Below are 128929 nucleotides of genomic sequence, written 5' to 3'. Positions count from 1 at the left end.
CGTCTCAAACGGGGGATGATACACAGCCTTTGCTATGCATGACGAATACTTGGCTGCTAAAGACTGTGTCAACAAGGTGTTTTATTAAAGACGCAGGGGAAAAAAAAAAGAAGAAAATACAAAAAGGTTTAAATAAATGACAAGCGTGAAGGCAAACGTCAGGCGAACTGGATTAGCGAGGCCGGACCTTTCGCAATTATCGTTGACGTATTAAGGCAAATGAAAACCACAGCAGAGGCAGGTGTATAAAAGAGTCTTTTATTTCTAATAAACATGGATACATGTGAAAATGGTGGAGTTTTTTTTTTAATTCGTGTTATGATGCCTGTTCCCACGACACCGGCCGGCTGCTGTACAAAGCGCGGGAATGCAATAGGTTAGAACGTGCGCGGTGGGATTTCCAAGTTATCGTCGCCTTTTAGGAAACGACTCATCGATACATCTGCATCATCATCAACAACAATAATTGGAATAATAACACAACGGGAGGGGGCGGGGGGGGGGCGGGGGGGCACAAAATGCAACGTCACACATGAACATTTGTACAACTCTCAAAAGTGTACTTTTCAGACACACAAAACACACATACATTGTATGTGTTAAATACTTTTTGCTTGTCAGGACATAAAAAGCCTACTACATTATTCACAGATTCAGCAGTCTGTTTAAATACCTTACCTCTACAAAGTGAATTTACATTTTCTTAAAGTACAAAGTGCAAATACTATTGTTTTCATGTCGCCAACTGACAAAGGGTAGAATCTCCGAGAGCGAAGGGAAGCTGCGAGCGTGGCCTCAGCCCTGCTTCTTTGATGGATTCTGAGGGGAGCGACAAAGAGAAACACCGGCGTCATGAACAGGCACCGCGCCGCTATTATTTCATACATTTCATTGCAAATTTGGGTTTTTTTACGTTTATGGAACATATTGGCAACTTGCAAGGCGGCGACGGCCACACATTCACACTCTGCAAAAGGTCCGGGTCACCGATGATCACATTTGGAAGGTGTTCATTTTACTCACCGGTTTACTGGAGGAAATACTCTCTCCCGTCTTGGCCCCTGTGGAAAAAAAAGAAAAAAAGAAGACGGGCACCGGCCTTAATAACGGCGCTTTCGTTTCAGAGCCCGAGCCTCCATTCTTTGACAAAAAGGACTGGGACCATCTCAGATGGAAGTGAGGAAACGCATCCAGCAGCAGAGACAGCGACGGAGGAAGGAGTCACAGAAAGAAGACGTGGTGACGGAGGGCTGCAAGGCACCACCCAAAAGTGACAAAGAATGATGTCTATCGTCCATTATCAAGTTACACGTAGAGATCTGAGTATTTTGGGATGTTCAGACACTTGTTTCTGATGGAGTTTCGTATGTTGAGTTTTAAACTTATAGATCATATCGTCAGAAAATAAAGAAGGGGATTTAGATGTTTGTTTGGAAGTTTAAATAAATAATCTAGACCGATTGACAAGCTTTTTTTTCAGGTATATATTCATAAATGTTTTTGATGAGCAAACGTTTCGGCCGTCCCAAATTCAATTGTGTTGAGCCGTCGGCCCCCGATAAATGAGGTTCCGCTGTAGCTGTACTTCTTTTTTTCCAGGACTCTCAGTCTGGTTGACTAATGCAGTCAAGCAGCTAATTCGAATATTGCGCTTGAGCTGATTTGAATGCAAAGTCACAGTGAATCACTTAGCAAACTGGGAAACATTTTCACTCCTTTCCTAAATACGGTCGCTGGGCAGTTGGGCGCGGTCGGTCGCTCCACTCACCGTCCTCCTTGGTTACTCCCAAGCAGCCCATCAGCTCCTGCAGGGAAAGAGCTTTGTCGTTGCTGATGTCGCAGTACTCCACAAACTTTTTCACACACTTCTTGGGCTTTGACTTCTTGCGCAGGAAGCGTTTGAAAGGCTTGATCTCCTTTTTGCCGATGTCTCCGCTGGAGTTCTTGTCCAGCTGGCTGAAGTACCAGTGCACGACCCGCTCCTCCAGGGTGTGGCTGGGGTCCGGCTCTGCCATCCTGAAAGCAAGGACAAGCCAGCCAACCCGTCCATCAGCCAGGCAGCTCCACTGTCGATTGCGCCACTTATTACCCTTTCCATCCAACCATCCGCCCATTAATTATCCATCCATCCTTCCATCCATCCATCCATCCATCCATCCATCCATCCACCCACCCATCCAACCATCCATCCATCCATCCATCCATCCATCCTTCCATCCTTCCATCCATCCATCCATCCAACCATCCGCCCATTAATTATCCATCCATCCATCCATCCATCCGTCCACATCAACAATAACGAAAACTCAACAAATCCACTGGTGTGTACTCTACAGTACCTGCCCGCTGAGGCTGGATCTGTGACAGCATGCACCATGTCTGTCGACAACGCGTCAAGAACACTCGTCAGGAACTCTGTTTTCTTTGCCCCGGGGCAACCTGAAAAAGCAGAACAACGATAGGTGCACGCATTATAGGTTTAATACCAAAGTAGATATATATGTCAGCACACCTAGAAAACGGAAAAAGAGTTATCCGACCGTCAACAGCGAGGCAACGGCGTGGAATGCTGTCTTTATAGGTGGCCTAATAAACGTCTGAGTAGGGACGTCAAATAACAGGAGGTATAGTTTTAACGTGACTAGCACGTAAAGAGCAGGGGATAAAAAACAAACGAGACACAGTCACAGTTGTCTTTTACTCCCCTCTATAAAGTGGCAGACCTCCCCTCATCTGGAAAAGGAAGAGGATACCTGCCAATCATCCCAGAGGCCTCTGCACAGAGCGTTGGCTCCTCACAGCTGCGAGAGCTGGACGACCTTCTTTACGGACCAAATCTGAAGCCTCCACTATATCTTCTCCACACGTTTATAAACAAGACCTTTCTAGTTAAGTGGATCATTGTTGATCTAGATCATTAACCAACAATGACAGAGGACTAAAATGACATCTGATCTTTCGTTGGTTTTGCTGGAGCGATGAGCTGACTTAATAAGGACGTGGACGCCAGCCTAAAAGGAAACACGAATGTCATTTAAAGGCTTTTCAAAGCGACGTCCAAACAAGCTCGCTTCATATGCAGACCACAAACAAAAGAACAAATGGGCCCCGTGATACATTCACGAGGGAACGCTGAAGTAGAATGGCTAATGATAGTAATTGTGTGTCAAGTCATATAGTTTAAGGAGCGCAGGGGCCAAGGCTGCCATGGAAGAGCTGAAGGCTACAGAGGAGCGAGGACTCCCTGGATTCCTCTCCCGGCCCCGCGTGGCTTTCTCACAGTCCGTCTCCCACCCCCCCCTGCAACTCCGCCTGTGGAGTAGAACTTCTCCAGGCCTGCGCCGCCTCTTTTATGGCCCAGGCCTGCAGGGTCAGATTCTCCAGAGATGGAGATAATAGCATGCTTTGCCCCACTCTAACAGGTGGCGACCAGCAGCGGGATAAACACCCGACAACCCGCCTCCGCTCCGCCTTTCCCCACGATCAGCCCCACGCCGGGCGGAGGGCTGAGAGATCTGCACGTCCAAACTGTTACTCGCCGTCTTTTTTTTTTTCACATATTCTGCTCTGGCTAAGGAGACTTGCATTTAGAGTTTTAATAGCCCCTCTCTGTTCCAGACCCAATAAAGTATTTGACCCACCTGTTAGGGGATACAGCAGTGCCTTGTGGGACGTACAGTACATATTAGTCCAGACGCTCACACGATTGCACCTTCAGCAGGTAAAAGTTTTTTTTAGGTTTTTTTTCACCGCAGACCGACGAGCGATGCAGTAAACTCGCCTGGCGCTGATTCTTTCATCATTAAATGTTCTTTTTTGTAATCCCGCAGGAATTCGAATGCGCCTCTAGAGCCACCAGGTACAGTACACCGGCCCAAATGAGATCCGCTTGGCAGCAGAGGTTTGTTTTGTGGCGGCGGGACAGATGGACTCCTGTCTGCCGTTTGGAACTGAGGGGCAGGACGCAAACGCTCACACGGTCACCCAAAGGAAATTGAGTCTGCCACCTCAAATCCCTTTTGACACCAGAGGTTCAGCAGTAAATGCGCTGCCACTGTGTGAAGGCGACATTTATAATTATCAGAACACTAACAAGGGTTTACAGCCACTGACGCAATAGCTCTTAAAGAAAACAAGATGCTGCGTTTTCCTTTCCTCTTCTCTCCGTTCCAGCTTTTTGTTTTTGAAGACACCTCTGGTACAGGACAGGTATGAACGGCGGTCAATCCAAACTGTATGTGTTTGTACTGTGTGTGTGTGTGTGTGTGTGTGTGTGCGTGTGTGTGTCTGATTCAAATTCTTGCCGACTGACGAAATATTTGGTCAATTTGTGTCTCTCCGACTACAGTCGGTTTTCAAGGTTGCGGTGGTGCTCTCTGTTGGGATGTTGGCTGGACCTTCATAGCTGATGCTGCTGAAGGGTGGCTCAGTGGTAAGCCCTGTCGCCCCACAGCAGGAAGGTTGCTGGGTTCGAATTTGACTGCGGCAACTGTGTGAAGTTCTCCCCATGTTCACACGGGTTTCCGCACCCTAAAGACATGTCTGGGTTGGCCAGTCCTGCCGATGTCCCTGAGCAAGGCATCGGTCAAGAACACTATTAACAACAGCGCCGTGGCAGCCCACTGGTCCTAGATACGCAAGATACTAGGATGGGTTAAATTAACTACAGTAGTTTCCCTACGGGCATTGGGGCGACAGTGCATGAGCTAGAGCGGGGCGTCCGGTCCTCAGAGGGCTCCTGGTTCGATCCCCGGCTCCTCTTGGCAGCACGTCAAAGTCTCCTTGAGTAAGACACTGAACCCCTAGTTGCTCCCGATGAGCAGGTGTGTGCCTTAAACGGTTGCCGTCACCATCGTCGTGTGAATGGGTGAATGTGAAGCATGTATTGTAAAGTGCTTTGAGTGGTTGCAAGACTAGAAAAAGCGCTCTATAAATTGCAGTCCATTGCAGTAATTGCAGTCCAAGTGTATTCAAAAAATCCACAAAAGCCTATGACAAAATCCACTGGTTCCAGTGGAACAGTGGGTCTCTCTCCTGTGTACTGAACCTGCTCTGCTACATGCAGCACCTGCGAACAGAGCACACAGTCCTGCCCAGGGCAGGAGTGTTACGTAAACAGCACTGGATGGGATGGGAACAGTGGCTGCACTGTTTGCAGGCTGTCGGGTTATTAACGTGGTTACCAAAACCACAAAAAGAAACAGCTAAAAAGACAGCAAACCTGCCAAGTACCTCTCAACAGTCAACCTTGATTCTCTTGTACACGGCGCCTCTAAAACCCAGCGATATGATACCCGTCGCTCGCTTTCTGTTCAGAAAATGACGTTCGTCAGACCGTCGCCTGGAAGAGGTGTGTGAAAGGAGAGGTGGACTGAAATCGGCCGTCCCTGCCGCGGGAGCGGTGCCAATCGGCTTTTCCCGTGAGCAGCCTCTTAAACCCGCTCAGCAGATTAGACCGTTTTTTTTTTCTTTGCCTCATTGTTCCTCCAAATCTGCCTGAGACTAGCATGACCTGCAAACACCCCAACCCCCACCACCAGGAGTGTTGTTGATGGCTGATCGCACCATAATCACACAAATTAGTCGCACAGCAAATATTTAAGTGCGGCCTGTGGATAGGTGGATAGGAGACGTTTGACCGCTCTGACAATGGGAATTATATGTCCCCAAAGTTATCTTTCAGAAGGCCCATAAAGTATGGGCAATGGAACCCCTTTGATATCTTATTTATTTATTTGTCTGTTCACCAAAGTTGGGACAGTGGCCAACATCATTTTAAACCCTGGCCATGAGAGCGTTGGTTCTGACACTTGGAAGCAGGGGATAAATCAATGACTGGCAATAATATGGCCACTGTGGCTTCAAAATCTGTAATGCCACCATGGTTCTCACAGAAATGTCCAGTATTTTTGTCTGTACTTGCTCAGTGTTCTCACTCGGCCGCGGCGTGCGTCCCTTAAGTCTACTGTCACCACCAAAAGATGATATATATTCGGTGATCAGCACTCGAGGGCTGGAGGACACAGAAGATTTTTCTATCACAGCAATCATTTTCCTTATGAAGTGAAATGGCATGTTAAAAGAATCCTACTCCTATTTTTACAGACCTCTACAGATGGAATAGTTTGGTTCAAATGTTTGTATAATTTTTCATTTCAACTGCAAAAGTCCACATTAAGTCATGACCATGTCTTCATTCCATCTTAATGCCATGTGGCTGAAAGATGAACTAAATAATATTAATGGAATGATGCTGGCCGTGCTCGGGACCCGAAATCCTACCAACCTAATATGCAAGGCTACAATCACCGCCCCCGCCCCAGAGACTCCACCCCCACCCTCCCACACCAGGCACTCCCTGTCCTCCCTCTGCGTGGAGTTATCTCCGCTGTCGTCAGCCTATCTCTCTCGCCGCCTGTCTGTGACAGGCTTATCGGCATCCATCACTATCTCCACCTCCCTCCCATGCTGTTCTCTGCTCTGTCCCTGCTATCGCCCCGCTATCTCCAATTTCCCCATGTCAGCATGACACCATGCCACCCACCACCCCACCTCACCCCGCACATCTGCCTGATACCCCTCTATCTTACTGCCGCTTCCCCTCGCACAGCGAGGACCAGTATCTGGGAATCTTCAACGCTCTATCTTGCATTTTTTGGACCAGTGGTGCGAACGAGGTCAACAAAGACGCACAGATACAAGCACACACACAATCACACACATTAATCCATTCACTTACTCACACACATACAACTCGCACACACGCACACACACGAGGACAGGAAACAGATTCGTTGCATACAATCAGGGACCAGAATAGACAGGCAGGATGACAAACACGATAAAGCACTTTCAGATTGTTGTTTTCGTAGCGCATTGAATTGAGACTTTAAGTGATATTGGAACATTTCATGAACTGTTTATTGTATTAAAAAGAGTAGCTAAATAGAAATAAGCAAAATGATTGTACAAGTCATGTTGTGGGCTTTGTATTTCTTCCTTAGGGGAAACAGTTTGAGTGTGATTATTATTTTAGATGGCTATCAAAAGCAAATGAACAGCTTAATAGTTATTTGAGAAAAATAAAATATCGGATCGATACTTTTACTTTTTTGCGGTATCGGTACCGGATGGGAAATTCAAAAGTGGTATCGTCCCATCCCTAGTTTTCACCTGTTTAATGTTTGGCCAAAGAGGGCTTAATTTTCCGTCACAAAAAAGTCCCATTTGCAGGATAAGCTGAGCAATGCAGCAGAGTATGAAAAACTGAAAAAACACTTTCTCACCTCTGATGCAAGTGAGTTCACAGATCAGTTTAGGGAGTTGCCAATCAAAACGCCAATAAGAACAATAGCTATCTTATTCCCATTCCAACATACAAGCTTGTCCCAACCCCTTGGTGGCCTACCTTGCAAATGTCTGCTCCTATAATGATCCTTTGGTCTGGTGGGGTGGGCTCGAGCGTTGCCGTCACACTTTGGCTGCTCGTACCTGTGACACACAATAAAAAACACATAAACCTTTTTTGTCCGTGTATGAGAGTAATTCACCCAGGATCTCAAAGCCATGAAATCTCGAGAACTCCAAAAATCGGGTCCGGAAAGACGGGAAGAGAGTGGGGGAGGGAGGTTGGAGAGGCAAAAAAAGAAATATGGGCGACAGAAAGCATAATCAGAGAAGACGGAAAAAAAGACAGAGAAGAATGAAGACAAGGGAGCGTGGGACACACAAGGAAGCTTTCAGCGGCCTCCCTCGGAGCGCCAACAGAGCCCCAATTGCGGTCGTTGCATGACTGTGCCAAGAGACGGACCCGGGACGAGGGAAGGGGGGGGGGCTCCACACTTGCACATGTGTGCTAATGCGTCGCCTGGCACCCTGCCTGAGGCCTTGTTAATCTGATACCCGCCTTCGTTGCTCAAAAAAAAATCTGTACTCTGCAGAGTGCACACACACACACACACACACACACACACACACACACACACACACACACACACACACACACACACACACACTCACTCACGCACACACGCACACACGCATACACACAGACACAAATACACAGTTTCAGTCTGACCCTCTGCCCTCTCACTCACCGTCACACTCAAGGGTCCTGCTGTGGCATTCACTGTCTGTTTCATTCACATCAGAAATGACGTCCATGAGACCCGAGGGGGGACAAAACAGCGTAATAAAGAATGGGGGACGCACAGCGCTAGCGGGGCTGCGAACAGTCCCGTCGTGCGTGGGTGGGTTGGGCGGGGTGTGTTCTCTCGCGTACCTGGTGGAGGTGCCCGGAATGGGCCGTCCCGTGTCCACCAGCACGCACCAGCAGTAGCCGGTGGAGGGGTGGCACTGGACCGCCCTGTAAAGCCCCCCGTGGGCGCAGTCGGGCACAAACACCGCCTCGTTCTTGTGCTGCCTGGCTTCCTCCTGCGCCGACTGCTGCTCCTGGTCACACGATGAGGCTGGGCGGGGCAGAGGTTGTGGAGGGGAGGGTTGGGGGTTAAACTCAGACGGGGTATACAAAGGTGTGAACACGCACGCACGCACACACACACACACACACACACACACACACACACACACACACACACACACACACACACACACACACACACACACACACACACACACATATACAGTATAAACACATAAAGTACACAATTTAGAGGGAGAAAGCTGTCCCATATCCAGTGAACAGGAGACTTTGTCCAGAATGATGGACTGAAATCACAGCTAAGCATATCTGGCTGTATATATATATATATATGTATAATTTTTTATTTTTTATTTTTCTTTAAAGTAGAAAAAAATAGATACATATACTGTATATACAGAATATACAGAACATACAGTATATCTATATATATATTTTACTTTCGAGGAAGATGGTATTCAAGTGTCTGGAAAGTCAGAAGCTTCCAGCTTCCAAGAGGAGGATGAGCTGTCGGGATTGAGGGTCCTCAGTACTCAGAGACGGCAACCGCAGACGGCTTTATCAGCCCCCCTCCCGTGGCACTGTTTACGGACATTAACAGGCTAATGACTGAGCAGGGGCCCTTGTGCACAGAGTTAAGTAAATATTTGGATGCCCGGCTGCCCTCTGTTGATGGGTATGACTCAGAGAGAAGCTTGGACGGACGCGAGGGAAAAAAGTGTCCGGTCGCCGTCGCAATTACCTTGTTGGCTCCTTCTCGCTTACATATTGTGAGCCCCCCATACACACTCTGTCTCTCTCTCTCACACACACACACACACACACACACACACAGACACACACACACACACACACACACACACACACACACACACACACACACACACACACACACACACACACACACACACACACACACACACACACACACACACACACACACACACACACACACAGACTTGTGGCACAGTAAAGTACCAGACATTTCACAGCTAATGGCCCCAAAATACAAATTTAAAAAATCGGAATATTTGAATCCTTGGCAAGTGCCCGCCGTGTAAGCAGGATAATCTACGTCGAGCTGTGAGCCAAACCCAAACCCCGCCCGCTGCGCCGTGCACGATTGGTTGATAATCACACACCTTGACATAGATTATTCCTCATCTATTAATATAAATATTTGAAGTTGTTGCGCTGCCGCGTTTCAAGAATGAAACGGCTCATTGTCTCGTGCATACACAGAACAGAGCTCAGCGGGGAGAAAGAGAGAGAGAGAGAGAGGGAGAGAGAGAGAGAGAGGGAGAGAGAGAGAGCTCTCAGGGCTTTCAGTCTGTGAGACTCAAGGAAGTGAAATAGAAGCACAGATCTCCTGGCTACAGGGCTTTCATCATCTCGCTCGCTCTCCCTCTCTCTCCGTTCAGTCTCTCTTTGCTCTGGAATCCACTGCATGGGACCTTTTTGTTGGGAGGGGCTTTTCTTTCTTTCTTTCTTTCTTTCTTTCTCTCCTTCTTTCTCTTTCTCTTTCTTTTTATGCCAATACCCCAGAGAGTGCACGGGTAATCAAAACCATCAACACTGCCTTCTGCCTTCTTTTACTTGCTTTAAATTATGATAATGGAATTCACACACACACACGCACGCACGCACACACACACACACACACACACACACACACACACACACACAAAAATAAACCCGCTCTCACGTGTGCGTTGGCCTCCACAAAAGAGTTGTTTTATGGTGCGTGCAATACTCCCCAAAGAGAAAAGAGAGGCAATTGATTCATGCAATTATATCAGTGTGTGCATGTGTGTGTGAGTGTGTGTTTAAGAGGGGCGGAGAATGGGACCAACCAGAAGAACGGAGGATGTTTTTTTGTGTGCCATGTGCTGATAATTACAGCAATGCTGCAAAACTAGGAGCCCCAGATGGAGCCAGATCATCATGTACTCCAACACCAAGATGTATCGGTTTTTCAACCCACCGCTGGTCCCCAGAAGGACAGAAACAGCCCCAAACCCCGGTCGCTCACATAAGCACCAAAAAGAAAAACAGACGTTGGAGGAGGTTTGGCCGAGGTTTGGCCGAGGTCGGCAAATACCAACCGGTCCTCTCATGAAAGAGGAGCGTTCTTTGAACCTCACATTGCGCTCTGGTTCTGTTGTTCTGTCGACTGCGGACCTGCTCCGTCCACAGCGTCGGGTACTGGGAGATGATGTCTGGAAGAGATCATTGGGGGCTGTTTTACCACCTCCAGTGAAAACACAATCACACATAATCCATTCCAAGCTGTTGACCAATACATACGGACGATACAAAGTCGAAACCCCCCAAATAAGGACATTGTGAGAATAATATAGGGTTTGTTTCATTGGCAAGAACGCTTCCACCTCAGGTAGCAATTTTATGGCTCATTACAGTAGGAACCAAAGAATAAATGATTGTTAGGTGCCTTGATTTGGCCCAACGCCATTTGGTTTCTCGAGCCCGGAAGGGCGCAAGGGGTGATAGAAATGAACAAAACAAAAACAAAGCAGTCGGGTGATGCTATCCCCGCTCCATCGACGAGAAACCCTCCGGTGATGGTGGAACCCCGTGAAAGGAAACGTCACGCCAAGTGAGACAGAGCCGCTAAGCTTCGGTTAAAAAGCGGGCGAGGGCCCTTTGCCACTTCTCACCTTCTTCTTCCGCTGGGGGCTGCTGTTCCTCCACTAGGCCGGCGGAGTCATCTGCGTTTAGAATGGAGAATATTTGCAAGGAGACTACAATTATGGGAGTAACGTAGACTGGACAACACTCAACTATGTAAGATTTGCACATTGCCCCGGCCAAGAAAGAAAAGAGAAACACAGAGACAGGAGGAGAGAGAAACAGACACAGCAAGGAGAGAGAGACAGGAGGAGAGAGAAACAGACACAGCAAGGAGAGAGAGAGACAGGAGGAGAGAGAAACAGACACAGCAAGGAGAGAGAGAGAGACAGGAGGAGAGAGAAACAGACAGCAAGGAGAGAGAGAGAGAGACAGGAGGAGAGAGAAACAGACACAGCAAGGAGAGAGAGAGAGAGAGAGACAGGAGGAGAGAGAAATAGACACAGCAGAGAGAGAGAGACAGGAGGAGAGAGAAACAGACACAGCAAGGAGAGAGAGAGAGACAGGAGGAGAGAGAAACAGACACAGCAAGGAGAGAGAGACAGGAGGAGAGAGAAACAGACACAGCAAGGTGAGAGAGAGACAGGAGGAGAGAGAAACAGACACAGCAAGGAGAGAGAGAGAGACAGGAGGAGAGAGAAACAGACACAGCAAGGAGAGAGAGAGACAGGAGGAGAGAGAAACAGACACAGCAAGGAGAGAGAGAGAGACAGGAGGAGAGAGGAACAGACACAGCAAGGAGAGAGAGACAGGAGGAGAGAGAAACAGACACAGCAAGGAGAGAGAGAGAGACAGGAGGAGAGAGAAACAGACACAGCAGAGAGAGAGAGAGAGACAGGAGGAGAGAGAACCAGACACAGCAGAGGGAGAGAGAGAGAGAGAGAGACAGGAGGAGAGAGAAACAGACACAGCAGAGAGAGAGAGAGAGAAAGGAGGAGAGAGAACCAGACACAGCAGAGGGAGAGAGAGAGAGAGAGAGAGACAGGAGGAGAGAGAAACAGACACAGCAAGGAGAGAGAGAGAGACAGGAGGAGAGAGAAACAGACACAGCAAGGAGAGAGAGAGACAGGAGGAGAGAGAGAGAGACAAGAGGAGAGAGAAACAGACACAGCAAGGAGAGAGCGAGACAGGAGGAGAGAGAAAGACAGGAGGAGAGAGAAACAGACACAGCAAGGAGAGAGAGAGAGACAGGAGGAGAGAGAAACAGACACAGCAGAGAGGGAGAGGGAGGAGGTACACCAGATGTGTAAGTGGTTATTGGTTGAGAGGTCATAAGATTCCAATACAGTGGCAAATACAACAAGAGAGACTTTGCGCCGAAGTACAAAATTGAGTTATTTCAAATGATTCGGGAGGGAACTTGGACCGATTTAGCGCTGCGGTCCCCCCCCCCGTTTTTCCAATGCCTTGGTATGGATTACAAAAGAACTCCACAAAACCAGGCAAGAGGGGAGCGGTGAGAGTGGGCGTATGGAGGGGTTGGGTGGGTGAAGAATTGGTCGCACGCATGATTTCAGATGAGACAATTGACGGCGGTCGAGTCGGTCTTTAGTGTTTTTTAGAGAGAGAGAGAGAGAGAAGCCTGCGTCCTGTAAAAATGTTGAGCGGTTGGCCTCAGCCGGTCGCTCAGTCGCACGTTTCGCTCGCCGCAGCGAGGACTCGCCGCTAAACCTCCTGTCCCGCTCGGTGGATATGAAGACAAACACCCGCTACGGCCCAATATGGAAGGTGTGTTATTATCCAGTTAACTTACGGATGGAAATGCCATTTCGGAAAAAGGGTATTCATGGCCTTGATTTGCAATAAACCACTAATGATCTGCTGTAACGTTGTGGCCTTTAACATGGTTCTAACACCTCTTTTAGCGTGTGCCAGGAAAACCCCCACGCTATTTGTGGTCGCCCAGCATCAGTTGTACTGCCTTTGTATCAATCAGCAGTTAACAAACACAGTGAGCCTCCTCCAGGCCGGCAGAAGGAGATTTGGTGCATGGAGCCTTGATAGGGGCTATCAGATTCAAGACCGGGGGATTGCCAAGAAGACTGTCCCACGAAAACTACCGATGCAATCAGTGCCGTTTTCAGCGTAGGCACGCCGCAAATCTGCAGTTTACTCTGCTTTTCAGCGCCCTGTTTATCCAGCCGGCTCAGATTAAACCGCAGTGCTCACCAGCCGACCCACTCGTCTTCCTTTCACCATCCCACCGTCTCACTTTCTCTCTCTCGCTCTTTCTCTCCCTTCATTTCACCCTTGCTTTTGTTTATGTACAGATCTTTTCCCCGGCAGTGGTTCTGTGTGGAGCAGCGGGTGGTCAGCAGGGAGCGGCAGCCCAATGGCTGAGGGTGAACAAAAAGTTTTCAAAAACATTTTCTTCCTACTTTGTCGCATATCTGTTCATTTACATAAATTTGTTAATCTTGTTTCCTGCCATAGGCGCATTTGCCGTGGGCCCATACTGGCATTCAGTGGAGTTTTGCTTTCCAGCTGCTCGGCTCCACTCAGCCACTTGTCCGCAGACTTGGCATCCATCCCCGAGGAGCGCAGGAAAAAAGTGACAATGGAAGAAGTGGTGTGTTATGAATTCAATGGTGGGCATCAACATGAACCGATGGATTTTTTAATCTGTTTTTAAAAAGTTTTGGCGAACAGCGAACAAGCCACATCTTCCAAATGATTTACATCTAACTCAGAAGGGTGAAAGACATAAAAGGGTGTTTTGTGTTTAACATAAAGTTCTGGCTTTGTTTCCCGTGTCCGCGTGAAATAATTATATATTGTATTACACCTCGCTCTGCCTCTGGTCTAATAATACGTTTTCTGTGACAATAAAATTGCATACCTAGTTCAAAATCGAATCAATCGTGTCATTGATTACAAACAGCTCGTATGTATGTGCACACGTGCGTTTTAGCCTCCCCTACCATATCACCAGCACACACTGTCTGTGTGTCTGTCTTGAGGCTTCTGAGGCAGCGTGTGGCTGCCTCATACAGCAGCTGTCCATCACATTAACAGGCCGACTGAGGTTGCATGGCCATGCTGTCGAGTCAACCTGCCTTGTGCATTATTGTCATTGCTCTAGTGTATTGGTTTGATCGTTGGCTGTTTGGGGGGATACTCTGTTGTTCACAGGGCTGAAAACACTACTGTCAGAGGTGTTACGCTTTCTGGTGGAATTATCGGCCTGTGTGATGGGGAAGGGCGGGGGAGCTCCAACGAATATTTTGCACCAAGGCCCTTGACAAAATATGTTTCGCCCCTGCTTGTAATACAGACACGTGCTACGGACTGTGATGTTGTCTGGTGGGATTCTACATTAATATATGGGGGAGGGACTCGCCATCATTTTACTCTTGACTCTCACCCTTATTGCTTCACGGTTTCAACCACGAAAAAAAAAACCATTAAATAAAGGGCAAATTAAAAAAAATATTGCTCACATACAGTAAATCATAAATAACACAAATGTACTGTTTAAAGTGAAACAAATGGTATTCACAATACTTGTTCTGGCCTTAGAACTTTATATCTTATCAAATAACATAAAATCACTATTTATTTACTGAAACTATGTGCAAACATGAAACACGATGGGTTTTATAACTACACAAGCCTTCACAATGACCGCGACAATTTTTTTCAAATGTATCCCACAAATAATGCAATTTGCAGCTTTTTATGAGCTAATTATAGGGGGGGCGGTTGATTCCTCTACTAATACAGTGTTTTCGACTGTAAACAGCAACCGCCAAAACTTTCACTTCCACTGCCGTCATCAGTCAGGCCAGCTGTATGAAAAGAATGAAGGTTTAAGATACACAGCATCACCAGCAGGGCCTGGGAAGACATTAGTGGTTCTATGGGAGGAAGGCAGTCATTTGAGAGAGACCAATAGAAAAACACAAAACAGAGTAACAGAGACAGAGACAGAGAGAGAGAGATGTAAGACTGGGAAAATGAATTGTCCGTAAACTGCCCTGCTGCTGCAAAAGAGCAATGAAAACACGTCTTAAAAAACCCCCGAAATAAACATGTTTCAGAGGAGGGAGGGATCCCGATCCGACAGTGTTCCATCGCTGGGAGCGTCTGCGAGAGACAAGAAGCAGTTACACGGTGGATTCAGGCGACGTCCGTTAAAAGTTCCAGTTACCCTTCTTCTTGAACCTCCAGGCTGCTCGCACCGTTCCCAATTGACAAAATATTGGTCAGGCAAGTCTTAACAGGCGATCCAAGCCAGCCACCGCAGATATCCTGAGCGCTCACTAACACAGGTGCGAGAGACCTCAGATGCAAGACATACAAATGATGAAATAGCCTTCATAAGGCATGTACATGCTTGAAATACGCATGCAGGTGTGTGGCATACGTGTGCACTGAATGCACACAGACACACAGACACACACACACACACACACACACACACACACACACACACACACACACACACACACACACACACACACACACAAACCAAGCAAAGAAATATAATTCTTTCTTTGTGTAAGGTTCTCACCTGCTTTTCCGGGCTCTCTTGGGCTCGCCCTCTCCTGTTTTGATCCTGAAAGAATATGACAATGGGTTCAGAATTAAGGGTTTTCTGTGATGTCCTCATCACACTTCTGTGACGACCGCTTCTCTCGAAAGATGACATCAGATGACGACAGTAACCACAGCAAACGGAAACTGTAATTAATCAACGGATTTAACCAATTTAGTGGCAGCCAAACCATCCGCTGCCATCACCCTGTGCTGACCTGCCTGGACGTAACATATTGTGTGTATGAATTTGCTCCCCAGAAGCCTCCATTGCTCTTGCTGTTACCACATCTGTGACCCCCTTTCAACTCAAGTGACGGCAGCCGCCAACATATGGCATTGGTTATTTGATTGTTTGGCAGATGCCGCTCTCCAAGCATGCTGACATTCCTTGCAGATGCAATTTATTGCTCAACACTGCGGCAACGTTTCTATGGTGGCTCATTCAAACCACACCCCCCACCAGGCCTTGAGCAACACACACACACACACACACACACACACACACACACACGCACGCACACACACACACACACACACACACACACACACACACACTAACTGTCCTCGGGTGGCCCTCACATTCACTGACCAACGTCCCACAACAGAATGGATTTCTTTGCATCCACATCAACCGCTATTACCACACACACACACACACACACACACACACACACACACACACACACACACACACACACACACACACACACACACACACACACACACACACACACACACAAGCGTGAACAAGTAATGAGGATGCCAGTCAGGTTTACTGTGTAAATGTTAACTTTGTAGCTCGATAAACGAGGCGTAGCTTGTGGAGCTCGTTCTGTCAGACAACTTGACGGCGCCACATGCTCCACGCCCTTTTATGGGCGGGACTATTTAAGCAGCCAATCCCTCCTGCCCTACCTGCTTTGCTGCCTGCTTTGCTTGCTGTGTTGCTGCGCTCCCGCCCCCCCCACCTGCATCCACCTGTTGGGCTCTACTCTTCTATCCAGTAGGAGGATACGAGCTCATCGCTCCAATATTTCTATCTCTAGCTCGAATATAATATCAGAAGCATGCTTCAGTGTGCATGTGTGGGATAATATTATAATTTATTATAACTTAATATAATTTCAAGATAAAGACATTGGCAGATGCGCCACACGATGCTAGCTGCAGCCCAGGCTGAGTTGATGGTGCCTACCTTGGCAACGAGGCTTTTTATTGGCCACCGCTGAGCCGCTGATCGGTCGCCCATTGGGTGTGACACACCAACAATATCCAGTATAGCTGTGACACTGCACCTGTGATGGACGCAGCACGAAACCAATGCACAACACAGTTAAATATGACTCAGGCTAAGGTAAGGTACCGTCAGATAAGACAAGACAATAATATAGGATGTATAACCCCGAGAATGAAACCTGCTCCCAAGTTCAACATCAAACAACTATTATTACTGTCTAACAGCGAGACTCAAATGTATCGATGGATCAAAAGCTACGAATCAACTTGTCAAGATCGGAGCAACTGTTTCCATGTTACTGCGTCGCATGACGATGCCAAAAACAGGTTTGTAAACAGTTCCTTGTTCCTGAGGCGTCGCTCTCTAAGCCCCTGGACCCGGTCACGTTCAAAAGGGAGGATACCTCGCTGTAGGTGCCGTCGGGGTTGCACACGGGCACAAAGACCTGAGGGAAGAGCTTCTTGGCCTGCTGCTCGGTGTACTTCTTCTCCGCTACGCATCTGGACGTGTCTGGAGGAAGAGCAGAAACCTTTACAGCCCCTGCAAACTCACACTGACAAGCCGCGCGAATGCTTGGCGCGTCGGACTCAAAAAATGGGACAAAAATAAAAGGGGAAAGAGTGAGACAGAAGGAAAACACTTCACAGCGTTTCGGAAGTGGCAGATGCTTGTGCGGCTGGGAATAGAACCAGCACCCCGCTCTCATTAGGAGGGAATGGGGCGAGTCCGTGCTGCGAGTCCCGATGGCTGAGTGGTAAAGCCATTAGCGAGGGAGGGCCGTGTGCGCTCCTGGACAACATTCCAGTCACCCAAGAAAAGGGCTGATGCACAGGAAAAAACCTGAGGAGCTCCGAACCTCCTGTCTATCTGTCTGTCTGTCTGTCTGTCTGTCTGTCTGTCTGTCTGTCTCTGTACATCTTTTGTACACGCTCTCACTGATCCGCACACTCTGTGTCTTTATGTTTCACGCTACCTTTTAACCTCTCTGTAGTCCTTTCTCGTTTTCTTTGCCCCTCTCAATTTGACAGTTTCTCATTCTCACTGTTTCTCTTCCTCAACATCAAACATCATCTCAGCCTGGCACCGGCTCCTATCTCTGTCCTTCTTCTTCTTCTTCTTCTTGTTCTCATTGTTGTTGTTGTTGTTCTTCTTCTCCTCAAGCACAGGCCATAAAACTGGGTCAAACATCTTTCCATCCTGGTTCTTTCACATGTGCCCGTCAGAGCTGGAATCATCTTCCCAGGAGCCCTCAGAGCCAAGAGGACCAGGTAGCAACGGGACCGTTGTTGGTGAGTGCATGTGACACGTTGACCCACCGCACAGTGCCCCAAGTGACTGGCAAGCAGTCAGACTGGCTGGCTGGCTGGCTGGCCGGCTGGCAGGCCGGCTGGCAGACCTCAATCGAATTAAAACAATGACTCACACTAAGTTTAAAAACATTTGCCAGTCTGGGTTAGGAGGCGCTGCGACGCTGGCGTGGCCCACAGTGGATTGTCCCATGGTGTCAGGCGGAGCTGGCTTGTCTCCGCTCGCTGTGTGTGCCATTGTCACTGACACGGAGAGAGCACGAGGACCTGAATGTTCCGGATGAGAGAAAAAACAAGAGAGCGGAGCTTCTTCTAAAGTTAGCTCCGGTGGAAAAAATTAAACAAAAAAGAAAAAAAAAAAGCCGCATCTTTCTCCAGGGGGCTCTGACCAGACAGCGGACTGGAAAAAATGAGAGGACACTTGAATCATCTGGGACCCGCGATCGAAAAAAAAAAAAAAAACAACAAAAAAACCCCAAAAAACTCCGTTGCCAGTCTCGCTGTTCCCAAACATAGAGCCATCTCTGTGCTTTGAGAGGGCACTCTGGTTCGTCTCAGCTGCTCGCGAGACTAGCCACACTCTGCGTCTCTGCCTTTCGCCCTGACCTGCCACCCAAAACGGGAGCTGAGGGGGCGACGGGAACGTGGTCTTTTTTTTCACACACTCCCTTCTCTTTCAGCTTCGTAGCTGGAATCCTCCGTTCTCTCCGCCGGCCCTCCCGTCGTCACATCCAGATATTCCGCTTCGACGTCGCCATGGTGATCCCAGTACAGGCATGAAATGAAGGAATGTTTTTTCCATCATATCAGCGTTCTTCTTTGGCCGGGCCCTAAAACCCTTTTCTCTCTCGCTCTCTCTCTCTCTGTCTCACGCTCTCTCTCTCTGTCTCTCTCTTTCACTCTTCCCTGATGTTGTAAAGCATAAGAATAGGGCATTGTAGCTAGCGTTAGGGAGTGGAGCGGAGGAGAGGGTGTGTGTGGGTGTGGGTGTGGGTGTGGGTGTGGGTGTGGGGGACAAGTGTTTAAGCTCTTCCCTTCAGCGATGGTAACAACGGGGGAGTCTGTGAGTTGCATGACCCCACTGGCTTTTCCCTTCTTCTCCCTCTCACATAGTGTGGGCACAGAGCGATGCTTCCCTGCATTCCTCTGCCAGTATGCAGATGTATTATGTGGTGAATAAAATCAGCCCAAAATCAGTAAATTGTTTTCAGGTTTTTCTCTCATTCAAAAGCATAATTTATCCAATTTCCTCAGATCACATGAGCTCTCCAAAACATTCTCTCTCCGAACATTTGAGTTGAGCTCAGTGAGCCTGACGAGGGCGCCCTCGACTGTCCGACCGGCGTCGAGGAAAATCGGCGCCGCTGAACTTAATCGAAACCCGCGACGCTTGCGACCGCGCCGCGTTCCGCCACCGCCACCAGCGCCCAGACGAAGCCGACTCGTTGCCCTGACCTTTGCATGGCCCTCGGATCACCTCCAGCTGCGGGTCGCGGCACTTGGCGCGGAGGAACTCACAGCGCGACGCGAAGGTTCTGCCGTCGGAGGCGCACAGGGGCTTCCGTGGACCCCCGTTGCATTCCATGTTGCACTCCTTGTCCTGGTCCACACGCAAGAACTGCAACCAAAAAGGGGGGGGGGGTGGGAGACACAGCATAGAGGATGAGGATGGAGAGCTTAAAGGATAGATTTGATATTTTTCAACGCGGCCCTTACTAAAATGTTAGTTCCCATAATGTATAACTACTCGTGGCGCAACCTCGCTGAACGCTTCACTGTTGAGAAACTCGCCCGCTCTGCCGCAGAGACTCACTGCGCTCGAATGCCCAATGGGGCAAACGTTTCAGCCGTTAAAAAACATAAAACCCCCTTTTTGGAACGGGAAGCTCTCATTACAACGACCAACCAGGGCTGTTGCCCAAAATATGTTTTGGTCTGGTGATGGCATTTTAATGTATCAGCGCGGCACTTTAGCTGGTGCCGCAATGGTGCTGGCGCAACGGTGGCATCCACCAGTGCATCTCTGCACACACACACACAGGGCGGACGTGGCTGTGTGCTTGTTTGCCGGCGCCGCTGGTGATGCATTTGGACAATAGCTACGGAATATGCACCTCTGAATTTGGCTCTAAATATCTTTGAATATCAGCAAAGCATTTAGGAACCGTCTGAAAGGTACAAGCATTTCATACTGCAATAACTTATTAATTATCAAACCAAACCTCATTCATCAACAACTTTTATTATGATCAGAAGCACTTCCCCCTTTATTTAAACTTTTGAGGAACAACTGTGGTAAGTCCTCCAAGCATTTAATTTTATTTCATTTGATACTTTTGTCATATTTCTTACACACAATGATTTATGGTATGGAGTTTCTAGTTTCTTACATTACAACCAAAATAAGTGATTTGTGGACAGCAAAAGAGTCATAAAAACCTTAAAAAATTATAAAATGCATTGTTTGTCACAACATTTTTTACATTTTTTTTTTTTAAAGGAGATTAAACACAAATCACCACCGCAGATGTTGTTAAGCAGGGGTTTATGAGTTCTAAATATGGGACAGAATTTAATATTGGAGAAAACTTTCGATGATCAATTTTGTTGATAGGCCTAATATGCCAAAATACACGACCACGACACTGTTGCCAGCTGCAAAAGACATACAGAGTAATTTAAAAAGGCTCATGTAACTTGTGGAGCTAGTTCTGTCAGACATGCCCCCCCGCCTCCACCTGTTGGGCTCTGCTCTTCTGTCCAATGGGGGGATTCCAGCTCGTCACTCCTATATTTCCATCTTATTTAGTATGTCTATGTTTTCTGTACAACTCACCAGGAGTGATGAGCAGTGGAGCCCAGACGCCCAAACTCAAACCATGCCAAATAAATAAAAGATCATTTTAGATTAAATCTAAGAGTTGTCTGTCAGAAAAAAATATTAATAGGCATTCAGCATTTATGCTGAATCAGTTAGCAAGGACTGAGCCACGACGAGCACTGGTAGTTAAGACAGTTGAGATGCGAAGCTGCAGTCTTACAGTTCCTGGTAGAACCGCGTGTTTGTGCTTTCTGTCCGTCCTACTGGGCCTGGAAGCGTCCGGGCCCAGCCATGTGTTGTCTGAGAGAAAGGTGTCCTGGATTAAAAAAAAACAAAAAAACAAAAAAACGATTGACCGCCCTCCTTCCTTTTTACCCCCTAACACCTGGACAGGTATTCACCGAAAAGGATGATTTTACTCATTTAAAAGATGCAGAATGCATTGGATCATCTGCGCCATTTCCGCCATTGTATGAAGCCCCCTTAAACCGCACACACAAAGAGGAGTGTATGAGGGCCGAGGGCGGGTGGGGGGGGGGGATGCTCAACAAGCTGTGACTGCTACTACTAAATGAAAAGACATCGAAAGGGAGTGTCGCTGAATAGAGCGTGGACAAAGGGGGCGGTATTTGAGTTGTCGTAATGCATGCAAAGCAATGTGTGATTCATGTATTTCTCTGAAATAATGAATTGGGTTCTATGAATAAAATAAATGATATTCTATAGTGTTTTGTGTCCTCTTCAGAAAAGCAACCGTCACAGGTGCTGCTTGGAGAGCAAACATCCGTCCGCCTCTGAGCGCTTGTGTGCTAGGGGGACGTTTGCGTGCGCGAAGCACTGCTTTTTATGGTGCTTTGTGCTTTTGTTTGGTGCTTTTTTTTTATGTGTTCAGTGGAACACCCCGTTACAATATTATGTGTTACTAGACGATCAACACAGACGGACAGCCACCCACCAACCAACCCACGCACGTACGCACGCACGAACGCATCTAGGCCAGCACGGAATCAAAGCCTCTTTTAAAGGCAGGCCGTATAAATCCATCAGGAGTTAATGAAAAAATTAGGACAAGGTGGAGCTCTCACGGAGAGGGGAAAAAAAGGCCGCCTCTTCCATGAAGACGGAAGAATGATCAATAATAATTGGTATTTAATATTTTTTCTGACATCTTACAAATGACTTCACACACACGCGCACATTCAACATTCAAAGAAAAAGCAGGGTTGCGGGGCTGCAGGATGTCGGGGCTGCCTGGGTCTGGTCCCGCACCTGGACGAGGGGCTGCAGAGATGGAAGGGCGGCACTGCCCCGGGCCAGTGGGAGACCCTCTCTGTCAGCCCGGCCCCCGTAAATCTTTTGCTGGGAGAAATAAGTGGCCCGTTGGAACACATAGCAATGCCAGCCGCAAGGAAGAAGGCAAGACACGAACAGGAGGAAACGTCCCCACCCCAACACACACACACGCACGCACACACACACACACACACACACACACACACACACACACACACACACACACACACACACACATACACACACACACACACACACAGACGCACGCACGCACGCACACACACACACACACACACACACACACACACACACACACACACACAAATGCACACACACACGCGAACGTACACACACACACACACACACACACACACACACACACACACACACATACATACGCACGCACACACACGCACACACGCACACACCAACCTCAGTTCCTTTGTGTGCATCATTGCCTTTGACTGACAGTCTCCCGTAGACTGGGCCTACAGAGAAATCTCAAACGCTCGTTCCCACTCCCTCTAACCCTCTAACCCTCTAACCCTCCTGCCCTCCCGCAGCACTTCGAGTGGGCCACCGCAGCTGGGAGCGTCCACCCCCGACCCCCACCACCCCCCGCCTCGCCCCCCCCGCCCCGCTCAACGTCCACTCGAGCCTTTGACAGCGAATCCCCGATACATAAACCCCAAGTTGCTGTGATGTGCCAGTCAGAAGGAAAAAAAAAAAAAAACATCCCCCAGCAAAGAGGCGCTGGGCCGCAGACCTCGGGCCACCTCGGCGCTCACGCCGCGCCATCATTATCACTTATCAAAGCCTGACAGCCAGTGAAATGACAACTCAAATACGCTCATTCAGCAGCTCGGTATCTCGCTATTTGTCCTCTGTCCACCACACTGCGGTGTGCCAAGGGGCTCGCTAGTTCCCCCATCCCAGCTCCAGAATCCAAGTGTCGAAAAACACAGTGGGCCATGAAATCAGCCGCCCATGAAATCCAACCACCCGTATTCTGAACAAAGCAAGGCGACTGCGCAAGCACAGCGCTGCCCACTCGATCCCAAGGGTTGATTTCACCATCGCGACCGGCGACCAGTGAAAGAAACTCTGGCCAGCGAGAGGCGAGGGCCAATGAGGAGGAAGGAGCCCTCGGGAGATGAATGCCGCGGAGGTGCGCTGCCGTTTTCGCTGCGGATCAGCCGTGCGCTTGGCCGCGGCGGTGATGGATGGCCGAGAGGCTGGGGCTTGGCCATGACACTCCTCACCATGTCTCATTCCAAACTTTCCTGGCCCCTCGCAGCGCCGTCGCACAAACCGCAGCCCCCCGGGCGGAGAGTGATGGATGGCGACCCGCTCCCTCCGCTACATCCAGCGCAGTGTCTCCGCCCTGATTTACCGCTTCATTCGGCGGGGAGAGAAGGACCCACGCACATTTAGTTTGTCCCATAAGTCATCCCTCTGCCCCATCCTGATGTGCTTTCTCACTTTCTCCATCTCTGATTATCTATCACTTTGCCTTTTTCTTTCTTCCCTCTTTTCTCCCCTCCCCACAAGTTTGCTGAAACATGGGAGACGGGATGAACAGGGGAACACAGGCAGAGTGTAAAGTGAAAGTTTTTTTGTTTTTTTTTCCAAGATCAACCGGCATATAAATTAAATCCTATTACCTCCCCCTAGATTCTGCGGTATTGTGGGACTGAATGGAGTGCTGAGGAGGCGAGCCTCCAGCAGAGAACACATTGTAGGCTGATAAGGGCCTTCTGGTCCGTGAGGCCCCTTTTTCCAAGGCCCAGAGAGGCCCCTCACACCATGGCCTCCAAGGGTCAATAGGGGCCCCAGCTGAGATCCGTCGCAAAAGTGTTAAATAGCCTTTGCAGGAGTTTCCTGCATGGATGCAGAGGGGATCATTAGTTTCCAGCATGGCGCAAAGGGAAGAAAGTGACAGCCTTTAACTAGGCTATTAACTCAATCAAAGGCAAGGGCGTTTAATTGCTGTGAAAGATGTAAAAGAGAAAAGAAGAAAGCCGGCGTGAAAGGCCATCGATGGTAATGTGAAGATAAAAAAAAAAAAAAAAAAAGCAGCAGTGCAGGTGCACAATTTTATGAATGACTTGGGGGCGATAGAGCTGCACGTTATTCAAACGTGTGTTCGGTGCAGGTTTGAACAAGAGGAGATCATTGTTCTACGACTCATTTTCACACACAATTCCGGGCGTCCTCAAACCGTGGAAAAGTTCTGCCACACAGACCAACTAGAGAGATTTCCCAATATTTTCACTTGACTATTTGTAACTCCACTATGCACAGAATCACTTTGTTTTTTTCAAACCGACCGTAACCCAATCGCTCATGTGTCATTAAAATGACATAGGTCACCAAATTCAAGTAAATCCAAACCTTGTGTTCTAACTTGACAAAGAAGCTGGACCAATGGCTATAATCTCATAAACGGTTACCGAAGAACTTGGATATTTTGGCACACCGCAGAGAACATCACTGTATCATTCTTGCGGCCACATGTACACTGTCCCGCTGGTACAGCGACCGGTATAAACAGATATACACGGTATTCACCTTTTACTCTGGCCTTTTACAGCCCACTCATCATCCACCGGCTGTGCCTCATCCTCAGTCATCCAACCAGTCCAAATAATTCACCCACTTCACCAATTATCACTACAGCCGAGGACTGGTTGTCTGTCGGCGCACATGTCAAATCCAAGGTCGGCTGACTGAAGACACAGGTAGGCTCATTTATCTGCTCTGGTCCCGCAGAGAGAAAAGTGTGTGTGTGTGTGTGTGTGTGTGTGGATGGGGGGGGGGTTGAATACAGAAATGGGTCTGCACAATGCAATGCTTCCTCCCACATTCCACAATTCCTTGTGCTGACAGTGGGAGAAACTCTGTGACCCTTCAGCCCCAGGTTAACAACTCACGGCCATTTGTTTCCAATTGGATATTAAGGCATCTTCACACGGCTCGTAAATAACGGTGCTCGGGGCGGCTCGCTGTCGCATCAACCTGTAAATCATAGAGGCAAGCCTCTGACATTCTGCATTCCTTATATCTCCGGCCTCTGGTATCCAGTACTGTCGATCATTTCTCCCCTGCGCACCGCAGGCTCGAGAGGAAGAAGATCCTTATTACAAATCAATTAGTATATAACTGACACTATCTATGTATATATTGATATACCTCGATATGTATATATATATATATATATATATATATATAAATTTACATATATATACGTATATTTATATAGAAACTCAAAAGTTGTATTATGAGTTTGATCTCTGCTCTATATCTATCTATATATCTATCTGTCTGTCTGTCTGTCTGCCTGCCTGTCTGTCTACCTATCTATCTATCTATCTACCTATGTATACATATATATATATATATATATATATATATATATATATATATATATATATATATATATATATATACATATATATATACATATACATATATATACAGTATATATATATACAGTATATATACACACACACACACACACACACACACACACACACACACACACACACACACACACACACACACACACACACACACACACACACACACACACACAAGTCCATATTTGATCATCTGGAGCCCAAGTAGTGTCAGCTTAAATACTACCTGGGACACTACTTTGCCTGGAGAGCCGAGGTTCCAATTAGCATGATTCAATTCCCTCTTATAGCACCGGCCATTGTGCTCTGCTGCTGTAAATAATGCCATGTGCTTTGGAACAATAGAGCTGCTTATATGGCAGAGTCTAGTCCCAAAACTGCACTGTCATCGAAGTTCTTGGATGTAAACCATAGCTGAATACTTGGACTCTGGGCCACTGGCACAACAAGAGTGAACAGGTCAGAGAAGCAGGCAGGCGGGCAGACAGGCGGGCAGACAGGCGGGCTGGCAGACAGGCAGGCAGGCGGGCAGGCAGACAGGCTGACAGACAGACAATGCAGGCAGGCAGGCAGGGAGACGGGCAGGGAGACAGGCAGGCAGGGAGACAGACAGACAGACAGACAGACAGACAGACAGACAGACAGACGCTGGATGGATCTGATCCCAGATCCCGGTGGTAATAAGGCATCATCTGCACAACAGAACATCCTCCATCTCACACACGAGGGAGCCTCCAACTCGGGCACAGGCTCCTGCGTTGTGTCGGTCGAAACGGCCTTATTTGTCAACATCTCATCAGATAAAATCCACGCAGAACACACTTCCACGCGGCGAATCAAACTCCCCAGACTCACGCCCCGTGTCTGAAACAAGCCCCGGCTGGGAACAGGTGGTGCCGTGGTGGAGCACACCGCATGGGACCCGCCCGGTACTTTCACACGCACCGCTTCGACACCAGCGGCCGCGGCGACGCAAACGCGGCGTCCGCACGTTGGACGTGGAGCCGCGCGTCAGGTCCGACGAGCCGCCGAGCGAAAAGCCCCACGAGGGTCCCCGCGTCCTACCGTGAGAGCGGAGAACTTCTGCGCGCAGGCGGCGCGCAGGCAGCAGAGCAGCAGCGGCAGCAGCAGCGGCGGCGAGACGCGCATCCTGACGAGCCGCTCCGAGTTACGCACGACTCGAACGTCCCACGGCGGCGCGGAGCGAGGCGGTGCTGGGGGGCGGGGGCGGGTGGGTGGGTGGTGGAGGGGGGGGGGGGACGAGACGAGAGCGGATACAAAATATCCCCTGGGTCGGGTGGAGCGGGTGGAGCGGGTGGAGCGGGTGGAGCGGCCTTGGGCGCGGGCGGGAGGTGTTGCGCTGCGCGACTCCACCTCTGGTTCCATCAGAGCGTCCGTGCGGAGACTCCTTATTAGTGGCAGGAGGATAACACCCCCACCCCCACCCCACCACCCCACCACCACCCCGTGTCCTGACCTTTTCCCTCCCTCTGTGCCCCCTCCCCTCCCCTGCCTCCCTCTCTCCCTCTCTCCCTCCCATGTAGGATGTAGGTGGGTGGGTACTTAGGTGGGTAGGTGGGCAGGTAGGTAGATAGGTGTGTAGGCAGGTGGATGGGTGGGTAGGCATGTAATAATACATGTAATAAAACATGTAATAATACATGTAATAATACATGTAATGAAACATGTAATAATACATGTAATAATACATGTAATAAAACATGTAATAATACATGTAATGAAACATGTAATAATACATGTAATAAAACATGTAATAATACATGTAATAATACATGTAATAAAACATGTAATAATACATGTAATAATACATGTAATAAAACATGTAATAATACATGTAATAATACATGTAATAAAACATGTAATAATACATGTAATGAAACATGTAATAATACATGTAATAATACATGTAATAAAACATGTAATAATACATGTCATGAAACATGTAATAATACATAGATGGGTAAGTGGGGAGAAGGTGGATACATAGTTGGGTAGGTAGGTAGCAAGTAGGTAGGTAGCAAGTAGGTAGGTAGGTAGGTAGGTACCTAGGTAGATAGTTAAGTAAGTATGTAGTCAGTAGGTAGGTAGGTGGTAGGTAGGTAGTAAGTAGGTAGGTAGGTTGTAAGTAGGTGGTAAGTAGGTAGGTAGGTAGGTAGGTAGTAAGTAGGTAGGTAGGTAGAGAGTAGGTAGGTAGGTAGGTAAGTAAGTAGGTAGTAAGTATTAAGGTAGGTAGAGAGTAGGTAGGTAAGTAGTAAGTAGGTAGGTAAGTAGGTAGGTAATAAGTAGGTAGGTGGTAGGCAGGCAGTAAGTAGTAGGTAGGTAGGTAGGTGGTAAGTAGGTAGGTAGGTAGTAAGTAGATAGTAAGTAGGTACATAAGTAAGTAGGTAGGTAGATAGGTAGGTAGGTAGTATGTAGGTAGGTAGATAGGTAGGTAGGTAGTATGTAGGTAGGTAGATAGGTAGGTAGGTAGTATGTAGGTAGGTAGATAGTAGGTAGGTAGGTAAATAAGTAGGTAGGTCGTAGGTAGGTAAGTAAGTAGATAGTAGGTAGGTAGTTAAGTAGGTAGTAAGTAGGTAGTAAGTAGGTAGGTAGGTAGGTAGGTAGGTAAATAAGTAGGTAGGTCGTAGGTAGGTAGGTAAGTAAGTAGATAGTAGGTAGGTAGTTAAGTAGGTAGTAAGTAGGTAGTAAGTAGGTAGGTAGGTAGGTAAGTAAGTAGGTAGTAAGTAGGTAGGTAGTAAGTAGGTAGTAGGTAGGTGGTAGGTAGGCAGGTAGGTAGTAAGTAGGTAGTAAGTAGGTAGGTAGAAGGTAGGTAGGTAGTAAGTAGGCAGGTAGGTAGTAAGTAGGTAGGTAGTAGGTTGGTAGGTAGTAAGTAGTAGGTAGTAGGTTGGTAGGTAGTAAGTAGTAGGAAGTAGATTGGTAGGTAGTAAGTAGTAGGTAGAAGGTAGGTAGGTAGTAAGTAGGCAGGTAGGTAGTAAGTAGGTAGGTAGTAGGTTGGTAGGTAGTAAGTAGTAGGTAGTAGGTTGGTAGGTAGTAAGTAGTAGGAAGTAGATTGGTAGGTAGTAAGTAGTAGGTAGGTGGGTACTATATACCACTGGTTGTCAGGGTATTTTCCGCTTCCCCCTCTTTAACCACAGCAGCTCATTCTTTTTTTGTTTCACTGTTGTTTTGGTTGTAAATGCAAACAACTGTTGAGTTTCTTCCCTCGACGCACATTAGAAGTAAACTCATCCAGCTCAGGAACAAACAAACAAACAAACAAACAAACAAACAAACAAACAAACAAATTCATAAATAAACACTATTATTATTATGATGATGATGATGATGATGATTATTATCATTATTATTATTATCGTTATTATTTATTATTATTGTTATTTATTTGTTTATTTATATTTTCTTCTTCTTCTTCTTCTTCTTCTTATTAAAAATAATGAATTTATGTCAAAGTCAGACAACTTACATTTCATTGATCAGACGCTTTTATCCAAAGCGACTTACAATTGTTCAAACACCGACGGACGCAGCCATCAGGAGCAATGAGGGGTTAAGTGTCTTGCTCAAGGACACTACAGCATGCTAGCAGGAGGAGCCTGGGATCCAACCAGCAACCTTTACATCACTAGACCACCAGCTCTACCTCCTGAGCTGCCATCCCCACAGGTAGGTAGTAAGGTAGTACATTTGAAGCCAAGCTGCGTATCAAAGAGGCTGCATTTCACGTAAATAAACAGATTGGACATAAATAATGTCCAATCTGTTTAACAATAATAATCCAAACTCAAAAGGAAAAAGCAGGAGGACGTGGAAACGTTGGTGGATTGAAGGTGACGTCACACCAAGAAGCCCGTGGCCGTCGACCAACAGCGTCAGCGCCGTGATTCTACTAGAGCGCACAGCTCGACGTCGCCATCAGGTGTCACTTGAAGCGCACTGCGTCAGGGAGGAGGACGCGCGGAACAGAAGGAGATGGAGGCAGATGATCCGCTGCGGCCTCCCCCAACGGGAGCAGCCCGGCGAGGAGATTCAAGATTTTTTTTTATTTGTCACATACATATACATACTTTCATACATATACATACTTTCATACATATACATACTTTCATACATATACATACTTTCATACATATACATACTTTCATACATATACATACTTTCATACATATACATACTTTCATACATATATGCAGTGAAATGTAATGCAACGCACCCGGTGATAGCACACAATATGTCCTGGGGAAAAATAGAAAATAAAATAAAAAGTTGAAAATTCCTTTCTAATAGACCGACTAACTGACTCCTAAAACGTAATACAGTAATTGGAATACGTATAGAATAAGATAAAAAATATATAGAATAAAATATAATAAAAATGAATTGAAATAAAATGGAATAGATAGAAGGAATATGCCTATGTATATACAGATATGTGCATTTAAAGTGGCATGTGAATTAAAGTGGCATGTGAATGTGAATAGAGTGAGGTAGTGTTTGGGATAATACAGCACAGTATACAACAGTACGGCGCAGCAATACGGCAGGAGGAGGAGGAGGAGGAGGAGGAGGAGGAGGAGGAAGAAGATCCTTGCTACACAGTCAATTAGTCTATGTGATTTGTTGTTGTTTTTTCCTCTTTTTATTATGTTTTACTTTTATTTTTTCAAATGTCTATTATTAAAATAATTGCTATTATTTAATTACTGCTATTATTATTGGGGTCCAGTCCCCTATTGTTATTGCTGGGATTTTTATTATTGTTAGTATTCTCCTTGGCATTTTTCGGGCTAAAAGTGTCTGGTACACGACAATCGCTGAAGCCATGGACATGGTCGAGGTCTTAGAACCGGGATGTCTCAGACATATATTTATTATTATTATTATTATTATTATTATTATTATTATTATAAAATATTTTCTATAAATATTCTATATTCTATATAAATATTTTATATAAAGGCAAATTGTTGTTTTATTATAACGTTTATCCTGTGTACACATAGACATTATTTATCCTGTGCATACAATTGCATTTTGTGTACTCTGTTTATTTTTCATATTTCACCATTTCTTACTTTCACACACAGTTAATCAATACTTTTAGGGACTGTTTTGGACCCCTGTAACTGTTATCCTTCTATAGCGAATCAGATACTGTGTTCGGTCTTCATGTTCTTATTGATTATGTCAGGCAGAATAAGATAGAATAACACTCGAGTGTGTATAGATTTAACTTGAGGAGCTTCATTCGGTGCCCAAATCAATAGATCTACCATTAGTTAACACGCTTTACTCAGCGCATTTAGAGTATCGACTTCGTACTGTTTGGACTAAGTGGCTCTCCGTACGTAAGTCGTCTACGCTGCCGCCTGCGCTACGCAAAACGCTGTTTGCGTAGCGCAGACGCCGTTGGTGAATGCCGAACTGAAGCACCACGTCGGCGCCGTGGATGTGGCAGGCGGCGGCGGTGCCCAGTCCCACGACGTGTCTCCGGCGTGCGGTGCTCGGACGCGGTGAGCGCTGAGAAGTTTCCGTTGTCGCTGTCGCCCGGTAAGAGGGCGCACGCACCCGGCGAGTTTGCCCCTTTTTCATCTCCCTGAAAAGTGTTTGAAAGCCTCGGCGGTGAGGTCGTCTACGGTGGCGGACCGATGCGTAATTCATGCTAATGTTAGCTCGTAATGACAACCCGACCGGCAGTGGAGCGCCCTCTTCTCTCTCTCTCTCTGGATGGTTCTCACTTTTAATGTTTTTTAAATTTGTTTATTTGCTTATTTGTTGTGCTTGTACCATTGGGGTCACAGTAATGAATTCTACACGAGTAAAACCAAGATGTTTTTAAAACTCAAAACTCTCTGGATGTTCTTATTTTTCATGTTTTGTTCATTTATTGTTTTGTTGTTGTGCTTGTACCATTGGAATCACAGTCAATACTACACGAGTAAAATCAAGAGGTTTTTAAAACTCTCCCTTTATGATGTTAGCTCTGTATATGGGTTGCAAATGTACATATCATTTCATACAATATGTTAGAAATACCAGTGGAAGTCAGCTGTCAACAGTAAGCCATGACATGTTATTTCATTTTATATATATATATATATATATGATTGTTATCTCTCCCGGCACACTCCCAAACCGTAGTCGTGGGAAGCGTCATTGAGCGGTTTGATTCATCTGAAAGGTCTGTGTGTTTAACTTAGTCCTCAGGTCCCGCTGCAATGTTTCCCCGGCTGGCCTCGTGTTCCCGCCTGCAATCCAGGAGTTGGCGAGCAAACGTCTGCCCCCTTTTTATGAGAGCATTTTCACAGACTAAGTGTAAGCAAGCAGGCAAGGAAGGGATTTTGCATTCACAGACAACTGTCTCTTCTTCTGATTGTCTTAAGATGTTGGGACTTTTTTCCAATTTGTCTGTTTCTGTTAATGGTGCTCTCTGGTAACGTGCCGTTTTCATCAAATGCAGTCCCTCTCACCCGTTCCCATGGAAAATCCTTGGCCCACCGGAGTGAGTTAAAGCAGGCTCGACGCATTGTAGTCAAGCTTGGGAGCGCAGTCGTGACACGAGGTGATGAGGGGGGTCTGGCTCTCGGGCGTCTGGCTTCAATAGTGGAACAGGTGATGCTAATGGATGAAGATACTCAAGGAGCTTTGTTCACAATATCTTTGTTGCTCACGTTTGTGGAGTGATTTTTTTTTTTTGGAGAGATGAACTTTCATCAAATGTCGTTGTTGTCCTTGTGTTCCCAATTAGGTTGCCGTGCTGCAGAACCAGGGCAGAGAGATGATGATTGTTACCAGTGGAGCAGTGGCATTTGGAAAGCAGAGACTGAGACACGAGATCTTACTCTCTCAGAGCGTTAGACAGGCCCTGCATTCTGGACAGAACCAGCTCAAAGAGATGGTGAAGAGAGACACGGCACATTAGACCTTTTGCCTCAGCAAAACCCCTTTTCAGACGGGCTCTCAATTGTCTGTTGGTTTATTTTTGAAGAGAGAAATTCAGGAATTGCATGCAAGCAAAACACTGCAAGAAATCCATGGCGTTTTGGATTTCTACAAGTGCTTTAAGAAATTCCAAGAAGCCATTCGAGGATAATTTGATTAGAATTTTTTATTTTTATTCTTTGGTTGCGCTGATTTGTTTTAAACACGGGTATTTGACTGATTTGCCTTTTTAAAATTTTATTTCTATTTTTTTTTTAATAGAAATATAAATCTGAATTCTTGTGTTTTAGTCACTTCCAGTCTTGGAAGCAAGAGCATGTGCAGCTGCCGGACAGAGTGGGCTGATGGCACTCTATGAAGCCATGTTTACCCAGTACAGCACCTGCACTGCACAGGTATGTATTTAAAGATGAGATAAAGTGGTGGCCACAATGGGGAATGATTGCCCTGCCGGTCTGTTTGACCCTAATCTCTGTCCGTGTCAAAACCATAGATCCTGGTCACCAACTTAGATTTTCACGACGAGCAGAAGCGACGCAACCTGAATAGCACACTGCACGAGCTGCTGCGGATGAACATCGTACCGATAATTAACACCAACGATGCTGTGGTGCCTCCCCCTGTCCCCAACAGTGATCTGCAGGGAGTAAATGTAGGTACTACGTAGTGTTGTCACAGGACAGAAATGTCCAACTTCTAAACAGTATTAGGAAAAGTATGTATTTGATACCTATGGTACGACACCATATTTCAACTATGGGAGGGAGAAGAAGATACACAATCTTGAGGACCCAAATGTTTTACTTTTAAAAGACGCCATAACTATAACATGAAACTAGTAAGGAGATGATTATTATTATTATTATTATTATTATTATTATTTTTTTTTTTATACACATGGTTCCATAGCTCAGATCAGCGAGATCTTTTCTCCAAACAAAGCAGTTAAAAACTCTAGATGTATTTCATTTACTCCATTTCCTGCTGCTGCGCTGCTGCAGGCAGATCTCCTGAAAAAATTGCCGCCTGTATTCTCACGGCCCAGTGGCAAATGCCCCGCAGCCAGGCACGGTCCGCAAGTTTGTGGTGCGGAGCCTCTGCACTAGAGGACATTCTGTCGGTGATGGTCAGCTTTATTTCCCACTTTCATCTCCACAGCTGTGGAATTACTTGACATTCTGGTCAAAGGCCCTTGTACACACAGTGAACGCCAGAGGAGAGGGAGACGTGGCCATGTTCTGACTATGCTTAAGCGTCTTTGCCGACGAGATTTTCGCACACCTTTACCGGGAATATCTGTGTAGTACTCGTATGACTGGTTTTCTTGGATTCTTCGGTATCTTCAGATCGGGATCGTCAGGGTCGTTGGAATCCGTAGCAGGGCCACCACGTGCAGGTACCAGTCTTGACCCCATGTGTAGGGGCTCTGTTCTTGCCCCTACACTTTTTAACATCTACACCGCTGACATGCCTGTTGGAGAGAGCTCGCTATACACCTACGCCGACGACTCAGCCATTGGATTTGGTGACAAAGCCTTTAGTGTGGTTGAGAATGCCCTTGAGAAAGATCTCTCGCTACTTAGCAGGTACTTCCACAAATGGCATCTCAAGCTAAGCCTGCCCAAGACAGTTTGCTCAGTGTTCCATCTTGCCAATCGATGTGCGACGGCACCATCGTCAGGCATGACCCCAACCCTAAATATCTCGGTGTCACACTTGACCATAGCCTCACCTTCAAGCCACACATCCAACAAGTTGCTGCCAAGACCGCTGCCCGTGTAAACCTCCTGAAGAGACTGGCTGGCACTGGATGGGGTGCAAACTTCACCACCCTGCGCACCTCTACCCTTGCCCTCGCATACTCCACGGCTGAGTATGCCGCCCCTGCATGGAGTCACAGCAGCCATACAGCCTGTGTTGATGTTGTGCTTAACACCGCCATGAGGCTAATTAGTGGTGCCCTGCCATCAACCCCTGTCGAGTTTCTCCCCATACTGTCTGGCATTCCACCTCCAGAGCTCCGTTGTAACTTCCTGACCTTGAAGCTGGCCTGCAAGAGTGCAGATGAGCCAACAAGCCTGATCCCCCCCGCCTGCTGAATATGGCCACCAGAGACTCAAACGCAGACACTTCTCCACCGAAGCTAGGAGACTCCTTACCACAAGCCCTCCACACCCTGGATGGATCCTTGACTGCTGGAACAAGCAATGGTCCGAGTCAACCTCCACGTTGAGGAAGTTCATCAACTCCCCTTCAACCAATCCACCTGGGTGTGACCTACCACGGAATGCCTGGGTCAACCTCAACAGACTTAGCTCTGGAGTAGCAAAGACCCAAACCTATCTGCATATGATTGGAGTGTCTGCCACAAATCTCTGTGAATGCGGAAAACCACAGACTGTTGAACACATCATTGATGAATGCCCAATCTTCAAATCACCACATGGAGTCAGCGGCCTCATTGAACTGGATGACGATACCACTTCTTGGCTAATGTCCCAATTGCCTGTGTAGCCCTACACGAACAAACAAACGACTGGGAATATTTCTCTGTGTGTTCACTGTGCAACAAACTGGATGAACCTATTCTAAATATTTGAATTCTATTTGAATTTTGTTCCTGCAGCCTTGCTGCCGACATATTCAAGTGCCCAGAGGTACTTGGGTGACTATTGCAACTTGTACACACGATTCCTTGTGTACAATTTGTCTTGTAAGGGTTTGTCTTGCTTGGGAAAAGCGACATTCTCCAGCTGTTGTGTATGTGTGCTAATAATTATTTGGCTAAATCAAACTTAATGTTTCAGGTAATAAGCATTAAGGATAATGACAGCTTGGCAGCACGACTAGCTGTTGAAATGAAAGCGGACCTCCTGATCGCTCTGTCTGATGTTGAAGGTACATAAATGCGGATTTCCTACTGTATGTTTATGACTTCTGAACAGTGTACGATTTGCCGGGCAGTGAACCAAAGACAAAGATACAACTATATTCACCCTTGTCCCATAGGACTATATGACAGCCCCCCAGGAACAGACGACGCCAAGCTGATTGATATATTCTATCCTGGAGACCAACAATCTATCACTTATGGCTCCAAGTCCAGGGTTGGCATTGGAGGAATGGAGGCCAAGGTCAGTGTGCAGGAAGTTTTCTTTTTGTGTTAGTCTTTTTATTTTTTTTATTTTTATGAACTGATTCCCCTCTTTTTTTTGTTATTGGTGTTAAAAAAGGTCAAAGCAGCGCTGTGGGCACTGCAGGGGGGGACATCTGTCGTCATAGCTAACGGCACACACCCTAAAGTCACGGGCCACGTCATCACGGACATTGTAGAAGGGAAGAAAGTGGGCACCTTCTTCTCTGAAGTGAAACCTGCAGGTAGCTGCCGAAAACAGACGAGGTGTGGTAGCTACTCATGATGCGGACACCCGACTCATTGCTTGTGTTTTTTTTTTTGTTTTTTTTATCTGACACTACCAGGTCCAACGGTGGAACAGCAGACGGAGATGGCCCGGCACGCAGGCAGGGCTCTGGCCTCTCTTCTTCCAGAGGAGGTGAGTTAACCTCCTCTCTGACCCGGGTTTAACCATCAGAAGGAATCATTTTCTGAAGACGCAATGTGAGTCTTCTGTTCCCATTAATATATATTACCGGGAGATTTGTGTCAATAGCAGTAATGTCAGGTTCGAGACTGATGTAACAACCTTTATTTGACATAACATTAACACTGTCATATACCACCGTAATAATACTTGATTTTTTTGAACATTTTGTTTGGTCTTGTTTTACATTCCGGCTTTATATAGGATAAATTGCCTTTCCAAATTGGCAGAGAAGAAACAATAATGATAGCAATGACCATGATGATAAACACTTCTGGAGTGTGTATATATAATGCACTGCTGCCTCACAGCAAGAAGGTCCTGGGTTCGATTCCCACCTGGGGCGCTGTTGGCACCGTGCTCCGGTGGGTTATCTCCCAAATAGGAGCCTTTCTGTGTGGAGTTTGCATGTTCTCCCCGTGCTCACATGGGGTTTCCTCCACCTCACGTCAGTAAGGACCCCGCTCAAAAACATGCACCCATCATCGTCTGACCAGCGATGGACAATTATCACCTGGTCCCCGGGCGCGTCCATGTATGCTGCCCACTGCTCCTGGCTGTGCCCCCGGAGGAAGGACAAGCCAGGATGGGTCAAAAGCAGAGAATCCATTTCACCGGCCACCATCAAAAAAGCATGTGCATGTGTGTGTGTGTGTGCAAGCATGTGTTGTAGTGTGGTGTGTTGCGTGACTAATAAAGACTGTTTCTTCTTCTTCTTTCTATATATAATGAATAGATGGAGCTTTAAGGAATATTTGTAGGGTGGGGTGTAGAAATTTGACCTGAGGGTCTGAATGTTATGGACCCTTTTTAAAACAATTTCTTTACCTATAAAGTTAATTTGTAAATGTCATGTGAGCCAAGATATAAAAGCTAGACAAGCAATATCAATGTATTGGTATTTGTATTAAATATGTAAAAAGCCAGCCATCCCACCTGTCTGTGTGACTACATTTCCAGAGAGGGGAGATCATCTGCCGTCTAGCTGACCTGCTAACAGAGAAAAAGGATGAGATTCTCAGTGCCAACAGGAGGGATATGGAGCTGGCCACGGTATCAGGTACACAGGCTCAATATTTTTCATTTTACAATAAAAAAGTGCTTGAAATGTCAAATAAATAAATAAGTAATAAACTCATTGCATTATAAAATAATGCAAAAAGGCAACTCATCAGAATTGATTAATTCACCCCATACGCTGTCATTAGTAGCACCTCATCAGAGCAAAAACAAACCTAACCATGAGTTTTGCCCAACATTACACCCCCTACTACTACTGTGTACAGTACATAGATTGCAAGTGGTGTTTGATCTTGGTGAATCTATCCTGGGGTGCTGCATTTGTCCGTAGGTCGACTTTCTCTGCCGTTACTCAACCGCCTGAGTCTCTCCACGTCTAAGCTGAACAGCCTGGCTATTGGCCTGCGACAGATTGCCGTGTCATCAAGGGACAGTGTCGGCAGGGTGCTGCGCAGGACCAGGGTGGCCAACAACCTGGAGCTGGAACAGATAACCGTTCCTATCGGTGTCCTCCTGGTCATCTTCGAGTCTCGTCCCGACTGCCTACCCCAGGTCAGTGCCTCCAGGCTCCTCTTTTATTCAATAGACCCTACTCACACTTGTTCTAACATTTATCTTGCTGCTTGCTTTTTTTTTTGTTGAACAGGTGTCTGCTCTAGCTATTGCCAGTGGAAATGCCTTGTTACTGAAGGGGGGTAAAGAGGCTTCTAATACCAACAGAATTCTACACCAGCTGACACAGGAAGCACTCTCCATTCATGGGGTGACGGACGCCATTCAACTGGTAAGACTCTGAAAACAAGCAAACAAACTGCAGAAACAACACTTGGTAGATGGCATTATTATTATTATTGATACCACAATCAGTGACAATGGTCAATTCGCAACAAGTACCGAGGAGTATTGCAATGCCGGTGGCTTGGTAGCTGAACGTCTAGGCATGTCTGTTTGGGCATATAAGTGGGGTAGTTAATGGGGTGGGAATTCAGCGGAGATTCACAGATCTGGGGTTTAGGGTTTATTTCCTCCTAAACAGTGAGTCCGATACAGACTGAAATCTCAGCGCCATCACAATAACTGTGTACTGACTGGCATTGATCGTCCACATTTGCTAAATCACGGTCAATTGAATGAATGAAAATGACTTATTTCAACTTTAACAGATTTACTACAGTAGAATCAATGATATGAGATATCGATGATCAAACCGCCAAGCTGCCCACTGAAAGTTGCCGGGTCGAATCGGGCCGTCGCGGCACAATCCGCGCCCTTGTTTCCTGGTGCGTGTGTGAAAGTCAGGCAGAGGGAGCCGGCCCCGCCCCCCTCGCACATATCTCTATTGCAGTGATGGAGCCGGGGAGAGACAGAGGAGCGATTGCTCTTCTGATAACAGCTAGAAATGGATTATATAGCCTAAATAAATAGAAAATATTTTTTCTGGATTACTCCAATACCGTTAACAGTATAGATAACGACAGAACTTATCAATACTTGTGTCTTTAATAATTTAGCCAGGTCTCCCTCCGTGCCCTGCCCCCCAAATAATTGAATATTTGCATCGAACAGCCAAATCCGATTTGACTGACAAAATTCTGAGTCAGGTACAGCCTGTCTGTATGTATTCTATAAGATACATACGGACCTTAACCTGATGGTATAAGTCCACCGGACCCGTTGGCACAGCATATGGGCAGTGTGGTATTTCGCTGGCTGCATGGTGAAGCCTCCCAGACGCATCGATGTTGCAGTAGATAGAGGAGGAATATTGGAAACAACAGCGACTTAGATATTTTTTTAACACACAGTTTGATAATACTGTGAGGCGTGGCGGGGTCGACCAGACGGAAATAACAAAGGAGACACAGATGCAACCCTTGTGTAAAGCTGAAGCCGCTTTTATTGACTGCTGTGAGGCCACAACTACCCCGGGGTTGAGGCTTCCACTGAAAATAACAACCGGGGATGGTCATGTCCCTTTTTATTATGGACTTCTCTTCAGTCACTCAATCTCCTTCCACTCGCACCCAGCGCTCTCCTCAGTTCCCTCTCTTCTCTCCTTCCACACTATCCTGGGCACCTCGCCTCAAATCAGATTAACTCTTGCACATTATAACAGCGAATTTGAACTTGAACACACACACACACACACACACACACACACACACACACACACACACACACACGCACACAGTCAGACACATACACAGTGTGTTTGTTCTCTGTTTTTAAAACGGGTCTTGATCAGTAAGCAAATCCAACATCAGCTCTAGTTCTCTGGTACAATGTCGTATAAAACTCATTTAAATTGCGCTCTTTACAAAATCATTTCTATGAAGTTTTATCTCCAGTGTCTATGGAAAAGGCTTGTGTAACCACGCGGGTGGAAAAAAATAAAATAAAATAGACCCCTCACGCAAAAATAAGAGAAATGCAGCGCGGACCCTGGACTAACCTGGCCAGTGGAGCCACAAGCAGTTAATTAACATGGATTTAATAGGAAGCGCACCACGCCTGTATCCTGCGGCAATGTGTCTGGTAGACTTCTACTGTTAACAGCTAATGAGAACCGTTGGTAAAGAGATCTGTTTCTTAAATAAATACTAGTGCTTTTTACACAATCAGCAAGCATTTGATATGAATAAATATTTTCATGTATTTTCTGTGATGTGCTTAACGTTTTCATGCTTTGTAGGTGGGCACACGCGAGGAAGTTGAGGATCTGTGCAGACTGGACAAGATGATTGACCTCATCATCCCGAGAGGCTCATCCGAACTGGTCAGGGAAATCCAAAGGGCAGCTAAGGGTATTCCAGTACTGGGCCACAGCGAAGGCATCTGTCATGTCTATATTGATGCTGATGCCAGCATCGACAAGGCCATTGATATTGGTATGTGATGATTCTTGTTACACTGTTGTTTTTTTTTTCTTTTTGGTGGGGGGTGAGATGCTCAAGTTAAGTTAGCAGCGATGTCAACCACTATGCTAGAGTAGTCTTGCATTTCATTAGCGACAATCCTTCATCCGCTCAGTCGCCGTCCCCAAACTTCCCTGCTTGCATACGTGACCGTCTTAAATTTTAGATGATTGTATATTCACATTCAAATAGAAATATACATCAACCACAACATTAAAACCACCACTAATATTGTGAAGCTCCCCCTCTTGTCGCCAAAACAGCTGTGACCTGTGGAGGCATGGACTCCACCAGACTCTGAAGGTGTCCTGTGGTATCTGGCACCAAGACGTTAGCAGCAGATCCTTTAAGTCCTGGAAGTTGGAGGTGGGGCCCCCATGGATCAGGCTTGTTGTTCCAGCACATCCCACAGATGCTCCATCAGATCGGACCTTAACCCCACCCATCCACATGATGTAGAAGAAAAGGTGATTCATCAAACCTCCACCTTCTTCCATGGCTCCATGGTCCAGTTGTGACACTCACGTGTCCATTGTAGGTGCTTTCAGGGGTGGACAAGGGTCAGCATGGACGCTCTGAGCGCTCCCATACGCAGCAAGCTGCCATGCACTGTGTGTTCTACACCTTTCTATCACAGCAACATTCACTTTTCACCACTTTGTGCTACAGTAGTTCTTTGGGGGATCCAACCAGACAGGCTAGACTTGGCTCCCCACGTGCATCAGTGAGCCCATGGGCGCCCATGACACCGTTGACGGTTAACCGGTCGTCCTTCCTTGGACACTTTTGGAGCAATTTTTATATTACGTATAGCAATATGTTATGTTGACTGATTTCACCGGAAGTCCCTCCTCGCTCGTCCTGCATTAAACCAACTGAACCAAAGAAACGACTGTTTTTACCGAGTGACTCGGTAAGAACATCCCTAACAAAAGAACTGTGCCTTTCATCACTTGTGGAACTTGTGAACTCTTCAAACAGAACACGCTCCTCTGAAGCCGGTTGCCACTTGTTTGTGTCAGCTGCTACAAATATTTGAATCAAAATGTCATCGTCGTCATTATTTTTTTTTTTATGTGTATTATGTTATTGAGGAGTCTTAACAATCCTTAATAAACACACTTGTATATAATGAACGCATTTTTTCTTCCAGTCAAAGACTCCAAATGTGACTACCCTGCTGCCTGCAACGCCCTGGAGACGTTACTTATTCACAGAGATCTGCTGAGAACGCCCATGTTCGACCAGATCATCGATATGTTGAGAACCGAACACGTAAGGAACTTTCCAAAAACAACAATGCACTCTTTTTTTTTTATGATGAGGCTCATTAAGCGCTTGTTAATTTAGCTGTTAAGTGGTGTTTACAATGTCATTTTAACACTGTAATCCTAAGTATTTGCCGTAGACACTTTGGAGGAAGAGATCCCGAAACATCGTTGCGCCACTTTTGTTCCCGCAGGTCAAGATCCACGCCGGCCCTAAGTTTGCGTCCTACCTCACCTTCAGTCCGTCTGAAGTCAAGTCCCTGCGGACGGAGTACGGGGACTTGGAGTGCTGCATCGAGGTGGTGGACGGCACCCAGGAAGCCATAGACCACATCCACAAATACGGCAGCTCCCACACCGACGTCATAGTCACCGAAAATGGTTTGCGAAATGATCATTAAAAGAAATGAAATGTATAGAAAAAATCCTAGTGGCTTTTTATGTAACACATTTTTCTCTGCGTCTGTATCTTTTTGGAAATGTATTAACTTGGCAATCGTTCCATTTGAATAGAGGAGACTGCCGAACAGTTCCTCCAACAGCTGGACAGCGCCTGCGTGTTCTGGAACGCCAGCTCTCGTTTTGCCGATGGCTACCGTTTTGGCCTAGGTGAGCTGCAACTGCATCCGCGGTTACCCCTGCACGCCGCCTGCTCGAAACACGCATGGGGAAAGAGCTCACGACGGCGTCTGCCTTTTTACATTGCAGGGGCTGAGGTCGGCATCAGCACGGCGCGGATCCACGCCAGGGGCCCCGTGGGGCTGGAAGGGCTCCTGACCACCAAGTGGGTGCTGCGGGGGGAGGGGCACACGGCGGCTGACTTCTCAGAGCAAGGCAGCATGAAGTACCTCCACGAGAACCTCCCCGTCTCCCGCAGGAACATGAGCTAAGGTCCCCAACCCAGGAGCATTTCATTCAGCGGCCCCTCAGCTCTGAACTCTGCTGCGCTATCTCTACGCATCTACATATAAACTTTGCTGCTTTTTTCGATTCTCTCCTCACGTTTCTCTGAGACCGCGTCCCTTTGTGATTTCAGGTGCCACGGGTATTTAAAAAAAAATTTTTTCACTCCCATTCTTCAACCTTCTTTTGGGCAGAAATGATCAGGATTCCGCGTGTGAAGAAAGTTGAATATATGATGGAACAAGGATGCTTTAATTCCTTTGGGCTGATAGTCACCTATGTTAGTGTCAGTGGTTTCAACAGCACAAACTAGTAGCTACTGGCGACTCCGGATCCCAAGTGTTTTGTTTTTATTTTCTTACAGCAACAAAACAACCCATGGGCCCAGTGTTTTTTTGTGACTTATTTTCAATTCAAGTCTGCCTTTGTCCTTTTGTATTTATGTCGTCTTTGTTTAGATCCGTTGCCTCAGGTTTCCGGCACCTTCTTCTTCTTTTGCACAGATTATTTGAATAAATATACTGTACAGTTCTTAACTCTTTGTTGGTTGTAATTGGGACCCGAAACCTGCCAATTTCCCGAGGTTACTAATTGATTAAATATTCTGATCCTGGTTGTCGCACACTCGAATCAAGCTAACAGGGTTCTGTGGTGTTGGAACAATGACAACATTTAATTGTTTAACACTTCAAACATGAACTCATTTGTAGGTGTGTATTCTTTTCTCAACTGTGCTACATTTACAGATTACAAAGGGATTTTGATGCTTATGTCAAGGTTAGAAAAATGTGATTACAATGAACATTTAAGCAGGTTTTTTTCATGGAGAAGTTGCACGTATCATTGCTTATTGGAAGCCACAGACTGTTAGTAATACATATTTTAAAATGTTTGCCTGTTCCACTAATGTAAGCTGGTTACCTTGATTATCCAGTAAGAGGGCAGGTGTTGTTTGGACTCAATCATGTCCAGCCACTTTGCTCCTTCTGTAACTACATATTTACCGCTAATATTGACAAAGAATCCAAGCTGCTGCTTTCAGCCATTCCCCACAGGTCTAGCGATTTATTCCCTGATACCGACTCTGTGTCTTGATTAACCTTTTTAAACATGGACTACCCTCCACCACCGGCTTGCCACAATGTTGACGCTATTGCGGCCAGAGAGCGGGACCTAATGAGACTGCTTCACCTCTGTGATGCGACGCACGGAGCCAATAACCGAACTCATGCTGCCCCAATCACTGTGCTTGGTGTACTCCCCGGGGCGCAGGAAGTACTGCCTCCCTCTGTAGTTGGGGTGCTCGTGAAGGATCCAGTAGCCCTCCAACACGTTGCAGGAGGAGATGTCGCGCATGTGGTAGCGGTCCTGCAGGTTGGGGCAGTCGTCGCTCAGCTCCATCATCTTTCCCCCAAAATCTGACCTCTCAAAGATCTTCAGCTTGTAGTTGCCGTTGTACTGCGCACATTTAAAAAAAAAAAAAGGGAGGGGGGGTGGGGTCAGAGAGAATTCTTAACCTGATCGATTGTAAAGCCAATAATTCTTGGGACGGTCGAGGTGGGGGTGCATCTACTTTCTTACAGTGGGGATCATGCGACAAGAGCGGATACAGTCGTTGAAGCCGGACCAGCGGTGGTGGTCCGGGTATTTCCCCTTGGTCAACATGTACTGGTAGCCGGAATAGTTGGGCTTTTCGTAGGCCATCCAGCAGCCACTGTCCACACGGATGGAGTTGCAGCGGGAGAAGTGGGAGTGCATGTCGGGACAGTCGGTGTTGCACTCATAATGACGTCCCTCGAAGTTCCTGCCTTCGTAGAAGATGATCTAAACAAAGAGTCAGAAATGAGAAACCCTACCGTCAAAGCAGTAGTTACGCGTCATCCACTGTGCCCCAAGGACGCTCCGATTCACGGGAATCTGGACACGCGGCGAAAGGGTCCTAGTAGACCTGCTGCTCCTGACGCGTCCAGCTCCTGAAGGCTGTTCATGGGACAGCGCTGACGGCCTGTGCTTACCTTTCCCATCGCGACCGTTTGAGGTTGGCAGGACAGGCACGTCCCAATCTCCACACCCTTTTATCTCTGCGGCGGCAAAAAAAAAAAAAAAACACCTAGCATTGTCACTGGGAGGAAAAAAAAAAAAAAAAGGTTGTTCTCATGTCAGCACAAAACTGTCCCATGACTTTGGGCGCATGTCAACCTCATGCGCCATTTACAGTTTGCTCCATTGTCATGTAGATTGAGATGGAAGCCTGACAATGAAGCTGTGGACTCTGGTTTTGTTTCTGAGGAAAGAACCCCGAAACAAAGCGATACAACCTCGTCGAAACAACCGCTACTGAGGACAAGTTTGAAGGTCAGTCGCAAGGTGGAGAAGATTCTATGGTCCTTGAGAAACCCAAGTGGTGGTGGTGGTGGTGGTGGTAGGGGTGGTGCGCGTACACCTCACAACGGGCAGAGATGTGGTCTGTGAAAATGTCAGAGATGAGGACAGGAATATGATGACTCCGCATTAAGTGAGAATGTGTTTGTATGCAGGTGTCTGACTGCACCTCTGCTTTACAGGACTGGGTACTGGAGCTCATAGCGAATGTATCTTCTTATTCATTTGGTTTTAGGATGCGACTGCACCATGTTGGTCTCCAGGGGGGTTAATACAGTGTTGGAGGAGGAGCTTACAGTTGTGTGCATCCTATCGTCATCGCTGCTGCCCTTCCTCTGGAACAACATGTGGACACGGGCCAAGGCCAAAACCTTCTATTGAACATTAACTTCTTAATTTGTTTTATGACTTATGGTTAAATTGATTTGGGCTGGTCTTGATTTTTTTACTGTTTAAATTTCTGTTTAAAAAGTTCTTTATTGATTAATGAGGTACTGCAAACAAGAACAGTGTTTTTAATTTTAAAGCCACACAATTAAGTAAGACTGTTCTCTAATGAAACAGTATAGATTCTGGTGATCACAGGCACGATGCGAGGGGTGGATCCGCACGCCATCTCCTGGTGGAAATCTGCGCGAAGCGTGCAGGACGCTGACGTAGACAGGTGCCTCGGTGGCGCTACACGTCATGAACAACGAGAGGTGACGGGCTTTTATTTTGAAGTGCGTAAGCGCAACGCCCGGGCATTTGTCGGGGCTTTCATTTTGAAGTAAGCAGACGGCGCCGCTACCGGAAGCCCCCGGACGCCGGCTCCCGCACCGTGACGTCACGTCTGTCGGGCTCCGACGATGGCCGCGAGTAACTCGTACACAATCGTGGAGTATTTCGGTGGAGACGATGCTTACCGTTGTGGATACTGTAAAAACGACAAGGGGAACTTCTCCCACGGTGAGTATGCAACAAAACGGCGGAAGCTCCAACGTATACGAGCGAACTTTCGGAACGTTTTCGTGGATAATTCAAATTAGCTTTCCGAGCTAGCTAAAACAGCTGGTAGTGGTGTCGATGTAGCGTCACAAACGTGTAACTAATATTATGAAACGTTGTCTCATAAAATTCTCAACTTAATATTTACTGGATTTATTTAGATTAAGCTTAATTTAGATTTACTACTTTTTACTATTGTATTCGTTAGAATTCTGAGTTGACGTTTACAGTTAAAACAGAAGGGCGATGCTATCAACACGATTCTGTTATGACATCGATTATCTGCGAGATCTGAGTTGTTTTGAGCCGGTTCGTGTCACTGTGTGCACTCTCAAGTAGAGCATCATTCGTCTCCACCATCCATCCGCCCTTCCGAATGCATCAACTAGCTAAAAGCACCCGGTAGTAGATGCAGAGCTGCAGCTGCCGCTCCCCCTCAGCCTGTCAGCGCTGTCAAATGTGAAATATCAAGAGGTCACACCTCGAGTCGTAAAAGCTTGGCTTTACCTTTTCCAGGCAATCAGCCCGAGGTTTGCATGTCCTCAGCGTTGGCGCTTGATCCGTTTTGCTAAAAGCTTGACCAAAAAGTATTTAAAAGGCATTGGCACTTTAACATGTTCGTGACAGTCCAGGCAGTCCGTCCAAAGTCCCACGTCATCACCGAAGTTGTTTATTCAGTCTCATACAGTTTGTGTAACTCAAAGCAAAAATATAGATTTAATGAAGCTGGTGGCACGATTGCAATTTATTTATTTTTTATAATCTTGATGATCAAACAATGAATAAAGAGTTGCGTTGCAGGTTGAAAAGTTGAACTCCACTTGCAGATTAACTCTGTCTTAGATGCAATGGCATAGAAATACTCAAATACAATTTATTTTTTGTATTTTTGCTATACACGAAATAGGGTGACAATGTTGGTCAACAGAACTTGTGGGGACTATGTTATCTACATCAAGTTTCATATTTGGCAATTACAATAATCAATTAAAAAACAACCAACATGTAAACTGAAGAGTAATTAATATATATAAAAACAGACTACCAATCTTATTTGATTACGGAGTTAAACAACATTTACTTCCGATAAACAAATCCAGCTTCTTAAGTAGAATTCTATTAATTTATTAACTAGTATACAACATGGGTGTTTTGCTGTCTTTCAATTATTCTTTAAACCTAGTTATCTATGCCTACAGGAAGTGTGAGAGATATATATTACGTAGTCATGAGATAAACCAATGTTTATTCTCATACATTTGGATTGTGGTCAGTTACTCACAATTGAGAGGAACTTATGTTTGTTCAGTCTGGAAGTGTTCTGCAAAACAACCTTTCCCGATTTGCTGCCGGGCCCTTTGATAGAGTGCTATTAAAAGGGTTGTTGTGTGTGAGGCAATGTGCAAATTCTGATGGCTTACTATAATCAGGGCTCAGCCACTTCCTGGTGCAGTCAATAAATCTGTAGGAGTAGTGTGAATTCTACGGTAAGAACACTTCTCTTTCTCTCTGTGCAGAGGCCAATCAATTCTCATAGGTTTTGTTGTGCTATCATATTGTATTTTTCATATTAATGATATATTCATTTGAATATATTTTCATATTCATGACAGTTGATCATATTTAGACATAACATGAGAATGTTATCTTTGTTTTTTCGTACTAATGCAATATACAGGTTCTCCTCACTCAACGACGTACCTGTTTAACGACCGCTTGCACTTACGACCAGCTCTCTGACCAGTCTGTATTGTACATTGCGTACAATCCTGCGGCGTCTGAGCGCCAAGCATCTCATCGCGCCTCACCCTTTATATACTGTATACACTATTTATACGATATACACTATACACTGTATTTGCAGTGTATGATGTTAACGACGATATTTCAAAATCCATACCTTACCATACCTAGAATTCATCACGGTTCCCCTCAAAATGAGGTACAATTCTACGCCCTACCGCAGACCTAGCCATTTCAGAGACGCTGCATATTCCCCAGCATTTAAAGGGGAGAGGGCCTATTATGAAGAGTCACTTTTTCAGTGCTTGTGCACATACATTTGGGTCTTTGACGAGCCTACTAAGACACAAACTGTGAAATAAAACAACCCAGTCAGTTTTTTTGTGCAGTCCCCATTTCAGAAAACATGTGATTCAACAAGCCGTTCAGATGTGTCTCCTTCCTATGTCTTTAGGAGACTCATTAGAATTAGAACCACTCCCCATCTGATTAACTCCACCCATAGCTCGAGAAATAACAATTGCGCCAGACCACCTAAACATGGGAAAGGCTCTGTCGGCTGCGCAGGCCAGCACAAATCTTCTTAATGAAAATAAAAAGAAAGAGGAATTAATACCAACTGTCCATGACGAAACTGCAGACGAGGGAAGTGTAAGTATCTTTTCTCCAAACGCAAGTAGAAATGGTGTGTTTTTATTCTAGATGTATTTAATTTACTCCATCTTCTGCTGCTTCCTGCCGGCGTTCTCACGGACTGATGGCAAGTGCACCGGACTCTGCCGGGCTGTGGCCCGGTGGTTGGGAACCTCTACACTAGAGGACATTCCAATTCTGTCACTGATGGTTGGGCGGCTTGGACCGTGTACCTCGGCTCAAGCTCGCAGATGAAATCTTTAAATCCAGACCCCTGCAAGATGTTAATTGGTCGCATATCTTTGCAGATAAAACAGGTCAATTTATCTGTAATTGCCGTTTTGCGGGCAGCTGGTAATCCTCGCGATGAAAGAGGTAATTCGTGCCTGCTTTGGGGGGGTGGGGGGCGCGCAGCGTGGAGACACAGATGCCGGAGAGCGGCGGACGGAGCAGCATAGCGCACAGACAAAACTCATTCACTTGTCTGCACTAAGAGGATGTATGTGGACGTATGTGTGCAACATTTTTATTTATATATATATATATATATATATATATATATAAAAGATTCTGCTGAAACACTGCACATTTTTGTTTTTCAAATATTCATTTTCAGATTTGGACAAATGGCATTCGAATATCCAACCATCGTTTGACAGCCCTATTATAGAGGCATGTTAAGATGGCTAGAATGCATAATCTGAGTGGTATTTTCAGCAAAAAAAAAAAATGTTTTGGGAACCTCAAAGATCTATATATTAACCTGTCGAAAATTTGTATAATTGTTCCCCTTTAATTCACTTAAAAGGAGAGAAATTGTTAAACAGTTCCTCTAAAAACTAAGCATATGTGAACGTGAGAGTTCAATAGGGGTGATTCAAATCAGTGGATAGATGAAAAGTATACATAACACAATACGCCACTTATGTTCCTCTGACAGTGCTGCACTTACCTGAGTTGCTCTTGGAGAACAGAGAAGGCGTGAATGACGGACTGGAGTCTGTTAACACATGCCCCCTAAATCCTGCTCGCTGCCCATGGCGGCGGCAGCCATTGAAGTTAGAGCAAAAAAAACCCATCAGCTTTTAATCGATTTATTAGTTGTATTTGTAATGTTACTTTAATTACCCTGTTTTACTTGAATTGACCTAAAAATAAGTGACTAATAGTAGAGTAAATCCTGTTTGATTTTAAACCAGTGGTCTGTGTCATGTTTTTGGTGTGGGATTTACCCCCCCCAGGAATCAGGAGGAATGTTGTTATGATAATACATCCGTTGCTTTATTCGATGGTGCTATCACCTTGTGGGAATGTTGTAACTTATATCGTTTGTTATGTTTTGCCTGCACAACAGCCTAAAACAAAGGCTGTTGTGTATGCAGTTGGGCGTTGATGAAGGTCAATGAGACCAAAATGCTGCAATTATAAACAATTAGGGGCTGCGTTTTCAGTGTGTGGTTCCTTTCCTCCTTGAATGCCTATGTATAACATGATACTGATATTAAACGAATAACAAACTTGAGGAAAATCAAAGTGGATCTCTTGATGTTAACAGAGTGCCTCTCTTGCCCAAAGCGGGAGAGAAGCTGTCATTTGAGTTGCCAAATAATACATTTCACATTTTGGAATTTCAAAATCTGTCGGTCTATGTTTTAAAGTGTTGTGCTCTGCCCCTATTTCGCAGGGATGTGGTCCCACACTATGACTGTGCAGGACTACCAGGACCTTATAGACAGAGGGTGGAGGAGGTTGGAAATTCTCTCTCACTTAAATCCTTTTATTTTTGCTCACCAGAAGTATTTTTACAGTAACGCTCTTTCCTTTACAGAAGTGGGAAGTACGTGTATAAGCCCATCATGAACAAGACTTGCTGTCCGCAATACACCATCAGGTACACTGGTGTACTGATTTCACACACTTTGAATTATGGCAAATAAATAAAACTATAGCCAATAAATTGTAATCCTGTGCAGACTGCCTCCTTAGGGTGTGTCGTTCCTTTCGACTCAGTACATCTACAATGCTGACCATTAGGACAATGAATGCTGAATGCTTTTTTTTCTTTCTCTGTAATCTAAAAGATTGTGCTTCGAGTATTTACATGAATATTGGTTTCATACTTTTGAAATGACAACCCTTTTCATGCATTGTCCGCTTTTTTAGCTAACCGGTATTTAGACAGATCACTATTCTTTCTGATCCATCAACATAAACAGACTTTCCATGTTTTGTCCCGTGAACTCCAGAGGAAAAGTTATAAAATAACTAAGATCATAAAACAACAACTTTGAATTTCAATGTATCTGAATGAGAATTCAGCTGTAAACTAGATTGAATTGTAAACCACTCAACACTATGGAATACATGGTTGGCCAAATAAGTGCAAGTCAAAAATAAGTTATGGTGTTAAAGGTGCCATTGGTCATCACAATAAAGCCAGAAATTTGGGGGTTTGAGTTATCAAAGTATTTTTTGAGATGTAAATAAAGGTTATTCATATAGCACGTATCTAGAACAGTGACAAAACAAATAAAATAAAGGTAATCACATAAGGACATGGAGATCCAGACTATACACACAAAGTCTGTAGCTTTTAAATCACGCAAAGTGTTTTATTTTCTTAAGTTTCTAATTGCATTGATTCTAATTAAAAAAATAGGGGAAATTGTAAATAAACGGTAAAAGATGTTACCCAGTACGGGGTCTTATTAAAATCGGTTGTACCGTTGTTTGAGGCAAATAAAACATTTGTTACATCACAGAGCAAAATAAAGTCGTCTAACCACTGCAAAAGCTGAAAGCTGGAGCTGAAACTCTTAAGTTCTCAGTTCTCAAGTACGGTGCCACCACCATGTTGAGTCTTATTGTCCCATCATTTGAGCCAACAGTACAGCGCCAGTACGGGACGGGTTTGTTCATTCCAGTACATTACAGGCGTAGTCCTCAAAGGGAAAACCCCAAGTCACCACACAGAAAGATGTGTCACCCTGTTGCCTTGACTGATACGTTTTTAACGCTTACATTGCAATCTTTGGCGCTTTGTACGTTGCTTGTACTTGGCTTTTGATTGACCGGAGGGACGGCAATTACAGTAGGTGGGGACAGACTTTGGATTGGGCTGTTTGATTGAAACAATACATACCACTGCAGACTTGGTGTGTTTCAAGTTCGAGAATGATTTGTTTGAAGTTATTTGTTCCCGCACAAATAGATTGCAGAGGTTGAAACAAGTGTATCAAGTATGGGTCGTCAAATGGTATAATCTAACAAACCTATGTTTCTCTGTGTTTTTGTCAAGATGTCATGCCTTGAACTTCCAGCCATCAAAATCACACAAGAAGATCCTGAAAAAGATCAATAAATTCCTCTCTAAAGGAGAATTACCCAGTGGACAGGGTGACAGTGAGTAGACATTCAAATGACTAACCAAGTGGCTCTAATTTTGAAGAACCAGTGTTATGAGCTATAAGGTATTGCATCAGAAAAGGTTGATCTACTTTATTGAGGTGTTGTTGGTCTCCTGCCTTTCATAGTGGAGCCCATGGACTCCCTGTGTGAGGGAACAGGCCCAAGGATGCCCGCCAAAGTCTGTCACTCTGAAGTGGAGATTCAAGCCTTGGCAGACACTCAGACGGAGGGGGTGGAGTCCACGTCAGCTGACTCTGAGGCCTCCAGAAGAGAAGATCCATTGATTGCTCAAGATGGGAGACCCAAACCAGGTAAGATGACAGATATCATCCTTTGCTGTCCACTGTATCCCTTGAAAGATAAAGACTTGAGCAAATCAAATCCATAAAAGTAATTTGTGAAAAATGCTCATATGCTTTGTTATTTCCTTTTATATTATTGCTACATAAGAATCTATTTTACAGCTTACCGTGGCTGGTAGGGGGTATGAACTTAAGCTGAAGGAAGCTTGATATTATTCCTTCTGAATTTTATTTGTCAGCATTTTCCAACTCTGACATGAAGACTGGCAGTTTCCCCTGCCACACACCAAGCGAGCAGTGTTTTCAGGGCCCCCCGACACAGACACAGGCGATGGGGTTGAAAACACTAGTTTTATTGTAGAGAGTGGGCAAGGTGGAACAAGCCCCGAACTGATGGACAACATGTCATGACAAGGGCTCCTCTCGTGTGTGTGTGTGTGTGTGTGTGTGTGTGTTTTTACCTGTTGCTCGTTGATTACTCTAATGAGCAACAGGGCCGGGCCCAACTACCTAGACCCAGGACAGGTGTGGCTGCTTAAACCACACCACCCCTACACCACAAAGGCCATTCACTTTTAAAAGCCTGGGAAATAAAAAATGATTATATGGATGGTGTTGATGTTGTATGTTGTTGCCAGCACCACCTTTTTCTCTCCATACAAACTTTCCAGCCACATCAAGGTGAAACACTTCCATAATTTGGCTGGTGCCAATTTCTAAGTCCAGTGCTTGCAGAATTTCACTGCAATAAAATTGTTCCAGTCTGTTTGAGTGACTCATCACTGTAACAGAGACTGTTCCTTTGTTTGCCAGAGGGTGTCACTATTCACCGTGAAATAGATTCCCTGTTGGGACAAACCTGTTGGATGAGCTTTGTGTTTCCTGTGTTATTGCATGAATATGTCTGGTTACGAGTAAGCTATCTATCATGATTTTTCTCGTAACTTTAGAGCAGAGGATAAGCTCTGACATCTCACAGCAACATGGGGATAATGAATGAATGAATAGCACTCCCAGCCGACTGACAATGAACTCTTATTAGACATGGGAAGCGGCATATCTAGCAACTGCTCAAATTTCAGTGCTTAACCAGTCCTTCTCTTTTCTCACCCTGGCCCCCATGCTCGTTCATCACACAAGCACAGATGCTGTATATATTAGAGAGAGCAGCCCTGGCAACCTGGTATTTGCACACTAGATCCAGATGGAGACAAATTCATGCTCACTGGGAAGGATCTTGCGGTTGACCTCTTTGACCTCTTTTTACACTGTTGATATACGTGCAATAGCAGCCAAATAGCAAAAAAAGACAAAAAAAAACGGATTTCGCTCTTTAACAGACACCCAAGAAAAAGGCCCCCATTCTGCAAGCTAGCACAGAGGGAGGGCTTTAGCATGCCGCAGCCAGTGGGACTTCACCCCCCCCTTCACCTCCAACAGAAAACACCTTTCACATTGGCTTCTAGATTGGAGCTTTTTATGGATTATTTTTTTTTTTGGCAGATCCCAGCACAGTCTCCAGAAAACGCCCCCGTCTGCTGTTTAGCTCTAGTAGAGAGTAGATAAATGAATACCAACAGAGACAGCTTATCCGGGGGCTTCCCTTTGTCGAAGATAAGGCAACTATTGCGAGGAACAAACCAGCTGAACACTATAAACTGTATGTGAACGATTTGGTCCTACAAAACAATTTGTATAAATGCATTTGAACTTTTTTCTTTTCAACTAACTTCTACTTCTAAACAAGAAAAGCGAGTGTACTTGTCTCTTGGATTGAATTGTTTTCCAGTGTAGTATTCTCAACCAGTGTTAATGCTGTAGTCGCATTACCAAATGATGACAAGGCCGCAATTAGCTTGGGTGTGTGCAAGAAGGTAGTATTATATTATTAGAGTTCTAGTCTGTGTCCTTGGAGCACTGGTTCAGCACACCTTATGTGTGTTTGGGGAGGGCAGGAAGGCAGGGAGAGTGTCTTAGTTTTTATGAAGTGCTAACTGCTGGAGTGGGAGCATATGTCCTCCACAGGAACAGATCTGTCAGACTTTATCTATGACACGGATGCACACTGTGTCCACAAGTGTGTGTGAGTGAGAGGCTAATTGGTACGTCTCCGCTCATGTCCTTGCGCATGTGCACAGAGAAAGCACATTTAAACCGGCGCGGTGAGTGATGTTGTCAGGGTGATGGTGGATAAGTCTGGACATCTGCTCTGGTTAGTGGTCGTTTGTTTGGGACTGGTCTAAAGATTGCATCTGTCTTGACTGCAAACAGCTCCGCCTCCTTACCAGTCATCACTCGGGCATTGTGGCCACCACAGGGACAATTTACAGTTATCATTCAAACTCCAGAATTTAGTTTGCTTTGATGAATCTCTGTCAGCACATAGTTGATCGGTGTTGCAACTGTCTCTTGCAGGGGCCATTAACTGTGCCTAGTTTTTAAGGTCCCAAAAGTCAAGACTTCAAATTGTAGGGACCGAATAGACTCCTACTTTTGAGTCAACCGGTGTTGAATGCTGGCATTGAACCCCCGATGCCCAGAGCCCCCCCCTGCCCCCCTTTCTTCCTGTTCTTTAAGGAGCGGGGTGCATGGAGGAGAAAGTCAGTAAGCGGGGAAGCCGGCAATAGTGTCTGGCAGCGGGACAAGCAGGAAATGGTTCTTCTTTCCTTATTGCTCCAAACAGGATGTGGGCGTGTAAACTGTTGACATGGGATGCCCGGAACACCAGAGGGTTTGGCCAGAGCCCAGGAAAAGGAGGGGAAAGGGAGAGTGAGATGGATAGAGTCACTCGTAGACTTTCATGTGTTTCTCCGCCTTCTTCTATACCTTCTTGAGCTGTATATGCTCCTTCTGAACAGCGATTCAGAAAATAGTTTCCTGCATAGCTACAATATGGAACTGCTTCTTTGATTCAACGTGGAGGTGTGTCTGTGTGTCTGTGTGTCTGTGTGTCTGTGTGTGTGTGTGTCTGTGTCTGTGTGTTTGTGTGTGTGAAGGCGTGTGCGTGTGTTCATTATTGTGCAGCTATTGCTAATCCCACCTGTGACTTTCTTTATCCTGTCGTTTCCATTATTAATGTGCCTACTGCTTCAAATTGACTCCAATGTGTGTATATAGACATGCTTTACAGTACATGTTTCCAACCAGAGTAAACACAGCAGAGTTTTTATAGCCTCCTAGGCAATGATGTCATGTAATTATTGGTGTAGGGAAACAACAAAATGAGTTTCATGGTGCTTTAATTTTTCCTCTTCTAGAGACTGGGTCTTTTTATGCGTGCTGTCTAAAGCAAACTTTGCAAACACCCTGCAGGTTAGGGCAAATCCATCTTAAACGTGCCATCTCTCCTCTTCCTTTAAACCGTCATTTGGTTACGTTATGTATATTTAATACATTGTATATTTATAAGTATACTGTAAGCCTTTTATTTAACCTCCCTTCCTCCCTCTCACCTGGAACATTTTTTGAAATGCCAGGCTGTTAGGGCTTTAACTTAAAAAAAAAAAAAAATTAAAAAAGGGTTAGGGTCTTACAGTCTTTTCTCTGTCTTCTGCTCTGTCTCCCCTCCTCTTTCTCTTGGTGGCAGGGCTTGGAGCGGATCCCGACCGGCCACCTTGTCGGAAGGCCAAGGACCTGCGGAAGGAGCGGCGTCTCCAGAAAGAGCAGAAGAGACAGCAGTCTGATGGCGACTCCAGCCATGTCCCCTCCAACGTCCATAACCCTATTGCACACACCCAGGCCTCCCAAGCCAAAAGCCTGGAGGCGTTCCTCAACGAGTCGCCTGACAGCCCGCTTCATCGCCTTGAGGTGAGCCAAAGAGATGGAACAATGGCCTTCAGCATTCTGTCTGGAGGGAAATGGCTTGAAAAGAAGAACATTTATATGTATATATATATATATATATATTCAAAAATTTTTTGAGACCCCTCTCTCCCAGCCCCAGTGACTTCACCATGTGTTTATGTTTGTGGGGAGGATCTCAGACCAGAGCCGAATGAGTCGTGGTCATACATAATCTCAACTTTGTGACAGGCACACCACACACACTGGGTCAGGTTACCCCACTGATCACATTAAGACCGTGGCGCCCAGCTCAGCCTGGTTTTGAGGAAGTGGAAAGTAACCCCTGGCTCTGAGGTTTGGGGGTGGCTGGGCACAATACCGCTGGCAGAAAGACGCCGAGCTGAGGTTGGCAGAGTGATGTCATCGGCCGCTGTGACTGCGAGACATAAGCCAGATGCGCTGACGAGCCCATATCCATCCCGCGTCCTGTCCGAACCCCCCCTCTCCTCCCCGGGCTCAGACAGGGCAAGACACACTCCCAATCAGCTCGGCTCAATTGGATAAGCTTTTGTTTAGCTGCTGTTATCGTTCCATCTCAGTAAGTGGGCACACGCACAAGGTTATCCTGCCCCTACTTAAGGTCAACTACTTGTAGTGCAACAATGAAAATTGAAAGCCCTTCTGTGTTCTTATTATTATTTTTATTTGACATGGGCTTGTAGTGTATTGAACCGCACACCATCACATCATCTCACTGTGCGCTCTGTGGCGCAAACTAGGACTTTAAAATGATACACGGCTCACAGATCAAAAATAATACACAGACGGTGGTCTTCGGTCAACACTATACTTAATCCCATCTTTGAGTGTTTCTCAAATTCACAATACTTTGCACACATATTTATGTGTAGTCTGGGCTATCCTTAGAGTAAAACATCATGAAAAATCAATATAGATTAATTTTAAAGAGTTGTTAAAGAATGCAGTACTTCCAGTAACTATAGACGCTGCTGTTTTTGTCACCACCAGGCTGCAGTGTGGCACCACATTTCAGAGCCTCTGCAAAGAGATTGAACACCACCCTCTCAAGAGTCACATCTCTCCACTAGCTACACACTGGAGCTTCATATGAATATCTCATAAAGTCTCCCGTTGCTCACATGCCATGCTCCATACTGTATTTATTTATTTTTCCCTGTCATGGGTTTTCAGAGAAAGCAGGAAGCATTGGTCTGGGTATTTTTAAGTTCCAAGTAGAGGGCTTTTCAGATAAGCACTGAGCAGGAGTGTCTTTCATTTTAATTAAACCTCAACTTAAGCCGCTTGTATTACATGGCGTAATTTCAGCATTCTTGAAATGGTTGAATGCTGGGCTGTCGGTGTTGTATGACAAGACTGTTATGAGTTGTTCGCTCATAGCCAGACTACGCCAACTCTGTGGCAATGTTGGTCGAGCAAAAATGATTCCAGGCTATCACAGAATAATAAGAATATCTCTGTACTTTTGGATGTGAAAGGGGGGGGTGGCTCCACTAAAGTGTTTTCCTTTTACGCAATCATTGTTCCACCAAAGAACCTCAGGTGCCAATTGGTCATCCGAGTCTCGCTTAGGTCCAACTCCAATAACCCCTAGGTTCAATTCCCCTCTCCCATTCCCCCAGAGGACCAGAGAAACAACCACGGGACACGAACAACTAATTTTACAGCAGGAAGTGTCGGTGCTTCCTCCGCTCTCTCCCCGGCCAGGACCCCTCCGGTCGGCAGTGGGGAGGAGGCCCCCCCGGAGCTGATGCCGCGGGTGTTCCTCAAACAACAACTTGAACTTGAACTCGCCCTCCTCCCAATCTGTGCATGGACCAGCAATAGGAGAACGATTAATGAAAGTATCAGCGATTTTCATTTAGATCTGGTCTGACACGGTCAGAAGGAGTCCCTCGCTCCCCTCCAAACGTCCCACATATAATCACAGAGCGCAGATTCGACAACTTTTTGGACTGTTCTCAGATGACAATGATGTTTACATATATATTTTAGGGCTGCAGTAACGAAATTCGAATAGAATTTGAATAATCAAAGAAATGAACTATTCGAATGCTTAAATTGCCATTCGATTGTGTATATTTCCTTTTAAATAAATAATTTTGAATAAATTAAAAATATAAATTGGCTTAAGTTAGCGAATCAATCCTCATGTGATGAGCAATAAAGTTCAATTTAAGTTCATCCAGTTTGTTGCATTGGAAATGAATTATCTGGTAATGGTGCAATATCAGCATCGTCAGAGACGCACAAGCGCACCGGCGCGTCTCCCTCTCCTCCGGCGTTTCACTGTGTGTACAAGGGAAAGTGGGTCTTTGACCAGAATGTCCAGTAATTCCACTGATGTGGCCTTGAAAGTGGGGAAATAAACCCAACCATCACTGTCAGAATGTCCTTTAGTGCAGAGGTTCCCAACCACCAGCTCAGCTCCGGACCGCACCGGGCCGCGGGGTATTTGGCAGCGGGCCGTGAGAATGCGGGCGCGATTTTGACAGGAGCGATCTGCTCTGTAGTTGCTGGAAGTGGAGTAAATTAAATACATCTAGAGTTTTTAACTGCTTTGTTGTCGCTATGATAGGAGCTGCCCAAACTGTGCGTTACCCTCCCCCCTAATTAATTTCAGCAATACAATTTTTTATAAATTTGAATATTAAAAATAAAATGCGTACAAATTCAAATGAAATAATAGAGGAATATCTGCCGCACTGATATATTAATATTATTTATTTCTCTTTTTAGTTTACATATTTTTTATTTTATTTTCGTTATTCAGTAATTAAGGGCAAAGCCATGAGAATACACTTTAAATTAACAAATTATAACTATTATTTTATATATACCATGATAGTTATCGACATCGATCAATATAAAAAAAACATATCCTGATAAAGTTTTTGGCCATATTGTCCAGCCCTACACAGGCTTGCTACGGTAGTAGTCCACCGGACGCGTTGGCATAGCGTACGGACGCGGTGCGGCTTGCCTTAAAAGCACACTTCCTATTATACCCATGTTAACACACAAAAGTGAAAGTGAATTATTTTCTAAGTCAGTTGTTTGACACCAACTACTCATTGTCCAACGCATCCTGCTGTGGGCTGATGATCCTCTTCCTTCAGCCAGATTCATAACTCAACACTGAAACGCTCTGAATTTGATATTTTTTGTGAATAATTGGTATGCACCTTAAAAACAAAAACAAAAAATAATAATAAACTGTATTTATATCGCATAAGAGGTGCGGAGGGTTGTGCAAGATGAACAAGTTATTTTCTCTGTAGAAATGGAGGTTGAAAAGAAGCCCTCTACACTTTATGTACTATCTGTAGTTAAAGAGCATATTTCAGCTGTATGCCTTGAAGGTTAAAGGATAGGTTTTCTATTTTTCACCTATTGCTATTTGTATTATAATGTTGGTTCCAATCATTTATAACTGTTCACAGCACATCTCCATTGAATGCTTTGCTTTTTTTCTTTTCTATATATTTTTTTTATTATTTTCTTTCTGTTTAAGCCTTAAAAAGCTGCAGCAGAGTTGTACTTTTCTGAATAGTTGTGTTGTGGTATGACTCATTATAAATGAGGGGAGCCAACATTTTAATAAGGCTTGTGTTGAAAAATGGGCAAGTCATTCTTTTAAATGTGACATGACATGGTGAAGCACTGGAAACTGGGTCTGAAAACCTATTGATGGGTTGGTGGGTCTCGTTTTTTTTTTTTTTTTATACATTTTTGTGACCTTGACAAGCACATGTTGTAACAGTTTTAATATAATGCCAATTGGTCATGGTTTTCTCCCCTATCAAACATCTGTCTGTTAGCCTGCCCAGGAGAAGGACACGAGCACACCCTTCTCTACCTCTTCCATCTTTCCTCATCAAGCCACCGTTGTGGTGAACGATGGTCTTTGATTGGGGACAAACCTCATACATAAAGAGGAATAGATAAAGAGGTAGCTGCATGTTCCGATTGCTCTGTGTAACTACTAACCGCTTAAGCAGAGCAGAAAACCTGAACTCAAGGAAATTTTTTCAAGTTTGAAAGCCTGAATGCACACTGCAACCAGGCAGCATTTCAGATTTATTTCCTTTGGCAGCCAAAACTATAAAGACGGGGTGTGTTCTTGTCCATCTGTGCTCTCATTATTCTCTCTTTTCACGTGCTCTCTTGCTCTGTCTTTGATTTGAGACAACAGTGCCCACTCTTCTGTTCTCATCCTCCTCACTCATCCCTCTTCTGCCTATCTTGTTGTTTTTATTTTTATTTTATTTTATTTATTTCTTTATTTTTGCTTTTGAAGGTGAGGCTAGTGCGCTCCAGCCCCCCTAGCCCACAGTTCAAAGCCTCTTTCGACGCCTCCTACCAGGTGTACAGACTCTACCAGATGGCCATTCACATGGACCCTCCCGACAAGCCCTCCGAGAGCCAGGTCAGAGGGTGTGCGCGGGTGTGGGGAGGGGGGTTGTCAACTCTTTAGGAGAATCCTGAGAGTGGAGGGAGGGACAGAGATGGTGGGCAGTCGCCTTAGACTCGATCAACAAACCCAGATTTTGATTCACCCTACGTATTCTAGTAACAAATTGGAGAATTTAAATTATGACATGTTTAACACACTATGCATTAAGGGGCAGTCAACACAGAATATTCGTTGCTCTCAAGGTAAGATTTATGGTGAGTTGTAAACTGAAAGGGAGAAAAAGAAACAAAACAAACCTCCGGATGTATTCAATGAAAGAGAGGGTGCGGCGGTGCATGAGAGAAACGACAGTGTGTCAGTGAGATAGAAAGGGAGAAATGGGTGGAATGATTCCATCCGCCGTCGGTGAGAGCAGTGTTTCTACAAGTGCCTGTACGGGGCCACAGTTTTGCTGGTGGGGTCTTACTCGTGAGCTCGGGGAGAGCTAGTTCACCCACACACTCCCACCAAAACCAACATCACCTCTGCCCGAACTGGGAACACCCTTCAATGTAACGTTCTCGAGCAGAGCTTTGATTTGAATATCCGCTCTTCAGGTTTCCCCACATCCTCGACGTTGAGGCCCAGACGGAGGCTTTCAAAGAGAGCTCCCTGTGATTAGTGTGTTCGTTAAGGTACACACACACATGTATGTGTACTTGAGCGAACTCCCCTCATAATTCTCTGTCCCTGCCGACCGTGTAGACATCGCGTGCCATCTCTAGATCCTAATTCATCCCTTCTAGGGGGCCTTCAGCATAGAAGGATCATGGGTTGCAGCTGCAAAGTGCACTAGCCTCACCTTCAAGGCTTCAACATCTTTTCTGAGCTCCATCTCTGAGAATCCACCAGCTGTGGGAGTGAAGTGCTTCAGCAGAACACTACACACATGAAAGTCCTTGTGTGTCAAAACCTCTCATCTATTGTCGATTTCTCCTTTATCCCTCCTCCCCACCCTTCCGACGCCTCTCTTCTCACTCTCGTCCTCCATCTCCCTGTTCTCATTCATCCTTTCTTTCTCACACCTACTTTCATCCATTCTATTGCCCGCTGACCTAACTTGACCTCTGAACCCAACCCAACCTCCACCCTTTCCATCCCACCGACCCATGTTTCTTTACTCCCTGCTGCCTGAAGGTGAAGCTAGTGCCGGTCAACTTTGAGGACCCTCAGTTCATGGAATCCTATGAACAGTCAGTGGCGCTGTACGCCTGCTACCAGATGGCTGTTCACGGCGACGCCCCAGCCGAGTGTAATGAGAGCGAGGTACTGTAAGGCCGTCACATGTCACATCAACCAGCTCTAGCAGGCGGCCACCACAAAAACACTTGGCAGTCAAGCTATTGGCTTGCATGTCTAATCCACTGTAGTCAGGATGCATGGTACCACAAGCACAGTGGCAGTTAAAGAAATATATTGTCTTAAATTTGAGCGTGTTTCTCTAGTACATCACCCTCACACAGAGCTCTTTGACTATTCACACACACTTGCATGCATGAAGGTTTAGATTTGTATTGCATAATTTTAAAATACATTCATCCTTGATCACACCACACAATATCAAGGCTGGAAACTTCAGGTGAGTTGGGGTCGCACTTTTGTTTGTTGTTGGGGGGGGTGTTAACCGACCGGTAGATGGAACGTTTTGGAGACATGCTGAACGGTGCGGGTGGGGGGGGTAGTTACTGTCTAATACACTGAAAATTGCTATCCTGATTGCTGGATATGCATCTCAATCGACAGCAGTTAGTCATGCTGCCAGCCACAGTACCGCTGCCAACCACATTAGCATCGTACTCATTGCTCGATTAAAGTATTGTATGTATGTATGTATGTATGTAGTATTTTATGGCCTGTGCTAAATATAATACACTGTATTTTCCCCTGCATGGTACTTTTTTAACTCTACAAGCTGTGTCCGCTTTTTGCATGCGAGTGTAGTTGGTTGGTACTTTTAGAAGGCGTTTTAGTTTGTGTCATTGACGTTTCAATGATGTGAATCACCATAGACCTGCGGTGAAGGTGAATGGAACAAGCACAGTGTACAAGGAAAAGTTTTGAAAAGTTGAAGGAGAACCTTTGTCTCTCCTAAAACCTACCTGTATTGGGCTGCGCCCGGCTATAAAGTTCGGACTGAAGTTAAATTATGCTTGCCATGTAAGGAAATATAAAGTTTTATTATGAAAGAAAAACAACAAGCCAGGTGTTTGACACTTTAATATAAACGCAGGTCACCGTAATGAGGAATCTGGAGAAAGGAAGGGGGTTTTGGGTGAGGTTCAGGAAGGCGAGAGGAAGAGACAGTCTGGTCAGGGTGCAGAACCGTTGAACGTCCTAGCTAACCTGAGAGGGCCTTTTGTCCCTGAGGGCTGGAAAAACAGCCCCCACCTCTCCTTTCAACAAGCCCCAGCAAATTACTCAATTCTCCATCTTGTAAAACTGTGGGGAATTTATAAATAATAAATGTGTGGTGGATTCTTTCCTGGTGCTATAACTTCATTATTAGGGGGAACTCTCTTAGCTCCCCTTCAGCTAAATCATTTTTCTTTTGGGCATATAACTTTATTATTATTATTATTATTATTATTATTATCATTACTGTTATGATACTACTATTATTTTAGTATTATAAAGCCATAATTACCATTATTTTCCTACTTTACTGCTATCTTACCAGACTGGATAGATGTAGCGATGGGTGCACGAAGCCTTATGAAGCTTTGGGGCTTTCTTCCAGTTTGTGTCCAAAAAAGAAGTAACCGGTAGCAGCAGACGAACATGGCACTGGAGTGTGGGCGTGTGGATACAAATGAGTGTGTCGACACCAAGGTGTGAGCGAGCGTACACATAGAACTTAATTTAATGTGGCAAATGCAGTCTCTCCGTTCCAGAAGTGCAGGATTTATCATTTTCAAGTATAAGTACTTGTAAGTATTGTGTTAGTATTTACACAAAAACATCTGTTTTTTACTAAATGAAGTCCCATAGCAACTTGGAGACGTCCCTTAACTCAGTGGTTTTAAAAATAAATAAAACTGTTTTATACATGTGTGAAACAAACAAAAATTAATTGATCTAAAATAAAAAGACATGACAGGCAGGAGCCGGCGCGCAACGCTGTCTGGAGGAGAAATACAATCTTTCTATATAATATTTCTCGAGGAAATTATATTATATATTGCTATATTATAATCACAAGGTTTGCATGCTGAGCGCCAGGCACATGCAGGGGGGCGGGTGTCCGAGCACCTGCACCTTGATGCCCCATGGTGCCCTCTTTATCAGGCTTTAAATTTAAATTGTATTTATTTATTTTGTGTGGATGGGCAACGAGGTAGCGCATTGTCAGGGCAAGATATATCCATGAGGAATGTATCCTCAGTACGTCTGTTTTCTGTGCTCGGACGTGCTGCTCCGTTTGCTCAGAGTGGCAAAATGCCTAGAACCGGAGCTGGTGTTCCATGTGTCTAAAAAAATAAAAATAAAATAAAATCGTCTGTCATCAATGTCAATCGCGATCAATAGAATCGCCGATAGATGATTTAATCGTAAATCTGCCCAAGTCTAGTGGATGCTGTACTGTACATTTACCAGCAACCCAGTTATTATGCTTTGCCCAACCTTCGGTGAATAATTAATATTTTTTGCTATGCATAATAACTGCTAGTGGCCTTGCCATTTTAAAGAACTAAGTTGAGACAACCAAGCAGACATGTCTACTATGAAAGGTATTTGTCAAATCAGATGTAATTGTTATAAGCACATGACATTGAAATAGGGGGAAGGAGGTGAAAAGGACAAATATAAACTATATAATACATATGTATCCTTACTGGCTGTCGTGGCAATATCCCGGAATGTCGTCAGTGTAATACCCAGGGTACTTAGGACTTCTCCCATTCCCGTAGAAGCCAACACAGTCCTTGAACTGAACATAGCATAGCATTAACATAGCAGAATGGCAAAAGGCAAGCAGGTTTCCTCCTTCAGTGCAGATGGGTAATCCTGTCAGTTTATCTCGCCTGTTCCAAAAACGAAAATAGAAAACCAAATATTTAAAAAGAAAATTGTAGTCTGGGCGTGGTTTAAGCACCCACACCTATCCTAAGTCTAGGTAAGTGGAGCCCAGGATCAGAGTGGCTGCATACCTGTTGCCTATTGGTTGGTCTAACGAGCAACAGGTTAAACCCCCATCCCCACACACACTCAGGAGAGGAACCCTTGTCATGAGACGTGTCCATCTGCTCCTGGGCTTATTCCATCTGGCCCACTCTCTACAATAAACTGTGTCTGAAACCCTGGCATCTGTGTCTCTGTGCTGGAGGTCCCTGGAAAAGCCACTTGGGTGGCGTGTGGTAGGCAAAACTGCCACAAAAGAATAATATATAAGAAAGCAAGGTTTGGTCATATAAGGTAATTACCATCAACATACAACATACAACATACCTATTTTACTTTTATTCCCTAGGTTTTTCAGATATTTCTTATTAAATTCAGCATTTAGAATATGATAAAAGAAAATAATAATAATCCTGTCCCGTGCATAGTTTTGCATCATTTCCAGTGTCAATTCTTGTGTGTGTTTTTGTGACAAAACGTAGCCTGGAAACGTGTGACTCGTCAGGGATTCCTCCTGGTGAAAAATGTTGTAATGTGTGACCCCCGCCGATCAGTCTTGTAGTGTGAAAACCACAAGACTGCAATATTCCCGATCACAAGACAGAAAGTTGTTAGTGTGACTGTACAGCGGTCTGATGACTTTGAAAGCTGTGTAGTGTGCCCATGGCATTACCTGTAAAATTGCAGGTGTGTCTGTTGACTTTTGGAGGACATAAATTATTATAACAATAGGGTAGGACTTAGAAATGGGGAACACTCTTCTTATTGGACATAAAAAGGTCTCTGCAGATATGAGGAGCTTACATCTAAGACATTTAATGCCACCTTGAATGAGATCCCTCCAAATTGATTTCTCAAGGGCCTTTAAAATATCTAAGACCTGTCTATACAAAAGCTGCAGACTGTCAAAAGATATATGATTGTACCCCTCAAGCTCTAAGTTCGCCGCAAGGACTGTACATCACCATCTCCTTATTCTAGCCATCTCATGTGAAGTACAAGTATTATTAAAATATACTTTTTATGAATTTCTTTTCACTTGTTGAACATAGTAATAGAGATTTTGAATTTCAAGTAGCACTTACAATTGTGGAAAAAAAAGTCATTTTTAGCATCCATGGCAATATACCAAGCATACCATAAGTGGAGATAGAACAGTGTTTTGATATTATTTATTTTACAGTTTTCAGTTATTTGAGTGATTTCTCATTATGAGCATGAAGGTGCCACAGTCAAGATCCCGTGGTTGGTCAGGAATTCCCTGTTTGAGGAAATAAAATTACATATAAATGTGGCAGAAAATGCTGGATGTAAAATCAATTGTTGTTACAGACTATTGTGACCTGTAAATCCAGGCCACTTCTCTGGTGTTAGATGTTGCGCAATGCCTCTGAATTGATTGAAGTCTCACTGTTTGGTCTTCAGAAGTTCCCAAAAAAAGGTGAACACATGCTGTGTGTATACATGTTGAACACTGAATACAGTCAAAGGTAGGGCTGCACAATTACGGCTAATCAAGATTATTTTGCTAAATATTGTGATCATGATTATTTATCACAATTGTTCATCCATTTTGGAGGACATAATTATTTTATTTCACTTTGTTAATCAACATAAAATTGTTTTCACAATAATAATGTATTTTATAAACTTAAAAATAATACAAACTAATACTACCGTATTTTCGCGACTATAAGGCGCATATAAACGTCTATTTTTTTCCTCAAAATGTGCGGCGCGCCCTATAGTGCGGTGCGCCCTATGTGTGTTCCGCGGACATAAGGCGAGGTGGCCCGAGTTGGAGGAAAGACTCGAGCGGTGGATCATCGAGCAAAGAACGAGTGGGGCGAGCGTTTCGACGGTCACTGTTCGACTAAAAGCAGTAACGCTAGCGGAAGAAATTAAAATTGAACATTTTCAAGGAGGTCCGTCGTGGTGCTTTCGTTTTATGAAACGGTGCCATTTTTCCATCCGGACCAGGACTACAGTAGCGCAGCAACGTCCGGCGGATTATAATGAAAAGCTGGCGAGCTTCCACTCCTACTGCAGCAAACACATCGCCGACAAACGCATCCAGCCAAGCCACATCACCAACATGGACGAGGTGCCGCTCACTTTCGACATCCCGGTGAATCACACGGTGGAGAAGAAGGGGACCAGCACGGTAGCGATACGCACAACGGGGTATGAAAAGGCGTCGTTTACTGTTGTGCTTGGCTGCCACGCAAATGGACAGAAACTGCCGCCTATGGTGATTTTTAAGAGAAAGACTTTGCCTAAAGAGACTTTTCCAGCTGGAGTCGTTATTAAGGCAAATGAAAAGGGCTGGATGGATGAGGAGATGATGAAAGAGTGGCTGAGGGAGGTGTATGTAAGGAGACCAGGTGGTTTTTTCCACGCATCACCATCGCTGTTAATCTGTGACTCCATGCGTGCCCATCTCACAGCCGATGTGAAAAACAAGGTGAAACAAATGAACGCTGTGCTTGCTGTTATTCCGGGAGGTCTGACAAAGGAACCGCTTGACATCGGTGTGAACCGGCCGTTCAAAGTAAGGCTGCGAGCGGCGTGGGAGCGATGGATGACCGACGGAGACCACAGTTTCACGAAAAGTGGAAGGCAGCGCCGGGCAAGTTACGCCACAGTTTGCGGATGGATTGTAGATGCTTGGGCTAACGTGTCTGCTGGCACTGTTGTTAGAGCTTTCGCAAAAGCCGGCATCATTTCCGAGGAGCCGCACGGCACGGAAAGCGACTCTGACAGCGAAGAAGGGGAAACTGGCATGTCTGATTTAGCGCAGCTGTTTAATTCAGAAACAGAGGATGATGACTTCGATGGGTTTGATTAATACTTTGTAATAAATACATGAATAAAGCACAAACATACTCAGTTTTGCTCCCGCTCTATTTTTAAATACGCAGTAGAGGTATTTAAACGTAGTAGAGGATATGTACCGGTATATAAAACCCGCGCCCTATAATCCGGTGCGCCTTATGTGTGTGTTAAATACAGTAATGGCACACATAACTGAGACTGCGCCTTTTAGTACGGTGCGCCTTATGGTCGTGAAAATACGGTAAACTAAAATGTACAAATCTTTGAATCAAAATAGGGCTTTCTTCACGTGAATACATTTTTAAGGTTACATATAAAGTACATTTTACAACAAAAAAAGAATGAAGGTCAAGAAAACAATAAGGTCAGTTACATTGCAGGTGTCGAACTCTGTTTCCACGTCGAGATCTGTTTCCCCTCGTCCTGCCCCCGTTCAAACAGCGAAGGAAGCACGAGTTCACAAAAAACATCTGATGGTTTTCTGTCCCAACAAGAATGCTTTCATCGCAATTCATCTTTATCTTAAAACCACCTTCATTATAGCAGGGAAAACACATCCTGACATCAGAGAATGTTACTGTGAGATACTGTTCCCCCTGTTCAATAAGAAGCTCACACATCTGTCAAATTCATGCTGTGGACTTGTTTCCCCTCAAGTTCAAAAGTTCATAGCAGATAAGTCCTGCGATTTTCAGCCTGACATCCGTAAATTTGTCATTAAAACAGGGGAAACGCAAGGATTTGACATTTTCATCAAACACTTTAAATCAAAATAACTACTTTGCGGCAACTATTTTACGTTTTATATTTATTTAAGACTGATTATTCCAAAAAAAAAAAAACAGGCAAGTGAAGAGCAGTGGCGTGAATGCGTAAATGGAGACTCCAATACACATCTCGCTCCGCTGGGCGTGCCCATTTCCTCCGTGTGTGCGTGCGTGCGTGCGTGCGTGCTCCATGGAGCCTGCAGCGGGCTCCGGCTGACGCACGCATCATTTACTTTGCCACACTTGAATAATTGTGATCTGAAGACAAGGGCAAATTGCACTCAGCTGCAAAACTTTATGGTCGTGTTTGCGCTGTCATATCATTAGCGCTATATACTGTATTTTGTGGATCGGGCGTGAAGACGGTGCAGATAGAGGACAGAAATTGTTCCCAGCCACAATCAATTAATTGTGGAGGCCAATATTGACATCACAATTAATTTACGAATAATTGTGCAGCCCTAGTCAAAGCAACATGACTAGTAACAAGAACAAGCAATGCAAAAGGCCAACTGAACAGGACCATTATAATCATAAGAATCAGTTCTTAATATGCTCAGGTCATAGGAACGTGACCCCCATAAAATATTGTCTTCCTGAGGTAACCTTAATAGAGTTCTATAAGCCTCATTTCCAAAGCCTTGTGCTCTCTCCCTGTATTTCAAGTCCAGAAAGAACAATTCCTCCCTTGTTGGCCTCATCACTTATAGGGAATATGCGGTCTTTGCCATACGGAAACTTCACACATTTGGAAACAAACATTGTAAGACAATGAAAATGATAAAATAATGACAGTCCTGACCGAAAACATCACAACAGAATTTTATAGTCCAAAGCCTATAAATAAGTCATAAATTACCAATTACATGCCTGCCTATACAGGTTGCTATGCAGTTACATATGCACTCTGTCCCAAAGCACGCACTTACACACAGCAGATAGTGTCCTGGCCCCTGGAGTCCACAACAGGACTATCACTTCTTCCTTCGTAGCATCAGCCTCCTAATACAAGGGATTTATTGCATTGTTTAATTTGACTTTGTCTGACTCAATTGCTGTTTCAATTGCTGTTACAACAGCAATTGAAACTTACTGAGAAAGTGAACCTTTAACTCTTTGTCAAGTTCCTTCAACCATTCCTGGACATTTTCTGCAGTGTGGCAGGGTGCATTATCCTGCCGAAAGAGGCCACTGCCATTAGAGAATACCGTTGCCATGAAGGGGTGTACTTGGTCTGCAACAATGTTTAGGTAGGTGGTACGTGTCAAAAGTCACTCAAGGTTTCCCAGCAGAACATTCCCCAGAGCATCACACTTCCTCCGCTGGCTTGTCTTCTTCCCACAGTGTATCCTGGTGCATGTACATGCACCCGGCCGTCCACATGATGTAGAAGAGAACATGATTCATCAGACCAGGCCACCTTCTTCCAATTGCTCCATGGCCCAGTTCTGACCATTGCCCGGCATAGGCGCTTTTGGTGGTGGAGAGGTCAGCATGGACACTCTGACCGGTCTGCAGCTACACAGCCCCATACACAGCAAGCTGTGATGCCCTGTGTGTTCTGACACCTTTCTTTCATAGCAGCATTAACCTTTTCACCAATTTGTGCTACAGTAACTCTTCTTTGGGATTGAACCAGACGGGTTAGACTTGACTCCCCACGTGCATCAGTAAGCCTTGGGCCCCATGACCCTGTCGCCGGTTCACCAGTCGTCCTTCCTTGGAGCACTTTTGGTTGGTAGTAACCACTGCATAGCGGGAACAGCCCACAAGACCTACCATTTTGGAGATGCTCTGACCCAGTTGTCTAGCATCACAATTTGGCTGTCGTCAAAGTCGCTCAGATCCTTATACATGCCCATTTTTCCTGCATCAACTTCAAGAACTGACTGTTCACTTGCTGCCTAATATATCTCAGCCCTTGACGGGTGTCATTGTAAGGTGATCAATGTTATTCACTTCACATATCAGTGGTCTTAATGTTGTGGCTGATCGGTGTATTAATTAATATATTAATTGGTTATAGCCTATACTGGATGATCGAACATATACATATACACACAATATGTACAATATTTAAAAGTATATATGAAGCCTGAAAATATTAGCCAAAACTATAATGTCAACATGAAACACACTACTAAATAAAGATTCTGTGGGGGACCAAATCAATGGCTACTAATGGCTACTGCTTTGCTGGCGAAAGTGCTGCTGATGAAACTATTCAGCAGTTTAGCCACTGGTAACAAATCTGCCCAGATAGATTTCACTTCCAACTTCACCTTTATGATTGGGGGCCGGGCTAGCTCAGCTCTTCCTAAAGGCAAGATGGGCAGCCGCCATTCCGAGGTGGGGCGCGAAGAGGGAGCGATCGGGGCGCATTTTGCGCACCCGTCTCCCTCTCCGACAGTACAGACGATGTGCGAGCCAGCAATGGGGTGCCCATGATCGGTGCACCAAAACAGTATTTTTACTTTACGTGTCATTACGGAACGAAACCGTGCGTGGGGATGGGGACATTTTCTCCGTGACTCCTTCCCCGACCACCACCTCTCCATGCATTATGCACAGAAAATAATCTTAACGAGTCTACGAATCTTGCCCCGTTGCTCTGTCCCCACACTGTTTTTAGTTGTTTCTCAGCTCCGTGTTCCTCACTGCCGATCGGTGTGCACGGAGAGCCGCGTCTGGACGCAGACTGACAGGAGGGTGGGGGGGGGGGGCGGGGAACTACTGCTCGACTTGAAGAATATCAGTCGACTGACTGATAATTTGACTCATTTACTTTCAATCAGTCAATTTTCTTTTAATTTACGTTTCCTAATTGAATGGGGGGGGGGGAGCCGATGCTTCATGGGTGTGGAAACGGAGCACAGTGACATCTGGTGGTTTGCAAGAGTCACAGCAGCCACATAATCTGGATACTGCATTGTTGCTTTTTTTTTTTTACTTAAGTTAATTATAACTGCTATATTGGACTCATTACACTAGTTAGCATAGGCAGCTGTATAAGTGCTACTCCCTGTTAACTTCTTCTGTGTATAATGTGTACATATATTTAATATCATTACTTTTTTATTTGTCCTATTTTTTTATTATAAAAAAAAATGCTATCCTTTTGCTGTTCTGTGAACTTCTGCTCCAACACCAATTTATAAAATTAATTTAATTTTTTCAGGAGGTTCGGGGAACAGATAATTGTTGTGATAATTGATAATTGTCATTGTTCTAGTGCTGCAACACGGGAAGGCAAAAGTGGCCGGGTTAAGTGTCTAGGAGGGTAACTCTAGCTTCCCTGGGGGGTAGAGTGTTAAAGCTAACCCTGACAGACACACACGAGCCACAGCACAAGGCCTCCAATCCCCCGGGTACTGACCACTGTGAACCCCCATTTCTGCTGCCCTCTCAGTTTTGTTCATGTCATTTTTGCAGTGCAGCAAGGCCCTCTCCTCCCCCCTCCAGCCCACTTTATTATATCATTTTAGTTTGAGGCAATTCTGTGACTATCACCGTTGAGCCCTATTTATTATATGAATTTATTTTCCTTCCCATTATGTTGCTTGTTAACTTGCCTGGGCTCTTCCCAGAAGCTCTAAGCCCCCTCCCCACAACACATTGTTGAAAACACGTTTATATTTTGGTGCTGTGCCATGCCTGCTGAGGCTACTTAAAGAGGAGGGTCATTTAGTGTTTGCAATGGTATTTATTAATCCATTAAAGTTATTACCTTGGGACAAAACCTGGCACAGTGACCAGCACTCTGGCTGTTGGCCAGAATATGGTCATGTGCGTGAACGCAGCTACCTCGTTGGTCGGTACCGAGTGTCTTTCTTTAGGGCATATTTATTTCCTGTCGTGCCATGAGTGGGAAGGAATCAGACACTACTCACAAATCTAATCACAGATTATTCAACTTGAGGGAGCCATTATCCTGGTAATTACTTTCGCCTCCAAACACACATACATTCACTAACTCACTCACTCACACTTATCGGTTTTAACTGTTGTGCTGAGCCATGACTCTGGAGTTCCTGAACATGTGGCATTGATTTTCAGGAAAACAAACCCCGCTTAAGCCAGAACCCCAACCTCCATGAGACAACATGTTGGTAGTCCTTCAAGTAAACCAGTCCAATGGAAAAGAAAGGCAAAGAAACACAAATTACATCTTTGTCATCCCTGATCGCCCACCAGATTTGTTTTCAAATGTGTCCCGGTGCCGTTAACATCTGAGTGAGCACATATCGTCCATTAAAAAGGGTCTGTCCGTAGGTCTCCCATTGAGGATTCCCGTTCCCTGCAGTCTTTCCACTTCCTCTGAGGTCAGAGGTCAAAGCACTTTGTTTATTTTCTCCTGCTGATATTTTTACCATGATCACAACAGGGTTCTATCGGACTTTGCAATATCAAATATGAAATAATTGTTCTGATTTCAAAGCCAATAGTGAAATTGTGCTTTCCCCTACTTATTTTGACAAATAAGCGGGGGAATAATGTGAGGCTTCGAACAAAGAGTTGCAATTCGACTTCTCCAGGTTTTTGTGCCTGTGTGTTTTTTTTATTTGTGTGTCCTAGAAAGAGCAACTGCCTTTGTGTGTTTGAGTGAGGAATGGAGAGCTGCATTGTTCCTTGGTGTTCTGTTTGTGCGTGTGTGCATACGTGTGTGCATGCGTGTCTCTGAAACGACTGCTCTCCTATCTAATTGTACACAGATGAGTGTTTTATTATTGGAAAGGGAGAGTTAGTGAGGAAGTGATGGACTCCATGTGTTAGAAAAAAATTGAGAGTTTCGGAGGGTACTCGGGACTCTGCTCTATTTCCAAGACTTCTGACCAAGATTGGGACACCTCCCCCTCGCTGTTTTTCATATTTGCACAATCGTGCCTACACATTAAGGCCCGTATGAAATTTTCCCAGAGTTTGTGATTGTGTTTGCTTGTTTGTGTGTGTCTCTGTGCTGGTTGTCTGCTTTCTGTCAGTGGCCAAAGTCCAGACTCTGGGAGAGCAGCCTTACCCAGCCAGAGCATAGTAGAGACAGCAGTGGAAAACTACTGTGCCCTCTGGGCAAGATTACCCTGAAGCCTTCCCTGGCAAGCCCCTAGCAGCAGCAGCAGCAGCAGCAGTAGCAGCAGCAGCAGGAGGAGGAGGAGGAGGAGGAGGAGGAGGAGGAGGATGAGGGAGATGCCAGAACCTATTTTAAATACATTTATACACTTCTTCAAGCTGCCATAATCACATTAGCAAGTGCCCCAATGTACAGTGATAGTCCGTGTGCAGGTACAGTGCCCAGGCACTCACACACTTATGCATTGTCTTGCAAATGTCAAATAAAACAACATAAACCTTTAATTGATCCCGGGATCAGTTGTATTTTCCGATAGTTAACACGCAGCAGGCAGCCTTTTAGTGTATAAATGACATCAGCTAACACAAATAAGGTATCTTGAGACGCACCAGGGTCTGGTACTGAGTGAGGAGTCAGTCATTCCAGAGTTGGAGTGGAAAATAACCGTTTGTAAATGTATGAATGCCATTTTGTTATTATATATAATAAACTCTTCTATATCACAGCACAACACTAATATGTGATAAATGCAGTTGAGATGTCTGCAGTATGCAGGTCTCACAAGTGCATTTGAAGTTCCCATTAATACCTAACCGCATTAAGTAGGTAAATGGATAATTTATTGAAAATAACAGCCACTGCAGCCAGAGGAGAAACGTATTTGGTGCGGCTATTGTGAGTTATTCTCTCCCTCCATTTACCACTCTTCTGTCATTCTTCTCGTGGGCTTGAGTGTTGAGGTTAGAGCCAGTGTGTGGTGTGTTGTATCAATATTTGTCACCCCACAATGCAAGGTGTGTGAGCCTTCAGTAGCTCACAAATCGACACCTCAGCAGCAACGGCGTGTGTTGTTACAGTGCTTGATACTCAGAATGGGCTTTAGTTCAGGATATTCTGCGAGGTATGCAAATCAGCGGAATTTACAAGTTTTACAAAATTTTCACTTGGATATCTTCGTTTCAGACTGTGTGTTTGTGTACATGTGCCGGCTTGCCTTCTTCACGCGAAAGCGAAACAGAAAAAAAGACCGATGTCAGGGCATGATTCCATAGCCTTCTCTGCTAGAACATGCCCTATTGGACACACACACACACACACACACACACACACACACACACACACACACACACACACACACACACACACACACACACACACACACACACACACACATACATTATGAGTCATAAACTCTATCTTGGAGGAGTTACTCTTGGCAGGAACTTGAATCGCACCAATGCCAGAACTGTCCCACCCAGTGAACTGTGCCTTCAGTATTTATCATTGTTACTGACTGTATTGCTACCCATGGATGCAGGGCCACACACATACATACATACATACATACATACATACATACATACTATAGTAAGGGGAGGTCTCTGGTGGGTCTATAGAAATTTGCAGCAACTCACAGACACGCATGTATTTCTCATATAGTTTCTGGCAAAACAATGCTTGGTTGTAAGGTTGGAAACAGTAGATGGATACAGTACCTCCTTGTTGGCCCTCCGCTCACATCCTCAAATAGAGATGAAGCCTTCAAAGCTTTTCTTTAATGTGTTAGCAAACAACCGCTATGGGCTTATGCCGGTATAGATCACCTGGATTATGTCTATTGATTGGCATGAGTGCTGACAGATTGAGTCCATCCCAAAACGGCAGCAATCAAGACAGGAATGTGAGGCATCAGCAGCCAGGAAGGTGCTCAGCCAATGCATTTTTATTAGCGTTTGTTTATTCATGAGTTATAATTTTCTTTCCCTAACAGGGAGTAGCCAGGGAGTTCCTTTGCTTAAAGAGTAACGCAGGCAAAACATAAGTGAAAGCAGCCTCTTTATGATGTTTGCGGATAGGTGGTACAAATGTCTTCAAACCAGCATGTAAGCAGACAGTTTAATATCGTCATCCCGAAAATCTTTGAGGTTACTTTCTTCTCTGTGCGTATGTTCTTTTGGGTTATCTCAATGTGACTCTTTCATCCATACTAGAGAGTACTGTAGTACTCTTATGAGTATGAGCTTACCAACCCATGGGTAAAGTGCCTGAATTGTTGTGTTTTCTTGTGAAAATCTTTGAAAGGACAAGTTGGAACTTTGAAAACACAAGTGCAACAACTCTTAACATCAGAACTTTTAAACAGAACAACTGATTTAAACAATCGAATTTCAGATGTTTAAATATGAAAGGCTTTGTGTTACACTGACATTGTTTTGCGTGCAAGTGTTTCCCAAAATGGGGTCCGTGGCTGCAACAAAATTATTTATTAATTTTATATTAATTTATGTTTTTTCATTTTTATTGTCTTCCAAGTTTAATATAGCATTCCGTGTAAACTGGCTTGTTTGTCTTGGCAACTGGCTCTGTACAAAGGAAAAGGGGGATGATGTTGGTTGGTTTACTGTGAAAATGCCATAATATACATTTGAATCACTAGTGTGTGTGTGTGTGTGTGCGTGTGTGTGCGTGTGTGTGCGTGTGTGTGTGTGTGTGTGTGTGTGTGCGTGTGTGTGTGTGTCTGTGTGTGTCTGTGTGTGTCTGTGTCTGTGTGTGAATAAGAGAGCTGTCCATCAGTGCTCCACCACAACCTGTCTGGTTCTAATTACAATGTGGTCTTGGCCCAAACAATGGAACTGTGCTTTGTCCTCTGGTCTGTAAACACACTGCTCTTACCCTGGGACATAGTCTTGAGGAGTACAGAAAAAGAGTTGTAAAAGCAGGGAGTAAGATATACCGTTACCACATTAACTTCCCTCAAGTAATGAAGAACTGCTGTGCTTTAGAAGTGGATGGGCTAATTTGACTGTGAACGTGCCGTATATTTACGCTGTCTCCGTGTTCTCCCTCAACTCAAGGCATCAGTAGATAGGCTAAATGTTTTCATTCGTCTAAATACAATCTTCCTTTTCTATCGCGCTCCCTGAATAGCAGCTAGATTTGATATGTGACACCCGAGCGGGGGGAACGAGGGGAGGGGCAAATTGTACTAGACGGTCGAACGGTTAATGAAATAGAAAAATATGGTTTTGATTTACACCATTTAAAAAGAGTTTCTGCCCAGACGAACTAACTGATTTTTTTTTTCTTTCTTTTCTCTGTCTCTCGTTCTTTGAACCTCCCACCACAGTTCCGGAGATTTCTCTGTGATTCACCTCTCGAGGTATGTATTGTACTGTGCCATAAAAGTGCTTTCTTTGATACATTCTTACTTCCATGAGCAACATGTATGTATCTGTTGAGGGCATTCAGGAAGTGGGTACTTTTTCCAACAGAGGAGGAGGGCGGGTGTATTCAGCGCTGTCTTAGTGGAACTATAGGAGGAGAGAAATGTGGCATCCAGATTGTCGCAAAAAAAACCCAACTCAAACCCTGTCCCTTCATCTGGCCTCGACAAAGCCCACGTGCATCACTTTCTTTATCACAGATGGGCAGCACCATAATGGGAGACCAGTTAATGGTTCAACAAAAAAAGAATTGTTCCAGTGTCACAAAAAACAACAGCACTTAGTGGAGGAGATGTACAGCAGGTGAGTCGGAGCTGGCCTGACCAGCTGCAGCTGCGAGGGACCGTAGTGGAACTGTTAGGTCAGGACAAATTACACCAGCAATTAGCTCCGGGATGAACGCTTAAAACAGCCACTTAAAAACGACTGAGATCCAAGAAGCAAGACGGACACTCACACAGTCCCTCGCCGGCGGACCCCCTCCCACCTCCTCTAATGAACATTGTTAGTGTTTATAGGAAACATGCTTTTATCACCTCGTCAAGGCTGGAGGCCAGACACCGAATTACACCGTTCCCCTCAGTTGCATACGCATTCACACACCTCTCGACGACGACACGGCCACTCCCACACCTCACACCCTTCACCCCCACCCTGCCCCCCCTCCTTTCAGGCGGTGCTCCACGCGGCCGCAGCCACGCAGGCTTTCCCGCTCCCCACTCCTTTTTTTTTTTTTTTTCTTCCCCCCCTTTTGTCTTTCTCTGATGTGCTCCGCTTTTCCATCTCCTTCCAAATGCTCTCCGTTTCAGAGGAAGCACGAGTGGCTCTCTGCGCTGCCTCGGCGTGACCGCTCACACCTGTGTCCAATCAAAGCGCTATTAAAACACAAATACACACATGCACTTCAAGAACCCACACACTGGTGTGTGGCTCATTGACTCACGTGTACATTTCCAACCAAATGCAAAAAATAAAAAACCCCACACGTTTGAGATGATTGAGATCGTTTTTTGCCCTCACACAAATCCAACTGCGGCTAATTACAACTTGGGTCAACCAGCTTGTTTGTTTGTTGCCATGTTTAATTTAGCTGAAATTACATGGGCGTCATGCTGACATGCAGTAATTGGCATCAGCTGTCATTGTTTCAGTCTGGCGAGCGTGTGTGTATGTAGGGTTATATCCATGCGTGTTTGTTTGCCAGCATGCATGTGTACATTGTGCATGTGTGAAAGCACACACACCTCGTCTTACAGTTATCCATTTGAAAGTTTAATCCGACAATTCATTTGCATTTTTCATCACAGGCCATCCTTTAAGGACCCCGAGGTCTACGTTAGTAATTCAGAGTGTAGCAACGTCCATAATAGAATTGCTTTGCAGTTGCAGTTTTGGCAACTTTTTGTAGTGAAGTTGTGTAAACACTTACATTTTAATAGTAACTATTCCACTTTAAATAGCTTTTTATCGTGTTTTTATTTGTATTCTATTGTTTTAATTTGATTTCTTAGTCAAAATGAAAAATACCGTTCCAGACAATGCAACGGGAAGCCTCCTGTTGTCAAAAAAAGCTCTAGATTAAACAAGCTCTTCCTGAACGCTACAAGCTTAGCATGCCTAGAGGCCTTGCTGGGTGCATTTATTAGTTAGTGTAAAAGTGTATCAGAGTGTGAAAGCTTGATTATTCGTTTAGTCCTTACATCTGCCCTCGATTAGGTTTTCAAATTGCATGGTTAAATAGAAAAGGTGCTATCACTCCGTTTCTCCCTGGGAATGTCTCTCTCAATGCTGCAGATTTATATGCGCTTACTTAATAAGTAAAACTTGTCAAAACGGCTGTTGTAAACAGCTAAAGGATGAGTTGAAATGGACACAAGACCGGACAAGAATTTGTTTTTGTCTTTTTATCCCAAAAAACACTCAATAGACAAAGCAAATTTGATGCAAAGAGAGATGTTTTCACAGTGACCTGACCAGAGGGTGGGCACCATGCAGACCTTTATAGGAAGTAAGTTATAAGGAGAATCTCAAGTTATAAATGTAAATGAAGGCCAGTGCAACTGCCGCTTTCCAGTGCAACTGTAAATGGCATGTGCCTAATGTGGGCATCCGCTAGCCACATCATCAGCAGGGATAAGCCAGGACGCTGTTTTTTACCGAGGCACAAGAGTTAGGAGCTGCCGGGACTCCTAATTTCCATTATTTATTTACTTTAGAGTGAAATTAGAAAAATATTAATGGCACACCTCTCGGCAAGCTCTCACGGCTCACTAGTGTGCCACAGCCAGAGAATGGCCTAGAAAGACCTCTAGTAACATTCACAGGCCCTTATGTACCCTGCAAAGTTTAACTTCACCAACAGGCTTCCATACTGTATGTTAAATGTCCACCCCGTTTGAGGTTTTTCCACGAAGGCAAAGACAATGTGAAACAGAAGACCATTATCACGGCAGTGTGGTGTACCTTTTTTGCCTTCAATTCTATCAGATACTGCCTGAATGCATAGTATTTGTCTGGGTGCTGTAAATGTCACCCAGCTGGCAAACTGTAAAAGAAACACTATGAATTGTGTTGCCATTGCGCTTTAACGTGAAACCAATTAGGGCCCTAGAAAGCCACTTGTCTAAGACAGTCTGTGTGATTTCACGCTGTACTCGCATTTGTACTCCCCCTGTCTGGGAGGGGGTAGAGAGAGAAAGTTTGATCTCTGCTCCATATGAGAGTGATTTGGGGCTGCTGTGCAGGCACAGGGGTGGTTACAGGCATTTAGTGCACATCATGTTCAGATTGTTGTCACAGTGGCAAGGACGAAGCCATTGGACTGCCCTCTGAGGTGAAATGCAGGTCATTGGCCCAGAACAGCTGGCCAGGTCAAGTACTGTGCTTGGATTTTACACTCAAAAAATATTTGTTTATGTGTTGAGACACACACAACAATTTACAATTGCACCATGACACATTCCACCCCACACAGATTCTCCCGCTTGTGACTTTGAAATGACAAAGTTGGGTGGAGGGGGGTGCCTGACAAAGCCTCCACTGCACTGTCGGACACCCCAACCCAGACGCAGACAGCTCAATAGACGGAGCCAGCGGCCAAGAAAGTCTAGGGGCTGATGCCTGTCAGCTCTGCAACCTTGGGCCCCTTAACTACCCCCCCCCCCCCAACACACACACACACACTACCAATTCCTCAGACCACACTCTGCCTCCCCCCTCGTGCCCCCTGCTCGACTACCGCCTCAACTAATGTCTACCAAACCCACTCTGTGTCGATCTCCATCATACACCCGCCGCGGAAGGGGGAGGGGGGTGTTCTAGGGTAGTTAAGGGGCCCCAAGGTTGGAGAGCTGGCAGGCACACCACACCACGGCACTTAAAATGAACCACCCCCGTCCCCCAAATACACAATGAGTAAAAGGAACTCAGTGTGCACATTGTGTGAGATGCGTAATACGAGCAGAGCGTCCTATGGCCTTAGCTTGGAGGGGGGCACATTTGTTTTTACTGCCAGCTTCAGTCGCTCACACTGAAGGGGGGGGGGGGGGGGGGGGGGGGGGGGGCTGGTGCAGGAATGTGGCACAGAGACACTCCAGCGATGAAGTTTAACTCTCTTGGGTCAGGGGCTGGTGTGTGTGTGTGTGTGTGTGTTTGTGTGAGCGTGTGCGTGTGTGAGCGTGTGTGTAGGTGAGCGTGTCTTTTTTTTTTTTTTTGTGAGGTTTAATTTGGTCAGGGTGTGTACTCTGGAGCAGTGGATTAGCGAGCTAGCTCTCCTGGTGTTGTGATAACTGGCTGCGTCTGCAGCACTTAAGCAAACCCAGATGGGCATGAGCGAGGGAGAGAGGGATCCCATTACCCATGAGGGATGGACACAGAGACCCATACACTTTTATACCAATACCATGGCCATGTTGGGTTTCCAACCCCCTTTTCTTTTGGGCTTAATCCTCAGCCTCAGTGATTTAACCCCCCCCCCCCCCCCCCAAAAAAAAACCCAAAACATTTAAGCAACTCGAAAAAACCCAGTATGCGCATGCGCACAGTTAGACATCCAAACTATTAAACGTTATTTAGGAGTCCACACACACACACACAGGTTTCTTTTCAATATACACACCAAAGGAGCAGATGTTAATACATGAGAAAGTTTTGCTCCCTTCCACTGCCACCTGGCCAAATAGATTGTGACTGCACTCAAGTAGTGCATTTTATTAAAAAAGGCCTCTCCTGGTGTGTTTTCTGTGGCTAGTTACCTCCAGCCCCCAACATCATCCTGCTCCCTCACTCGCTCCACATTTGGGAGCGATTAGCGGACCGCTCGGAAGGCTACTGTACACCCCCACATTTGGTGTGAGGCCTGCCAGGGAACAGCCCTGGCTGTTCCCTGGCAGGCGCATGCTCACACACAGTGTGTGCATGGCAGGCACACACTGTGTGTGTGTGTGTGTGTGTGTGTGTGTGTGTGTGTGTGTGTGCGTGTGCGCGTGCCTGCCAGGGAACAGCCAGGGCGAGAGTCCTAATAAGTCACTGCTCCACAATGATATGAACATACTTTTAATTTTTACATACAAACTATATTTCCCTTTAGAGTTAGACTTGTGACCTGTAAATGACTGTGACCTGTCTTTCTTCCCTCTGTTTCTGCGGTGCCCTTGTCCAGGCGGAGTCTTCTCCTGACGGGCCAGACATGGGCTACGGCTCCTTCCACCAGCAGTACTGGCTGGACGGTCGCATTGTGGCTGTGGGTGTAGTGGACATCTTGCCCACCTGTGTGTCCTCTGTCTACCTGTACTACCACCCAGACTTTGCCTCGCTGTCCCTCGGCTCCTACTCAGCACTCAGGTTGGTCCCTCTCCGCTTTTCCATTGAGCCAAAGCACTGAAAGCAGAGGCTTTTCTTTTGATTTTGGAGCGCTGCCTGGCCTCATTCTCCTCGCATGTAATTGGATGAATTTGTTTGCAAAAAATGGACTCTGGCTCAACTTTGGACGGCATCACCTGCATGGAAAGCATCAGGAAGATAACACTTTAATAATCCCTGGTGGGAAATTCAGGAAAGGCCATTCAACCATAATCAGAGCAAAAGTGATTTGTGTACAATGTGCAGTGAATGGGAAGCTTGCGCTTGGTTGCGACACAACGCCAGCTTGATAACTGTTTTCCCCCATGGCAGGAGGGGATCAGTTTGTCGATCCGCTAATTTTTTGGTGTTTTCTTTCTTTCTTCCATTTCTCCTCCACTTGCCCTCTTCTAAGCCTCCCCTCCCGCCAGCTTAGTGCTTGCATTCTCTCAATATCCTTACCCAACTCAAAGTCTTTCCTTTTAGTAATCCCCCAAAGGTGGAGGCTACATACCTCTCTCGTTGCCTCTGATTGGTGGAGGCAGTGTTCATTTGCCGTTCAGCTGACGACAGCACTGTCTGCCAGGGATGAAATAAGAGATGTGCGCATATACGCTCACACCTATACACATGCACAAACACATCTGGTGCTTCCTGTAAAATGTAACTCAGTAATGTGAGAAAGGCTTTTTGAAATATTTCTGCACAGATGTCTGAGAGAAGACGATCTCCACCTCATCGTGTGTGTGTGTGTGTGTGTGTGTGTGTGTGTGTGTGGGTGTGTGTGTGTGTGTGTGTGTGTGTGTGTGTGTGTGTGTGTGTGTGTGTGTGTGTGTGTGTGTGTGTGTGTGTGTGTGTGTGTGTGTGTGTGTGTGTGTGTGTGTTGACCAGACAGGGATTGTTTTTAAGAAATGTCAGAAAACGCCGGGACCCACACTAATGTTGTGATTCAACATTTAGGTTTTGTTGGCCTCACAGCTTTCAGACCAAGGGGTTGAGGCACTGTACGGAATGGAATTTTCTGAAACATCCAACAAGCTATGTTGTGTGTACGTGTGCGTATTTATCTTCACAGGTTCACACATCTGCGTGTGTTACATGCAAATACACATTTGCACCAAAGTGTGGCTATGTGTGTCTGTATGTACAATGGGTGTGTATGTATAATGTAGGACTGTAACTCCTCAGGCAGAACAGAAGAGGGCGCCTTGAGGAAGAAGGGATGGAGAGGCTCCTCTCTCAAAAAATCCTGCAGCAGAAGGAAGGAGGAAGGGAGAGAATTAAAGGCACAATAAGTGTTTGTGCCAGTTCTTTGCTCCAGACTGCACAGGGTATCTCACTATAGTGTTCTCAGAAGTTCTTTTGCAGGGCAGATTTATGTTAAAGTTTTCACATCGATGGTCAGGCTGCAGTGAGACTCATTTGGGGGAGTGTGTGTGCTTGTGTGCATATCAGTATGAGCAGAGCTGCACGAAAGCAGGGGACTTGATAATTGGCTTGTGTTGGAGTGTCAGATGGCTGAAGAGGGGATAATGGCGGACTCAAGCTGCTGCCATCGGGGGGGGGGGGGGGGCAGAAGTAGGGACGTGATGAGCTGGGATGGGGAGGGCTCTTTTTTTGGTGAATGGGCTCCCTCACCTCTTCTGAACCCCCTCTGTTGAACAACCCCCACCCCCAACACCATTGAGGCCCGGCCGGCCCTTTGTGGAGAGGGGATGGGAACCCAGGAACCTGGCAGAGAGCGGGTGACCTTGTAGCACCTCACTCTAGCTGTGTGCCCCCCCCCCCCCCCCCCAAGTTTTCTCCCTCCCTTTTCCCCCCTTTATTCACTCTCTCCTTTTATAGTCCCCTATCCCCCCACCCCCAAACCTTCACCCAGCCTGCTTTGTCCCACATCTTACTTTTTTTTTTAACTGTATCACTTTATTTAACGCCTCCACCAGTTCTCGCTTGCTAACTTTCCCCTCTCACCCTACTCGTTTTGTTATCTTTATTTGAGGAAAGGGGGTCTCCCCCACCCTATGCCTGCTGTTGGATTGGGTGGAAAGGAAGAGGGGAAAAACAAAAAAGAGGATTGGGAATCTAGTTATAGAACGGTTTAAGGAAACTGGTGTGACAAAGTGTGGAAATAAAGTAGGCTTCAGTAAAGGGAGGCAATTAAGGTGGGGACCACTGTGGCTTGAACAAAGATCGCTGAGACGTTTACTGTATTTGAGGATGCCGTATAAATCTCCCCCAGGTTCTAAATCTTTATTTTATACCCTTCTCTTTCTTCTACAGCTTCTTTTTTCTGCTCAAGGGCACAATGCCTCTTGAAAAGAAGTTGTTTTAAGGGGTAATGGAATGAGGAAAAGCTTGTCTCCCTTTTCCAACTGCGCTCCATTTACTTCCTCAGTCCACGTTTTGCCCTGGCCAGAGCTTGTGCTGTTTACCTGAGCTTGATAGAAGCTCCTGTATCAAGTGAAACATACCCCTTAATCAGAAATGCATTTATTTGAACAACAAGGAAGGTTATTTGCAATAAACTTATTTTCTTTCAGGCGGCATAAACTGATCGCTGTAAAATGCCCTTATTTAAGATTAATGTTCAACACAGATGTAAAACACTATGGCTGTAAGATATTCATCTGAAATGCTGTGTGTGTGTGTGTGTGTGTGTGTGTGTGTGTGTGTGTGTGTGTGTGTGTGTGTGTGTGTGTGTGTGTGTGTGTGTGTGTGTGTGTGTGTGTGTGTGTGTGTGTGTGTGTGTGTGTCTGTCTTTCACAGGAGATTGCCTTCACTAGGCAGCTGCAAAAACAGTCTCCCAAGCTGGCTTACTACTACTTGGGCTTCTACATTCATTCCTGCCCAAGATGCACTACAAGGTATGTATAGAATCACATTTGACAAAAATAGCCCAGACTACAGTCAAGCGACTCTTTTAAATCCTTTCTTTGGATGCATTTGTTGTATATACCTACTCAGCATAGTTGCACACGATCGGCACCAAGGCACCCGTCCATGCATGAAACATGACATCTTCTGTGGAGGAGGCGATGACGCCCAGCCTGTTGGTAATGCTGCCCCCCAGTATGGTGCACCACTCCAAATTTTGACTTAAAATAATTTGAACTTTGACCCAGTTAAAAAAAAAAGAGCTTAAGCATTTCCAATCAGACTGCACCATCTGCAAGCAGCAAGACAAGTTTAATGATCAATGATATATTTTTACATGAAGAAATATAATAATGTTGAATTGATAAATAATCACTTATAATGAATTTAATAAGGCAAAATGGGATGTATTTCATACAGCATAATATTGCAACACTATTCAAGGACACTATTTGGGTAACCTGTATTGGGTTTAATACTCAGTGCCCTACTCTGTGTTGGACACCACACTTGATCCTCTTTTAGTGTCTGCCCATTAAGCATCCGCTGAACGCTGCTGCCGTCAAGGCCCAGAAAATGCTGCAATGTACCATATAACACAAAATGTTTTGGGTTTTTTTTGTGTTACATTTTTAATGCCAGTCATTCAACAGGACATTGAATCATTTTGTACTTATTTTCATTTGTTTACGATGTGAGAGAGAGAGAGAGAGAGAGGAGAGAGAGAGAGAGAGAGAGAGAGAGAGAGAGAGAGAGAGAGAGAGAGAGAGAGAGAGAGAGAGAGAGAGAGAGAGAGAGAGAGAGAGAGAGAGAGAGAGAGAGAGAGAGAGAGAGAGAGAGAGAGAGAGAGAGAGGCTGCCTAAACTGTCAGAATGATAAATGGCTTTGACTTTGATGTGCAAGCCCAATTTGCGTAAGGGCTGACTGTTTCCGCTGGATCTGTTTGTTATTCCTTGGAGCCTTGCTTCCAGAAAGTCTATGTGTGCACGAAAGATGGCCAGGCCATCTGCATGCTTTCCTGTACTGAATATCTTCCAGCATGAAGACAGACAGAGAAATAGTCTGACCGTTTAAAGCGATGGTTCTACTGTTTCATAGCCAGCAGGGTAATGTGGTGGAGTGTCAGGCAGTTGGCACAAGGTGTAAAGATGGAGGAACGGAGACACCTGGAAGGTGGAAGGTGTTAATCACTCTAGAACATGCACACACACACATAAGCCACTTTCCTACTTCCATTGAAAGCCATAAATCCACTGGCAATGTTCCATATTTGCGTAATGTGGGAAAAGGAGCCAGTGTCGATGTTCCGTAGAAGTCGTTCCATAGATTTCCCCACTCTCGACTGAGTATAATTTACGGGAAAATGCCTGTACGGCTCTGAATGGAGTGTATGTGAATGAAAGCAGTAACGCCGCCGGTACAAGCACATAATGTAGGGGTGGATCCGAATACCACAAATAGTAGGCTTTTACGAATATTTATTTCATTTTATTTTATTTTTTTAATTATTTGTTTTCGGGGGGAAAAAAAATGGCGTGTTAGAACTGTGGCACTCGGCAGCAAAGACGAGAAACCTAAACGCGCCCAGTCTCTATGGAGACAGGTCTTCATATGTCTTTAAAATGCCACTCAAACCTTTGGCGTTAGGGATGGGGAACGGTAACTATATGGTGTACGTCAGTTCGGGAACTGTGAATTGCTCTGAGTGCGGTGACATCGTGCACAAGCGCTTCGCTTGCCCACCGGCTGCACAGGAACTTGGGGCCGAAGAGGGAACGAGCAGCCAGGGAGAGGTGGAAAAAGTTCCTACTAAGAGGGTAGGACCGGTTGAAAATGTTCACACTGATTTAATAACATTTGGTTAGGGTTATTGGGTGGCTCTGTCCCCGCTCCGTTAGCGGAGAGAACGAAGTCCGTCCGGAAGGGGCGGGGAGACGGGGAGGTGGAAACTGAAGTGCTGATCTCTGACAGCCAGGAAAAAAACACGACTGTTTCAGATTGGGCGCCTGTTGCCGACAGATTGTCCAAACGATTGCATCCACACTGGACATAACGTACCAACCCTAACCCCCTACGTATGGTATCCTTAACAGTCATCTACTGTGGAAAGGACTCCATACGGAGCTTCTCCATAAAGAAGGCCAATGTGTGAATGACCTACTGCCTTTACTGGATATTTTTTATCCAACAATGTTATGGATTCCATGTGGGAAAGGGGCTACAGAGTCCGTAAGTCTTCCAGCCTGTGGTCAGAGTGGTTTGTTCCTCTGCGTCTTTAAGCCTTCGAGGTACTCTGTCCCTGAGTAAGCCTGATGGGGAGACTGCTCCATCCTTCCCTGCTGTTGGTTTAGCTGCAAGGGCCTCAGCTCGTTCCCTCCCCTTCTGTCATTTTTCACTCCTTTACTCTCCATCCTATGTTCTCCTTTACTCCCTTTGCCTCCCTCGTTATTGTCAGGACTCCTTTTTTTTTCTCTCTCTCTCCTGATTCTCCCGGCCAGTCCGCACAGACCTTGGCACCCGCTTGAAGCCCCGATGGTTGAAACATTTACCCCTCTGCTCTTCTCTTAAGACTGCTACACACACACACACACACACACACACACACACACACACACACACACACAGACACACACACAGTAGCACATCTGCCACTGTAGATTTTGCCGCTGCTCGGCTGGATTAAATAAAGGGTTTGGGAAATAAACTTTTTCTCCTTTGTTTGCTCTTCAACTCACTGACCAGCCTGGTGATCAGTCAGCACCTCAGCCTTGCGTCACAACAAGCCTTTGAGATCCACCTTCTATGTTTCGAACAGAGCAAAAGCGTTTGTAATGGAGATGTGGAACCCCTACAATGCAAAAAAAATGGAAGCTTAGCTTGCTTGAAAATCTTAAAGAATAGATGTTGTTTTTTGCTTCTGTTGGGATAAGTTGAGTGCCTGAGTGCCATAGGATTGCCCGAGCCAATGTCTTGAACTATTTTACTTTGGAGAAGTTGATGGTTTGTAGGGATTTATTAACTGTTGATGCTTTCTTCTCTGAAAGAAGACATTTCAAGGTGCGTGCGTGCGTGCGTGTCCGTGCCCGCTACACTGATCGTAGAGCCATCTGAATTCAGAGCCATGCTAAAGCTAGGACCTAACAGTCATTGTGTTCATCGTGGACAAGCGCACACGCATATGGAAGAGCTATTAAAAATGATCAGCTGATTCCAACCCCTGGGAAATGGTGATGGATGTAAATAGGAATGTAAATATGTAGACTCATAGAGAGAGGTAGGATACGAGGGAAACAGGCAGCAGGCAGAGAGGTCTGCTGAAGACATTAGTGGTTGAGCGAGAGGTCAAATCAGAGACAGCAACTGTAACTCAAGGAACATTGGAAGAGCATGTAATGTGGACAGGTACACACGCATACTCCGATCCACTGAAATTCATATAGAAAAGCCATAAGTTACTTGAACAAACGAATGCACACACAATGCGCAGCAACAATCTCTCACAGAAGGCATTTGCGCACCGAGCAGTTCTGGCACCGAGCAGTTCTGGGGGCTCCCTGAGGGGAACTAGGACCTGGGGAGGTCCTCCAAGAACTAGATCCCTTCCAGGGCTTTATTTCTGGTTGAATTCGGACTGGAACTCTGAAGTGACACAGGACTGACGTCAGCCAATGGGTTTTCAGCGTGAGTTCCATGTTGTATTTTACTCCAGAACTTTCACTTATTTCCCCTGATCAGGTCACTAAATATTTTTCCGAACAAATTTGATAAGAGAAAAGAGCAATCCAGTTGCTGAGTCTTCACTCACATTAGATCTACAAGGCCTCGTTTAAAAGTTAGTTCTAACTTCGTACACTGAGTGTACGAGGGCTGGTCCGCACCCTGAGTGATGCGACTCAACCGTGTGGACGGTCCTCAGTGCGCCTGGGGCGAGGGACCGTGGACGTGTGGACCAATCACCGTGCACTTACTTCACTGAAGGCTCCTCTTGTGCCGGTCAGTCCCTTCTCTGAAATGGGAGCTAAAATAGTCCCTCAAAATGCATCTCTGAGACCTACGATCGTTCCTAGTTCCTGCAGTGCGGACACAAAAAACGGAGGGTTCCTCCAAAAATTCTTAGAACTATGAAAAGGTTCCTGTGGTGTGAAAACACCTAACGACAGATGCATTCAAGCCAAACGTCTCAGAGAATGTATACTCTGATGGAGGGAGATGGACCCCCCCCCCCCCCCCACACACACACACACACAAGTCTATTAAGCTGGCTGAGAGTTGCTCGTTCATCTTCCCTTTCTCTCATTCATCCCCTAATTCCTCCCTTCTCACATTGATGCTTTCATTTCTATTATTTCATTCAGCTTTTCACAAAGCTTGTCCCTGTCCACGGGAAACTGATGTCTTGTTGGGTTGGATTATGGCAAAGTGCCACGTTTTGTTTTGGGTTTTTTTCCAACCACTTTGCATGTTTATGGGGTTTGTGTCGTACACTGCCTGTTTTCTCTGTTTGGGTGTATGTTGGGAGGGCGGTGTTAACTCAGGAAGATGTGAGTTACTTTGCATATGTTTGTCCCTGAGTTTGAGAACCGCGGGTCTCTGCCCCCTCCCCGCTGAATTGGTATTTTCCCCTTCCCCTTTCTCAAATATCTGTTCTTTCGATTTGTGTGCCATCCGAGGGTCTTGTTCACCGTTTCCTCGTTTCACCTACCTCATCCTATTTAACCCTGAGGGAGGGACACAGCCAGGGTTAGAAGGTTGCTTGGTTCCCACCTTCCTGCACACAACACTCCCACAGGCACACACCCTCACTCACACACTGGTTCAACACACTCGCCCAGTGTCTGAAGCGCACTGCCTCATTTGCATATGAACCCTATTGGCTCAATTAATGTGCAGACATACTGTGGAATTGTTGCCTGCCCCTAAGATGTAGCCTCAGGGAACCCCGGAACTCCGCAGTTGTTGTGCTCCCTTGGATTCTGGCTCCCGGTCCCGCTGTTTCCCTCTTTAAAAGACCACACTACCGGTACTTGAGCCCTGCTGGAAACCCCTCTGACACAACTCAATATTATACAAATTTCAATACTTCGCCCTCCTCTCCACACCTGCCTGTATGTGTCAGAAAACTGAACACCTCATTCCATTCTGTGGCCTGACTGGAATGCGAAGAACAACAATCTAGAATCCAGTGTTCCCTTTGTAATTTTTACTCGGCAGTTCCCAAAGAGCCATGGAAGCACCATTGCGTAACTGATACTAGCAGCATTTTAGACCGGTTTTATGGAGGAAACTATGGTGTGTCTGTATATAGACAATAAGCAGAGGTCTCAAAGAGTGTAGTTATGCAACACTCTCTTAAACCTCTCCCCTGTGTCACCCTTTTGTCTGGTCAACGTTCTCTCTCCTTGCAGGTGTGTGTGGGGGATATAGCTATGCATGGCTACAGCCTGTCTCTTAGCTAGCTTTCCATTCTGAGCTGTAACCCACTACAGTAGACTGAGGAAAATTTTATATCCGCCAAGACACATCTCAGCAGATAGTTTGCATCAGGTTCGACCCATCTCACCAGGGCTAGCAGCTGGACACAAGCCCATGGGGCAGCCGTGAAGGGTCCCTTAGAAGACTTGGAGCCAAGCCAGCAGCAGGGGGCTGCCTGGCTAGTGTCAGACCCTCTTCTTTGTTCCTTGAGCTTGGACAGAGTGTCCCACAGAGTCTGGCTGGCTCAAGGGTTTGGCTCTTGGGTTCAGGTCTAGACGTGACATCCTGCCCCTGGCTCTGCTCCCTTGGCCCTCCCTGGCCCTCTGATATTTGCCTAAACAGAGCTGAAGGTGACACTATTGGATGCTAAATGAGACCAAAGGTCCTTGCCCTTTTGCCACTCTTTCTTTTCCATACCACCCTTTCAAATATCAGTGCTTTGATCACTTATATTGGGAATAAGTAGCATAAATGTATGAATAGTAAACCCATGTTTCTATGATGTTATTTAAAAGGTCATTATAAATTTTGCAGGGTACAGTTAATATCATGCAGTGTCAACTCTGAAGGCATACATCTAGAGCTGCAAATATGAGGTACAGCCTGTAGAGGGTGTGTTGGTGGCTATTGACCCGAAATCTGAAACTATTAAGCATTTTTATTAAATGCACTTTGCCTGTTTAATTTTTTATTTTAATGCAATTTTGTATATCTAATTTTAGTAGCTTATTATTACCCTGTTTTTTAAATGTATTTCATTATTTTAATGATTTTATTATTCAACTTTGTAAATGCATTTAGCTTGGTTTTATTGTTACTATTTGATGGCCTTCTTTTAATGTACAGCACTTTTAGTTACATGTAGTGTATGAAAGGTGCCATACAATAAAAGTTATTATTATTAAACCCACATTTCATTGGGAGATGACATTACACTGAATGTGTAATTTATTTAGTGAAATTACGGCACTGCCAAGAAGTTTTGCAAGATATCTATTCATATAGTTTATGAATGTCCTTTGCTAAGCTTCAGTTTAGCTTTTTGACCAGATTTGTAAGTTCAGAAAACAAACAAATGACTGAGCCTGTTCCTTCCTCAATTTAGAGCCAGCAGCTTGCACAACATATTCACCATTTTGATTGCTTTTGATCTTATAGTTTTCCTTTTTTTTTATCTTGGACTCATGAGGGAGTAGAACTACTCTTTAGTCTCGAGGCTCTTATTAAAGATTAAGAAGACTTGGATTTTACCAACAAATTGGTGACTACCTTGGCTTTAATAGTCTTCACTACATTTCACACACACTCATATTCATAGAGTGGTAAGGGAGGGAGAGTTACATAAAGTGGCTCTTAGTCTTGTTATTATTGTTCGCAGTGAAAGAATGTCGCGACCAGAGCCCAGGAAACCATTTATTTTTCCACAGAAGGGGAAGAAAGAGGGTGCGAGTGAAAGGAGTAAGGGGACATATGGGGAGCAAAAAAGGAGTGACAAAATGTGGGCCAAATGAAAAGGAGGCAAGATGAAAAGGAGTATTTGTCTCAGGGCGGTGCTTCGCTGACTTTCTTAGAGAGGCAGCTGCACCGCCGTACACCATTCAGCCCCAACTCCTTATAATTCCACAAACAACAAACACAGTCACAGAGCCAGTTGCCTGTTCTGCCACAAACCAGCGGTTCTCCACACGGGCTGCAGTGTCAGGCATCCAACAGCCAGGCCTTGGAAGAATGCAGTTGCTGTCATTTACACTTATGCTGATTTGAACTCCAAACACTTTGAGTCCCGGGGGCTTCTCTGTCACCTGCATGCCAAGTTGACATTTTATGACATTGATTAGGGATGACAAACTGCTCCGCACCCCGAGCTGAAGTACACCCATTAGGCCTGTGCAAAAAAGCAAAATGTAGTTTTCTGAAATCCGCATTTACCAACAGCAACTGTATAAATGACAAAGATTTCACCTTTTACTGTACGGGCGTCTGCGTTGGAGATTTTGGGATACCGGCCGTGGAATTACTTTGTATGGGATCAAAAAGGAAAGTAGCGGTATCACACATCGCTACAATGCGTGGGTTCTTTCAATAGCTTACGTTAATATAACTGCTACGACTGTAGCCGACTCGAAATAAGTTCGGCTGTCCAATGCGATCTGGCCCAGGCTCGGCTCTGCCTATAGGCAAGATAGGCGGTCGCCATATTTTTGATTCCCCTTGTACATAATTCCTCATTGACAAAGTTAGGAATTCCTCATTTACTGACAAAAAAAAAACAACTGCTGGATTTGAAGGATCTCAGTTGACTGACGGGTTTCTAACTGATGATGCGACTTGTCAACTTTCACGGGCCGCCCTGCTAATTTCCCTCTCCATATTTCATATTATATTTCTGTAGATTGCCAGATATCCAGTAGTTGAAGGTCTAGTCATTTTTCTAATGCTATTGGACTATGCTCCTAATTAATGCAAGGACTGACCAAGCCAGTTTTGTTTGAACAGCTGCTCTCGCAGTAACATTTACTGCTACATCATTTCATTCTGTATGTTTGCTGCATCAAAATTGTAGGGAGCTTGTTTTTTGAATCAAACATGTTCTATTTTTCTTTAAAGCAGCCTCCCATTTTCAGCAGTTTTGATTTGTTTTGATAATTTATTGCATATGGGGATAAAAGGCCATCATAGCAAATGGATGTATACAGTCTTTATTTAAATTTAGCCCTTCAACATTTCATTGGAGACAACAGTGACTATTCTCAGTTGTAGCAATGGAAACGTTTCCTTTCCACAGTGGTAGGTGTCATCAGCTTACACACTGGTGAGAATGAAAGATGGATGGATGGATAGAGGGGGCGTGATGAACAAGCTTTCAACAAAATGGGACGATTTCACAAACCCCACAGCAATGAGTGTAATGCACTTGGTGTCATTTGATTGTTGATTGTGTAGCAAGCTGAGTGATATCTACATTTGGCAGTGTACTGGAATCTTATTTCTTTAACTGTCATATCCCCAAGCTTGATGCACTGAGCCCAAATGGAGCTGCGACAAAATCTCGGAACAGGCAACGTTTTTTCAAGTGGAAACCTGTAAACGTCTGAGTTGTTTTGTTGTAATTCTTGATATAAAGCCGCTCTTTTAGACTTTTTAGATAATGTGTTTCTGTGCACCCCTCAGCCTGGCCTACCCACATGTTAAGAAAAACATATATACTATGCCCATCAAAACAAGATCAAACCAGTGCTGGCCCAATTTCACCCGCTCTGTGAAATTTATAGGCTAAAACATGCACTTTCCCCTGCTTCCCCAACCCCTCCCTCCTTCACCCCCCTGCGCAAAACAGTCTCTCTGACAGAAAAGAGCGTTGTTTGAATTTGCAGACCACCAACAGTGCACCTTTCAGCAGAAACATTTGTTTAAAGTTTTCTGATAATTTTCTCCTCTTTTTTTTAATGCCACATCATCTCTTTTTATTTCACTTTGTTGTTGTTCTTTCTGGACGCAGTTGTGTTTTTAACAAATCATTAACAGGCTACAGCACAGTTTTTGGACTACCACTGCTTGGCACCCCCTAGGTGGAGCGCTGACAGGGCGGGGGCCCGAAAGGGGGTATAGTTCACGGGGTCGGGTCAGACGATTGAGTCTTACTGGAGAGGGGGCAGTTTTGGCTGGCAGGAGGGGAGGATCGAGGCGGTGGGGGTGCAAAGGTCACAAGGGGGGAAAGTGAGAAAGTAGAAATAGTGTCAACACTGAGCAGATCCAGAACCCTCTGGCTGCCAGTCTGAGGTGTTTGCCTTGCCATTAACTTCAGCGCTATTTATTTTCAAACCTGAGCCTGACTGCACAGCCTCACCTTAAACAGTCATTGTGTGTTTAAAGTGGAACAAAGGGCTTCCAGAGAGTAGAGAGCAACAACAAAGTGAGTGAGACATGTACATGCATTTAGGCGTTCCTTTAGAGAGGGTCCGGGTGGCAGCAGACAGTACTTCTAGTTCAGTACTCAAGGAAGGGTATTAAGGACTGGGATTACAGTCCAGGCCTGGTAATGTCTGTACGCTGTTGTCCGTGCCAGAGTAGGAGGAGATGAGGAGATAAAAAGCACCCGGCCTGTGAGCTGATGCCCATATACGTGCTGCCCTTGGATTTTATTTTTTTTTCTTTCTTGGTCTCCGTCGAAACGCAATCCTGTAAAAATATTTTTTCCTCATTAACCTGTCACCCTCAGAGCCATGACGCATGGCCAGGTGGGGGAGAGTGGTGATGTGAGTGGGGCGGTGGGCTGTCTATGGGTCTGGGGGGGCGGTGAAGTTAGAGTGGTTACCCTCTAGATGTTTTATTTATTTGAAGGTCGTCTTGCGGTAATGTGTTGAGTGGGGTGAAAAGGCCTTGGCGGGCCCCAAGTGTTTAAACATCAGTGGTTAATGTAAATCTCCCAAAACGCAGACCCCAGACTTCTGGGGAACACGCACGCACGCACACACACACACACACCCACCCACCACACACACACACACACACACACACACACACACACACACACACACACACACACACACACACACACACACACCTATAAAAGCATGCATACGCATATTGTCTCCCACAATGGACAAAAAGTGTGTGTTTGGGCACATTTGTGCATCACACACTACGGAGAAGAAAACATAAACATAGTTTGTTTGGACGTGTCTTTCAGTAACAGCCCCCCCTCCCTTCCGATAACCGGCCAAGTTCTCAGTGAGAGCGCTGTTTGTCTAGGTGCATACATGTGTTTGTGAGGGCCGCACTGTTTACATGTGTCCGTCAGCAACGTCAGACCCCCCAGCCCCTCTCTCTTGTCTAGGGAGAATGTATTTAGGGTGTGTGTGTGTGTGTGTGTGTGTGTGTGTGTGTGTGTGTGTGTGTGTGTGTGTGTGTGTGTGTGTGTGTGTGTGTGTGTGTGTGTGTGTGTGTGTGTGTGTGTGTGTGTGTGTGTCAGTGTGTGTGTGTTTGCAGGGTGGCTGTATTTATTGGTCTTTGCCTGGGAATGGATGAACGTGATCAGGGTCAGAGTGCTGGCCTGGGTCGCACGAGCGTCTTTGTGTCCCCTCTCAGCCAGGACAGAGTTCTGTGTTAACACCAGATGAAGAATGGACCACAAAGAAACCAAGACATGTGACATGGCAACTAGGCTTGGCCAGAACATAGAACGTAATGAAGTGGACAAACAATAAAATTGTCTATTTGCGATTGCTGCCCCCCAGTGAGAGTCAATTCACCAATGCATGCAGGTATTGTTTTCACCACCAATTCACAACCAAACAGAGTCAGTTCACCATTCTCAGCTGGATTCACCGCCTACGTTGCAGGCTTCATCTTGTATCGCCCAATATTTTTGGATAATCTATATTTTTCAAGAATCAACCCTATAGACAAGTAGTCAGACAAGCTGGTCTGTTCACAGCAAGAGCAAGCTAGGGTGACCTCATCATCTTCTGAAGCCACTCCTCCCATCGGCCATCAGAGCCGCTCTGTCTCGCACTGGAGTAGGTGTTCAGCCCACCAGCAGATAACTATATAACTTAGCCTCCACTGTACAATCGCTTGGGGGTAGGGGGGTGACAACTTAGTGGTCGATATGAGCAGGAAATGAGCTGCAGATGTGGATGTAAAGTAAGGCGGTGGAGCCAGGGAAGCCCTCTTCCTCAGACACCCAATCCACCTCCACTCAGCATGGATCAGTGATGTGTGATGAAGCCACGAGAGACGGTGGGTGAAGAGTCTCAGAGAGATCCAGACGAGGCAGGAAAAGTGTGCGGACCCACCAACGTCTCCTGAATTCGTACCCTTCCCCACACTAAACACATGAGATGTGGAGTGGGGGCGGGGGTTCTATCATGGAAGTGCACATACCAGAGCTGTGTGTGTGTGTCTGGCCATACTGGGAGTAAAAAAAGTACACACAAAGCAACAGTGGTGTAGGTTTTCATGAGAATTCCTTGGCTGTGGTGAAGCGGGCGATTTATGCATCTGATTAATTCCTTTTCATATAAATCACAGGTATGGGCCTGGGGGGGGGGGGGGGGGTATTAGAGAGAGTGAAAAGTAAAAGACGAGGAATTTCTCCTCTTCTGGAAATGTTATGCAGCAGGAGGAGAAAAGTTATGTGTTTCTGTCTTTGAGTTGTTAATAAAGGTTCTCCCGTTGCCAGCAGGGCCCCAGCAGTCTCGAGTGCAACCAAGCTTTGTCTGCAAAAAAAACCACAAAAAAATTCAATTGATTGAGCGATACTGGGTCATGCCTAAAGCTGGGTATCTCCACTCAAACAATACCTGCATTCAATCCTTCTTGTATCAGATCTAGAAAAAAATACTTTTAACTAATTAATTTGTTGTGTGATTGGCCCACTGCCACAGCAGCTACAAGCCAGTCAATCACCACAGGCGTTTTACAATTTAATGTGACGTGTCATTGGCTCACTACCGGAGCAGCTACCAGCCAGCCGGCCAGTCACCGCAAGCGTTTTCTATTTAATGTGACGTGTCACAGCAGCAGCAGCTACAACAGTCTGTGAAAGGACAGGAAAGGACACTGGTCAAATGCTGCATTGTACAGTTTTGTATAGTTATTTAAGTAATATTTCAATAATGTGAACACTTTAAAAATGTATCGAAAAATCATTTGGATGGGGAAGAGTGGTGGCATTATATACAACTGATTTTATATTTAAATGATGGGTATAGTCGAGAAAAAAAGGTGTAGACTGAAGTACTCTATTGGTATCGGTATCACTTCAATGTACTAGTATTGGTACAGGAATCGTCATTTTGTTGTTGAAGATTGCTTTAGAATGAAACAGTGATTCAGTTACAACCCTGCTGGAGGCTCTGAAAGAACACTGTGAATCAAGGCAGCTCCTCTCTGCTCCGTCCTCATTGGTCTGTCCTCTTGTCCCTCCATCTCGCTCCCTCTTGCCAGACAAACCCTTTCATCTTAGTGTCTGCGTTGTGGCACCCTCAACAGCTCCTATCTCTTTCATCAGTTCCTTCAGTATCTTGTGCAATGTTAAATGCCATTCCCGCACTCATCTGCATATAACCCCCCCCGAAATCCAGCAGCCAAATCCTGCTGCTGAAGTCTTTTCTTATGTGGTTATTCTTTCATTTTTCCTTTCTTCTCCATTTGCACGTGTGAAATGAGTCTTGCAGCACTTACCAGGCATTGCCGTCGCTTCCACTTCTGTCTGAACGATTGAATGTGACAGAGAGCAAAATGGAAGAAAAGAGAGGGTGTTGGATTGGTTTGTGAAGAGTCACTCACGAGAAGACGACTAAAATCAGTTTTCTTTTTCCAGATGTGAGGAGCATGGGTTTGGCTATCTGTGTGACTGGCTAGCTTTAATGCAGGGTGTGAAGCTCCACTCTCTGTATTGAACAAACCATCCATTTGTACACACACACACACACACACACACACACACACACACAAGACACAAGCACACAGGCCCTTATCGACGGTTTTCCTGTCCAAGCACAAATACTCACACGGTCACTTCCTGTCCACTACCCTCGCTGCAGCCACTAGAGCGGCGGTTTCTCAAAAAGCCGCTGGACTGAGCGTGTTCCTTGTTCGACTCTGTGTTGCAGGAAACAATCGGCGGTTTCCCTGTTGATATGAGCAGCTGCTGTTGAAACTAATAACTAGCAGTGAATAACGGAAGCAAATGCAAAACATACAGGCTGCCTGCAGCAGGGCCTTCCAACCAACTTGGGAGGGGGAGAGAACGAGAGAGAGAGAGCGAGTAAGTGACTTCAGAGGCTGTAAAACGCTCTGTCCCTACATGTACTCTCTCTCTCTTTCCCTCAGTCTGCAAGTCTATTCCTCCATCACTTCTTTTTAACCCTCTATTCACTCAGTCATCCGTATCGGGCGCTGATAGCAAGTACACCAATAGGGGCCCCTCTGCCTAGAGAAAGGTGTGTTTTACCTGTGTGTGTGTGTGTGTGTGTGTGTGTGTGTGTGTGTGTGTGTGGATCCATAGAGAGGAGACGGAGTGTGAGCGCGGCAAACTCGCTGTGTTGACAGATGGACAAAACTTTGGTTCGCACCCCAGCAGAGTGCGCTGAGGCCATGGGGGTCATCGGTCTGTTCCCTGCCGCTATAGAGCTGCAGACATCCCTACTTATCCAGCCATCTTTTGGCAGCAGCACTTAGAGCCCTCTGGCATGTTTTTTTAATACCCTCCATTCTGTGTGTGTGTGTGTGTGTGTGTGTGTGTGTGTGTGTGTGTGTGTGTGTGTGTGTGTGTGTGTGTGTGTGTGTGTGTGTGTGTGTGTGTGTGTGTGTGTGTGTGTGTGTGTGTGTGTGTGTGTGTGTGTGTGTGTGTGTGTGGTTTTTCTGTCATTGACACCACCTTTTCAAACAATTCTGTTTTACATTTTTCAGCGCCAAGCCAGTCTATTCTCATAGCGATGTTTTGCGTGTGAAAACAGGCTGAATACTTTCCATGTAGGCCCACTGACAGATGGCCCTCGCTTCCAGGATAGCCAAAGCAACCGCAGTTGTACTAATTTGCTGTCGTTTTATTTATTTATTATTATTTCAAGGATTTTGGGATGTGTTGTTTTACACATTCCCGTTGTTTTTAACGAGAATGCGAGTGCGTGGCCCTGTTTGTGTCTTTGCTGTGTTGAGACAACGCAGCAGGCCCGTTTACAGAGTTATCAAGACACTTTTGTGTTGACTTGTAGACGTCTTATAAAACACATAGCTGGAATACTGATAATAAGCCTAGCTGGGGCCGTGCTGTAAAAGAGGCAATTTGCACTGAAACCTTTTGCACTGGGATATCCTGGATGCTGTCAGCCCATAACGTTCATGTTTATATTTTTCATTCAAGACAGCGGTTGACAAGACACTCCATAGACTGTAGAGTTTGATCAGACCTTCGACTACAGCCCTGACCAGAGTTGAGCTTTTCTTTTCTCGGTGGACCCTTTCACACCGGCTTTTGACCCTGGTCAGTAGTCTGGTGTAAATGCGGGATGGGTTGTAACTCCCCTTCTCTGTGCATGCCCCCCCCCCCGCCAGGGACAGTACCGGCCTTCAGACCTCCTGTGCCCTGAGACCTACGTCTGGGTGCCCATCGAGCTCTGCCTTCCCGTACTGGAGAACACCCGATATTCCCGCATCAACCAGGATCCTGAAGCAGGTATGACGCCACCCAAACTCTGTGTTTAGCATGGAGCGGGCTACATTTTTCCATTCCAATACCTTTTCATTTTTACTCTCCCATTCGCCTTCTTTTGGCTGGCTATTATAGATGAGCTCCAGGATTAAACCAAGCTGATCTGGGACCACTGTGGTGGTGTGTAGAAATCTCTGGGCTGGCTATCAACATACAACACCAGCACCAGGACTCTCTGAATCTCTACACTCAGACCAGAGATTAGTGCCTGTCTTTCTAAAACGGCGATGTTGTCATTAGATGAACAATTATTTGAGCTTTAGTAGACCACGTGAAGATTCTGAGACCAGGAGGCGCCAGTCGTCTTGTCCAAAGAGAGTGAGAAAGAAAGGGAAGGAGAAAAGAAAGGAGGGGTAAGTTAATGTTTAAGAGGGTTGGAAAGAAAGTTAGATTCAGAGGTTGATTGCAGGGCGAGTTTTCTTTTTTCCCTTTTGGCTTTCTCTCTCCACTCTCACTCCTCGTTCTCTCGCAGATCTGATCTGTTGACTCTGCAGTTCTCTGCCGCTCTTAAGCTACTAAAAACACCTCCTCCCCAAACCAATATTATAGTCAAGACCACCCAATCAGTCATGTGTGAGATGCGTCAGGCGGGGAGTCAAGTCTGAGACCCAAACTCATTGAGTCTGAGTGACGCCCGAGGCGTTTGTCCGAGTGCAACTCAAAACCAAAAAAGTTGAAATTTTTGTATTGACCTACCAGTTCATATTGATTACCATGACAGCATCATATAAAATCCCTCATTGGATTGTCTGTGTTCGATATTCCAAGTCATTCGGAATGCAGACTCGAGACAGGACACAAGACCTTGCCCAAACTTGAGCACTACAACCCTGCCCTAAAAAAAACAAATCTTTGTGTCACAGGGCTCTGTGGTAGTAGTGTGAAGGGAAAGTTTGGAAAACAATATAAAGGGACGGTGAGTGAAGGTTTGCACACTTTTACCTTTGCTTACACACACAAATGTTTTGGTCTCTGTGACTGCGGGATCGAGGATTGAAGAGAGGGAATAGCAATTCTGTGTTTATACTTCCCCATCAATCCGCATCATCAGCCAAGAACACTGCACATGAAAGTATGGGATACGTGAAGAGGGAAAATTCTGACAAGAAGTACTTTAAAATAAATTTTTATTGAGCGGGTTGGTTGTGCAGGTTTTTAAAACGATAGATAATGAAAACAAATGACAATAATAAATTACAGCAACAAATAATTGAGACACAACTATAAATAAAATAACAACACCTAACAATAGGAAGCCCCCAGTCAGTCGACTGAGATTCCTCAAGTCAAGCAGTGTTGTATTTTTTTTTTTTTTTTTTTTTGTCAGTCGGTGTGCATTACAATAACAGGATAAAACAGATAGAAGCTTTTAAGATGCACATTATAATAACATTTCAATGAGGAACTATAAATAAGGGGAATCATGAATATATTTTGATATGTTTGAATCGTCCGGAGGTGAACACAGCTCTCCATCCGTCCCGATCGCCGTGCCCCGTGCTTCCAAATAGAACACCTAAAAACAGTGTGGGCACGACTTGTAGACTCGTTAAGATTATTTTCTGCGCATAACGCATGGAGAGGGGGTGATCGAGGAGAGAGTCACGGAGAAAGTTTTGTTTCGTTCCATACTCGCTCCATACGCACTTGTTACGTTCCATGAGGAGACGTAAAAATGAAATAACCTACATCTAAAATAAAAACACACAGTTTTGGCGCACTTATCACGGGCACGCCATTGCTGGCGCAGGCATAGTCTGTACCGTCGGTCGGAGAGGGAGACGATTGCGCAAAAAGTGCCCAAATCGCTCCCTCTCCACGCCCTAGGCGGCCGCCTGTCAGATATCTCTTACCCTATAGGAAGAGCCAGCCCCGCCCTGCCACCCCACCTCCACACCGCCCAATAGCCAAATATTCACATTGAGCAGCCAAATCTGATTCAACTGACAATATTCTATGTCGGGTACAGCCCTACGTGACAATGACATAAAGACAACAAGATAGTGCATAAATGGTAACCAGGTCTTCTGGAATAGAGGAAGATTATCCTGTAGGGCGTGTCTTCTCACTGCATATCTTCACTGAGCCACATCTTCGTCTCGGGGACTTCTTTCTTTTTCCAGGACATAAGAAGTAACCTTTTTGCCGTGACAAGGCTATAAGAGAGAAAGTGTTGTTGAGCTTTAGGCGGCCTAGTCTGTGGGTCAGATACGCCGAGGATAATTACAAGAGCGTCTGGCTCTCACTCAGTGTTGATTTTATTTTTGGTCTAAAAGTTCTATAACCTTGGACAGAGGTCGAAGCAGTGAAGCAGCGAGCCTTCTGGTACTGGCATGTTTCATCGGTGATACTTCAGGATATGTCCTGTGTATCTTACCCTGGAGTAATGGAGCCGATGTACGATTTTGAATTGGATAAGGCGGTGTCAAAAGTTGTTGGAGCATGTACAGTATGTATGTATGTGCTTCAAGCTTTCCTCCCAAATCTCCTTAGAAATCTAGACACTTAAGTAGGAGTACCAGATGAGCAAGGAGAAAAAAGTTTGAGATGTCTGAGCTGATAAGAGTGGAGCAGAGTGTCACAGTAAGAGAGAAAGGGGGAGGGGGGAAGAAACGGTGGAGTCGGGGATTGGAGGAAGAGAGAGGGAGAGATGAGAAAATGTGTTGAGACATAAATAATTCTCCAGTGGCAGCAAGTCCAAAGGCAAGGGAAGCCAGTGCTATGTGCTGGCAGCAGAAGAGACGGAGGGACGAGGGAGCTAGGTTCGACACAGAGTGAGAGAGAGCGCAAGTAGACAGTGGTCCATTATTCTGTAAGAGTGTGGTCATAATTAAATCTAGTGCCGTACAGGGAGGTATGTCGAAAAAACCAACACAACACACAAGCTCTGGGGAACAAACTATGGAAAAAGCTCCTGGGCCGTACAAGTCCCTCCCCACTGACTACACGCTATTAAAAAAGAAATGACACTGAGAGAATAAATGTGATTTTGTCTTTGAAGTCTCTGAACTGTAAATCGTGTGTGTGTGTGTGTGTGTGTGTGTGTGTGTGTGTGTGTGTGTGTGTGTGTGTGTGTGTGTGTGTGTGTGTGTGTGTGTGTGTGTGTGTGTGTGTGTGTGTGTGTGTGTGTGTGTGTGTACACGGGAACACATTTATGTGTCAACATGTGTCTGCAGTCTGTGTGGTTCCCTCCATTCCTGTGTGGAACTGTTGACTTTGGACGACCACAGACACTATTTCACAGCCTCGCTGCAACACCCTTCCAGTACATCTCAGCGAGCAACCTGCCGCCATCGTCGGCTCCCGGGGATGAAGCCAAGTTTGTTTCGTGGATAAAACACAGTTCCTGCCACACAGGTGGTCGTATTGTTGTCCTTCATGGAAAAACAATCTTGCTCCATGTCATCATTATTCTACCTATCTGTGTGGCTTGACCCAGGCTGAATTAAAGGCCCGGCCCTCTGCGTTTGTCTAACAAGTTGGCATCGGATGCGACAATTGCAGTGGATGAACAAATGATTTGGTGATGTAGTTCACACTACGCTGTGAAGGGAACGACTTGCCCACACTGCTCGCTGTCTGTTCCCCTGAGTTGTAGCACGTTCTTCCTCCAGGCTCTGGGAGGGAGAGGAGAGGAATGGGAGGCCTGGTGTCCTAGGCATTCAGGCTGTTGGTGAACCGGTCACAGAGCCGACCTAACGAGGTGTGAGACAACTGCTAATCTAAAGTTTACGTGACCCTGTGCGGCGCATACTCTTATTTGATTGCAAGCCAGTTGCTTGCACATCTCGTGTAACCTCACAGACACACACACACACACACACACACACACACACACACACACACAGACCCACACAAGCATGGTGTACACATGTGCACCGTCTCTCCCACACACTTTAGCACTTAGTCGTAATCTGTGTTTGCCTGATGGAGAAGTAGGGGCATTGCCCTCTCAGCAGGATAAACACTTGTGTGACATGAGTCACCCCCCTGAACCTTAAGTGCCTTAAACGGGCGCCAATGCACATCACACAAACACAATTACACATTCCATGCTCACACACACACACACATACACACAAATATACACACACTTCATCTCAATTACACTCACAGCATTTATATTGTTTGCTTTTTCCTCAATGTTCCTTTTTACTCGGTCTGAAATACACACATTCATGAAATGTCCGTGGTTTATCTTTGCTTCATTTAATGCGGCCTTATTAAAATGTGTGTGTTGATAGTGTGGTAGGGTAGAGAGTGGCGAGGTAAAGATGGTCCTTCTGTCTTTACAAGCCAAAGTCTTGACAACAGCCAGCCGTTGCCCCCCCTGCCTCCTGCTCCATATGCCTACCTTCATATACGTCTGGCTCACTTCTTTAGCTGTTTGTCAGTCTGTCTGTCTTTGAAAAAGCCTGCTGTCAGTGAGATGAGTGGATGGGGGCGAAGCTCCTCTCTCAACTGCCACTATCAAGAGTGCAGCAGGCAGATGGCTCTGGTTAGCTGAGCTTGATTTTACATGACATGGCATGTTGGTTTAGGCTGAGGTCTCTCTTTTCATAAAAAATTATGACAGCTTAATATTTTTATACTTAATTGAAAACATTGCCTGGGGGGGGGGATCTCCTGCCCAATGGGTTGAAGGGTGATATTAATGCTGACTATACACCATCCTGCTGCTGGACTATTCTCTTTCACAATGAAGTCCCCCTTTAGTATCCCTCCTTTGTACGGAGTCAGAGGAAGCCTCATGCCTCATGCTAACCTCGTGGCCCTGCCTTTTGACCGGTGTCTGCTCTAGAGAAAGTGCAGTGAGAGCCGGATGGACATACAGAGGGAGAGACGAGGAACATGAGGGGGTTATCCCTACCCCTTTAACCCCCCCCACTGCTCACCCCGGAACCCTGACCATGGAGGGCTACGACCTCAGAGGGTGTCATATCACTGGACGTCTGGAGAGGCTTTTACAGGGCGGCGGGGTGGTTCAGAACACAGCAGGAAGTGTGGATGGACGGGTGGATGGATAGATTGAGGGACAGGGTGTTTATGTGAGCGGAGGATGTTTGGATAGTCTTTCAAAACTGAGTGAACCTACAGATGCTCCAGTGATATAGGTTAATTGGGGAATTGCGCTTCCCATGCTGCTGTCGTGTGAACAGCAGCAGACGATTTGGCAATTCCACAGAGCGTCTTGACACCAGTGTCGATGACACAGGCAGAGAAGACGGTGACTCTTCTTCTGATCCTGGAGGTCTAGAATACAGATAGGTCATATATACAATGTAAACTACAGACACTATTATTTCTAAGAGTTATAAACCTCAGAAAATAAAGTACAGCAAAGATAATGGAGCGTTTTCTCATTTTGTTTTTCATTCTGGTAGAAGGAATTCTGAGTCAGCTTTTTTTAAAATTTTCCTTCAGAGGGGAACACCGTGACGTGGTCAGGACACCCAGGATCTGCAAATTTGCATTGTTTAATAAACCATGCGCCAAGACTCATCACACACATACTGACCACCTGGGAGGTCAGCTGGCCACCACATGGGTGCAGCCATGGTAGCAGCAGAGATGAGTGGGAAGGCCCCGGTCTCTATTCATAGAGTTTATCTGCCTCCTGCTTGACTCGTGCGTCACTCGCCTTGCAGACCAACAGCTCTCTTTTTATTCCCTCTCAGCCCGAGGCTGCTCGACTGTACAGCTGCTGGAGTCGCCTTCAACCAGCCACTGCTTTTGATTAAAAAGTGTTTGTGCGTGTGCGTGTGCGTGTGCGTGTGCGTGTGCGTGTGCGTGTGCGTGTGCGTGTGTGTGTGTGCGCGCGGTTGAGGTATATTCATGCAGTCTTGTGAGTAGGCATTTTGGGACCAAACTGTTTTTGTTTTTTTTCCTGGTTGCATTCACACTTTCACTAGGAACTCTGAAGTGACGCTGAAGTGACGTAAGCCAATGGGGTTTCAACATGACCTAAAATCTGTTTCTGAACAAATCTGAGGCGAGAAATTAGCGATCCAGTTGATACACACTCACACAGCTCATATTAGAACTACAAGGCCCAATTTAAAAGTTTTGTTCCGACTTTTGTAAGTTACATGCTCCCATCGGGACAGCGCCACAGATTATCATTTTTTTCATTCCATGAACGTCGGAAAATAAAATAAATACATCCACAATAAAAGATACTTTTAAAATTGTTATTCTCATTCTCATTCTTTATTCTCATTGGTTATTTTTTTTTTATTACCGCCGAGCGTGTGAGGGCTGGTTCCCACCCAGAGCCATGCCACTCAACCAGGGCGGGCCGTCCTCAGTCCGAGGGACCGGTGTGGGACCGTGGAGTTAATTCTGGAACGCTCACCGTGCATTCACTTCACTGAAGGTTCCTCGTGTGCCGGTCAGTCCCTGCCCTGCAGTAGGAGCTAAAATTGTCCCTCAAAACTGAGTTCTAAGAACAACAAACGTTCCCAGCTCCTACAGTGCGGACACACAAAAAAAGGGACGGTTCCTCCAAAAGTTCTTGGAACGATGGAAGTTCCTGTGGTGCCAAAACGCCTCGTGACCTGCGCCCATGTCTGCAGCGTGGAGGTTGTATTCATGTGGGAAAGGGACTCTTGATGCTGTGTTTCCTTGCTCATCCTCATCACGTCACGGCCGTCTGCCTCTGCAGCTCGGCTGAGAGTCCCTGCCTGTGGAGGCTGTGTTTTCTTTTTTTAGAAAGTGACGAAGAATTCATCACTTTTTATTACACGCGGTTGGAGAGCTGCAGCAGGTTTTAACAGTCTATAGGGAGCGGGCGGGGATTCTGACAAAAGGCTGTAATAAGACACTGTCTTTGGCATGAGGTGATACTCTGTAAACAGGAAGGGCTATTGAGGAGACTTACACACCTGCACGTGCACTTGAATAGGCCGATCACAATCGGTTGCAATACTCAAGACTATTGCAGCCGTCATGTAAACACCCAACCTCGGTTATCTTAATCCAGTTCAACTCTAAATCGGTTTCCAGTCCTAGATTTCTCAGCAGTCGTTCCACATTTTTTGTTGTGTAAACACCTCAACCCGGATATGATCGGCGGATCCAAACTGCGCATGTGCCGCAAAACCCAGTGATTCCGCTGGATTTTGCGGCGCGTTGTTTTTTGTGGCGACCGACGGAAAGTGAGAGCGTATTTACACTTGTGTCTCCAGGTTGGGGGTGCGCAGGAATATTCCTCAAACAACTACTCTGAATAACGAAGTGTCCTTGGCATCCTGGCACTGGGGAAAACATGAGAGCGCAATTGTGGGCACTCAATACCGCGTAGCGGCACCTAATTAGATTATGTGTATGCGTCTGTCAGGTGACGCGCGGGCCCTGTGGGACGTGAGCAGAGCTCTGGTGCTGTACAGACGCACCATCATGCCGTACGCCGCCTACTCCCGCAAGCGGAAGGGCTCCAGCGACCAGACGGAGGTGGAGCAGTATGCCGGCCTGGTGGGGCAGACCTGCGCCGAGAGGATCCTCTTGTACCGGGCCTGAACCTCCCAACAACCCACCACACCCTCCAGCAAAATGTCTGTCTGTCTGCCTACCTGTCTGTCTGCCTGCCTGCCTGCTGCGTCACCCTGTCCTCTCGCTCTGTACTGTACGTGGCCAATTCACCCGCTGTTTTGTTTTTTTGTTTTTTTAAATTTAAGCTCTCTTTTAAATACACAAAATCACTGTTATTGAAATATTATTTAGAAGGTCATTTATTCATTCATTTACATTTTTGCCCCCCAATTTCTTCCCCCCCCCCCACCCCCCCCCAGTCAACCTCTGAACACTGTTCACTGAATGTTTGCAACAATGTCGACCGGGTATGTGGAGGCAACCGGTTGCCGATCCCCAAGGATTCTCTGAACTTTTTTCCCGTTCTTGACCGCAACGTACCGAGAAATGTCTCTCTTTAAATGATTGTCTGATGTATTTATAGCTTGATGTGCTTTTTTTTTTTTTGAATATTCACAATGAGTGTGGATGTGCTCGGAATATTTACACACATTTTTGTTTAAGCAAATAAAGGGATTATATATTCAAGTCCTCGCTTGAGAATTTTTCTTTTGATTGCAAATATCGTGACGATGATACGGAACCGACCCTCTGAGGTATTTCCGCTACGAGGTTATAGTGCCACAAATAGAGGTTGAATTCAACTGATTTTCTTTTTCATCTTGAACCAGGTGACGGCTCCCGGATGTATGAGGATTAGCCAGCCAGGCTAAGCTCGTCCACGTAAAGGGCAGATGCGCCGAGGTATCCGCGGGATGCACGGCCCTGCGTCTGCACTGCTTCCTAACGGTGCTGGGTGGGCCGCCTCCTCATCCAGATGCTTGTTGCCAGCTGGTGGATGAACACACACACACACACACACACATACGCGCACACACGCACACACACACACACACACACACACACACACACAAACAGAAACTATCCACAGACTCAGAAATGGATGTTTGACCCACACCTGGGCCGTATCCAGACAGATACTCTGCCGTCAAGCTGTTGTGTTCTCGTTTTGCCTGTTTAGTCAGTAAGTGGTACTGAGGATCGGCAGAGGTTTAAACCCATTTCTCTCTGAGGTTTGAACCCACGCTGAGCCTCGAGGACGCCACTGTCCAAGGGAGTAAAGACAGATTGACAGGCCAATTATCCAAGAAGGGAACGTTGGCGCTGCTTCGAGACCATTTTGGATTCACTGCTTCTGTCCCACATTAGGCAGACGCACATTTGACGTTGCCCTGTGTCCCACACACACCCTCGCTCTCTCTCTGTCTCTGTCTCTGTCTCTGTCTCTCTCTCTGTCTCTGTCTCTCTCTCGCTCTCGCTCTCTGTCTGTCTCTCTCTCTCCCTTTCTCGGCCTGTCATGAACAGTTAATCTTAGTGGACTCGACACACAAAGACCAATGCCAGTTATGTGGTGGGCTGCTCTCAGTCATAACAACTGGTGCGGTCCCATTGGCAATTAATAATTAATAACACTGTACAGAGACGAGAATGGCAAGGATCTGGACATTAGTCCTGGGCATAATGGCATAACAGCCCTCCCTGACGTCACTGCTCATAATTCCAAATAAAAACGTCCCGGGCCATTGCTAAAAAACAACGTTCAACCAAAGTTCACCGATTTCAGAGAAAGGGGGAGTTCATCTCCTCGCCAGAAACAGATCAAAAATACTTTCCACACTTGGTTTGTTCTTGTCCCTGTTCCAGACAGCAGGAGTTTGACCGCTGCATCGAAGATGAATGAAAAAACTGATAGAATTTTAAGGAAATGATACTTTGTCTGGCCCTGACAGCTTACCTGACTTCTCAGCCATGGTTCTGTCCATCAAAATGGCCGCTAGGGGCGTGGGTCTGCCCTCTGCATCGTGGGAGTGTCTGCATTTTTGGCGTTTTCAAACAACCCAGTTTCAACCTTACAGAAACGCGCACAGAAGAGAGAAGCCATCGTCACGATCGTCTCTTCTGCAGCGACACGCTGCTCAGGGTCCTTTCTTAGTGGGTCTTGTTTGAACAGAAGGTAAATAACGATAAAAAAGCGTCCTGCGTCATTAACCGTATCATGAGCGTAGCACGGTGTGGGTAAACCTGGTTGCTTAGAGGAGCTCTACCCATGCTCTGTGGTCTGATCTGATCTTCCTTTCCTCAATTGGGCTCATCTACACTATTCAAGCTGTCCACCCAGGCCGGCTGAATCAAAACATCCGAAACAAACCGCGTGTGTTTGTGACCCAGTGTACATATTGGAACTATGTTTACTTTAGCCAGTGCACTGCATGCTTTGGCCGGTCTTGCTGTCTCCGTAGTGTTTTGTTTTTTTTCCTCTTATCTTAGTGCTGCTGTCCCCGCTTGATGCGGACGCGCGTGTTTTTACTGGCCAGGGGCGTCGGGGACGCCGTGGCGCCCACAGCCGGTGGAAACCGCTTGGCCGGAGGAAGTGCGGGGCCAGCCTTTGTGAACGAGGCCCCTGGATTAAGCGTATCACACCCAAAATGCAGGCCCCTTTATCCGAGGATTATCCCAGGGGACAGGGGGGCGCCCTCTCCCGACGGGGCCCCGGCCTCACGGACTCAGCACACATCGCACCACCGAACCAGCCACCCTGCAACCCAAAACCTCAGATACAGGAGGTGAGAGGATGCATTGTGGGCCGGGAGACAACGCTAAAGTGATTAGTCGAAGTAATGCGGCCATGGAACACACCGTGACAGTGGCCTACGGACAGGGGTGATTGGACGGGGTAAATGTTATTTGGCTCTTTGAGTATATCTGTAACTATCGGGGTTAAGATTCCACTATTGTACAGCTTCAATTGAGAGGCTCAACTATTCCTCAAATTAACCACAAAAAACGAATAGAAGAGTGCGACCAGAGAGCTCCAGAGAGAACTCCACTCAGAACTCAGTGGAAGGCAGGAACAGCGTCTCTGCCTCCAGAAGGACGTACTTCTTACTTCCAATGGGGATTGCGTTGGAAATGCTACTCAGCCATTTCCGACGCCGCCCCTCTCTCCCTTCACCCCTCCCAATCCCACTCACGCTCCAGCCTTTGTTTACCACATTAAAGAGTGAAGTCCCGTCCGCAATAATGCGGATGTCTTTGAAAACCTCTCCTCCCCTGTGTTTTGGCCGCCTCGGCACGAAAACGGCATTTTAGGAAAAACAAAGGTTTTGGAAAAGGCCTTCCAGGGTGGTGATGTTACAAAACCCAGTTTGCGCGTCTTTGTGCGGAGAAAGTGAAGCGGAGCTTCTTGAAAACGCCGATGTCAGGACCTCAACTTGCGCATTAGCGCACGCGTCAGGAAGCCACAGGCGGCGGCCGACACCCGTCGTGATGTACGTTGCGTCGCCATTAAAACATTAAAAGTCACTCGCAAGTTTAGGAATGGCGTCCAGGCGACGTTGTCTGATTATTATTATTATTATTATAAGCACAACACGCTACATGCTCCTCATGTTGTTTTGTGCGGTTTGATATCTCGTTTCTTGTGATATTATCACCCCCTTCTGGCCTGGAAAGCTTATGTGAGCATTTTAAATCGTTATTCTGAGATTTGTTTAGCGGTGGGGGAATCCATGTTTTCAGAAACGTCTGTATACGTGTGGACAGAGCCCGAGCAACGGATCCTTCAAAATACTGTAACTTCAAATAATGTGAAAGAAAAATACATAATAATCCTAATCATGTGTCTGGGTGAATTTTGGAAATGGTGGTTTGAAGAGCGGTGCTAGTGTCGGTGCTTTCCATCTTCATCTTCATCTTCACTGCTAACTGATCAGCAGCTGGCCTCTTTGGAAAACATTGCTTCTCACTACCAAAAACAAACCTGACTGCATTTATGAACTATGCATAACTTTAAATACAACCCATAAAGTTAACAGGCATTAAATGACAGCTGTTCTAGACATTCACAATGTGCATTTACAGACTAATATTGCACCAAGTGAAGTATTAAACTGCTTCCTCCACGATTCTCTTATTCTACTGTTCCGCACGCCCGATGGCTTTTTCAATGCTTATGGAAAAACCTTTCTCATTTTGAGCCATGTTCTAGTTTGTACATTTCTCCATGTCCATTATCCATGGCCATTGTTATGTTTTTTTCTCTATTGCTTGCTCTTCCAAAGTCTCTTCTCTTGTCTCTCCGCTGTATCCGGTATGTCTCCTCAGCAGGATCTACAGTTTTTGCTGGCGACGAAACGAAGACCGCCCTCCTCCTCCGTCGAACTGACCCCGCCAAACCCACTGCGCCGCCACATGTCATGGAAATTCCCATCTTCTCCTCCGGTTTCTCGCTCCCCCTCTGGAAGATGAAATGCATTTTCCGGTTGTTGAAAAGCGTCAGGTAGAGTGGAGCAGGAGACGGTTCCACCCGCCCGTGCGCTCATGGCTGCATTTGTTGTGCTTGGCAGGAGGGCTTGGCGCTTCCAACGGCAGCCTGCTGGGCGCGAGGTGCGGGGGCACAGAAGAAACAGAAAAATGTCTGTGTAATTACGAGTATTAAAAAGGAAAACGCTGATATTTATTGGCGTGCCCCGGCTGCACTGGGCTGCTTTTGAATTTATTATTTATTTATTTATTTTGTTCTTTCAACGTTGGAGCTTCCAGTGCCTTAACTGCGCCCACGCCCAAAACACTGTGCCCTTAAAGTGTTTTGATGTGTTTAGCCGTAGAGCCCCGTGGATTTCCAAATGGATGTAACTACTCGTATGCCCGGGTCGCACCGCCGGCGACGAGGCTCATGTGGGCGTGTCCGCCCAAAATCAACCGGCTGTTATGGCCGCGCCAAACATTTCAAACCCCTCTCCACTTCCATGTTCAATATCATTATATAGATCGATGGGGCTGTGTCTAATCACGTAAATAATTTTGCCATCCGTCCCTTAAAATAAAGAATTGTCCTTGTTGGACAAACTTGTTCCCTATTTTATGGATCGTTCAAGAGGCGTTTTTCATTGAAATAAACAGCCTCTCGGAGAACAGGCGGTGGTCCGGGCGTCCTTTTTCCAAATCCGTCAGCTCGCATCTCCGCCCCCTTCAGCCGGATGAAGCCGAGCTCCGTTTGAAACACATTGCGGCCTGTCGCTTTGCAGCGCCCCGTCGCCGCCGGTGTGACCGCACCATATATGAAAAAGAAATGGGATGCTGCTGTTCTCTACCGTTATAACTTCCCTTTGTCCGTTTCCACTTCATTCTTTTCTCTCAACATTTCACCTTGGTAACTCGGTCGCCCCCTCTTATCTGGACGGATGAAGGAGGCGCTCCTCCCCACTCACGCTCCTTCCTTCTTTTCCTCCACCTCAAGAACACAAGGACTTTGTGTTCTTCCAGAGGGTACTGGGGAGCCAGTTTGTGTTGTTAGCCGTTAATAACTTCCCTTTGTCATTTCGCTCCCTGTCGCTCTTTCGGGGGGAAGACGTCAACATTTTGCCCACGGTGAGTCTCCGAGGCCCCGTTCACACCTGGCGCTCAAGCGCGTCCCGGGGGGCTTGATCCCCAGTGGAGAGCTCAAGATCCAGGTGCCAACGCATTCAAGGCGCATGGAGCTCCGGGCACAGTCGTTGGCGACTGTTCATCCCCGGAGGCACCTTTAAAAAAAAAACGCTGATTAGTAAGAAAATAGAAAAAATTCAAATATACATTAAACCTAAGAATTCAACTGGAAAATGAACAATACAGCATGAAATGAACCCCAAAACCAACTATAAGATAGAAAATTTTGAAATGTACAATAAACAATTTACAGCAATACAATAATAATACAAAAATACAGTAATGATACAATAAACAATACAATAATAAAGCAAACACTAGAAACTAAATCAGAAAAATAAAGCTAAAAATATACATTGAACAATACAAATGTGGCAATATACAATAAACCTAATAATAAACAATACATTTTGGCCTTAAAATAAACAATATAAAATAAACCTTACCATAAGCCAGAAAATTAAACCTAAAAATAAACAATGAACAATAATAATTTGCCAATGTACAATAACCTAATGATAAACAGTAATCAATAAGAAATGTGACACTAGTGCATTTTTGTCCAATTTTACAGAATAGAAACTAGTGTGTTTTCCAGGGTGGAAACAAAATAGTTCTAACAATGGAATATTATATGTACATAATACATACAGTACAGCAAACAATGAGTGTTATTATCATCCGCGGTCTGACTCACTGATTTGTAAAACGTTTACAAACAACAATTTCTAAAATTAAATTAATGAATAAACAAATAAATGAGCAAAGATTATTGTAAAAACAATATTTGTAAAGAATATATACATGTACAGTATATGCGTGTATTTATATACTCGTCTTTTTTTTTTTCCTCCTGGGAATCAGCTCTAGACTAGAAACAGGAAGGTCAGCCACTTCATACTGGCAACCTACTGTAAGGTTGGCTTTGTAGGCCAATACATGGGACTACTCAAACAATTATTAATGTTTTATGTGCTAAATTTGAGTGCCAGTTGTGGGGAAAAAAGGTCAACAATGTTTATTTCTGCACAATAGACGGATAAAAAAAAAACTCATGTTTGTCTTTTGTGTTTATTTGTGAAGAAGGTTTCTGTAACTTGGACCTGCTCTTAAAGGCAGATGGCTTTGTGCAGATCCAGACCCTCCCCTCACGCTGCCTCCTGCTGACGATGGGAGCTGTTATTCCTGATTAGCCACACATCCCAGCAATGTCAGAAATGTTTTGTGCGCCGTGTCTAAGCTCAACTGCTCCCGTTAGACTCACAAGGGAGCGATAAAGGCCGCAGGGCTTAGGATCTAAGGGTCCAGGAGGTGTGCGCGCATGCGGCGTGCCCATGTGGGATAAGTTCCACCGCAGAAATGTGCTCTAACGGACATCACTCCTTCCCCGCGTTCCACCGCCTAAATGCACCGTGCTTCCAGAAAGCCGCCCTGGAGCAAGGTACCAATTTCTCCAAACCACTTCTTTTTTACAATTGCTAAATCATCAGCCAGTTGACTTTTTTTCGCCCGTGTTGCAGATGCCTTCACCCTCATTCCATCGGAAGTGGCCAAGACCACGTGCACCGCAGCAAACTGACGCCCAGAGACCACTAACCCGTAAACGGGGAATATTTCTTTCAAAAGCTGGCAAACCAGTGGTTGCACTGGTCTCCAAACCGCCTCACCGTGGGTTGATGACGGAGTCGACCTACGTGCATGTTGCAGACGGGGTGGAGGCGGCTGGGCTCATACTCTGCCATGTCAACCCCCCGAAAGTCACTACTTGGGTAATAATCCTTTGGACGGCAGTTTAGGTAGATACGGAGAGACCCGGTGTCGTCGTTCGGACGTGGCGGTGCAGATCGGCAGCCGGGGGCCACGGATCGCAGCCACCAGTGGCTTCGGCCACAACTCGTCCCCGGCGCCCTGACTCTGAGCCTCCGAGCGGAAATTGGAGGCTACGGCGGTTCTCTGATCTGCTCTCATCCGGCCCCTGTAGCAGCTGCACCGGGGCCCGTCGGCGGCTCGGGGAGCCGGTTAGAACCGACCCCCAAAAGGCTTGCCCCCACCCCCCACCCGCTGTGCTGACGTTGATGGTTCGTCTCGACGGCTTTGGAGGGAATCTGCAGTGACAATGTGGTCGGAAAGCCAAGCGGCGACACGGGGGGAGAGACGTAACACTCGGCCGTGGCAAAGAGAACCGTCGGCAGAGGAGAATTCCTCAACAAAAAAAGAGTCCCTGCACCGGCTGGAGAAGCCACAAATCCCTGCTTTGGCCAAGAGACGACTTTGCTGAATCGCAAAACAAAGTAAAAAAGAGGAAAAAGGGGGGGGGGGGGGGGGTGTAGAAGGCTGCCATACAAATTAAATGCAGATTCTGTGTATATTATTATTATTTTTTTTATGTCAAATGAAAGAAGGGAAAGATGAAATATGGGGAGAAATAAACACGGTCGGGGCTGGCGGGGCCTCTTTGTTTCATTTGGCCGATCGCGAGCCAGCGCCACAACAGCACAGTCATTACCCTGGAATTCAGAGGGAAAGAACAGGAAAACAGAAGAAAAGAGGGGAGCGCTGCATCCCTCCCTCATCGTGAGCCTCCCTTCACTCTCTTTCTTTTTCTTTCTTTTCTTTCTTTCCTCAACGTCCGTCGGTGGCCCCTCGGCCTCTCCTCTGCCCGCGCGTCGGCCACTTTCTCCAGGGTCATTGAAAGGCGACTGCAGTTCACTTCCAAGGCCCCCCTCCCCCCCCCAAAAAAAGAAAGGACCCCAGCGCTGCGGAGAGCGGGAGGAAGTGCTGCTCCGCTGCTTCAGACTCAACTCTGCTGGTGTGAGGTTTCCCTTTAGAAAAACAGATCTGGGAAGTGTGGCGCGTCGCGGAAAAAAAAGAAAAATAAATAAAGAAACAGTGGCCGCAAATGTCGACTGAGCTTTTCACGAGCTGCTGCGGCGGCTGATGCTGAAATATATGAAGCATTAAAAAAAAAAGAAAACCTCACCAGTCTGTGGCGTGGGGGGGGGGGACTCTGGGATTTGGTGGTGTCGTTACTGTTATTCTTCCTCTTCGGAGACCGCCGGGTTTTACCGCTCAGTCAAACGGCCGAGGGAAGAGGATGCTCTCTCACTGTGCCGACCGCACCAGGAACGGAACCGCCACCAGAACCCAAAGTGCCCGAATGAAAAGCGTCCGCGCAGGAGAAGCCGGCGTGGGCCGTAGCGCGCACGGAAGACGCGGCAGCGGAGGAGGGGACGGAGCGTGGTGAAGGCGTGGTGAAGACGCGGCGAGGGCACAGTGAGGGGACAGTGAAGACGCGATGAGGGGACGGTGAGGGCACAGTGAGGGTGCGGTGAGGGAACAGTGAAGGCACGGTGAGCGGTTGACATTGAAGGCAAATGACGACGCCACCGATAAAGCTGGGACCGAATACCACGTGTTACAGGAGAGAGAGAGAGACAGCAGCCCTCACAAGCCTGACAAGAGGAGAAGACCATGTTCATCTGCTTTGGTGAATTGTACTTGGGTGGTGGGGGTGGTGCCGGTGGGGGTGGTGGGGGTCAATTTGTGCCGCAATGAAGAGACTGTTCTGGAAAAGCGGGGGGAGGCAGGGTCAGTGTCTCAGGGTGACTGTGTTGTCACTCAGTGGGGCTGACGGACAGGCAGGTCTATGGGAACGGGTGACGGGCGGCGGGGGCCAACACGGGGCCCCCTTTACTGGTGCATCACACCCCCCTGACCCACACCGACCCAGTGCGCAGGAAATGCTCTGACACATGAATGGAGAGACCACGTCAGTGAGACCGGGTCATGTCTGGGGGCCTACGGGGCAACAAATACGGCTGGGGTGTGCTGGGGGCAGGGTTAAGTGGGTGGCGGGGGACGGGGGTCCAAGGTGTCCGCAACACATGGATTTTTGTTGCCGTGCTCTGGAGTCTGTGCCTTGGAAAAACACAGACTGTTTTGTGGAATTGATTCGTGGCAACATTTCAAATTGTATATGGCAGACGATGAAGTTCAACGGAGCTCTGCAGTGTCTCCAGGTGAGGTTGTCATTGTGAACATGCAGGCTGGGCCCCTGGACACATCTCTCAGCCGAGGCTCCATCCCAACCCGGCAGCTCAGTGCAGTGTTGGTCACGTAGCGCCGCAGAGCCGAGCCATTGCAGACAGATCGGCGTCCGGCCGGAGGTGCAGTCGGCGCCGACGGCCGCGGCCCCCACGCCCCGCCGAGAGCCACGGCGTCCCAAGGGTCGGAGCTGCTCCTGGAGCCGCGGCGGGTGGGCAGCAAATTCCCACGTGCCGCCCGAATAAATGCACGATACAAGTGACGTCGGGAACGCAAAGGGTTCCGTACCAGGCGGCGGAAGAAACAGGAGCCTCCATCATCGGGCAGAACCTTCATCCCACTCTGCATATTATTATGTCCTTTCACAGACTTCCCATGTTATCAGGCGACAGATCATGTCCAGCTTTCGTTATGGGAGTCGCAGAAAAGTGCAGTTAAGGTGAAATGCCCTTTGAGCCGATCACCGTTCTCCTTCGCAGACCGAGCCGTTGCTTGTGGTTCTCAAAGCCGACAATGTTGTGCACATTTATAACTCTGCAGTGAAAGTTACCAGCCCCAAATCTGTGTGTGTGTGTGTGTGTGTGTGTGTGTGTGTGTGTGTGTCTGCTCCAGGCTGGAGTCCCACTCAGGGGCCCTAGAAAGCTGCGTCTGGCTTCTCCTTCATCCCAGCTCAGTTTATTTACGACGGCCCGATCGTGGCACCTGTCCGGTCTGGCCCAGCGGCCAGAGGGAGGAGGCTGCGTTCCTGCGGACACACACATCTGACGCGTTCACATAAAAACAAACATATGCATCACACACACACACACACACACACACACACACTGATAAGGGAATTGGGACGGAAACGCTGTATCTCCCACGATTTCATATCAGCGTATGATGCTCCATGAGGCTCCAGGCTGAGCCTGCTCTCCGTCCTCCTGAGTGCCTTCAATTACACATCCCTCTGCTTCTGTCTCTGCTCTACATCCCTCCTTTCCCCTTTCCTGTCTCTCCTTTCTCTCCTTCCTGTCAGTCATTTATTTGACTTTCATTGAAGGACAGGTTTGCCGCGTTTTGTTTTTTTTCCAACCAGGCCGATCATGTATCATCATGCACGACGCAGACTCCATCAACGCTCCGCTGCGGAGGAAGACGCTGCTCTGCTGCAGCTTCTTCATGGCTCAAAGGAAGCGTTTGGTCACACGTGTATTTTCAAGCTGTTTTTAATCATTTTATTCAAAACCACTTTTTGCAATTGCCTCAGTACATCCAAAGCGTAACGTTTGGCAGTAGGAAACGGCACAACTCAGTGTTCCTTGTCCCTGGGTCAATAAAACCCTGGAAACCTGATAAAATGCACAGTTTATGACCATTCTCTTCCCAGTTTAACATGTTACATTTCAAAAAGAACCTAATATTAAAGCTTAAACACTGACAGCATTACGTTTCTCTTTTACATTTTTTTAAATTGTATTTATTTATTTATTTATTTGTGCCGTCGGCATGCTGGGCGTACAACATGGACCGTCACGTTTCTCAGTACCGATGCGTTCAAGTCAGTTCTAAACGTTGGAAACAAACATTTTAATGAGGCAAAAAGAAATTGGCAAACGTATCCTGCCTTTACAGGCCCGTTCGGCTCACATCTGCAGAGCCGCGTTCCGAACGGGTCGATGTGCCGTCCAGAGACAGAGAATCCAGAGACGCTCGGAGAAACTCGTTCCCCCGGACGGCTCCATCGCCTCGGACGGTCGCGCTGCCGACGGTTTTTGGCAGCTTTGTCGTGAGGCTTCCTGTGAACACTGGGTTTTTCCAAAGCTGTTCCTCCTCCCATGACGACTTCCTTCCTTCTCACCCCCGGCCCGCCCTTCGCCTTTTCCTCCCGTGTGGACGCTCTTCCATCACTGCTCCGTCATCTCGGTGTCGGCAGGTCCTTAAATACCAGCGGGGCCCCTGTATGTGCCGGACAGGGAGAGAGAGAGAGAGAAGGGGAGAGGGAGACGGAGAAGGAGCCCCCCCCCCCCGAGGCTTGCACATCGGTTCATGTGAAACATCCACCCAGAGAATTCGGTGCAGAAGGAGCCGCCGCCTCCACCACCACCTCCGCCGCCGCCGCCACCGGCCTTTTTCCGGGAGCCCGACCGCGCTGAAGAGGGAGGGGGGCCGCTGTGAGAGCGAGAGGGAGAGCGCTTGGTGGCGCCTCTTTGCCCTTTATTATTCGCTCCCTTTCTCTTCCTGCAGTTAAATGCTGCGGAAAATTGTACGGCCGGGTGGAGCGAGAGGTGGATGTTTGTCGTGGGGGGGAGTTGGGGGGCGGATGGGGCGGATGGGGCGCATTCCACAGGAAAGCTGTGTAAATCCCCCCATTGATTTGTGCGAAAGCCTCCTGACCTCTGGAATACATTAGCAGATTAGGCGCGGGGGCCGTACACGCACAGCTCTCTTAGCTCGGCCGCCGGGCCATTCACAACCCCCGGGGCCACACTCTCTCTCTCTGCATACGCAGGGGCCCTTGAGTACAACGCTGGGTGACCGGCGACAGATGGGCCCTCAGCCGCGTTCTTGCGCTCTCAAATCCCAATTACCTGTGTGTGTGTGTGTGTGTGCGTGCGTGCGTGTGTGTGTGCGTGCGTGCGTGCGTGCGTTTGTGCGTGTGAGCGTGTGTGTGTGCGTGCGTGTGTGTGTGTGTGTGTGTGTGAGCGTGCGTGTGTGCGTGTGTGTGTGTGTGTGTGTGTGTGTGTGCGTGTGTGTGTGAGCGTGCGTGTGCCCGCGACTCCGCTGGCGTGTGTTTCCATCCATTTTAGGCCCCAGGGTCAACAGCTCTGGCTGCAGCGTAGTTTTGTCAACTTTTCACAGACACCCACCCCCTTCTGGAGAGGAGTTTTGATCAGTTGGAGTTTGTTTTCGTTTGCCTTTTTTCCGTCCTGCCGCCGCCTGAGCACCCAACTGCAGTCGCTACCGAAGGGCTCCAAGGCGACGCTGCGGAAAAAGCGGGCGAGCTACAAATTAAAATGGCAAACCTCGGGGGAGCGGGCGGGGGCAGGGAAACCACTTCATTGTAAAAGAGTTTTCCAGCAATGTTATCAAACACCAGCAATGTTATCAGTGATTAACTTAGTTATTGGCGTTTGACTGATTGAACATTGTGCTGGATTATCCAGACGCTTTGGTTTGGAATCACAGTCCCTCCCTTTGCTCCTTCAACCCTCGGCCGCAGCTCTACGTCGTCACACAAAGGCAAACACGGTGTTGAGAGGCTGTCGACCCGGCGATGTGTGCGGGCGAGTTCCAACGTGCGCGTCCAGCTCCGGGGGCTGAGGGCCGCCGCTCCGGGTCAGGGCTGCGGGCTTCATGGTCGCGGACTACAAGACCCACCGGGAACCCCCGGCGCACCCTGCGGAGGGGCCATACGGCGCCGCCACCTCCGACAGACCCTCCCGCGGGGAGAGAGCTCACCCACAGCCGAGCGGCCTTGACGCCCAGACGGCTACCTTGTCTCTCTCTCTGTCTCTCTCTCTGCCTCTCTCTCTCTCACTCGGTCTCTCTCTCTGTCTCTCTCTGTCTCTCTCTCTCTCTGTCTCTCTGCCTCTCTCTCTTTCTCTGTCTCTCTCTCTCTGTCTCTCTCTCTCCGGTGGTGTCTGCTCAGATCCGCTCCTCTCCCCTCTGCGCCTCCATGTTCACCTTCCGTGAAGCGACAAGTCCTAGTTGAAACAAAACATGCTCTTCATGGGAACGGGAACCAATGGGGATTGTGACCGCATGCGACGTGGCGCTGGTCTTTTTTATTTGGATATTCAGATATTCAGTGACCTGTTATGCACGAATATTAAGGTTGAGAATGATGTCTCTCTCTCTCTCTCTCGCGCTGATCTCTGGGTTGTTTGTCTCACCCCCCTCCTGCTTTATTGATTCAGGCTCTGCTCCGTGATGTAAAGAAAACATCAGTCAGCGCCGTCAGCTCCTCCACCCGTGGAGGCGGGGGGAACAGTTTGGTTCTTCGATCTGAACAAGTGACGGTGGCAGGTTTTCACGCGTGGTTGATCTACGCCTCACTCCTCCTCTCTCCAAACTACAGTACAGTACACTACACTACACTACACTACACTACACTACACTATACTACACTACACTACACTACAGTACACTACACTAAACTACAGTACACTACAGTACACTACGCTACACTACACTACAGTACACTACACTACACTACAGTACACTACATTACACTACATTACACTACACTACACTACACTACAGTACACTACACTACCGTACGCTACACTACACTACAGTACACTACACTACAGTACACTACACTACAGTACACTACAATACACTACAGTACACTACACTACAGTACACTACACTACAGTACTGTACTGTACTTCTGCACTCTGTGCAGTTTTATCACAGCCACCCCCACAAAACACCAAAAGAAGACTGCGGCGCACCGTCACAACAGCAGAAAAGAGCATTGGCGTCAACCTGCCTCCACCTCCATGATTTTCTCCGCAACGGGGCCAAGGTGGGGGCTGCTGACAGCGGACCGGTTAGGTGCACATACATGTAGGTGGTACTACTGACCAGGCACATGCTTTTACCGTTTTTGAAGCACCAATGGGCATCGAGGAGGTTTTCTCTGTTTCCTTGTGGAAGGAATGGAACATTGTTGGGCAGCTGCCCCTGCACGCCCACCAACACACCAACTGTGAGGTAAGACTCAAAACTCTGTCATCTGTTGTGCTTGATGGAGCCGTTGGGATCTGAGTCTCAGTCCTACGCCACACTGAGACCCCCCCCCCCCCCCCATTCCACCCGTCCGTGGAGAAACCACCGAGGATGGAACTATTACATGAAACCAAAGATCCCTGCGTGTGCAGTGCCCCCCACGAGCTGGAAGCCCGGCAACAACAAGTGGGAGCAAAGCTTTAAATGAGGCCGTGCAGATCAGGTCAGATCTGAGTGAACATCCTGGATTTTCTCGCCTCAAATTTGTTCAGAAACATATTTTTGGGGCTTGATGATGCACTGATATGATGACTGACAGTGGATTGAAGTCAGTCAATGTTGACCGGCTGGCGTGAGGCATGTTAGAAGTGCTAGAATGCATAACCTCAGTGAAATTTTCAGCAACGAAAACATGTTTTGGGGACCTCAGAGACCTATATTTACTTATGGAAAAGCAGCACAATAAGGCCTCTTTAAAGTTTGTACTTTTGTTTTATTACACATTCTACCTCGTTGCACATGGCGCTTGGACCATTGCACATGTTAAAACATTGATATTGTTTTGTCTTTTTTATTTTTGTATTTGTACGTTTATGTATGTAGTTTTGTGTAAGTGTTTTTCTCAAAATTTGCTTTACCTTTTGTTTTAAACATTACCGTTGCTCTGTAAGTAGAAAACGGAGTCAAATTCCTTATATGTGTGAGGGTACCTGGTTGGTAACGACTGATTCTGATTCCGATTGTTCTATGATCTGGGATCAGAGGGCACCACCAGAGGTCCTGCCCGTCCTCTCAGCACGGCGACGGGAGCATTTAAATAAAATAAACTTTTAGAAAAACAGGAAATTCCCGCCAAGGCAGCGAGAACACCCTGTGGGCCATTTTATTAAATAAATACAGTTTCCTAATCGACAAAAGACACACAGAACTGCGTGGTTTAGCCTGGAGCAGAAGAGGCAGAGGTGGGGTATGAACATTGTTGTTCTCGCGGATCGGTTTACAAGGTGCGTTGCTGTTCCACTGTTTCCTTTATGCCCCCCCCCCCCCGCCCCCTTGCTGCATACACTTATTACAGACTGTATTTTTTCCCCACAGTGCAATATTCATTCTGCACAAACTGACTTATCGAGAACATCAAGTTTCGAACATGGTTAATTATTGGACGTATGCAAAGTGCCATCCAGCCTCAAAAACGTCAAGTCCTGGCCTGTGTGAAAACAGTGCACACTCTGGCAGCAGGACTTGGACGTGTAAGAGTGACATTATTATTTGCAGAGCTTGCAAACTGAACTAATCAATTTTCTGCTCTTACTTTGGATTTGTTGTATCATGCATCACAAACTGCGTTTACAGGACATTCCTCAGAGCCAGCAGGATCCCCATCTCCGCATTTGTATTGTCCCACGTTTCCGAAGTGGTTTGATCACGTCTGGATGGGACGTTTGCTCATGTGGCACCCAGACTGCGAGGTGCGTCGACAGGCGGCCGCGGCGCGGCGCTCGTTTTGATTGATTTATTGGTGCAGCATTAGTTTTTCAACACAGACAACGACACGACGTATCTAGGCCTCCACGTGCTCAGGTTTTCACGTGTGTTTAGATGAAGACATTTTTTTTTTTCATAAAGACGCAGCCAGCTCAGTCTCCGGGGTTTTGGTGTAGGCCTAATCTGTTATATAAATAAGTCAGTCAATGGCTCTTTTGTCTCTAGGTGCATTGGGTTCTGCAAAATATCCCGTCCAGGTGCCTTGGTAAGCCCTCAACTCCATGCGGGTAAATTTATAGGCCTAATAGGAGCTTTTAATATGCCCTGCTTTGCCCAGCGCCATGACTGCACTGCAGGCATGGCGCTGGGTGAATGAGAAGGGGGGGTGGGGGGGATGTATTGTAAATGCAGAGAGATGGGCTTTTCAAAAGATGTCGTTGAGTAATGGACGTGATTAAAGAATTGCAGGGGCATAACACTCTGGGAGACGAGGTGTTAAATCCGTCGGCCTGCGTCCGGGAGGTAGACGAGGTACTCGCAGTCGTTAGAAAGCAGAAAAATCATCAGCAGCAGGGGGCGCGGGCAAAAAGGGATGCACATGCTACAAAGACACGTAGAGGGAAGCAACCATCCCACACCCTCCTCCAAGCCAGACAGAAATGAAACACTTCGGACGTTTGGGTTGATTGCGATGACGGCATACGAGCCTCCAAATCCACGGGTGCAAACGAGATCCACGCGCCGCGGGCGTGCGGTACTTTTGCGAGTGCCTTCGCAGTGCGGCGCGCACCACGTCTCTGCTCTGGGCGACAGTTCAGTGCAGCAGCATGTTCTGCTGCAGGGGTGTGAACAACGGACGAAGGACGAAGAATGATCTATTTTCCTCAGAGTGGATTCATTTCATTATAATTATTATTTGGATTGTTTGTTTACTTTTTACACATAATACAGAAGCCCGTGGATAATTATTATGCAGAATGACGTCATGGGACCTTCCCCTGGTGAACGGGAGACCCCCTCCCCAATTTTGAACTGCCCCCTCAGTCACTTCATCCCGGCGCCGGGCCTGACAGATATTGTTCTGCGTTATTTATGTTGCAACCCGGTCTCGGTCCTTTTTGAATCCTGTCCTAGAGCTGCACGTAACGAAATTCAAACCACTTCATCTAAATGGGGAATTTTCACAGACTTTAGAAGGGTTTGGGGGGGGGGGGTGGTCATAGGGATGGAGGAGGAGGGGGAGGTAGAAACACTAAAGCTAAAACTAAAGAAACCAAAGAAAGTACACCACCCTGGGGGGTAAGGGGGGGAGGGTGGATCTATTCAAATTTAAAATGCATGGGTTTCAATTTTGTTTTGACGAGCACAAAATAAAAGTGGGACACTGGTTTTGCTTTTTCTCTGAATGGTCTATTAAATTCAAGGTTAGGCGAGAATAGGGATATAGGGCCTTACCCACAGTATGAATTTTGTTCGTAGATACAATTTAACTGGATATAAATATCAGCGTTTGCGCACCTGTGTACCCATCAGCCAGTGCGGTAAACATTTTCATGGTAACAGCGAGCTCCACCAATCAGAGATGTCGCTGTTACACTTTAGGATTACGGGTTGCGTCGTCTCCATGACATCGTTAATAAAACTTGTTTTTCTTAAAATAAGGTTGATATCATCCAGACTTGTGGCTTATACGGGAGTTAAAATGAATTATTATATACATTGCATAATATTTAGGCAATTTTTTTATAAATGTTTGAAACCCTAGCCAACTGCAAAATGTGTTACTAGGGATTCAATTTGTTCAGGGTATTATTCCTGCATTGTCAGGATTGACAGATGTCATTTTCAAAAAGGCCTGAATTTCCCTGAATGTCCAGAACTGTCCAAAATTGTTGAGCTTATTTCAGAAGCTCTTTTAATTACTGAGATATAGGTCTTCAAAGGTGACCTCTGGTCAGGGTTCAAAGGTCAATATCTGTGTTTAGGGTCCAAATCTGAAACGAGCTCTCTCAAACTTATGTATGTTTACTTACAAGACGAGACGTTTCCAAAAATGTGTTTGGTTTTGTTCTACGACAAGGTAAAAAATAAAAAAACCCTGCAGTGAAACCCTTCCACTGCAGTGGATTCCAAGAACATTCACATCTAAATGGAATAAAATCCAATTTTTTTTTTCCACTTTGTCGTAGAACAAAACCAAAGTTTCGGTGTACGTATCTGCCCCCCCGACCCCTGCAACCTCCGCTTCTGAAGTCAAATAAAATCTCCCCGTTCAAATGAATTGGTTTAAATTTCGTTGTGTGCAGCGCATAGAAAGTCAATTGGACACCGTTCAATAGATTCATCTTCATGACTATGAGCCTGAAAAAGGCGTGAGAGCGGGTGGTTACGGTCTCTATGGGAGATCCTCCTCTTGGTGTCTTCCACTCCTGCTTCTACTTGGATGCAGTGCAGAAGTGGCCTGAAGAGGCCAAAGGTCAGGGCCCCGCTCGCGGGGTTGGCTCTCAGGAGACCGGGCCGCTCAAATAAGGCCTCAAATGTGCGTTCGCAGTCAAAATTGTTAACCCCTGCACACCTCATCAGCCCCTTAAAAAAACACGCGCTTTGCCTCAATACCTCCGTCTCATCTGAAGCACGCCATGTTGGACGAGAGATACGCACCTCGGCGGGAGGACGCAGATGCAGACGCAGACACAGACGCAGACGCAGACACAGATACAGACACAGACACAGACATCTGCATCTGCATTTGCATCTGCATCTGCGTCTGCGTGATGCAAAAAAAATAAAAAATAAAATAGACCAAAAAAAAACATTTCTGCTCCTTCATTAATCCTTGGGATTAATGGGAGCCATGTCTGGGACTGTACACGGGACCTTCTGGCTGCGGGGCGATTTCTCAGAGTGCTTGGCTCGCCCGGGCCCCTTTCCACTGACACGCCGGGGTCCTCCGGGGCCGTCCACTGATGTCTTTGCGATGACACGCAACATTATGTGTCTCGCAAAACGTCCGCTGCGCATCCGAAGGCGGCCCAGGGAGAACCTCCTCGCGATGCACGTTGGTCACGCCGCGTCCCTCCCTCCGGTGGAGATGCTGTTGGTTTCCGCTTCAACGCACATTCTCACTTGCGCTTTGAGCGTTTGAGCGCCGTGGGCGTGTTTGGAGCGGGCGCTAAAATGTACAGGCCACGCAAAGGCGACGGCACGTTGACGTCGCCGGTCCTCGTTTCGGACTTATCTTGTTATTTTTCTTTCATTTTTGGTTCGGTTTAACAAACGTAGCGGGTTCTATGCGGTCCCCGTAGCTTTTACCTCCTTGGGCGGCTGTAATGCCACTTCTACAGGGGTCTGGAGTGTAATCTGATGTGATCTGGTTCGATGTCATCTAATCCCATGTATTGCACCATCATGTCAGCAGGAAAACCATAAAGAAAAATATGTGTCTGAGGGATTGGCAGAGGAAGTATTTGCTGTTCCCATAGCTCTACTATTTCTTGGGCCTTTCGCCACCATGCGGGGCAACGGGTTGAGAACCCAGAGAAATAATAAATAGAGTTAGAAATGTGGGAGGAATTAAAAAACAGCGCCAGGCCAAGGTCGAGTCCATAACTGCCGCCCTACGGAGTGATTTAGGTGCCGTGGCCAGGGGGGGGCGTGACGGGCGGGGGGGCGTGTCCAGCGGTGGGAGGGGATGCGGGGCAGGGAGAGGTTTGGACAAGGTGTTGAGCGTCGCGGCATTAATGACTTGCTGATGACATCGGGACAGAGAGCAGAGTCCTTTTGTGGCCAAGGGTCAAGGGTCAGATTGCCCATTCGTTGTTTTTTTTTTTTTTTTTTTATTTATTCCCTGGGCCTCCCTGCCTCCATAAACACAGAGAGTGCTGTGTGGATGCCGGGAAGCACATCCCTCCCTCTCTCTCTCTCTCCCTCTCCCTCCCTCTCTCCCTCTCTCTCTCTCCCTCTGAGGTGACGTTTGTGTCGTCTAGCAGACTACTTTAGCCTGGTTTTGTGGCAGACTGCCCAGGCAAGGCACGCGGCCCCGGTCGGGTGCCGCCGCGGAGACTCGATCTGGCGTCCCCCAGGCAGACAGGTAGCGCCGATGCCGTCGGCGAGAGCAGGTGATGCCGGGCGGCGGCGGCGAGGGTGACGGGGCGCACGTCCCCGCCTGGTGCGCTGGCGTTTCGGGGGAAAATTGCAGCGCCATGTAATGTTTAATCCCCCTCTTCCTGCCGCTCCGGACGGGAGCGGTGTGCAGAGCGCTGCAGTCAGCGCTAATGTCTAACTCCCCCCAGCACCAGGGAAGCAGGCGGCGCGCTCTGACTGCTGCTGGTGCTGGAGGACGGAGTCAATGTCAGCTAATGAGTCCAAAGCCGAGCAGTGACTTACTGCCTGTAGCTGCGACTGGAAGGACTGACCTAAGTATCGGGGGGAGGGAGGGGTATGAAGTTAACTCTTGAAAGGGCTGTCGCTCTGGCGAACGGAATAACAAACCATAACAGCGTCAGCACGGGCTGAAGTACGGATTTGCCATTTTTATGAGTCATAGAATGATTGAAGTGACCTGTTCTTGGAATCTAATGAATTGTGCAGTTTGTGTGTGTGTGTGTGTGTGTGTGTGTGTGTGTGTGTGTGTGTGCATGTGTACATGTGTACATGTGTGTGGGTTTGTCTGTGTGTGTGTGTGTGTGTGTGTGTGTGCATATGTGTGTATGTGTGTGTGTGTGTGTGTGTGTGTGTGTGTGTGTGTGTGTTTGTGTGTGTGTGTGTGTGTCAAAGGAACAGACAGAAACAGAGAGCATGAGAACTTCGCCAATGACACTGAGACATAAAGGGTTTGACTCGGAACCTTTGTCTCTCCCGTGAGGAGTGCTGTTCTCTTCGGGGGCCGTGTTGTGTCTCATGACTGTTTCCATAACTTTGATGCACAAGCGCCCGGACTCCAACCTCCATCCTTTCAACCAGCTCCTCCCTCTGAACGCGCTGGATGTGCAGGCATTCCAAGTATTACAAACACTCTGGAGCGCCGAGCTGGAGATATGAAAGGAATGTGGCTGATTGACCCCCCCCCCCCCCCCACACACACACACACACCCACTGTGCACCCCCCCGTACTGTTACCTGCTGGGGGGTGGAGCCCTGTCTGTCTGGACGTGGTTGTTAAGGCAGGTTAACAACAACAAGGCATGAGGGCTACTCACTGCACCTATCCAGACCTGATGGGGAGGGTGGGCGTGAGAGAGAGAGAGAGAGAGATGGACATTCTTTTCATTTACTAAAACTCCGCAACGGCCAAAGTCACGCAAGGAGGAGAGCGACCAGCTCCATCCCCTGGATGGAGGAATCTGTATATCCTCCATCTTCCCTGTACATATCTTTTTAAAATAATAATAATAATAATAATAATCATCATCATAATAATTATTATTATTATAATTATAATTATCATTATAATAAGCACCATCTACAAAGTCCTCTGGAGAGCTTGAGTCTGCGTTTCCTACCTCTGCCTCCCCCTCCCCCACCACAGCCATGCGGTGCATTTGGTTCATATTTTGCGCAGGATATGAGTCACCCATTTGTGATGTTTTAATTATAATATGTCAGTGATGTATGGGGATGGTGGGGTTGGGGGGCGACTCCGACCCATGATGGATCTGTGCGCCGAGAGAAGCTATAATAACACATTTCTGTGGGGGCAGGAAAAAAAACAACAACAATCCAGTGGAGAACAAGTCTGCTTTGTGCTTAGTGATGGACTCACAGTGTAACTACCACAGCGTTCGGTGGCAGAGGGAGGCGTCCTCTTGTTCTGGTCCACAAAACTGTAAGGGAGTGGATCGTGTGTGTGTGTGTGTGTGTGTGTGTGTGTGTGTGTGTGTGTGTGTGTGTGTGTGTGTGTGTGTGTGTGTGTGTGTGTGTGTGTGTGTGTGTGTGTCTGTGTGTGTGTGTGTGTGTGTGTGTGTGGCGTCTCGGTTACAGAAAAAACAAGGGCAATATCATGGTTGATTGAGTCTTACACCACCACCAGTCTGTGTTATTGGTGAAACGTTGCTGCCGGGATCTGACATGATGTACCGCGCCGCCTGTCGTAAAGTGCGGTACACACCATCAGATAAAAAAAAGCCCATTTTGGGCCCGTGCCCCTCCTTCCCACCATCGGGTCGAGATTTTCGGACGGCAGAGATCGTCGTGCCCGACCGTCCTCCGTGTCAAATCTCGTGTGACCTCACGAGATTAGGACTCTGGTTGTTGGTGAACGGGATCGGTTGGTGCCACGCTGCTGTTTAGGCGAACCGTTGCTCCACACACGCCCTGGGAACCCAACAGTTAAATTGATCACGATGCGCCGTGATGTGATGGGGTCTCTGTTAAGATTTGAAAGGTGTGGGCCAGGATGATCTCTATGCTGAAGATTGCCGCCGTGTACTGGATGTGACGGTAAGTCTTGGCTCACAACCAATGTCCCTCTTCTGTCAACTGCCCGACCCGCACCGGACCCGACCAACCCCAGGATGAGTCAAGTCACCGCATCCGGTCCAGATTATTTCCATCCCCGTTAATCCACGTGGGGGGGGGGGGGGGTGAAACAGAGGATTCCTTGAGAAGGGGCCCGCGGGGGGCCGGGCCGCACCGGGCGCCGAGCGGGTGACATGATGGGCACGTCCGGGACGGTAAGTGACGCGGCTCCTTACAAACGGTGGCAGGCTTTACTCGAACTAAACCCCAGCCCCCGTCTCCGCCCTGAAGGAGGAAAAGCAGCGGGCGGTGGTTGATTAGCTCGCTTCAACAGCGTCTCACATTAGCATATCAGCAGGGGGGGGGTCGGTAATGACCGGAGAGAAGGGCTCTCGGGCTCCCAAACAATGCCCTGCCTTCAAATGTCAGGCCCATTCAGCGACGTCTTCTTAATTAGAACGCGGCTCCGCCCGGAAAAAAGGAAAGAAAACCTGCACTCGATGATTTCCAACGACTATTCACACCGTTCATTCTGCAGCGCCCACTTCTCCTTTCTCCTCCGAGCGCCCCCATCGCTGCTCCCTACAGTGGGAGGCCTCCGGCGTGAGAGGAATCAAGAGAGGGAGGGAGGTGGAGGGGAGGGAGGGAGGTGGAGGGGAGGCGCGGAGAGGGAGGAAGGTGGAGGGGAGG

At 46.4% G+C, this 128929-nt stretch overlaps 4 protein-coding genes across 5 annotated transcripts; 2 read left to right on the top strand and 2 right to left on the bottom strand.

Moving 5' to 3' along the window:
* Positions 1-253: 253 nt before the first annotated feature.
* On the bottom strand, positions 254-26865 carry smoc2 (SPARC related modular calcium binding 2). The gene is made up of 13 exons (XM_080016314.1): positions 26771-26865; positions 19628-19790; positions 17269-17375; positions 16824-16923; positions 15603-15647; positions 11119-11169; positions 10585-10659; positions 8282-8468; positions 7409-7491; positions 2340-2439; positions 1769-2016; positions 1024-1061; positions 254-819 (listed from the first exon to the last, which is right to left on the bottom strand). The coding sequence occupies exons 1-13, from the start codon at positions 26852-26854 to the stop codon at positions 796-798; spliced, it is 1305 nt and encodes a 434-aa protein (XP_079872440.1). The 5' UTR covers positions 26855-26865; the 3' UTR covers positions 254-795.
* Positions 26866-31143: 4278 nt separating this feature from the next.
* LOC307242379 (delta-1-pyrroline-5-carboxylate synthase-like) lies at positions 31144-42904 on the top strand. Of its 2 annotated transcripts, none has more exons than XM_080016829.1 (18): positions 31144-31273; positions 31924-32038; positions 32184-32335; positions 32472-32621; positions 32956-33060; positions 33159-33317; positions 35473-35563; positions 35675-35799; positions 35899-36043; positions 36146-36219; positions 37228-37327; positions 37619-37839; positions 37934-38071; positions 39980-40175; positions 41356-41477; positions 41665-41851; positions 41984-42079; positions 42179-42904. In XM_080016829.1, the coding sequence occupies exons 2-18, from the start codon at positions 31942-31944 to the stop codon at positions 42358-42360; spliced, it is 2340 nt and encodes a 779-aa protein (XP_079872955.1). In that variant the 5' UTR covers positions 31144-31273; positions 31924-31941; the 3' UTR covers positions 42361-42904. The 2 variants fall into 2 exon arrangements, with proteins under 2 accessions (XP_079872955.1, XP_079872956.1); XM_080016830.1 differs by having other exon boundaries at positions 31156-31236.
* Positions 42905-43546: 642 nt separating this feature from the next.
* Positions 43547-44419, bottom strand: LOC307242135 (gamma-crystallin S-1-like; the record flags this gene model as incomplete). The annotated part of the gene is made up of 3 exons (XM_080016470.1): positions 44389-44419; positions 43955-44197; positions 43547-43831 (listed from the first exon to the last, which is right to left on the bottom strand). Exons 1-3 carry the CDS (start codon positions 44395-44397, stop codon positions 43547-43549), a joined length of 537 nt encoding a protein of 178 aa, XP_079872596.1. The 5' UTR covers positions 44398-44419.
* Positions 44420-45597: 1178 nt separating this feature from the next.
* ate1 (arginyltransferase 1) lies at positions 45598-106579 on the top strand. The gene is given in 14 exon segments (XM_080016728.1): positions 45598-45703; positions 49803-49866; positions 49947-50009; positions 51417-51520; positions 51652-51837; positions 55415-55635; positions 59951-60079; positions 61244-61372; positions 76020-76052; positions 80777-80959; positions 83722-83800; positions 83803-83819; positions 98365-98485; positions 105861-106579. Coding segments are annotated over 14 exon segments (1608 nt in total). The 5' UTR covers positions 45598-45603; the 3' UTR covers positions 106040-106579.
* The last annotated feature ends 22350 nt before the right edge of the window (positions 106580-128929 follow it).

Source organism: Zeus faber (assembly GCF_960531495.2).
Source record: "Zeus faber genome assembly, chromosome: 16".
NCBI classification, from domain to species: Eukaryota; Metazoa; Chordata; class Actinopteri; order Zeiformes; family Zeidae; genus Zeus; species Zeus faber.
Note: the sequence above shows the minus strand (reverse complement) of the source record. Positions and strands in the feature narration are given on the sequence as shown.

Bases quoted from the DNA above. Each gene is read 5' to 3' on its own strand.
- smoc2 (XM_080016314.1), bottom strand. From the start codon at position 26,854: ATGCGCGTCTCGCCGCCGCTGCTGCTGCCGCTGCTGCTCTGCTGCCTG. The intron at 16,924-17,268 runs GTATCCTCCCTT...CGTCCATCACAG, and splicing joins CCGACGGCACCTACAGCGAG to GTGCAGTGTCACAGCTATAC. The intron at 2,017-2,339 runs GTACTGTAGAGT...CCTTGCTTTCAG, and splicing joins GATCCAGCCTCAGCGGGCAG to GATGGCAGAGCCGGACCCCA.
- LOC307242379 (XM_080016829.1), top strand. From the start codon at position 31,942: ATGTTTCCCCGGCTGGCCTCGTGTTCCCGCCTGCAATCCAGGAGTTGG. The intron at 32,336-32,471 runs GTGATGCTAATG...GTTCCCAATTAG, and splicing joins TGGCTTCAATAGTGGAACAG to GTTGCCGTGCTGCAGAACCA. The intron at 41,852-41,983 runs GTTTGCGAAATG...CCATTTGAATAG, and splicing joins CGTCATAGTCACCGAAAATG to AGGAGACTGCCGAACAGTTC.